General features: G+C 47.4%; 10 protein-coding genes, 1 long non-coding RNA gene, 1 other non-coding gene and 1 pseudogene across 15 annotated transcripts; 7 read left to right on the top strand and 6 right to left on the bottom strand.

Moving 5' to 3' along the window:
• Positions 1-6,774: 6,774 nt before the first annotated feature.
• Positions 6,775-8,081, bottom strand: LOC136472520 (uncharacterized). The gene is made up of 4 exons (XR_010762373.1): positions 7,788-8,081; positions 7,395-7,575; positions 7,224-7,311; positions 6,775-7,052 (listed from the first exon to the last, which is right to left on the bottom strand). It is a non-coding gene; the product is annotated as an uncharacterized lncRNA (long non-coding RNA).
• Positions 8,082-11,915: 3,834 nt separating this feature from the next.
• On the top strand, positions 11,916-13,063 carry LOC136472521 (probable glutathione S-transferase GSTU6). Its single transcript, XM_066470217.1, has one exon. The coding sequence runs from the start codon at positions 11,997-11,999 to the stop codon at positions 12,711-12,713; it is 717 nt and encodes a 238-aa protein (XP_066326314.1). The 5' UTR covers positions 11,916-11,996; the 3' UTR covers positions 12,714-13,063.
• A 253-nt stretch (positions 13,064-13,316) lies between these two features.
• On the bottom strand, positions 13,317-16,374 carry LOC136472522 (uncharacterized). 3 transcript variants are annotated; one of them, XM_066470219.1, is made up of 5 exons: positions 16,292-16,374; positions 15,915-16,131; positions 14,715-14,993; positions 14,598-14,630; positions 13,317-14,505 (listed from the first exon to the last, which is right to left on the bottom strand). In XM_066470219.1, exon 5 carries the CDS (start codon positions 14,318-14,320, stop codon positions 13,619-13,621), a length of 702 nt encoding a protein of 233 aa, XP_066326316.1. In that variant the 5' UTR covers positions 14,321-14,505; positions 14,598-14,630; positions 14,715-14,993; positions 15,915-16,131; positions 16,292-16,374; the 3' UTR covers positions 13,317-13,618. The 3 variants fall into 3 exon arrangements, with proteins under 3 accessions (XP_066326316.1, XP_066326315.1, XP_066326317.1); XM_066470218.1 differs by having other exon boundaries at positions 14,715-15,005; XM_066470220.1 differs by lacking the exon at positions 14,598-14,630 and having other exon boundaries at positions 14,715-16,131.
• A 1,627-nt stretch (positions 16,375-18,001) lies between these two features.
• On the top strand, positions 18,002-18,301 carry LOC136472524 (auxin-induced protein 15A-like). Its single transcript, XM_066470221.1, has one exon. It carries the CDS (start codon positions 18,002-18,004, stop codon positions 18,299-18,301), a length of 300 nt encoding a protein of 99 aa, XP_066326318.1.
• A 728-nt stretch (positions 18,302-19,029) lies between these two features.
• TRNAG-UCC (transfer RNA glycine (anticodon UCC)) lies at positions 19,030-19,101 on the top strand. Its single transcript has one exon. It is a non-coding gene; the product is annotated as a tRNA-Gly (tRNA).
• Positions 19,102-33,489: 14,388 nt separating this feature from the next.
• Positions 33,490-34,925, bottom strand: LOC136469353 (UPF0481 protein At3g47200-like; annotated as a pseudogene).
• Positions 34,926-35,487: 562 nt separating this feature from the next.
• On the top strand, positions 35,488-35,967 carry LOC136469354 (classical arabinogalactan protein 9-like). The gene has a single exon (XM_066467576.1). The coding sequence runs from the start codon at positions 35,488-35,490 to the stop codon at positions 35,965-35,967; it is 480 nt and encodes a 159-aa protein (XP_066323673.1).
• A 3,613-nt stretch (positions 35,968-39,580) lies between these two features.
• LOC136472525 (uncharacterized) lies at positions 39,581-41,365 on the bottom strand. The gene is made up of 2 exons (XM_066470223.1): positions 40,946-41,365; positions 39,581-40,290 (listed from the first exon to the last, which is right to left on the bottom strand). The coding sequence occupies exons 1-2, from the start codon at positions 41,280-41,282 to the stop codon at positions 39,755-39,757; spliced, it is 873 nt and encodes a 290-aa protein (XP_066326320.1). The 5' UTR covers positions 41,283-41,365; the 3' UTR covers positions 39,581-39,754.
• A 6,563-nt stretch (positions 41,366-47,928) lies between these two features.
• LOC136472526 (replication protein A 70 kDa DNA-binding subunit B-like) lies at positions 47,929-51,590 on the top strand. Of its 2 annotated transcripts, none has more exons than XM_066470225.1 (7): positions 47,929-48,125; positions 48,293-48,439; positions 48,548-48,757; positions 49,212-49,408; positions 49,761-49,849; positions 50,643-50,744; positions 51,174-51,590. In XM_066470225.1, the coding sequence occupies exons 1-4, from the start codon at positions 47,986-47,988 to the stop codon at positions 49,216-49,218; spliced, it is 504 nt and encodes a 167-aa protein (XP_066326322.1). In that variant the 5' UTR covers positions 47,929-47,985; the 3' UTR covers positions 49,219-49,408; positions 49,761-49,849; positions 50,643-50,744; positions 51,174-51,590. The 2 variants fall into 2 exon arrangements, with proteins under 2 accessions (XP_066326322.1, XP_066326321.1); XM_066470224.1 differs by having other exon boundaries at positions 49,212-49,458; positions 51,174-51,587.
• A 9,450-nt stretch (positions 51,591-61,040) lies between these two features.
• On the top strand, positions 61,041-64,381 carry LOC136472527 (probable adenylate kinase 7, mitochondrial). The gene is made up of 4 exons (XM_066470226.1): positions 61,041-61,621; positions 62,404-62,544; positions 62,692-62,943; positions 63,965-64,381. The coding sequence occupies exons 1-4, from the start codon at positions 61,259-61,261 to the stop codon at positions 64,115-64,117; spliced, it is 909 nt and encodes a 302-aa protein (XP_066326323.1). The 5' UTR covers positions 61,041-61,258; the 3' UTR covers positions 64,118-64,381.
• A 934-nt stretch (positions 64,382-65,315) lies between these two features.
• On the bottom strand, positions 65,316-74,572 carry LOC136469355 (disease resistance protein RGA2-like). The gene is made up of 3 exons (XM_066467577.1): positions 74,261-74,572; positions 66,518-69,840; positions 65,316-65,394 (listed from the first exon to the last, which is right to left on the bottom strand). Exons 1-3 carry the CDS (start codon positions 74,570-74,572, stop codon positions 65,316-65,318), a joined length of 3,714 nt encoding a protein of 1,237 aa, XP_066323674.1.
• A 20,984-nt stretch (positions 74,573-95,556) lies between these two features.
• On the bottom strand, positions 95,557-99,564 carry LOC136469356 (putative disease resistance RPP13-like protein 1). Its single transcript, XM_066467578.1, has 2 exons — positions 99,313-99,564; positions 95,557-98,472 (listed from the first exon to the last, which is right to left on the bottom strand). The coding sequence occupies exons 1-2, from the start codon at positions 99,562-99,564 to the stop codon at positions 95,557-95,559; spliced, it is 3,168 nt and encodes a 1,055-aa protein (XP_066323675.1).
• A 27,119-nt stretch (positions 99,565-126,683) lies between these two features.
• LOC136472528 (COP9 signalosome complex subunit 3-like) lies at positions 126,684-133,364 on the top strand. Its single transcript, XM_066470227.1, has 11 exons — positions 126,684-127,027; positions 127,159-127,280; positions 127,404-127,650; positions 127,739-127,796; positions 127,875-127,964; positions 131,512-131,574; positions 132,056-132,145; positions 132,337-132,495; positions 132,574-132,695; positions 132,928-133,000; positions 133,079-133,364. The coding sequence occupies exons 1-11, from the start codon at positions 126,840-126,842 to the stop codon at positions 133,154-133,156; spliced, it is 1,290 nt and encodes a 429-aa protein (XP_066326324.1). The 5' UTR covers positions 126,684-126,839; the 3' UTR covers positions 133,157-133,364.
• Positions 133,365-141,746: the final 8,382 nt, after the last annotated feature.

Here is a 141,746-nt window from a genome sequence, read left to right on the forward strand (position 1 = left end):
GTACATACTTGAGCGCACTTCTTCGCAAACTCTTGAAAACGAGCCAGAATCCGAGGAATGAACTGAGCCCAAGATTGCCCGTCATCCGCTGGAGTCCGGAGAACATCAGCTACTGAACAGAAAGATTTCCACAAAACGTTCCAATTTTCAGTAGCCATCGCCAGCTTCCCGGACAAGCCTTCAATAGTTTTTTGGGCCTGCACAAGATCTCTGTCAGCTCCACGCCTAATCAGCTTAGCAAGGGCGAGTTCTTCCTCAGCATGAGTAATTACCTCCTCAGCCTTGTTATGACTAGAGCGGACAAGAGCCTTCATTTCATCGATACTCTCCGAGAGCTTCTGCTTTTCAGCTCAGAGAACTAGACAAGACACCGAAAAACAAGTCAGCGAAAAAAGGAGTCAAAATACAAGAAGAAACAAGCAGAACCCGCGGCACCTTTGCATTCTTTCTTCGCAGATTCCACCGCGGCATCCCTCTGCTTCTCCATCTCTACTACCCAGGCACGAAGGGTCTTCTCCTCCTTTTGGTACATTTGACGCTCTGTCTCCAACTCAGCCCGGAGGAGGTCGAGATCGGCTTTCAGAGCGTTCACCTCAGAAGACAACTTTCTCTCATTTTCAGATGAGAAAAAGAAGCCAGAATGATCACGAGAGAAAGACTGAGCAAAAAGAGACAAAGAGAAAACAAGGCGTAAGGACAGAAGAAAAATGAGCATGCAAAAGAGGAGTGGCAGTAAAACTTACCTGGAGCTTTTCACCAAAAGAAGTTGCAAGGGTCGACAAGCTCCCCCAGGCTACGGTCAGCTCCGATAGCCGATGGGTGGCATCGAACTGTTGCACCACGTCACCGGAAAAAGAGGGACTGCTGGAAGCAAGAGAAGGGGAAGGAGAGGCCGGCTGGGGCGAAGAAGGAACGACCAAAGCAACCTCCAGGGAAGCCGGAGCCAAACCCTTAGAAGGACCCGACGCGATGGCCACAGTCACCTCCGGGGCGGCCAAGTCCGCAACTTCGCCAAGTAGCTCCGAAGCCCCCGCAGCAACTTCATCAACAGTATGCTGTGAGTCCTGAGGCTCAGAACTCGTTGGCACGGCGGAAGGCAGAGAAGAAGTCGATGAAGAAATGAGAGAAGACGAAACACTGAAAATTGATAAAAGGAAGCACCGATGAGAACCAGAAGAAGGAAGATAGAAGCAAAAAAGATGAAGCCAGAATCTACTCACCCAACCACTTTCTTCTTCGCGAAGCCAAAAGAAGGCCTCGCAGGGGGAACCACGATGGCGAAAACGTCCCCGCCACCCGGCGACGGGAGCGAGATAGCCGATAACGGAGCCACGGAAGAAGCCAGGGCTGGAGCCGTGGAAGAACTCTGCACTGGAGGAGCGGTAGAACTCGGTACCGAGGCTACCAAAGAACTCGACACCGAAGCTTCAGAAGAAGTCGGCACGGGAACCTCGGAAGAACTCACACCCGACGTTCGATTACTTCAAAAAGTTCAAAACTAAAAGTCAAGACAAAGAAGAGAAATTCAATGCAACAGGAATATGAAAAACAACTCACTGCCGCATGATGAGGGGTACTTCATCATCCTCTTCTCCCTCAGCCAAGGAAACCAGAGCACCTGCTGAAAAAAGAATAAAAAGTACTCGGTTCAAGAGAGAAACAGGAAAACAAAGGAACAAAGAGTATTAAATGTGCTCACCTAAGAGCATGCTAGCAACAACTGGAGTACCTGAGGGAGTACTTGGTTTGTGAGGCTTCTTGGAGACAGGCAGGCTAGATGAAGACCCATCCGTTCGCCCCCTCTTCGGGACACTGCGAGACCGTGAGGGACTAGACGAGGAACATATTCTTCATATACATCAACAAATCCGGAAGAAACCCCAGGAAGGGCTGTAGAGGTTTGGGACTTACTAGTTGTAGAGGTTCCAGCAAATTTATCCCCAGTCTCCGCCACGGCAGGGAGAACATCAAGAGGGATCGGGTCGACAAAGTTTCGCCCAAGCTCCTACAAAAAAGGATAAAACACCAAGACAAAGAAAAGCTAAGCAAAAATGGATGCAGTAAGAGTACATAAAGTACCCAAACAAAGAGATAGACAACTCACAGCTGGGGGTGGGTTGTTGGCAGAGAACTCGAAGACAGCAGGAGGAATGACGCTCACTCCTTTCAGCATCTTCTGGAGACGCTCGAGTACCTCCTCACCGGTCAGCTCAAGAGCCGGGACCATGCATGAAGGATCCTCGGCCCCAGAATACTCGAAGCCAAGGTGCTCCCGCTCTTTCAAAGGCTGAACTCAGCGACGAAGAAAGCTCGAAACAATACCAAAGCCGGTCAAACCCTGCTGTTTCAGCATACTAATCCTATCAAGGAGTGGCTGGATCACTTGAATCTCAGCAGGTGACTCAAGTTTCTTGTCCCATCGATCATTCACCACAGGACCAGATCCAGAGTGAACGACAAGGGAAGGGATCAAATTGGTAGCGTAAAACCACTCGGCACGCCAATCTTTTATAGAATCGACCAGGTCATAGTCAAAAAACTTAATCTTGAGACCCTGGCGAAACTGAATCCCGCAACCGCCAAGAACGCTGGTTTCTTCGCGGCGGGGTTGAGGTTTTAGACGAAAGAAAAAGCGAAAAAGAGATAGAGAAGGAGGGATTCTAAGGAAAGCTTCACAAAGATGAACAAAAACAGAAAGATGGAGAACGACATTAGGGGTTAGATGGTTCAGACTAACCCCAAAATAATCAAGAAACTGATGAAGGAAGGTGGAAGCAGGAAGGCAAAGTCCGGCGCGAACAAAGGAAACGAAGAGGACAATCTCACCAGGACCCAGAGCTGGAACCCGATGCTTGCCCGGAACTCTCCATTCAGCGATGACTTTGCTTTGGATCAAGCCGTCGCTGACGAGCTCGCGCAGCTGATCTTCGCTTGTTGTTGGAGCCAGCCAAACCTTCTGAGCAGCCCTTATGGCCACGAACTCCTCATTTTTTATCAAAGAAAGGGATGACTCCTCGTCCACGAAGGTCGCCTGGGACTTGCTTGCGGTTTTCTTCTTTCCCATGAACTGGCGGAAGCAAAAAGGCACTAGGGAAGATGAAGCTAGGACGATGGTGCTCGGGTGACAGCAACGATGACGGCGACGGGTTTCTGAAAGCTAGGGTTTAAAGGCAAGAGCTGGGCAGCAAAGGAAAGGAAGATAAAAGGTCTTTAAATATATTTTTCAGTAATAAAAACGGCCCACAAGGCCCGTTAAAACACAGTGTGAGAACGCAACGGTCCATTTACCGACGTAGCTAAAACGACGGGGGGCACAAATCCACACAACGGTACAAACCAACGGGCAGATTTCAGACTTATCCGTCCAGCACCACGGTAGGATTATCAGATCGCTACAAGAACAACTCGTCAAACCAAGAAGAAAGAAAGGGCTACCTCACAAGGAACAAAGGAACCCGGTTATTTAAGAAAGAACTCGGTAATCTCATGAGCGACAGGGATCACAGCAGAAAAGTAAAAGACAACTCAGAAGACAAGATTCGTTCCATTACAAGCAGCTTCAAAAATAGAAGATTACAAATCTTACAAGACCCAACGAACTCGGTACCACGAAAAGCAAAGTAGCAAAGAGGAACACGGACACGGCTAGGCTCTGGAACGACTACGTGTTCCAAATTGCTACTTGGAAGGATAAACCGCCATCAGCTACACTCTTTTCTTCAAAGGACGGACGCAGTGCATCCAAGGCGGAAACCGGCAGCACGGCAAGGCAACATGGAGCAGAGAAGGCCGGCGGGCATCTGTCTACCCAAGACCGATGTGATGCTAGATATGGTGTTGATCTGCACCGGACAGTCTCAAGACAGGCGACGAGGATCAACCCAGAACTGCTAGATGAAGGAACGAAGCCCACATCACAAGACTTCCTCCAACTACCGCCACGTACATCCTGGCACAATGCTGTCGCGGGATTAGCCTACCTCTAATCCCTATCACAAGACTTCCTCCAACTACGACAAGACGCAAAGGAACTATAAAATATGCCCGGGGGCTGCTCTACTTCACAAACTACCATGTTCATGACCACGAAGGTTTCAACAAAATGTCCAATGGATGAAAACAAGCACTCCGGGACAGTATTTATAGATCAAAGGAGCGGCGCACATGGACTAGGAGTACCAACGAAATAAGCCTAATAAAGGACACAGTGAAAAGACAGGACTCAATAATGGATGACTCAGGCGAGAGGGAATAGTACTCGAAGACGGGCATATTCGGAAGAATATACCAGCACAGTACAACCCATGAACAAAAGGCATTTACACTCAACCACCATCATACAACTATATCTGACAACGGCAGACTATCAAAGAATAAGCCAAGACCTCGCATCCGAGTTCTTCCTGAACAAAACAACAAGGATATACGCTCGGAGGCTGCATGCTGCGAAACTACTCGGATAATGGTTTAATCCAAGACTAAAGGGCTGCTTCGAAAAGATGCCGCAAAACTACTCAGATGATGACATAATCCAACTCTCAGGAACTACTTCAGAACATAAATTTTCAAACAACATAAAGATTCAAGACCCTCCAACTTTTTGTTCCAAATAGCAAGAGGCTCGGGGGCTACACTCAGTGAGTGCACTTTTTCTTTGAAAAAGCGTACGTCACCAAAAGACTTCCTCAACGCAGACCACTTCAAGACATTACGACAAAAAGAACCCGGAACGAGCCATATTCGAGTTCTTTTTGATAAAACTTCAACGAACAAACAGAGCAACTTCAAGACAAGATCCTCCAGCTCCTTGTTCCAAATAGCAAGAGGCTCGGGGGCTACAATCAGACGGATGTACTTTTTCTTCAAAAAAGCACTCACCACTCGAAGGTCCCAAGAAGCGCTACAAGGTTTCACTCCAGAAAGCACTCGGATGACGTTTGTTACTACTCATCAAGACCTGAAGGAGCAAAACGAGACTTTCAGAGCTCAACCATGAAGTGCTCGGGGGCTTGTCGATATGGGACCCACAGGATACCCCACAAAGGAGAGAGAAGATCTAGTCTAACTATGATTCTTCCCTTGTAATCCTAGTAGTAGTACTATTCAGTAATCCTATTAGAAACTCTCATTATAAACCGACTAGGACTCTGACATCCTGACTATATAAAGAAGGGCAGGGCTCCTGGACAAAAAGAACGACAATTGTACAACACAACACTTGACAATCAATCCAACGCAAAGGCTAACGCCGACTGGACGTAGGGCTATTACTCGATCCACGATCGAGGGCCTGAACCAGGATAAATCGACTGTCTCTTGCGTTAACCGTCGAGTTCAGCACACGCCGAAGCCCGAACATACTGCCCCGGAGACCCCCGTGGCAGGCTATCGGTGGTAAAACATCGACACTAACATAATTTGGAAAGCACAGATAAAGAACAAATGCAAGATCTTCGCTTGGATTCTAGTGCAAGACAAAATTCTCACAGCACAAAATCTACAAAAGAGAGGGTGGCCATATCAAGATCACTGCGTGCTTTGCAACGGGCCCTTAGAAACCGGCCTACATCTTTGTTTGTGTTGCCCATTTGCAAAGGCAGTCTGAGACCAAATCCTCTCTTGGGAGAACTTCAGTGTGCTGCAGTCATAGCCTCAGGGGGACCCGTCGAGATCAGAGCATGGTGGGAAGAAGCGGCAAAAAAGTGCCAACCACTGAACGCAGATGGCTCAATGGGGTAGTGATCTATATATTTTAGAATATTTGGAAAGAGAAACAGGAGAATTTTCAACAATACCGCAGAGATGGTGCCACAAAGTGGCCGCAAGAATCAAGGAGGACACAGAGCAAAGGAAGAGGGCTTTCGCTTATGCTTAGCAGTCTCCCCTTTTTCTAACCGTGAGGAAAGTGTTTTCGTGGTGTTTTCCTACACCTGGGGTCCTTAATACCCTTTTTGGAGTGTTTTCCTACACCTGGGGTCCTTAATACCCTTTTTGGAGTGTCTTCCTCCTTGTACATAAACTCTATTTCTCTATCTTAATTGAAAGGTAGAGCTCTTGCCATTGCGTTCAAAAAAAAAAAAAATTACAAGCGCCTCCCGCCCTCCTAGAGTAAGTTACCCTTCCAACAGCTTGGCTTAGCCTTTGTTTTGCTCTCATTGGTTTTCTGGCAACTATTTTCTCGAATATTTTGAAGGATTGGAATTCCCATGTATTTAAGAATGTGAGAGCCATACTCAAAAAGTAAATATTATTACATGCATCAATCAACTATATAGAGAATATTTCACTCAGTTCAGACATTCAGAAGGAAACTGTGTGATAGACATAAGCCTATGTATTTTAATCAATATTGTTAAGAATATGCTGTTCTGAAATCTGACTCTCTTACGTGCTTTAAGTCAGGACCTTGCTTATAAATAAATGTTACTCCCTTTCCTCCGTTACCTGCAAAGAATATTTCTCTTTTTTGAATCGGAGGCAAACCCCATTTCCATTATTACTAACGGAAATACACCATTTTAGAAGACAGTTCAGATAGAAAGAACAGGACCCAAGGCAAACTTACAACTACTAACGCTAGCATACATGTTCCAACTAGATAAACCTGAACCAACAGCAGAGATGCTGAGGAGCCATAACAGAAGAAGTTTGATACCCCAAAACATACTGTCTAAAGGATCCAAATCCCCCCCCCCCTCAAAAAAAAAAAAAAAAAAAAACTGGACCAGACTCTTGTAGTCAAATCTCGAATAGGAGAGCTTCACATCCCTTCTTGTTGCCACCATCGTCATCCTTCAGTAACAATTGACCATCCTGGCTCCTCTTCTTGCCCAGCAGAGAAGCAGCAATCTTCAGCATTGTATTCCCTCCAGCTTCCAGAGCCTCCTTGTCGATTTCCTTGAATAAACCTGCCCAGTAATTCATGAGGGCATATGCATGACATATGATTGATATGGGATTTACTAGAGGTTTCCCCTCAAAACACACTTTGTTTCGAGCTTTCCAAATAGCCCAGCATATTGCCGCAATCCCAACAGTGTGAAACTGTTTTCCTGCAGGCAACCACATGTCACGCCAATTTCAGCACTGGTCAAATGATCTGGGCACATTATTAGCACCAATACATTTTGCAATTATCGCCCACACAGCCTTGGCTGTGCTGCACTGAAAGAATAGATGAGAAAGAGATTCATTGTGATTACAAAAATAGAAGGTTGGATCACCTGGTCACTTCCTCTTCACCATGTTATCTTTTGTTAACACTGCGTTGTTCAGCATAAGCCACAGAAAAATCTTGATTTTAGCTGGTACCTGATGTAAGCCAGAATCATTCACAGTCAAGGCATCATAGGCGCAAAGAATATTTCTTGCTATGTGCAAAGAAATTTCATTACTGTTCAGTTCAATGCTTTGTTGGATCTGATCGTTCGATCTCAGATCACTTCCCTTCGATCTTTTTCTGAATCCAGATTTGCACTCTCGATCACAGATCTCATTGAACTCTCGACGCTTCCTGTCTTCGAAAACATATGTTCCTGCAAGGCTGCAACCCAGGTATGATGGGATGATGCAGCTCTGAAACGATGAGGAATCAAGTGGCCGATCACAAGAGTGCAACTGAACTAGCAATCCCGGAATGAAATGCAGGACCAAATTCCGTTACCCTACCCATTCCCGTCCCGTTCATATGCAACGCTGAACATTATTGGTCTATGTATAGGTGCTGTAGTAGAGACACTGGGAAGCAAATCCAGGGCATAAATTGAAGGGAGAAGAGGTGGGCTCACCGGATCATTGGCATCATCCTCGTATGCGGCGCTTCAGGGCTGCGAGTTCTGCAGGCAGCGCCACCAAGCTTTGGCGGCGGTTGCGCCTGGGGGCGTCCGTCCTGTAGAGTGTAGAGCACCGTCTCATGCTGGCGTCCTCCGACAAACCCGGCGAATAACTGGAGCAACGTGATGCTGGAAACTTTCTCCATCCGGAACAAGGGTGGAGGCCGGCCGCCGGCGGGAGCATCCGTTGTCCGCTGTGCCCTCCGCCGCCGGCGACAACGGGGGAGAGATGGTGGACTCGGTCAACAAAGTTTGCAAATTGACCCCTTATTTGGCTCGTGACTTTCCCAGCGACCCAATTGTTCCTTTTTTTTCCAAAAAAAAACTCCTAAAGGTCCTAATGTAGGCTAACAAGAATTGCTAGCCTCAAAATGAAGTCCTTACCGTAGATACAAAAAATATCAGGCTAATACTTTTCCATTACCGTAGATAGAAAAATATCAAGCTAATATTTTTCCCAACGCACAATTTCTCGGACGACTAACACTTTGGATGCAAACAACATAATAGAGCATTCATGTATCATCGTTAGCGAGTTTGTTAGAGAGCAACGTCCTTGCATCATCGTTGTCAAGTTTGTTAGGTTTAGTTTCATGTTGAAGGTTAGGGAGAACGTCATATAAGGTAAAGTAGCCTTCATCTATGAGATTAATCTTTTGAGTTGAATTAGGCTAGAGACCCTTGATTTATTGTGGGATATGGTAAACCTAGACATGGTGCGGCGTTTGTAAGACCTCGATTTACTTTGGTGGCCCTATGGACACTCTTTAGTTTTACTTTATCTAGTTTTATTAGGACTTAACAATGTAAGGGGTGAAATAGAATTGCATAGATAAAGTTTGTTGCTTTAAATTTTAGAGCCCTAATTCATCATTTCTTGGAGCTTTTCGGTCCTTTCACCCAGGCTTGGTGCCTTGGTGCTTCCGTCGGCCTTCTCCTGTTCTCCAGGCAACCACTTTGACCTAAGTGTGTGATCTTCCTTCGCAACCCGATGCCTTGAACCCCTACTCTGACTCCTTAAGATGAGGCAATTTCAGTTCACCCCCCTTACCAAACAACACCAAATTGTGTTCACTTGTGCAGGAATAGCCTATAATGCACAAGTCTTAATAAAACATAAGTTTTATGGGACCAACTAATCATACCCTATACAGACTTGTACATGTAGTCTTGTATTAGGTCTACTCAAATGTAACTTCAATCTACTGCAATATAAATTGGTGTGAATGCTCTATACGTATATGAGCCCTGGGATTATCACATAAATGCAAAAGCCTTGGAATTTCTAGTTAGAAATTCCTACTCCGTTTCAATGGTCAGAGAAAGAGATCAGGGAGAGATAAGCGTCTCTTTGTTCTTGAGATTTTTACCATCCTAGATTTATGTTAGGCTGGGAGAGGCTTCTAATCAAATGTCTTAATTAAGGTAATCCAAGTATTGATTTTGTGCAAGTTTGTTCCCCTCTTTAAATCCTAAATTGATCTTTTTTTGAGCTATTTTTAGACTTTTTCATGCTGATGTGGTGGATGCTGTGAATCTAGAGGTGTTTTTGAAGCCTAGAAACTTGTCGAAATCATGACTTGAAGTGCAACATACATCTCCTCAAGTTTCTCATCCATAAACCCTCTTCTGTAACTTCTTTCAGGATATTCTTTCTATCTCTTTTGCAAAACATATGTAAAAAACCCACATGATCCAACACTAACGTATATACCCCCCCGATCGGCAGCTCATTAATATCTTATTCGGTTAATCCCCTAACCTCTTTAGGCCACTCTAATCCCCGCCAATCCAAACACTGTTGGGGGAAGGCTCGCCTGGCATAGCTCCTACCCTGGTTCCCAACCCCTGCTAGCCTTTCTAACGACCCTCACGGCGGGCGCTCACCTCTTCGTTGCGAGGGTTTACGCTCGTCTTGTTTTATCCATGTGCGTAGGTGTCGCCGTTGAAGGCTTGCCTCACTGAAGATCCACGATAAGCGAAGCTCCGGCGACAGAGAGTGGACCCCTGTCTGGGACGCGCGAGGGTTTGGTGCCCATCGCGGGAAGGGCCCGCTCCGGTGATTGCGGGCGACAGCCCCGTCCAGGCGATTAGGGCACGGAGTGGTTGGCTAAGGGAAGGGAATTACCACCGTACCCCTGGCTGTTGTATAGCTATTGTCTTCTTAGGTCCGACCCTAGTGTAATTTCACCACGACCCCGAGTGTGGTTTATAAATACCCGGGGCGCTCGTGTAAGAAAGACAGATTTCATCTTTTTCGGACAAATTAATGGACATTTAATCTACATTTTTCCATCACCTTATGCATCTTTACCTTCACCCATCCCTATGCGTTCGCTTGAACTCTCTCCCGTGGGAAACCCTCGGCCTCTCCCCACATGCCCCTCAGCAAGGGTGAGAGGCCAGGAGTGACCCACAGTTGGCGACCAAACAACAAAACCCTTAACCTAACACAAGTATTTATAGGCAACAACACCAGCATCAAAGGCACGCATGCGTCACGTATCCCGAGAAAATAGGAGCCTGGAGACCGCCGCAAATCCCGAGAAAAATGGGAGCACCCTCCGGCAATCACCTGCCACTTCTAACCAAAAACAAGGCCCAAAAACATTAAAGCCTAGCACAGGTCGAGCACGATGGGGGCATCGCTGGACCGGGCCGCAGGCCAGGTACCCTCGCCTACTTCCCTCAAATTTCAGAGCTCTGAGCCATCATGCTAGGCTCGACCCTCGAGGGGCTACTGTTGGGGGAAGGCTTGCCCGGTACATCTCCTACACCGGTTCTCGACCCCTGCTGGCCTTTCTAACGACCCTCACGGTGGGCGCTCACCTCCGCTGCGAGGGTTTATGCTTGTCTTGTTTTATCCATGTGCGCAGGTGTCGCCGTTCAAGGCTTGCCTCAATGAAGATCCATGGCAAGCGAAGCTCCGGCGGCGGAGAGCGGACCACCGTCCGGGACGCGCGAGGGTTTGGCGCCCATCTCGGGAAGGGCCTGCTCCGGTGATTGCGGGCGACAGCCCCGTCCAGGCGATTAGGGCACGGAGTGGTTGGCCAAGGGAAGGGAATTACCACCGTACCCCTGACTGTTGTGTAGCTATTGTCTTCTTAGGTCCGACCTTAGTGTAATTTCACCGCGACCTCGGGTGTGGTCTATAAATACCCGGGGCGCTCGTGTAAGAAAGACAGATTCCATCTTTTCTGGACAAATTAATGGACATTTAATCCGCATTTTTCCATCGCGCTTACGCATCTTTACCTTCGCCCATCCCTACGCGTTCGCTTTAACTCTCTCCTGTGGGAAACCCTCGGGCTCTCCTCGCGTGCCCCTCAGCGAGGGCGAGAGGCCAGAGTGACCCCACACACACCTACCATGCATGCTATTCACATGACGAGGCCTATGCGGCAAATCGGCAATACTGGTCCATTTCAAATTATAAGATGTTTTGTCTTTTCTATATACATAGCTTTTGCTATCCACTTAGATATAAATTATTGTTAGATATATACTAAATCCGTTCCTAATTATAGTTCGTTTGACTTTTTTAATCCTAAGTTGGACCACTTGTCATATTCAAAAATTTGTGCAAAATATTACTTCTTTAATTATGGCTTGCTTTATTAACAAATGTTATTCAAGAATGACTTAAATTGGACTATATTTGCATAATTTTTTTGAACAAGACGAGTGGTCAAATTTAGGATAAAAAAAGTCAAACGAATTATAATTTGGAACGGAGGGAGTAGCAAATAGATTAGAAAAAAAAAACATCTTATAATTGAAAAATGCAGGCACATCTACCGATCTACGGAGCATGAAATGTGCATCAAATGTGATGCCAACTGTCAAGCGGCGATACGTTTTTTAGTGACAGGAAATCACGTTCCCAAAGACGACAAAGAGGTTCCGGTGGTCCGGGATCGCAAGCATCTCCATTCTCCGCAAGAGACAGCATCCATGTGAACCGAAATGTTATCTTGCAGGTTGAAAAAAAATAAATAACCCTTGCAGTTTGACTGCAAGCATGCAGCGCCATAAATGATGCTCTCACAGTCTCACTGTTCTATATAGAAGCCCACCGAAGAAGGCTCAGCGCCATAAATGATGCAAACAGTAGAAGCAGATCTAGAGAGATAGAGAGGAGAAAGCATAAGCTAGCATCCATCAATGGCGGATGCTGGCAACAACGAGCAAGGTCTGAGGCTGCTGGGCCTGCACGTGAGCCCCTTCGCGCTCCGCGCGCGCATGGCGCTGAGCCTGAAGGGCCTGAGCTACGAGTACATCGAGCAGGACCTGTTCCACAAGAGCGAGCTCCTCCTCGCCTCCAACCCAGTGCACAACAAGGTGCCCGTGCTCATCCACAACGGCAAGCCCATCTGCGAGTCCCTCGTCGTCGTGGAGTACGTCGACGAGGTCTGGCCCGGCACCGCCATCCTCCCCGCCGACCCCTACGGCCGCGCCGTCGCGCGTTTCTGGGCCGCCTACATCGACGGCAAGCTGTTTCCGGCGTACGCAGGAGTGATGAAGGCGGCGACGGAGGATGAGAGGACGGAGAAGGTGAGGGAGACGCACGCCGCGGTCCTCAAGCTGGAGAAGGCCTTCGCCGAGATCAGCTCCAGCGGCAACGGTGCGGCGCCCTTCTTCGGCGGCGACTCCGTTGGGTACCTGGACCTCGCGCTCGGGTGCTCCCTGCCCTGGTTCGGGGCCCTGCGTGCCATGTTCGGCGTCGAGGTCATCGACGCCGCTCGGGCTCCGCTGCTGGCGGCGTGGGCCGAGCGGTTTGCGGAAACCGCGGTGGCCATGGAGGTGCTGCCGGAGCCGGACCAGGCTGTGGCGTACGCCAAGAAGATTCAGGCCTACCGGGCTGCTTCTGCTAAAAAGTGATGCTGTCAGAGTACTGAGTCCTGTAATAATAAATTGAAGCAGAAATCTCAAGACGATCAATCTGTACTTCTAATGAAGATTATCACCCTGTTCGCAGTCAGACTTATTCAACCAGCCAACAGTATTTTTCTCTCACAACAAACCAGCACCAGCCAGCTCAAACCAACCCAGAAACCAACCAGCGAACACGCCGTATAACTTTGTCAATTTGTCATTTACCAGCTATCGGCAACAGGATTTCATCATGACAGTTCAGTGTAACAGAACATTTGTTGAGTTGTCAAGGATTCAGCACTCGTTTGTAATTGTTAAGGTACCCGTTTCTTGGAAGATGCACGCTTTGGCTAGCTATTGAGAGCAAGATCCTGCTTGCTGTTTAGGCACATCTCATGTGAAGCAGAGTATCATGACCACCTCATTTTCTCACATACTGTCATTGAGACAATGAGCACTAAGGATTTGTACTCCTATTAACAGTCCAATCATGGTGAACAAAGAAATTTCTTCACAGAGAAAGAAGAATGGTGAAATAGACAACAGGAAATGGACCCAAAAAAAAAATTGCTTCTCAGTCAAATGAATTTCTGTACAATTTCTGTCACATGCATACAACAAAATTTGTTTGTATGATCAACAAGTCCTCTAAAAGGTGGACGCTAATCGCCGGGTAGAGTTGGTGTAGGACCTAGCTGTCTACAAACTAAGAGCATTTAGAAGTGTGAAATAGACAACAGGAAATGGACCAAAAACCATTGCTTCTCAGTCAAATGATTTTTTTTTTATCCGAGTCAAATGAATTTCTGTACACTTTCTGTCACATATATACAACAAAATTTGTTTGGATGATCAGCACATCCTCTAAAAGGCGGACGCTAATCGCATGGTAGAGTTGGTGTAGGACCTATCTACAAGCTAAGAGCATTTAGAAGTGAAACTCTGCTCTGGATCAACCTCCTGAACAAAGTCTCAACTCCGCTCTCAAGGTCCACAATGTCCAACTCCAACATCTGCAATTGCTCCTCCTCGCACACAACTCTCTTCTTCTGGAAAGCCTTGGATACAAGAGACCATTTGCCAGGACTTGGCATTGCAACTTGCTTCGACAAGAGTTGCAGTGTTGATTCGAGAATTGTGGCAGCTATCTCTCTTGCTTCAGACAACAGCTTGACCACCCTGCTTCCTTCAATGCTAGAGGCAGCCTTCCTGTTGATTTTTTTGCACTGCTTCTGCGCCTTCTTGGCGGAGCGAGCATAAGACTGAACCCTGGCCTGAACAGCCGCTTGATCTCCTCTTTTGAGAGCCAATTGAATCTCCAGGATGATGGTCTTGAGCTCTGCGAAGCTCTCTTGCATGGCATTGCAGAGGTCGAGCAGGACGAGAGAGCTCTCGAGCTCCTCCACCACCTTCCTCTGACTGCTGGGAAAGCATGTGAGCTCATCGATGCAGCTGTATATGCTTCCAAGCTTTGTCAGACTCTCTCTCATGGTTTGGACAGTCGCAGAAGGCGAAGAGACAGTCGCCTTCAGGCTCTGCAGTTGTTCCTCGATACTGGTTTCGCTGGAGTGAGGGCTCGAAGGCACACTTGCAGATCTCAGATGGTAGGCCATGGTTGCAATGGAAGCTTTGAAGCTTCTCTTCGCTGGGAATAGAAGAGAAGGCAAGCTGCTGCTTCTGTTGCTGTAATGGTTTCTTTCTACCCTTGAGTTTCCTCTTTATATAACGAGAGCTGGTGAAGTAGTTGAACATGAACCAGCAGACATCAAGAATCATTCATGTGTAACCAAGCGGTGACCTGCAACAGAAGACACACAACCCAAGAAGCATCCTAGTTAGTTGAGCTTGATTACAAGGCTATCATGTCTGCATTTTTGGCAGCAAACTCACCTGCACGGGTGAAGAACGCCAAGATCAGAATCACTGCATAAGATCCAGAACATGATACGGATTAATTAAGATGCAAGTTGCTGGTGGATGAGTGAGCAGCAAGTTGACTTCGCTCACCTCCAGCAGTCCAGCTCCAGGCTTCCAAGCAAGCCGCGTGTTATCATCTGATTCTAAACTGATCACATAATTACACCATGGCTTAATGATAGAATCTGTGCCATGCCTCGACTCTATTGCTTGCTCGCAGGTGTGGCCTCCCCAATGTTTCTCCTGTGCATTAGGAGCAGGCATGCGGCTCCTGAATAATCAGCTTATCGTGCTGTCATGTTCTGATTGCCAGAAGCAAAGAATCCGCTTAAGCGTGTAACATGTACAAGGTTTCCGCCATCTCCAAACCTTCAAAACATTCTGAGAAAAATATAAGTTCTTTTTAAGTGAACAAGAGAGAAACAACGACAGAGAAGAGAGGTTGTTAATTGTGTTGTATAAGTACAGCCCACTTGTTGGTTTGTTGCCCCTTAACTTTATGAAGAGACTTACATTTTTAATGTCTCAGGGTCAGTCACCTCTAAACTCCCTTTATCTACACGGGTACACTGGGGTCTAGTTATGTGTGCAATTTGCAAGTACTCAGCCTTTTCATTATAGTAGAAAGGTGGGGAAAAAAACAGTTACAAGAGGAGGCTATGTAAAGGCCAGGCCAAAGGAAACTTAAATTACAACAAGGTTACAGGTTATTGTAACCCCTTTGACAATAGGATGCATTGTTAAAACTTCGTAAAATCACGCTCTTGTCAAAGCATGGCACCATCATCCTGTACCAGCAGCACTAGTTGATCCACCGTCATTGCCTGGGATTTTAGCTATGGTACTTCTTTTCCACCATGATGTTTTGCTTTCAGTGGGTTTCTGGTCACTATTTCTCGAGCATTTTGAAACTGATTGGAAATCCCATTATTTAAGACAGTGAGACCCACTCTAAAAGGTAAACACTACCTTAAGTTGCTTTTGATTTCCTAATGTATCAAGAACTATGAACAATATTTATTGAAAATTTACCTTCAGTTCAGACTTCAGACACAAAAGGAAATTTTATGACAGACACACAGAATGGCAAGTCAGACAACTACCAAATGTTGGATTAAACCCTTTGAATGCCCACGAGCCCGTGTATTTCAATCAATATTGCTAAGAATCAGCTGTTCTGAACCCCTTATGAGTTTTATGTCAGGAGTCAGGACCTAGGTTATAAATAAATTTTACTCCTTTCCTCCTTTATGTGCAAAAACAATATTTCTTGTTATCATTATGTGCAACCTCTGTTCACTTCAATGCTCTGTTGAATCCCAATTCACTCCACTTCTCTTTTTATTTTTCTGAATCCCGAAAATCTCATCGAACTGTCGACGACACTGGCACGCTGCATCCCAGGTAGCAGGTATGATGAGACGATGCAGCTCTTAAACGATGATGAAGAATCAAGTGGCTGGCCATAGAAGATCAACTGATCTGTGGGCTCTTGAACGCCGTGTGACTGCGATGAGAATTAGCACGCCGGTAGTTAAATGCTGAACAGCGTGGCTGATTTTTTTTTTTGTGTGTGGAAAGATAACAGTATAGCTGCTGTGCTAGACAGTGGGAAGCAAATCCAGGGCATCGATGCAATGAGGATTGAGGCCGAGGTGGGCTCTCACCGGATCGGCGGCATCGTCGTCTTATGCGGTGGCTGAGCTGCGACTGCGAGTCCGCCTCCCCCACCCCGCGCACCCCCCCCCCCCCCAAACGAGCTCCACAGGCACCGAGCTTTGGTACGGTGGCAGTTGCGCCTTGGGGTTGGGGGCGTCCGTCCTGTACACCCTCGGCTCCCGCTGGCGGTGCTCCGAAAGCCCCGGTGCAGGTGGAGCGACGTGATGCTGGAAACTTTTTTTTTTTTGTCTGGAACAAGGGCCGCACCACGGCGTAGGCGGAGGCTCCCGCTGTCCGCCGTTCCGCCCTCCGCCGTCGGCGCCAGTCGGGACTCGGGGTTGGGGGAAGAGGTCGTGGGTCGGTCAACAAATTTTGCAAATTGACCCTTATTTGGATCGCGACCTTTTTCAAAAAAAAAAACTCCTATAATTTCTAAGTAGTGTGCAATTATGCAGAAAAACCCTATTTTGTAACTCGATCCAGTTAATAATGTTTTTAAAAACATATTAATCAAGATGCAGTTATTTGCACAGAAGCTCGAAATATTTGCAATCATTGTGCGTGGGCTAAAAGAATTGCTGCTCGTGGTCGAATCGGTTACGAACTTCTTTTTCTTTATAAAAGAAGGAGTTTATTGCTTTACAAATTTATGTGGGCTTGCCAAACTGCCAAAGGCCACAAGGCTCCGAGACGGCGGCCCTGGACCTGATCTCGCCGCCGCCGGTTTTCCGGAGTCAGCCCGGCATGGACGCACAGTGCTGCTTGCTCAACAACTTTGGAGCTCCATGCCCCCATGTGCCCTGCTTTTCCTCTGCTCCTTGAATGGCCATCCAGCCATGCTGCACATGCCACTGTTCTTGCAGAGATATAAACAATCCGGACAGTTTGCACTCGGCCTTCAATCTCCCTGCCGATGAGATCGTCTTTTGTAACATTGATATTTGATAGGCTTTTCTCACATGTGTGTAGCAAGCAGCCAAGCACGCATGGCATGGATCTCTGCAATCGTTCAGGCAGAGGCATTCCAGTCGTAACCTCTGAAGCCGTTTTATTTCAAGCGCCGCTTGATGGCAGTGGCAGGACTGGACCAGCCGGCCGGCACGGCGGCACCTGATCGATCTTGTCTTGTTCTTGCCTGCCGTGGCCGGCCTCCTCTCGGCTGTGGCCAGTGGCCAGCCAGTCGTCACCTTGCCAAGTACAATGCACTCGGACCACTCGTGCTGTTGCATGCCACGCGACACGCTGGCCCATATCTCTCTGGTCTCGACTAGATTCTACTACGACTTGAATCGATCTGTCTCTACTCTGTTCTGAATGAATGGATAAAGCCCGGTAGATGGCTAAGCATGCATCATGCATTGACACAGTCCAGCATGTGACATGTCCAGCTTATACTTATTTCCCTTTTTTTTTGGAGAGACACTGAATCCCTAAGGCCTTGTTTAGATACGCATGTATTCGTCTCAATCCATATGTGTTGAAGTGAATTAAAGTGGAATTAAACTAAATTCCATTTCATTCCACTTCCACACATGTAGATTGAGGTAGATACACATGCATCCAAACGAGACCTAAATGTCTCACCTATAAGTACATGTATGTGCCTATGTCTCCACTCACCACTCTTAAAAGTTCACTAGCTCCTGTCAAGTAGAAAGCCAACACCACAGCAGCAGCTCCTCAGAGAGAAAGAGACAGATAGAGAGACTGAGAGATCAATGGCACGGAAGCTGGGACACATGCTGACGAGGCTGCACCTGGCAAGGAGCCGATCGCCGTCGTCGTCGTCGGTGCCGGACGTGCCACGGGGCCACCTGGTGGTGTACGTGGGCGAGAGCAGGAAGCGGCTGGTGATCCCGACGGCGTGCCTGAGCCACCCGGCGTTCGTGACGCTGCTGAAGAGGGTGGAGGACGAACTCGGCTTCGACCACCGCTGCGGTGGCCTCACCATCCCCTGCGCCTCCGAGCGCGACTTCGCTCACATCGTCGGCGCCACCGTGGACGAGCACCACCGCTGACGACGACGACTTTGATCGATCGATCGTCGGCTTCCAGGACAGTGGTTTTGGTTTTCCTTTTTTGTTGAGGATTGTTGGTCCAACTTGGGATGAAGCTAAGTAGCAGTGATGTCAAGCTTTGGATTTGCATGCTTGGACCCTGTAAAGATGATGAATTTATGATGTTCCCTCTCAGAGCTTCTAGTGCTATTCGAAACCTGAGTAGTTCTTGAAGGAAGAATAAAATGAACAACAACAAACTGACAATGCGCTATAACGGCTTTGTGCTTGGCAATTTGTCTTTTACAGTTTTACTATATGAATATTTACACGAATATATAGCCAGGAATACGGAGTACATAACATTTTAACGTGATTTTAATAGCAAATCTAATGATACACTTTTTCTCACCGTGTACTTAGGTAGGTAGGTAGGTAAATATTTAAGCAGGTATAGTTAGTCAAAGCTTTGTACAAGGAAAATGTCATACTAGTTATCAAGTATTCCGCAGAGGTTAGCATCCTTGTCTGATTTTTTTTTTAAAAAAGTTGAGATGAGAACAAAGCTGATGCCAGAGATGAGTGCTAACTGCTAACATATGTTCGCAAACACAAATGCAACAAAAAAAACATTAAAAAAGGCAGGGAATAAATGAGCTGGAACTAGAAACGCAATCTGAAACACAGGAGCACAAAACACACATATGCACAACACACTTCTATGATTTATTAAGAAAATCAACATCCAAGCGTTTGTAGTCCAACGGTTAGGATAATTGCCTTCCAAGCAATAGACCCGGGTTCGACTCCCGGCAGACGCATCTGTTTTTCCCTTTTTGTTTTCCATCTCCTTTTCATCAGCACGTGCTGCTCAGTTTCTTTCTTACCCCTTTTGCTCTTTTTCTTTAATTTTTTTTATTTTACAGTTTGCTCTTTTAATTTTTATTTCTGTTATACTGAAAGCCATATATGGCCAGATGCTCCATAATCCGAGTAACCCACAAAATGAAGAACAGAGCAATTTGACACTCCCAGCACCTGCATTTTTATTCTTGCCGGTCAAGTAAATTAATCTAATGATACTTATTTTGATCAAAACTCAAATTATTTGGCTTCTCGGAGAATGATAATCGTACTCCTTTTAGGACGGAGGGAGTAGATCCCGCAGCATGTGTAGCTATTTACACGTCTACTAATCAAAATTTATCTTAAAACAAATACTAACGCAGGAAGAGTTTACCAAGAACGTGTAGTAGAGTTTACCAGCGTGGGAGAGTAGTTTTTTTTACCATTACAGAGCTTCCATTAATCAAATATCAGGAGTACAATCGGCGGCCGCTAATCCCGACAACCAATCCGGGATATAGTTGAGCCAGAAAAAAGAGCGCTCGGTGGCTGACACCGTACATGCACAGCAATGAGCCACCGAGTTGGCTTCCCTACGCACCCACGCAACACGAAAGTCGACAAAACTCCTGCCTAGCTCTATAATATCGAAACAAATGCCCCCGATAGCCGATCTCATGCCATCATCACCATCTAGCAGCGTCTTCAGGCCACTGCAGTCAACCTCAAGGACAGCTTTGTCATAGCCATTTTCCACCGGAAGCTCAAGCCCTTCCATGGCCGCCACAGCCTCTGCCGTCAGGGCATCCGGCACATCATCAAGCCACCGTGCAGCTGCAGCCTTCACCAAGCCGGTATGATCACGTATTACCACACCGCACCGTCCCGAACAACCGTAGTGTCAAAGTCTGCATCAGTGTTCACCTTGACCCACCCCTCCTCTAGGCATCTCCACTTCTCCGACCTCCTGGGCAGCCTTGGTTCCTTTGACACCTTCAGCGATGCAAGCTCCTCTAGCAGTGTTGAAACGAAACGCACCGTTGCCCATGTACTTGGGTGAAAATTTGGAATTGTCACCCCCTCAACCTTTTTTACTTCTGCCCAGAATCTTCTAGCCATCAGGCACTGGATTGCTACATGATACAAGGTGTCGGGTTCATAACCCCGGGGTCTCCAATGGACACGATTCCCTGCAAAACCCGGCCCAGCAGGCGGCGCAGCGACAGCACGAGCCTGGGTCGGCCCAGATACATAATGACAGGCCGAGACAACGATTCGGTCCTCGACTGGAAGGCTTGGCCAAGGTGGGACCGCAGTCCGACTCCGACCCCCTTCTACGACTGAGGATACGCCAGACCTCTGCTCGTTGCTCTTTCTCGACCAACACGGTCGGAGCCGACTAGGAACGACTGACCAGGGACGCCCGCTCGGTGTGGGTCAGAGGAGCAGGCGGAGCAGATAAGGTAAGACGCTCAAGTCAACCACAATACCGAGGATTATACCCTGCCATGCCCTGCGCACCTATAGGACGGTGCCATCAGGGCATGTCAGACGAACACGGTAGAGCCTGCTAGACGCGTCAGAGTATAAACAGTATTGTGGGCGTCGTCATTTGCCGTACCAGGCGAACATGGTAGAGCCTGCCAAATGTGTCTGAACATAAGCGGTATTATGGGCGCCGATGGCCATCTCGTACCCGATGGTGTGGGCAACAAGACTAGGCAGCACACGTATACACTATGTCTCTTTTTCTCTGACTTGTAAGACCATCCCATTCAACTATAAAAGAGGATGAGCTCTCTCCTAACCCCCCCCCCAAGACTAGTCGACTCGAGAGCTCAATAGCTCTAGGACTCGACAGCTACATAGTCTACATGCTCTCAACAGTTGATAAGCTCGGACACACAGAGCATATGTTCTAATACTTAGCGCACGTTTGAGCATCCGTCACTCTCTTCCACTCGGTTCAGAGTCCGACCGGGCCTCTAACACCCCCCTTCTCATTCCTTACACGTTTGTAACCCCACAACAAACTTCGAGTACCTAGGCTCAGGAATAAAGTCACCGACCGACCTCAACTGGACGTAGGGCATGTTGCCTGAATCAGTATAAATCATGTGTCATTGAGTGCTAGGCCACATCCGATCACAACGCACGGTAAAACTACAAATATTTACTTGTTGGTCACTTTTTGCACCAACAGTTGGCGCCGTCCGTGGGGACGACGCCGTGCGTTCACGCCTTTGGTCATCGGATGGCCCACCTTTTCACCATCTTCAGCATGGCGGGCTCGAGCGATATGATTCGCTTCGGCTCGCTGGAGTTTTCCACGCTCCCACTTGCTGAGATGTGGGCTCTTCCCGTCTTCGTGCCACTCCAGACATTCCTCTTTGGGAGTCTGAACTTTGTCGCCGACCAGCTCGGTGTACTTCGCCTCCACGAAGAGGCGCTTGTCTCGGTGCCCACCGGAGGAGGAGCGCCCTCCACCGACTACAACGGGCCACTTGACGACCTCAATGCCGAGACACCCGCGCTTCGCCTCGAGCCCATGCTGGGCTCAAACCCCACGATGAGTGATGTACATATTGTTCTTTACTCACTATTTAACACCTTCTGCCGCCCCTCCGGAGGGACCCTGTTGTCCCCACCACGACCGTTGTGCGACCAACCTGACCAACATAACTATGCCTTTCGGTCTGAAGAACGTTGGTGTCACCTATCAACGGTGCATGTAGCGATGCTTCGCCGACCAAATCGACCCACCCGACCAACCTGACCAAGTCGAGCGGCCGAAACCAACAATCGCCGTCTATGTAGATGACATAGTGGTGAAAATGGCTCAAGCTAGCGACCAGATCGCAAACTTGGCCGCAACATTCACGAACATCCGAATTTTCAACATCAAATTGAATCCCGAAAAATGTGTTTTTGGGGTTTCGAAGGGGAAGCTGCTCGGATACATCGTGTCTGAGCACGGCATCGAAGCCAACCCCTAAAAAATCATGGCCATCTCCAACATGGGCCTGATACGCAACGTCAAGGGTGTACAGAGGCTCACCGGCTGTTTGGCCGCCCTGAGCTAGTTCATCTCCCGACTAGGCGAACGAGGGATGCCTCTCTACAAACTTCTCAAGAAGACAGACGCATTCATCTAGAAAAAGGAGGCACAACAGGCTTTGGAAAGCCTCAAAGCATCGCTAATGTTGACACCAATCATCATCGCTCCCGAACGGGGAGAATCCCTCCTCCTCTATGTCGTGGCAAGCGACCACATTGTGAGCGCCGCCCTCGTCGTCGAGAGGGAGGAGCCGGGACACCCCCTGAAGGTCCAACAACCGATGTACTTTGTCAGTGAGGTATTCATTGACGCCAAAGTTCGCTACCCCTAGGTTCAGAAGCTTCTGTACGTCATGCTGATGGCGACCCGAAAGCTCCTGCACTACTTCACCGACCACGAGGTCATGGCTGTCACCTCGTACCCACTCGGAGAGGTCATCTGTAACCGCACCGCCGCCGGCCGAATCTCCAAGTGGGCTCTCGAGCTCATGGGCCACTACATTAGGTATGTCCCCTGTACCGCTATTAAGTCTCAGGCTCTTGCCGACTTCATCATCGAATGGACAGAAGTCCAGCTCCCGACCCCGGATGTCACCCACGAGTACTGGATGATGTACTTCAATGGGTTGGTCATGGCGCCTAGCTCGGGGGCTAGAGTGGTTCTCATCTCCCCGAATGGGAGTAGGCTCCGCTACGCGATCCGTCTCCATTTTTCAGCCCCGAACAATGCCATGGAGTATGAGGCCCTCATCAATGGACTGCGCATCGCCGTCGAGCTCGGCGCCACGCTGCTGTATGTCCGCGGTGACTCAGAGTTGGTCATCAACCAAGTCATGTAGGAGTCCTCCTGCAAGAGCCCTCTCATGGCGGCGTATTGCTAGGAGGTGCGTAAGCTCGAGGACAAGTTCCAAGGGATCGAACTGCATCATGTCCCTCAAAAAGACAACGATGCTGCCGATTTCCTCGCAAAATTGGTAGCCAGACGGGAACCGCCCGCCGATGGGGTCTTTGTAAACGACCTCCACGAGCCGTCTGCCCGCATCCGAGAGGATCCGACCAGACGCGCTCCAACACCAATCTGGCACTCGGGGGCTCTAACCCCTCGATGTGCCCCGACCTCGACCTAGTGCTCGGGGGCTCCAACCTTGGTGCCTCCATGGCAATGTTGCCCGGTGAGATCACCGTGATGACACTCGATCTGGTCGACTGGAGAGCACCACTACTCACCTACCTCCTCGAGGAGGTTCTCCCACCAGAAAGGACTGAAGCACGACGAATCGCTCGACACGCCAAGACGTTCATCACCATTAGTAACGAATTTTACAAGCGAAGTCCGTCCGGAGTGCTCATGAAGTGCATCCCGACCGACCAGGGAAAACAACTTCTCCTTGAAGTCCATGCCGGAATCTATGGATATCACGCGGCCCCAAGGTCGCTGGTTAGGAAAGCCTTTCGCTAAGGTTTTTACTGGCCCACTGCACTGCGAGATGCAGAGGAGGTGGTCTGCAGGTGTAAAGGATGCCAATTCTATGCTCGATAGACTCATCTGCCAGTGCAGTAACTTTAGACCATCCCCATCACCTGGCCATTCGTGGTCTGGGGCCTCGACATGGTCGGACCCTCTAAAAGGCCCTAGGTGGCTTCACTCACCTACTCGTGGTGGTGGACAAGTTCACCAAGTGGATAAAGGCGAAGCCCATCACCAATATCTGCTCAGAAGAGGCGGTCAAGTTCTTCCTCGACATCATTGTAGTACACGTGGACGCCTAAGAGGGGGGGGTGAATTAGGCAACTTAAAATTCTAACTCCAAACTATGGCCTCTCCTTCTTACTCTAGCAAAACCTATGCAAATGATAAACTATCTAAATGTGCAACTAAGATTTTGCTAGTGTGTTGCTATCTCTACCGCAAAAGGAATAAAATGAACAAAGTAAATGTGGAAGCTTAACTAGCAAGGTAGAGATATGCAAACTCCCGTCGATGACTTCGGTATTTTTACCGAGGTATCGAGAAGCGCGCAAGCTTTCCCCTAGTCCTCGTTGGAGCCCCTCGCAAGGAATCCCTCGCAAGGGCCAAGCTCCTGGTCGGGTAACTCCGTGGATAGCCTCGGGCCTTCCCCACGCGCAAGTGGGTCTCCGACGTGCCTTCCGGCAAGCCTCTCCCGGATGCTCCCCGCCGTCTTCACTATCAAGCTTTCGGCCGAAACGCCGTGGGCCTTGTTCCCTTCGGTACACGGTGGCGGCCGCACCACAAACGTTGTTGGTGCGATCTCGCAAGACTTCAAGCCCCTCTGATGTACAACTCTTGTGCTCGCAAGCACGGGGTGGCAAGAGGTATGCAAACCTCACTAAACACTAGGCATACACCTAGAGCAAGCGCATAAGCGGTGGTCTAATCAACCTAAGCACTTCGCAAAGCACCTACGCTAATCACCTGATGAAACACTAAGCATTTAGCAAGTGGAGATCACTAAAATGGTGTATCAACACCCTTGGTATGTTTCCTCAGCTCCACACCACTTAAATGGCTGGTTGGGGGTTGTATTTATAAGCCCCACTGAGAAAGTAGCCGTTGGGGACGAAATCCCGCTTTTCTGCTACTGACCGGACGCTGAAATCGTCCTGACCGGACGCGTCCGGTCGTCCCGACCGTTGCAGCCGCGAACTACCGATCAGACGCTGCCAGCGTCCGATCGCCTACCACCGGACGCGTCCGGTCGCAGTTTCACGCGCCTGGAACCTCTCTGTACTCGATCGGACGTAGATGCCCTACGTCCGGTCGGTTGCCGCCAGCGTCCGGTCCTCGTGTCCGGTCGCCTGTCTGCCGAGTCTCCACCCAGCGTTCGGTCGCATCGTCCGATCGCTTGTCCAGCGTCCGGTCACCACAGTGAGCTCGTTTCTTCGTGATCTTGCATACGGCTTGGTTCCAATCTTCATGCTTGGAGTTTGCTTGATATCTTGGGTCTTCACTTGTGCTTCTAAAGTCTTGCTTGAGGTGTTGATCATCGGATCATCACATCGCCTTCGTCCAAGTCACATCTTGCACCCTATTGGACTACAAAACAAACACTTGCAAATTCATTAGTCCAATTTGGTTGTGTTGGTCATTAAACACCAAAATCCAAAGTAAAAGGGCCAAGGGTCCATTTTCCTTACAATCATCTATCGGTTTGGTGTCCCTAACTGTATCATCACCGACCACGGAACAAACTTCACCGAAAAGAAATTCCTGGACTTCTGTGATGGATACGGCATCAGGATCGATTGGGTCTCGGTCGGGCACCCACGTACTAACGGTCAGGTCGAGCGGGCCAATGGCATGGTCCTCCAAGGACTCAAGCCCCGCATCTTCGATCGACTCAAAAAGTATGCCGGGCGATGGGTTACAGAGATCCCAGCAATCCTCTAGAGCCTAAGAACGACCTCAAACAGGTCCACAAGGTTCACCCCTTTCTTCCTCGCATACGGAGCCGAAGCAGTGTTACCCTCCGACCTTGATCACGGCACCCCAAGAGTAAAGGCCTTCGATCGAGACCGAGCCACGGAGGCTCTGCAGGATGCGGTCGACCTACTCAAGGAGGCTCGTGAGAGGACCGTCATCCGCTCCGCTCATTACCAGCAAACTCTCCGTAGGTACCATAAAAGAAAAATCAGGGGGAAGGATCCTCGAGGTCGGTGATCTCATACTCCGGAGGACCCAGTCAACCAAGGAGAAACATAAGCTCTCTCCACCTTGGGAAGGACCATACACAGTGACTGAGGTGATCCGACCGGGTGTCTATTGACTGAAGGACGACAATGGCAACATTCTCACCAACACATAGAACATCGAACAGTTACGTCGTTTCTTTCCCTAAAGCTCGGTCTTACCATTTATTTCCATTCAATGCTTGCTCCAACAGTGCCCTAGCCCGAGCACTCTCAGCCTGGGTCGCTCGGGGGCTCCACGGAGGTGCAATGCCACCCCTTTTTTACTATCATATAGTAACACTTTTCACCCAAACAAAAGGGTGTCACCCAAACGAAAGGGCATTTCGTTCCTTTGATTACCCTACATAGCTTGTGCTTTGAGCCTCCCGACCCATCACACCCTACCACGACCTTCGGTTATGAGCAGCTAAGCCTCGCGGGCCACGCCCGAGTTCTAAAGGTTGCAGCCTATGGGTCAACGGGCATGTGCGAAAAAGAAAGGACAAAAACAAAGCTAGCAAGGATAAAAACAAGGGCGGACGGGACAAGCTTCCCCTCACAAGTGATTTCATCACAAAAATGAACTTAAAATATTCACGAATGTAAAACTGTTCACATAGCCCCCCCCCCCATGAATTCATCTTTTACATAAACTGACTATTTCTACTCTAACTCTATTATGGCCCACCGATGGAATCTCCATCGAGGAGAGGCCAACGGGTCACCCGAGTTGATCGAACGGCTCGGACGACTGCCGAGGGACATGTAAGGAGTAGTGGGATGCCCCATGCGGGTTATGCCAATCCCGTCATGAACGACGGACACGGATCACACTCGAACATATCCGATAGGAGCTCCCCGGACCCATCACTTGAGCCATCGAGGTAACTTTACCAACCCCCGTTCTACTTTCCCAGTGCATGAGCATTCATTCATCTATTCTCATGCATGCATTCATACATTCAGTCATATATTCATCCATACATTCATCCCATACATCCAAGCATTGCATATGCAATTGTTGCATCACAACGCTTCGTGTCGCGTCACGAAGCGATAGTCGTCTCATTCGATATGAGCGACGACCGACCGGGGTTCGAAGGCCAGCCCACAAAGGGCTCGAGGTCGCCTCGTGTCAAACAGAGCCGGGGGAGAAAACGCAGATGAGCCCCAGTGACCCTCGCCCGATCCGCTCAGAAGTGGATAGGGTCATCTTGATCTTCTCGTTCGATCCTGACCTCGAGCCATGCCCACAGAACCTCTATCGAGGGTAGGCCAGCGGGCCACCTGAGTCAGTCTCCGAAATTGCTCAGGCATCTGCCAGGAGGCGGGTTAAGGAGAAGTGGAGTGCCACATGAGGGCTATGTTGACCCCGTCACGAACGACGGATCTAGATTCCACTCGGACATACCTGTTAACAAGCTCGCTGAAGCTAGCCACTCGAGCCATCGAGGCAAGTGGCGTCAGTTCAACCCCTCTGGTTGTGGAAACCGCGGATGGGGTGACGCAGGAAATAATGCGACCGACCCCGACCGCCCCTAGTGGCTAGGGGGCTCGAGCTACCAGGTCCCTATTTAGGAACCCGACTGACCGCACAGGTTGTGATCGGAACGGACACGGACGAACACCACGACCGGAAGAAACACAAGAGTACGCAGCCCCAAAAAAGAGTACCAAGTTGCTCAGCCTCCGACCGACTCCCCAGGCGGTCGCAGGCTCGGGGATACACCCACCTCCATCTCGCCTGACCTCAAGGCCACGGGCTCTGTCTTGCCCGACCCTTGGGTTCGCGCTCCGTCTCGCCCGACCCCAAGGCCACAGGCTCCGTCTCGCCTGACCCTTGGGTTCGCGCTCCGTCTCGCCCGACCCCAAGGCCACGGGCTCCATCTCGCCCGACCCCTTGAGTTCGTGCTCCGTCTTGCCCTACTCCTCGGGTGCGGGCTCCGTCTCGTCCGACCTCAGGGACGTGGGTTCCGTCTTGTTCGACGGCGACCCACTACCTTACACCCACCGAGTGCGCTCGCGCGCTCCCTACGAAAAACGGATTACTAGCGAGTCTTCTCTGGGGCTGGGCGCCAATATCCCTCCGGCACGCCTCCGCGGCCTTCGCTAGTCCTCCCCATGGAGGCTGGGCACCCATATCCACTCTGCGCGCCTCCGTGGCTTTTGCTAGTCCTCCACATGGAGGCTGGGCGCCTAAATCCGACTCAGTTACCCTACGCAGTACAACAAACCGAGGGTGAAAAACACCGAAGTTCCAATAACAGTCTGCCTCCACGGCACGATGGGTACTGGAATTACAAAGCAAATTCAAGATTTCATTAAGCTAAAAACACAAGCCCCTGGCTTTTACAAATATCACGTGAAACGTGTGTGAACAGCCCCCTTCACGGCTTCACAGAAGTTCCAAAGGGGCTCGGGGGCTCCTGTCGGGTTAATAAACCCGGGGTCCCCAATGGACATGGTTCTCTGCAAAACCCGGCCCAGCAGGCGGCGTAGCGACAGCGCCTGGGCTGGCCCAGATACATAATGACAGACCGTGACAACGATATGGTCCTCGACCGAAAGGCCTGGCCAAGGTGGGACTGTAGTTCGACTCCGACCCTATTCTCCGACCGAGGATACGTCGGATCTCTGCTCGTTGCTCTTTCCCGACCGACACGGTCGGGACTAACTGGGAACGACTGACCGGGGACGCCCGCTCGGTGTGGGCCCGGGGAGCAGGCAGAGCAGATAAGGTAAGGCGCTCAAGTCAACCGCAATACCGAGGACTGTACCCTGCCATGCCTTGCGCACTTGCAGGACGGTGCCATCGGGGCATGTCAGGTGAACACGATAGAGCCTGCTAGACGCGTCAGAGTATAAACAGTATTGTGAGCGTCGTCGTTTGCCGTAATAGGCGAACATGGTAGAGCCTGCCAGATGTGTCTGAACATAAACAGTATTGTGGGCGCCGACGACCATCCCGTACCCGATGGTGTGGGCAACAAGACTAGGCAGTAAACGTATACACTCTCTATCTCTCTCTTTTTCCCTAACTTGTAAGACCATCCTCTTCAACTATAAAAGGGGATGGGTTCTCTCCTAAAAGCCCCCCCCGAAGACTGGTCGACTCGACAGCTCAATTGCTCTAGGACTCGACAGGTACACAGTCTACACGCTCTCAACAGCTGATAAGTTCGGACACACAGAGCATACGTTCCAATACTTAGCGCACGTTTGAGCATCCGTCACTCTCTTCCACTCGGTTCAGAGTTCGACCGGGCCTCTAACACCTCGCCTTCTCATTTCTAACTCGTTTGTAACCCCACAGCAAACTTCGAGTAACTAGGCTCAAGAATAAAGTCACCGACCGACCTCAACTGGACGTAGGGCATGTTGCCTAAACCAGTATAAATCCTGTGTCATTGAGTGCTAGGCCACGTCCGATCACAACGCAAGACAAAAACTAAAAATATTTACTTATTGGTCATTTTTGACACCGAAATAAGGTTTCTTCTATATCACCACAATACCCACATAAGCTTTCCTTGGCGACGTGCCTTCTTTTCAACTCAAACTTTGATGGCAGCGAATTGTGCAGCACCCGCCACCAGAAAAACACGAACCTTCGGTGGTACGTCCAGCTTCCAGACCGTTTGCCAGTGTTAGCGTTCCCCGGAGGCCCTGGTTTCACCCGTCGCTGCCATGGCCGTCGCCGCTTGCTCGTCCTTGAGCAGTCTGTAACCCGAGCGGACCGAATATTGCCCATGCTTCTCAAACGCCCAAGCCCTGACATCAGACGACAAAGACATTCTGGACTTGATTTTCAGAATTTCCGCCGCCTCCGGTTCCACAAAAGATCGGCGCACGAGCTGCTCATCCCAAACACGCGTGCCAAGGACGAAAAGATCCTGCACCCGTTCGACAGCAGCTGTTGGCAAGCGAACCAGAGGCCGGAAGGGCCTCAAGCCTGGGATCCAGTTATCTTGCCAAATATCCACGTCCCCCGGTCCAATTCTCATGATCAGACCCAACACATCTCTTCCATGTAGGATCGCCCTCCAAGTTTCCGAGCAGGGCCTCCTTTTGGTAGCTGTGAGGAAATCACCGTTAGGAAAATACTTTCCTCGCAGAACCCTAGCACACAGCGAGCTCGGTCTCATTATCAGCCTCCACCCTTGCTTGCCAAGCATTGCTTGATTAAAAAGTGAGAAATCTCTGAAGCCAATACCTCCCTGGCACTTTGATCGTATCAATTTTTCCCACCGCAGCCAATGAATTTTCAGCCTGTTCGGCTGGGGCTGAAACGATCGTATACGATTGTGGATTATTACTGCTAGCTGATTTAGTGTGGAAGAAAAGTACTGTTTTAGCTGGAAATTTACGATCGTTTACGACCAAACGAACAGGCTGTTTATGGTTGTCCAGGGAGCTGCCCCACCAGTAATTCAACACAGCCGTTGTCAGCTTTCGGCAAACCACAGGAGGCAGTTTGAAGCACGTCATCGGGTATGTAGGCACCAGGCACGGAGCCAGCGGTGGGGCTAGGGGGGCTCCAGCCCCCCCCCCCTACCGCTCGCGAGCAAACGAAGCCTCGTAGAGCCGTCGTCTGAAATTTCAACTGTAGATGTACAGGTAGGAGGGGCTGAAATTTGCTAAACCTCTTTTCTTGCTAATTGCCGTTGTTTAGCCCCTCCTAAATTTTTTCCTATCATCGTTCCTGGTAGGCACCGACTGTGCATTAGCCTTCAGCAACACCTCTCGCGCCGCACAGCTCAAGTCCTTCTCTGCCCAACCTCCGACAAAACCCCTCACCCGGGCCGGCACATAGTTGAAAGCATTGGGAGCACCCCGCCCTGCTGAAGTGGGTAGACCCAAATATCTTTCACCAAGCGCTTCATTCGGAATTTGCAGAATTGCTTGTACTTCTTGCTTACACTATTGTTCAGAGTTGGGGCTAAAGAAGATTGCTGATTTTTGTTTATTCACCAATTGGCCTGATCCTTTGTTATAATCATCTAGGATTGAGGCAACACGCTCTGCTCCCCTTTTTTATGCTTGAGTGAAAATCAAACAATCGTCAGCAAAAAGGAGATGAGAAATCCAAGGTTTTTCAACATGCAAGAGAGTCCTTCAAAGCACAGCAAGAAGAGATACAGTGACATCGGATCACCCTGACGAATTCCACGTGTTGGTGTAAAACTGTCCGAAAAAACTCCATTAACTCTAACCGAGAAAGAGACCGATGAAACACACTTCATAACCAACGAGCACCAGGTTTCAGGAAACCGCAACGCCTCCATGATCGCTCGCAAATAGTTCCACTCAACTCTATCATATGCCTTTGCCATGTCTAATTTCATAGCACATCCTCCTGTCTTCCCCTTATTCCACAGATAATGAATGCATTCATATGCAATCAGCACATTATCCGTGATCAAGCGCCCCGGCACAAAGGTGCTTTGTTCTTCCGATATAACATCATCAAGAATCTGCCGCAATCTGTTTGCCAACGTTTTGGAGCACAGTTTGTACAAAACATTGCAAAGAGAAATGGGGCGGTATTGTGACAAATCATGCGGATTCGTGACCTTCGGAATGAGCACCAACAAAGTTTTGTTTACTTCCGCAGGTAATTCGCCTCCATTCAGGAACCCCAAAATCGCAGGCACCACACACCCCTTAACCAGCTGCCAGTGGGTCTGAAAAAAGCCAGCGTTAAATCCGTCTACTCCTGGAGCCTTGCTTGGCGCCATCTGAAAGAGAGCCTCCTCCACTTCCTTCTCGGAGAACGGTCTCTCCAAAACAGCCGCCATCTCCGGGGTGATCTTTCGTGGTATATGGCGACAAATTAACTCAGGTTGCAAATTCTCCTGTGCCGCAAACAGCTTCTGGTAAAAATCACAAGCCAACCTCTCCAGGTCATCCTGATCAGTAAACTCATTGCCTGCCTCATCTTTGAGCATTTTAATCCTATTGGTTCGGTTCCGTGCACGCGCTTTAGCCTGAAAAAAGGCCGTATTCCGGTCGCCTTCTTTTAACCAAGCAATTCTCGACCGCCGCCGTTCCATAGTTTCTTCACGTGCCAGCACCTCCCCGGCCCAACGTGGCCACCAATCGCCGTTCCCTGTCCGTAGGTCCTCGGTACAGGGTGCTGCTACTCCTCTCCGCCTCCAGTTCAGCTCTCAGGCTCTTTACCTGCTGCTTAACCGAGCCAAAAACGTCCCTGTCCCAGCTCTTCAGAGAGTTTTGTAAAGCCAAAAGAGCAGACGCAGCAGTAGATAAGTCACCAGTGCCGGGTCCTGGATCCCATGACCGATTAACAAACTCCAGCTTCTTCCATTTTTAGACTTGTTCTACTGCGCTCGGCTTCTTCCATTTTTAAACTGTACACTGCTACTTCAATCAGTACAACGTGCCGAGCAAACGGTGTAGTTCAGAACTGCCTATACATTTTAATCGAAATTCATTGCCAAAATGAGCTTAATAAAAGATTAAAGGAAAAGGTCCATATTACTCCCTCCAAATTTGGCCTATGTCCAAATAACTCCCAAACTAACATTTAGTTCAATTTACTTCCTCCAACTATTTAGGTTGGTCCAACTAACACCTTATATTTTTTTTTGTTTCTCTATGTACAAATTATATTTTAGTTTCAAATTTTGTGAGGTGATAGAGGACATTGTATTTTGTGTTAGAAAAATGCACTATGATTTTTTCATTATTATGTTTTATACGATATTGTATCTCTAGTGCTAATTTATTATTAAATTTCCTAAGCTATCAAAATTGTGGCAAAAAGTTAAGATATATTTTTTCTAACATAACTTATGATGTTCTCTATCATATGACAAAAGTTGATATTAAGACTCAACTAACACGTGGAAAAACAAAAATAACAAATCATGTTAAGGGGTAAACTAGACCAACTGACATAGTTAGAGGGAGTAAATTGAACCAAATGTAAGTTTAGGGGGTAATCTGGACATATGTCAAACTTGAGGGGGGTAATTTGGACTTTTTCCAAGATTAAAAAACATTTTTTGACACCATGTGAAATGACCATTTTCGCAAGCAGCTCCTTTATGCGTATCAACGTGAATCATTCCATTTCCACCGGTGGCTCACATAAGAAACTATACAGACTCAAGCAATGCAAGCGTTTGTAGTCAAGATTAATGTAATGATTTCAGAAATTCCTCAAGCAAGTGTTTGAGATGCAAACACTTCTTTTATCTTATTTTTTTTAAATCACAGATTCACAATACATACACGGACATCCATACGTTCATGCACATTCACTGCTATGAACACCTCCGAAAATGTGAGATTGGGCTGGCTTGATGAAGTCTCACTGCAGGTGTTTCGCTGTCGACAAGCACATCACCGCCGTGTGCCGTTAAATCATAGAATAAATCCAATAAAATTACTTTTAAAACGACAGCAAAAAAAAGTTTTACCGTTATTTTATTAAAAGAATAAAGTTGAAAAAAAAGAACAAACACGACTTGGCCAAGCGGCCACCCACTTACATTCCACCCGTTTGCAAACCGAAAAAAAACTGTACAAAAGAAATATAAAACGTGGAGTTTGAATATAGACACAGAGAGAGAGAGAGAGAATGCTCTGTCCATCTAGTGCTGTTTGAATGACAGAAGGGTCTTGAAGATGCCGATGAGAACGCCGGTTGGACAAGACGGCGGCGACGGTCTTGTAGTTGTCGTAGGCAAAGCTGTAGACGGCGATCCTCACCGACCTGTCGCGCCAGTACCAGTCAATCTCCTCCAGGACAGCATGGTACTGGTGCCCGAGGCGCAGGTTGTGGCCGAGGCCTTTGAAGAAGGCCAGAGCCTGCGTGTTGCTCAGGGTGCTGTGCAGCAGGTTGGCGCGCCGCAGCTCGCGCACGTCCTCCTCCCCGTCGACGAGCATCGCCAGCACCGACAGGTAGGAGCTGAGCTTGAAGCTTTCCAGCGAGGCCCGGGCCCCCATGGGGATGAAGTCTCGGGCGACGACGGCCTCCTCCAGCGCGGCCATGTTGACGAGCCAGCAGGCGGTGTCGTCGTCGAGGAACAGCGGCGACAGCGACAGCTCGGCGAACAGCACGGGCTTCCTCGTAAAAGCCATGTCCGCGAGACGCGCGGTCGCGCTGGCGGGGGTCAGCTTGACGCCGATCTGTGCGAGCTCTGCGGCGCTGCGGGGCTGCGACGGCGGCGGCGGCGGCGGCGCTGCTGCCTCGCCCTCGCGGTGCGAGTGCGAGTGCGAGGCCGCCGCCGGTTCAGGCGTGCTGCCCGTCACGTGGAACAGGAGCAGCCCGAGGAGGTGCGGCGGCTTGTAATCCCCAAATTGCACCGGCCACCGGGCTTGGGGTTGGGGTTGGACGGCCTCCCTCTCCCTCTCCCTTGCCAGCAGCAGGTCGTTGTTCCTAGGGCCGAAGAAGAAGTGCATTCCCATCTTGGCGATAAACCCGCGCACGTCGACGCTGGTGAACTCCATGAGCGCCTCGAGCACCAGATACGGGATCTGGTTCTCGAGCATGAAGATGTCCTTCCTGATGTTGGGCGGAGACATCCGCTTCCGGAGCAACGGATCGGTCCCGGTGGCCCCGGCCCCGCCCACCATCATCATCATCATCATGTACTGCATCAGGAAGCAGCCGTCCACGAACATCATGGTCGCCAATCCAGCACCATCTTCGTCGAGAAGCCTCAGCTCGGCTGGAAGGTGGTGATCGTAGTAGCGGCGGACGTGGTCCACGACGGAGTGGACCTTCTCGTAAACCTCCGACGACATAGAGCGGCCCGAGAGCCTGCAGAACCAGTAGGCCGCCGCCCACTTTGGCGCGCTCCATGTTGTCCAGCTGCCAGAAATTGCCGCCGTTTCTAACACTGTCGGTGCCATGATAGGGAATGTTCCGCGGGCCGATGGCCACCACGCTTGGCACGGCGTAGCGTTGGTTCTCTCCGGTTATCCCTCGTAGGCTGGATGGGAACCAGTGGCTAGTATGGGTCGTCTGCACATTAGAATTGGAGACATCGTCTTCATGCTTGAGCCGTTCCATTGCTTTGGCCATCTCTTGATCGAGGTTCCTATGAAAAAAAACTCATGGCGCCAAACAATGCTAGTTTTTTTTTTTTTGAGGTAAGCTAAGGCACAAAACAATGCTGTGAGGCTAACTCAGGACGACGGACGAAACCCGCCCCCCTCCATCTTCAATATGTACGCACGGACTTTGGAACCGTATCATCTAGTACAACTCACGATGATCGCATGCATCGGGCTGTAGATTATTCCTGCTGCAAAAGGTCGGCTTTGTCAAATACTTTACTTTGAGAGCTAGTGTGATATATGCCCGAGAAGCATGTGTCTTTCAGAACTTGATCAACAAACTTGATCTTTAAGGACAATTGGACATGCCTTTGCCCAAATCTTTGCTAGCATCGAGTTCCAAGCTTCATTCCTACTACCCCTTACCCTTTTTCGTCTCTCTTTAGACTATCTCCAATAGCTGAAACCCAAACAAGAGGCCCATTTCATCATTTAAGTCACGCAACACAAAAGAGCCACGCACCCAAACCCTTCCATCTCCAACAGCCAATGCAAAAGAGGAGGGCCTCGCATCGACGCCCAGCCCCATGGCGCGCGTCCTCTCCCCACTGGCGGCGCGCATCCTCCTGCCCCATCTGCGGCGCGCGGTCGTGGCTGCTCCTCCTCCACCGGTGGTGGCGCCCTCTCCCCTTCTGGTCAGTTGCGGGCGGATCCGATCGATTGGGCGTGGCGGCGCTCCTTTCCCGACGGATCCGACCTCGACGTCCGCGCAGATGGCCCCCACGCGCAGCGGCGTTCTCTCCCCGCCGGCGATGCGCATCCTCCTGCCCCACCTGCGGTGCGCGGTCGTGGCTGCTCCTCCTCCACCGGTGGTGGCACCCTCTCCCCTTCCGGTCAGCTGCGGGCGGACCCGGTCGATTGGGCGTGGCGGCGCCCCTTTCCCGTTGGATCCGACCTCAACGTCCGCGCAGATGGCCCCCACGGCGGCGGCGGCGACCCGAGCGCACGCCCACCACGTTCCGGCACCCGTCACATCTCAAGTGAGTGGGCCTTCTCCACGGCACTAGAGATTTTGGTTCGAGGAGAGAGGTGACGCTTATTTGGGTCGTGCATCACGTCCCACCCAAAAATAGGTCCCTCGTTTGCATTGTCTGTTGGACCACGTTTTCTACCGATAAAGCAACCTAAGTAGGCATTTTGGGTTTGCATGCCGTGATGCATGAGCTGTTGGAGACCATCTTACTTTTTTTGTGGAATACGGTCATATGCAGATGCTGCTCATACACATGCATCGACAAACAATTACCCTATCTCTATAAACACATCCGAAAGTTAGGGGCGGATATCGAGATTGATGAAATCATCAGAGCTAAGTGTCCCACTATCTAGAGACAAGTTGTCTACTACCATTGAAAGAATAGTAACATTGAACACGAAAACAAATGTAGGATTTAGGATCGAAATCACACGCTCATACAGTGCTAATCCTAACCGAATTCAAGAACAAATGTAAAACTCTCACTGAACACAGAAAGACATAGGAGAACAGTCGGCTGACAGAGCTCTTTTAGTCATATGATTGTGAACAGCACATAGCGATTACAAATGAGCCAAGCAGTTATACGTGGTGCTTGGACAGGCTACTTATACCAGTAGCAAACTCACTAAAACGAGCTAAGCAACTGCCTAAGCAGAGGCTACACACACATTAAGGATGAGAGGAAGAGAAACAATAGAATGGATGGACAGGATCTATAGATAGCTTCTTAAGATCGGACGGCTAAAATAAAACCGATGATGTGGCTTAACGTGGCTGCAGAAAAATCATAGTAAATGACACTTAGTTGGTTACATCTATATAGGTTATATAGATAAACTCTGATCCCTTCTATCCATCCAAGAAATCTTGTAGGGTCCTTGCCTCAATTTTATGTACCATTTTTACTATAAATGTCTTTATAGTAGGGGTGTACCATTTACTATTTATTACTTTTTTAAGGCAAACAGGAGGGGTTGCCCCCTCTATAGATTTAATTAAAAAGATGAAGGGAAAAAGTTTGTACATAGTGAATAAGGAGACAAAGAACATTTACTATTTACTCCTGTCCCCCAAAAAACTACATTGTAGGCCTTGTCACTGGCAAATTTTTTAAAGTTTGACTAAGTTTATAAAAAATATTAGCGACATTTGTATCACTAAATAAGTTTATTAAAAATATATTACATGATTAATTTAATGATACTTATTATACCTCATAAATAAATATTACTATCCTTCGTATATATTTAATTAACTTTGAGAACGTTTAACTTCTCAGAAAAGCTAAGTGAGACTGACATTCCTTTTAGAACATACTCCCTCCGTCCCGAAATAACTGTCGTCATTGGTGTGCGTGTCGTAAGTTTGACTCGATTTATAAAAAATATGTGCAATATTTATATCTCCAAATAAATTTATTAAAAAACTATATTCAAAGATCTTTCCAAAGAGGGACGGTTTGGATTCTTGGAATTGAATTCATTCTAATAATTACAATTTAGACATAGATAAATTAAGCTAATATAGTTGTATATGGAATACATTTATATATTTATTGTTATGCATATAAGGGACATACTTATATGTTGTATTTCTATTGTATGAAAATGAGTTGAAGAGTGTGTTATAAGTTGGAGAATAGAATTATAGCATAGTGATCCATAGAATTCATTTTCATCTCCCACCCTATGAATTTGAGATGAACTTATTTGTGAGTTTGGAAAAGTTATTAAATGTCAAATTCCAAATCAAATAGTATAATCCATTGAGTAGATTTCAATTCTCCCAAAATAAAGGGATCCAAACGACCCCTCGGATATATTAATATTTTTAATATATATTTAGTTAAAGTTGTTTCTCGGGAAGCGAAAATGACAAATGTTTAGGGATATTAGAGTCTTTTGTATTGGACTCGAGATTCTCCCGCTGACAGCTGCAGCTAGCGTAATAGTGTGGCTGCTTAATTGTCACATGCTCAAGTGTGCCCGAAGCATGTGCCTTTTAGAAACTTGATCAGCAAAACTGATCTTTATGCCGATCTCTTGCTAAAACACTCACTTGAGAACATTTTGTTCCAAACGTCATTCGTAATCTGGATGCCCACTAGTCTTGTGCAACCAAAGGCTGGCTGGAATATGGCAGCAAGTACTCCGTTCCTTCTCCCACGCAGGTTCTTCTCCCTGAGGAGAGGCGATCCAGACTCCAGACGGGGATCTCTGCCAGGTGCCAGCGCCGGCCACCTCACCTGGCCGGCCCTCTCTCGTTGGCCAACCTCAACAAGGGTGGCGGGAGCCTCCAGCTCCACCTCCGCCGCAGCTGGTTTTTCCGTCAGCCCGGCATGGATCGGAGGCACAGTATTGCTCGACAACTTTGGAGCTCCAAGCCATGCGCTCCCCATGCCCACGTGGCCTTATTCGTTTCGCTGAAATTTGGCTTATGCTAATGCTGATTTGTTTCGGAAAACTTGTTCATTCGCTGAAAAGTATTGCTGAGGTAGTGCAGCGGAACAACGGGACCGTTGTCTGTTCCTTGAGGTCCAGTCAACCATGCCGCATTTGCACTGTTCATTCGTGCAGGGACGATATAAACAATTTGGACACTTTGCATGCAGCCATTCAGTGGCAGTCCTCACCTGGACTGCTCAGATCAGTACAGCATCTGTATGAGCTCTGCCCTCCGTTCTGTGTTCCTTCCTTACGATTGTATTTCAATCTGGCTGGGATTGCACTTACGATTGTATTTCCTTGACACCTAAATCTGGGGTTGTGTGTGCCTGTAATGGAGTAAGCGGCATTCGTGTAGGTTTTGTCCAAATTTGAACTAGCATTCTCTATATCAAACGATGGTTTGATGTTCGTCGTATTTCTGAGCCGTGTCTTTAGTATGACCAACAGCTCTGGTCAGGCGCATGACTCTGAAATTACCCTGATAAACCATCACGTGTCTTGGGCTCTTGTTCTTGGCCAGGTTCACAAAGGCCTTGCTAAGCACAGAAAACACAGGAGTACAACTTCAGAGTAGCATAATGGTGTTTTAGCGCAACAGCTGTGATAATTGGCGGATGGGTTCCCTTTGTAATGTAATTGAACAACTTCTCAGTTGCCTAATCTTGCTGATCCACGGCAACCAACAACGAATTCACCATACGCCTGAGTTGATGCGTAGACCCTTTGAGCAAACCCCTGATGAAATCTGTCTAAAATGTGACTCAAAAAACAAAGAACATAGCATTGTTCAACTGAAACCAAAATGCTATGTTTAACTCATTTCAAGTTTTCAGACTGCAGTGGGCTGTTGGTTGCTGTATAGTTCTTCTGATGATATTTAACTATGAGGGAGTAGTTTGTTGTTATTTTGATCCAATGAGATGTTAGTTACTAATGAGATTTTCAAATATCTGATCCACCATAGCTGACCCAAAGGATGATGCCTTGTTTTAGTCTGGCTAAATTCATAGCTGACCAAAAGGATGATGCTTTGTTTTAGTCTGACTAAATTCATGTCCATGCAAGGTCAGTCTTGCAACCATGAGTTCCAAATTCCAAGTAGGCAGGATAGTGGGGTCATTGCTTTGTCATCCTAAATAAATACAATCCTCATAACTACTTGAAGGCACATAAAGTTTGCTGCAACAAACGATATACGAACTCAAAATAAAAACAGTAGCGAGTTTATTATTCTTGTCCTACCAAAACACACACAACAGCAGGTTTTTACGACATGATATGCTCATGGCTCAGGTACTAGTATTTCAAACAACCATACTGATATAATTCAAGACAGAAATATGCAATTCTAGCAAAGTAGCGGCAAAACTAGTTGGGCCTTGGCGTCGCCCACTCGACTCGGAGGATAAGGTTATCATAACCATACCCATTGAGCTTGCTGATCGCCTTCTCCGCATCCTCCCTGTGAACAAAGTTGACGAACCCAAACCCCCTGCTCGACCCAGTCTTCTGATCCACCGCGACGTAGACACGGCTGACAGGGCCGAACGAGCGGAAGAGCTCAAGGAGGTCAGGCTCACGGGTGTCCTCCGAGAGGTTGGTGACACGGACGGAATTCTCGTCGTTCCTGCGGCGCATCGAGTCTCCAGTCCTATCAGCGCCTCCTCTCATGGTTGGGGGAACATATGCTCCCTTCACAGGACCGCCTGGTGCAGGAGGGCCATCGGACGTAGGAGGCCTGTCCGTGAAAGTTTCAGTCGGTGGTGCCAGGTCCTTGTAGGGACACTTTGAGGTCCAGTGATCGCCCTTCTTCCCACAGGTTCTGCAAACCATGAGAACAGCACCTCCCTTGCTCGCCATAGCCAGCGGGTCACCGGATGCAGCTGGTTCCTCAGCTTTGCTCCCTACAATTAACGGGGATGTTAGCGAACAAGAACCAAAGTTTAAAACAGACTGGTTTTTAAGGCCTCATAACATGGAGAAACACAAAAGAAAAAGATAAATTCATCATTAACAAGGCATACTGTCAGTTCATGTAAGTTGTAACAAAACAATCCTTCAACATACCGAAATAGTGCTCCAACATCATCATATGCGAATGACAATCATTGAACTATGAAACAGAATTTGAGCCTTGATAAAAAAAAACTAAACTGCCATGATTTCATATAATGGGTATTGATTCTAGTTCTATTAAAGTACCAAGAAAAGCATGTATGACCAAAATAACGATGATGATAGGTGAGAATGAAATGCTAATTTTAATCAGTGTTCCACGAAAAAATTCTTGCACCACCTAATGAGATGAATTGAATCGTGTTCCAATTCGTCGCTCCTACACAGCCCCCCATGTACCTAGACCTAGACTAGATGGACATAGTATTAATAAAACGATCCGAACATCCCCAAATTTCACAAAGGCCGCATCTAGCTGCAATTGCAGAACTAAGAATCGAATCGAAACATTCGACCCAGACAGATCGTGCCTAGCTGCTAGCAATCGGACGAACAGACGACGAGGATATTCGAAACGGAAGCAGGTAGCAAGCAGATCGAGACCTGGGGCGCGGGGTCGCTCGATGAGGATCTCCTCGGTGGAGACCATGGTGAGCCTGGAGCCGGCGTCCTCCTTGAGGGCGTCGCCGAACTTGGGCCACTGGCGGCGCTCGATGGCGCTGCGGGAGAGGCGCGCCCGCGCGAGCTTGCGGACTCGGGTGGTGGTGGTGACCCTGACCTTGTTGCCGTCGTCGTCGAATTTGTACACGATGACTTTCTTGATGCCGTTCTCGTCGGGCCCGACGACGACGCTCGGCGGGAGGAGGAAGTCGAGGTCCCCGCCGTCGTCCTCCTCCAGCTCCCCCCACCGGATCTTCTGCTGCGCCGCCGCCGCCGCCATGGTACCGCGTGCGTGCGTGCGTGCGCGCGCTAGGGTTTGGGATTTGGGTGCGCCCGGCGGTGCGGTGAGTTGAGGTCGGTCGCGTCTTCGGCTTGCAAATGGGTGGCCCGAAAGGCTTTTATGGGCTTTCGTTCAGGTTCAACCTCGAATTGGGCCCTGAACCAACGAGAGAGCTCTGTATGAATGTGGGGTCATGGTCAGCTCAACTGCCGCTCTAGCCTCTCTAGTCGTTTCTAGTTCTTTTTTGCTCTGTTTTAGATGAGCTGAAATTAGCAGAAAACTGTGCGTCATACAACAACATAATTAGTTGTGTTTTTTAGCTATTTAGCTGTCTATGAGCGATTTTCATAGAGAATCTTTCAATCCGCCCCTAAAAAACCAACCTTGCTATAATGTGGCATTGCCTCTCTCCCGATCCCAATACATATACTGCCCTGTAGCTGGCTATAAAATAACTTATTTTTTTATTTTATAGCCACTTTAAGTTATGATAATTACTATGTTAATTTATGATATTATAGTAACTCCTAACTAAGTGGTTTATTATAATGTTATGGTAAATATTCTCATGTGTTATAGAAACCAACTATCGTAAATACGTATTGACATTATCATAAATTAGTATATAAAATTATCGTAAATGGAGGTGGCTACAGAATAACTTATTTTGTAGCTGGCTACTGAATATACTCTCCCCATATATATTGTTTTGCTATAATACACCTGGGTACATCCTGTATATAGAATGCACCTAGGCCGGCGGGTGCACCAACTTGGAGCAACCAGCGCGCCCGCATGTATTCGCTTGGGTGTGCATGGAATTTTTTGTTGGTTCGAATCTTTGAAACAAATTTTCTCCTAAACCGTAACCCCGAGTGACAAACCGTTTATTACATCCGACTCAAAAAAAATTCTAAGCAAAACTAGATCCAATATGGATATATTTTTTATCCTTTAAACGAGTTGCATATCAATGTACTACCGATTGCAACTCTGTCTACCACCTAGTTGCAACTAGTTATAACTCTGTGTACCATATGCATCTGATCACTATAATCACGCCAAGTTGCAATTCTGAATTGCAATCATATCTGAGTAGCAATTGTGTTGCAATTGAGTAGTAACTAGTTGCAATCAGTAGTAATTGGTTTGCAATCGGGTGGTAACTTGTTGCAACCAGTAGTAATTATGCAGTAACGAGTTGCAACCAGGACTACCTAGGGTTGTAACTGGACAGGTGCATCTACCAACTAGGTTGCAAGTGAGTATTTGCTAGCTACAATTGAGTACTAACTAGTTGCATTTCTATTCAGTAGGAGTTGCAATCATACCTGGTTACAATCAGAGTAATAACTGGGTTGCAACTAAGTAGTGAATAATTGCAACTAAAAGTAACAAGGTTACACTAGATTATAATTAGTTGCAACCAGTGCTAAATACGCTACAACCAAGTTGCAATTGTGTTGTAGAAGTGCTTGCAACTCATAGTACAACATATTGCAATTACGTATTTGAAAAAAAAAACTTCATCAAATACAGCATTCATTGCAAACCAGTGCTAAATACGCTACAACCAAGTTGCAATTGTGTTGTAGAAGTGCTTGCAACTCATAGTAAAACATATTGCAATTACGTATTTGAAAAAAAACTTCATCAGATACAGTCTTCATTGCAACCAGTGCTAAATACGCTACAGCCAAGTTGCAATCGTGTTGTAGAAGTGCTTGCAACTCATAGTACAACATATTGCAATTACGTATTTGAAAAAAAAAACTTCATCAAATACAGCCTTCATTGCAACCAGTGCTAAATACGCTACAGTCAAGTTGCAATTGTGTTGTAGAAGTGTTTGCAACTCATAGTACAACATATTGGAATTACGTATTTGAAAAAAAAACTTCATCAAATACAGCCTTCATGGATCTTGTTTTGTTAAGCATATTTTTTTCAACAACCTACTTCAAACAGAACTAAAATCGGATATATGGTTTAAAATATATTACATTTTTTCGTTTGGAATCAACAAAAGATTCCATGCATGCATGATTCCTGGTGGATGGGTTGAGCTGTTAGGTGGCATCACGTAGTTGGTTGTCTCAATTTAGTTTTGCATGCAGCGCGTTCGCCGCTCGCCGCGCTCCGCGCGTCTCGCCGTTCGTGCTCGCGTCCCGCGTGCACTCGCTTCATAGAATGTACCCAGGTGCATTTTAGCCTCATCATATATATATATATATATATATATATATATATATATATATATATATATATATATATATATTCTCATCTAATAGAAGCGGCATCTTTAGCATAGTGTCTCCTTCACTTTAACCAATGCTCGTCTAGGACTTACATTTTGTGCATGGTAGATACGATTGAGTTGATTTTGTGAACTATCATGTATTTTTCTCGATGGCCATTGCTCATTGGCAACGTTACTTGCGCAAGTTTTTGGCCAAATCCCGATTTTTGTTTGTTTTTCTTTTTGTCACAGATTTTTTTTTGTCACAGATTTTTGTTTGTTTCGCTAGCACCTGGTCACGAGTGGATGTAATGCGGAGGACACCCCCCTCGCTGCTGACTGGTTTTTGCCACGGGCGCCAAGTGCAGATGTCGCTAACAAATTGGAACAGTTCTCCCTATTATACCAAACTCTGGAAACTCCGTACAAGCAAGCGTTTGTAGTCCAACGGTTAGGATAATTGCCTTCCAAGCAATAGACCCCCGGCAAACGCATTTTATCCTGCTTTTTTTTATAAAAAAAAAAGAATTCATTTGTTGCCTATCTCCCAGTCTCCCCTTCACTGGATACAGGTCAATGCTTTTTTTTTGTCGAAATGTAGTAAGCATGGCAGGCAGGTTCTGAGTACATTAGCGATTTTTTTCTAAAATAATATTATTTTAATATTTAATGGCAGATCTAGAAGCTGTAATAGTGAAATTGCAAATTTATAAGACAATCGGCTGTCCAAAAGCCGATAGGTCACCAAGCGGTAAACAGCAGCTGATGGGCTCCAATCGGTGTATGGATTGCCGATATGCATGCCACGTACGCGTTACTGGTGCCGATGCCCGATGGGCATATCGGCATGCGAGGGACGGACAGGTCACGTCAGAATCGCCATCACCACGAAGCAAGCACGCAGGTATTTGTTTGTTTTTTTTGTTTTTTTTATATTAATACGATCAGCTTTTTACTGATTTATTTAGATCTAAAAATTAGTATATACTTTAGGTTACATATTTTGATACTTAGGTAATGTTTACGTAGTTAAAAGATGTAGACTCTAGTTAGTCAGGAAAATTAGTTTATTTGTTTTGTTTTTACCGCGTCTGTTCTGCACCCGTTCTTCCCTTTTGCCATGTTTGTGGTCCATGTTTGTGGTCCATCTGTTTTTACTTTTTTTTTATTTTTTCTTATACTAGCAAAACATGACCATGCGTTGTAACAGAACTACAATTCATTGTGCAACCGACAACATGAACCTGGTTGCACGGTAGAGCCATGCATAGACACAGCGGTTACGACGAGACGGCTTGAATCGGCGGTACGACAGCCAAGGTAGCACGCGCGTGACCAGCCATGACCAGACAGTCTAGGCTAATTGTGCGGCAACCACCATGTGGACCTGGTCAGCATTGTGAGGCAACATGGTGGGGCGGCATGGTGCCCCGTGCAAGTGCGGCTTCTGTGGTGGCTGATCGGGCACGATTCCTGCGGTGATGTGGACATGGCCCGGCAGATGCAGTTGAGCGAGTGAGCAATCTTGATGGTGCCCTTAACGATCAAAAATAGTGGTGCACATGCAGAAGGCATGATTGTGCTATCGATGCACAAGGTTAGCGGTGGCAAGGAGTAGTCAAAACTCTTCTTGTTCTCGTTTCTCATAAGTATTTAATAGTTTTTCTCTTGTTACAATACACCGATATATTTATTATTAGTTAAGGATAGAGGCATAAAAAAGAAACATAAAGTACTCCAAACCAATAGTTGTTTTTAAAAGAAAAGTTGAAACAGAGGGTATTTGATTGTCCACTATTTTAGAGTTGATCGTTAGATTCGGCATATGAAACTACACTCTGACTTCGGTGTTCGACAATGCTCTATTCATCTAGAGCAACGACTGCATCGAGGAAAGTTACTGGGAAAAAAGACAATGAAGGAATCTGGATAGAATATTGTATCTTGCTTATTTAGATTTTTGTTCGGGTAGGTTGAAAGAAATATTAAAATCTAAATAGTAAAGAAACGTGATCACTAAAACAAATTCTAAAAGGGATGTGGCTTGCCCGATAGGCCCATCGGCTGGCCAACTACGGATTGCACCTATCGGCTCCCAAATTGCTGATAGCCCTTTAGTCGGCTAACTGATTGCCTATAGGACTCTGCACTGTGATTTTTGCCCGCGCACGTAGGATGTCAGCAATTGACTGGCCGATAGGTGATAGCCGATACGACACTAGTTTTGCAATTTTATAAGAATAACATCTAGATCTGTAATTATTTATTAAAATAATATTCCTACATTAGCAGGTGTCGCCCCCTGCATTCCCGAGCAGCTACAGGTGCTGCGCAAGTTGGTCGCAACTGGGAGCGCGCTACTAAGACTGCCTCCAACAAGGAATTTATATGGGCACCCAAACCCAAAATAGGTAGCAAGAGACCCAAAATCAGCCTTCAACAGAGTACCTATACGGGAGACCTATTTTGGGTTGCCTAAGAGACACAACCCAAATATGAGTATCCTCTCTTCTGGAAACTCATTTGTAGAAATGATTCTCTTTTGGGTCTTGTTGTTGGAGAATATGCTGAATAGATATTGAATCTTTTGCCTGTAGCACTACCCAAAGGACGAATAGATCTTGCATTTTACGGCGTGTTCGGCTGGCCAGCTTTGGCTGGCTGGTTGGCTACAGTTTCCAGTCGAAACAGTATTTTTCTCTCATGAAACATTAGCATAAATAGTATTTTCCAGCATAAATAGTACAAACTTAAGTCCAGCTATTAGATGTTGTCGTTGGAGACAGTGAAAGGGCGTCCTCAACAGCGTCGAAGAAATCACCAGTGATTTGAGCCGCAGAATTTCTTGGACAACGTGCGAGACTAGCGAGTATGGACTCGCTAGCGCGCTGCTCCGTCTCTCTTCTGACCAATAGGAAATCACCTAGACTGGCTATTTGATCCCCGTTGGGACGCCCTAAGATCACACACTCACACTCACACGTGCTCCGGACTCCGGTCCATCTCGCCGCCGGCCACGTGGTGCTGCCGGAGACGACAGACGCGACGACTTGGTCGCCAGGACCTCGCGAGCGCCACCGATCAGGATGATCTATACCTACCATATCCTGTCGATGGACGACGACCTGTGACCTGTCCGCCGTCCACCATTTCCCAAAATCCCAAGCAGATGCATATCCATTAGCAAGTTTTCATTAGCAGGTTAGTGGCGCGTGGAGGGAGTCGGAAGCTAGCGCTAGCAAGATCATGGATCAGGTGTGCATGTCTAGTACTCGATCGATCTCGGCGGGCGGCCGGCAGCAGCCCGGCATCCCCGCGTGATCTTGCACACGGCTGCCCGGGACGAGACGACGACGAGGAGGAGCCGAGGAGGACCGGAAGAGAGGTGTGTGTTGCCATGTGCATGCCAAGAGCTCACGCATCACGTGATGACGCGATCGGTCCGGACCGGATGAGCCAGCGGGCATGCAGACGCCTGATGAGCTGTTCGCCGATCGCCCATGCTAGCTGTGGGTGGTGTCGACTATCGCCATCAGGTGTCCATTGGGCCCTGCTCTGTCGATCTCACACGGCCACACCTTTTCACGACCATTTTCTCTTCAGGCTGAGTGAGTGAGACTGAGAGCCTAGAGGCCGCCGGCGTTGAATTTTCTAACCCTGCCTGCTTTCCGGACCTGCTCAACCGGAGGCGGTCTACGGCTGCCTTTCCAGCATATCTGACTCGGTGACTCCAGATCCACCATTGTTGGCCCTATAGGTAGGTAGCGACCGACCGACCGAATGATTCACTACGTGTAAAACAGCTGGTAGTAATGGGACAAATTTTTTTTAGGGTGACTGGTGGTGGAGCCGTTTCTACAGTGACGTGCTCGGGAGCTTAGTGACTAGCCGCTCCTACAAATAGAACAGCAGCTCACCAGCCACTCCTAGCGTTTTTATTTGTAGGGGTGGCTCAATCACCGACCGCCCCTACAAATGACTCTCACTATATATATTCTAGAGCATCCAAAAATATCTTCAGAGCAGCGGCCAGAGCGACTCTTCCCCACCCCTCTCTCTCCTCTATGCTCTCTTCCCCCCGACGCGAGCAACGGTCAGGGCGACAGCTACCTTCCTTCATCTGGGAGATGGAAAAAGTCTACTTAACCCCCCACCTATCATACTTGGTCTACTTCATCCCCTCAACTATAAAACCGTGTGTTTTACCCCCTGAACTATCTAAAACCGTCTGTTTTACCCCCTGGGGCGGTTTTGCTACAGTGACAGCGGGTTGCTACGGTAAAATATACGGTTTTAGATAGTTCAGGGGGTAAAACAGACGATTTCATAGTTGAGGGGGTGAAGTAGACCTAGTATGATAGGTGCGGGGTTAAGTAAGACTTTTTCCTCTGGGAGACCTACCTTCCTTCCTTCCTTCCTTCCGGGAGACGATTCAACAGGGAGGGGAAAGAGGCAAGAGGAGCCATGGACGCTGCCAAGTCGGTAACGCCGGGCGCCGTGTCCCACATCCTGGCGCACCTGTCGATGGGCTCCGACGACGCCGTGCCGGATCTCGTCGTCCAGGTCCTCGACCTCAAGTCCATCGGCACGGGCAGCCGGTTCAGGTCAGTTCTCACCTCCTCCCTTCCCTGGCCGCGCTGGATCTATTATCTTCGCTAGTTTTCGTTCCGTGGGGCGGGGGATCTGTTCTGTTCTTAGCGCAGTTCTTATGGATCTTGTCAGCCGGTCTGACGAGCCTCCCCTTGTGTTCGGATCTGTTGTTGCCCTGCAGTTTCATGGCAACCGACGGGAAGGATAAGATCAAGGCGATGCTCCCCACCAACTTCGCGTTGGAGGTCCACTCCGGCAATCTGAATAACCTCGGCCTGATCCGCATCCTCGACTACACTTGCAACCTCGTCAAAGGCAACAATGACAAGTAAGTGTTCTCCATCCCGTTTCATCACCATGAGCGGACTAATGTTGGCAACTGTTCCCGTATTCAGCGTTTCCCTCGGTTTCCTGAATCATGTGCTTTGTTTACCAGAGTCTTGATTGTCGTCAAATGCGAGCTTGTGTGCCAAGCGCTCGACGCCGAGATCAACGGCGAGGCCAAGAAAGAGGACCCTCCAATTGTGCTGAAGCCCAAGGACGAAGGCGTGGTCGTGGCTGAGCAAGCAAATGCTCCCCCACTCGTGATGAAGCCCAAGCAGGAGGTGAAGTCCGCGTCCCAGATCGTGAATGAGCAGCGTGGAAAGTAAGTGCTTGCAATTGCAGTCCCTGTCCTTTGATATCCATTTAAGTCAATCGAGAAGTTTAAGATATTCAACACTAACAACCTGTAAGAAACCTGGCCTACCTTTTAAGGGGAAAAAAATCTCTTTCTCTAACAGTTCTTGCCCAACATGTGGGTTCTACTTTAGCAGTTTAGCTTGGCACCATGAGTTCTAAACAAACCTAAGTGTAGTTGCAGTACCTTATTTGTTACCAAACAAATGGATATGATTGTTTCCTGCTAACTGGGCAACTGATGCTCCCATTAGAGACTGCAATGATCAAGCATAAGTAGCACTGTGTACAACAAGTTAACTTTGTTTCTAGTATAATGGTTTGCTGATCATCTTCATATTTTGATTGTACTGCTAAATTATTTAGTGTTACTTGCAACCATTTGCTATGTTAAACTCTGAACCCTATGAATTCGCTTGCAGAACTTGATGATGGCAGCTGCAGAGTCTTTATCTTGGTTAGACCTCCCTCCAGAGCTCCTGGGCCTTGTCTGTCACCCATGGCGCTCCAATGCTAGACTGCAGTCCCTATCCCCTCCACTCCCGTGGCTCACGCTCCTTGATGGGACCTTTCTGAGCATCCCAGATGGTGAAATCATCCGAATGGGATCTTGTTATAGGTGAAGTTCTTGTTTTGGAAACAAGCAGCTAATTATGGTACTGATCAGATGTATGTGCCTCTCCTTTTCTTACTTGCCCTTCCTTTTCCCGGTTAATTTGAAGCAAGTGTGGGATTATTTTAGTTACTACTTGTTGGAAAGTAGCTCTTCTTTTGCTTATGCATCGCAGATTAAGACTTGAACTTTATCATCACTGCATCTAGAGTTAAGTCAAATTGATTGAAGATCCAGCTATCCAATCATCCAATGTGTCAGAAACTTCATTTATTCAGCTTATGTGTTTTTAATCTATCAATCAAATTGACTCTTGTCCATGTCATCCAATTTGAAGCAAGTTTGGTTTTTTTTGTAGTGATGGAGCTTATGGCTATGATCACTCATGTGCTGAATGAGAAGGGGTGGTCAGTTGAGACATCACTTGTCCATGTCTCTGTGCTCCCGGTAATTTTGTCTTCCTGCTGTGTTGCCCTCAATTGACTGTGCCTTCCTCTGTGCTGCAACAGGTTTTGATTTTTTTTTTTGTTCTGAATGTGCTATGCTGGTTTCGATTATGTAAAGGAGGAATCAAATTAGATAGATTGATTATGAGATAGTGTCTGAGTCGGTATGACAGGGGAGACACATTGGACACCCTTTTTTTTTTCTTTTGTTCCCAACCAATGAACTAATACATAACATTGTTTCTTCCTTGAAAACACACATGGAAGACTAATGTAATAGTTTCTATCCTTAAGCTAATTATCAACAATGATTATGTAATAAAATAATTTAGCTCCTAATCTTGGTTCCCCCTTGTGGCTGACTATTTCAAGGAAGTTTTCTGTTCTGCAATTTGAAGAGCCTATATGTTTGAGAATCGTTGGGGGTCAATTAATTCTATAGTCTGTTTACTTATTTCCTTCACTATGGTCGTAATTTGGTTGCTCTTACTTTGTAACATTGTAAGGTAAAGTTCTTGATTGTGGGAGGATGGTAGTCATTTCTGATCCATTCTGTGGGAGATGTTGCTAACATTATTTGATATGTTGGTTGTTTGCTGGCTGAGGAGCATAATTAGAGATTTATTATTTTTTTTATTTGTGAATAAGGATACAAGATGTGCAACATGCTTTTTTTCCAGAGTGTAAATGCTCAGATATGCGTGATTCCAGCAAACTTATGACTGATTAGATTTGTTTCATGAGTTTTTTTTTCCAGATTGGTAAGTATAAAGTATTTTTATTTGGATTCACAGATTAATTGGCTATCTTCTATACGAATGACTTGTTGTATCACTGAATCCACTCCACATGCATCGCTGACAAAGTGGAAGATTATCAATAGCCTGCATGGTCAGGTTAGTATCCAGTGTTGGAGTGCTCCTTTTTCTGCTATAACTTATGCACAGGTGATTGTATTTCTTGCAAAAATAGAACATGAATGCTACTTGTTTTGCAGAGCTTATCATGCTAGTCTCTTTTCCGTTTTGATTCAGCTAATGCTTCAGATTAACTATGCCATCACTATTTTTTTCTTATATATTGGAAATACTCGGGTGCAAAGATAATTCTTTATTCTTTGTGAAACATAATATACTAGTTATAGGAACTAGAAAGCAATGGATCGGATATCACACTGAGCTGATCATGGAAGCATGTTTGTTCGCATTGGCACCTGCCATGCTGTGCCACGTTTGTTCGTATTGGCACCTGCCATACTTTCACAACTTACAACATCCTGCTTGCCCATTTTCAACGAAATTCTGATACCTTTTTTTGTGGTGTAGATGCCGGAAGCAAGTGTGGGATTATTGCTCAGGAATGGGAGGAAACCTGTTGACTTGTAGAGGAAGAGAGATGGGCTACACAGGGTACAATGCATGTGGCAATGGTTTACATACATTTCCATCTGTCATTTGTTCGTTTTTTAAGCGAAACCATCTGTCATTTGTTCCTTCCGATACTTGGTATCTGTGCGGCCTGCGTTTAGAAGTGTTCACAAGGTGAATATTTCAGAAGTTTTTTTTTCTAGGACATAAATTTGGGTTTTCTGATTGTGCTGTTATCTATGATAAAGACATTGAGCATACTAGTTAGCATTTTTTAGTTGACTTGATATTTTTTATATTTGATTTGATATGTATTACTACAATTCGCATTTGGAAGACATGTCATGGAATATTTGTTATAATCTGGTATAAATAAATGTGTATTGTCATTGAGTTTCAGTACAATCGCAGAAGAAGATAAGTTATGATGAAAAATATATGTTTCGATCGAATTTGAATTGTAAATTTAAATTTTTTTTTGGCGGAAAAATAATTTGTAGGGACGGTTGTTACTGTAGCCGCCCCTACAAATCGATTTATAGGGGCGGCTGGTGTTTCCAGACCGCCTCTATAAATTGATTTGTAGGGGCGGCTACCGTACCAACCGCCCTTACAAATCGATTTCTAGGGGCGTTCTGGGAACCACCCCTACAAATGCATGATTTGTAGCCACCCTTTTATAGGGGCGGCTGGCAAAATCGCCCCTATAAACGGTTATCAGCCGCACCTAAAAACGTTTTTCTACGTAGTGATTGAACCACATGCCTGCCCAAGTGGCATTTCCAGCCTGTTCGGTTGGCTCTGGTTCGTGAAGAAATACTGATGGCTAGTTTGTGTGAGAGGAAAATACTGTTTCGATTGAAAATTTACGATCGTTTATGACGAGTTGTAGCCAAACGAACGGGCTGGAAATTTGCTTGGCGCCTCTCTGCATGCGATGCAGAACACGCACGGATCGTCGCCAGGTGCGGCTGCCCATGCGGCCGTGTCCGGCTGTGCCCCCGGCGCATTCGCCTCGCACCCACACGAGCCCAATGAACCTCGGCGACCACCTGGGCGCTGGGGGCGCGTGGACGTGTGGTCCGGAAATATAATGGTCCAGACGTCCAGTGGATGCATGCCGGCGGACGGCGGTGTACAGTTGCGGCAGCAAGTTGACTGCGACAAGAACAGTCAAGCCAGCGCGTGCGGTTCTAGGCACATTAGAGTTTTTTTTTCCAGGTTGTTTCACTTGGACGTCTATGTTGTAGTGTGTAATTTTTTTTCTCAAATACGCAAAAGATTCACGTATAATTGTAATTAAGAAGAGTTTAACCGTACAAATGACACGCTTCTGATGAACACGCTAGGTGGTCTCATAGCTAGTACTTGACCTACCTTAGCAGACTGTTACAAACTTCGATATTACATAAATGGTATACAACCGAACTAAGAGCACCGTTGCAACCTAAGGAGCTGGGCGTCGCCGCTGCTGGTTGCGCGACCCTCCTTCGACATCCGAGAAGAGCGCTCTTCTACCCGCCCTACTATTGGTCGCTGGGAACAGCTCGTCCAGAGTTACCACATGGCTCGGCGTCAAGTTCCCTACGAATATGGCGTCGTATGTTCCCTTAGACATAGACGACCAGGGGCGGATCCAACGGTGGGGCGGGGGGCAGGGGGGGCTCAAGCCCCCCTACCCATATCGGAGCAGTGGAACCTCCTGTGGAGTCTCCATGAATTTTTAGGCAAAGTTCTATAGTGTAGAGGGGCTGAGACTTAAGATCGAGCAACAGTGTTGTTCAGCCCCCCTGAAATATTTCCTGAATCTGCCGCTGCAGACGACACTGGAGCTGCCAATGGCACAATGCCCATCCTCCGTATGAGGAGTACCTCGCCTCGCTTGGAGGTCGGTGTGTGCGCCAGTGGCTGCGCGGCAGTCCGTCTGCTCCTGATTGGCAGGGCCCTTTTGGTTGCTGCTTTCTGCCGTGGTGGAGTGGCGATTAAGGGCGACCTTCGCTTGAGCTGCACCTCCTCAAAAAACCGAGCAAGATGCCGAGCGGCCTCACGCGGCATGGGCGTTGCGTCGTTGGGGTCAGGCGTGGCTTGGCTATTCAAATGGCCATCTTGCGTCAGTGTAGAAGTAGATGCCATGTGCTTGGCCGGCTCGAACCCAGGTGCCCAGACCTCACCATCCTCCCTAGGCGCTACAGCACCCGCACCAACGGGCTGTCCCACCAGTGACGGTGTGTCCTGCACGGGCGACGACGGAGGTGGGTCCATCGCGCACTGAGTAGCTATCACCGGAGAACTGGTGTCCACCAACGAAGCTTGAACCTCCTGAGGGATGGATGCCGCAGCATGCAGGCACGCAGGCGCTGGAGTGACCGCTGGCTGGCTCGCGACGAGCGAGGCAGCAAGCTCGTCCGGCATTGGGTCGACCGAGACGAGCCAAGTGGGAGGGCCTGCGCCCATGCACAGCGCCTCCGCTAGCGGATCTAGCTCGAGGAAGCAGCGTGCGGTAGTCGAAGGAGAGGCGTCGTTGGTGTCAGCAAGCGCGCCCATGCTGATGTCCATCGCTGGCTCACTCCTGCACCGCCGACGTCATCTCCGGCGTTGACGGTTGCCATCGGTACACCCCACGCCTCCCTGTGCAGTTCTGTCCGAGGTCAGTGGGCTGCCAAGGGCTACGTGCTGGGAGGCCGGTGGGTTGTCAACATGAGCTGAGTGACGAGGCAGGCCACCACCCTTCAGCGCCAACTTGGAACCGGTTGCAGTCCCTCGCGAGGTGGCGGAGTCCACGGTAGTGCTGGCAACCGACAAGTCGCTCTCGGTGCGAGTAGGAGAGGCAGTTGAAACATCTATCGTGGAGCTGTGCGGGGATCTTCTGAGCCAGTGCGCGTGGACCTGGGCCGCACGTGGGGCTCAACTGAGGCAGCCGTAGGTGCCGCCTTCTTTTAGGGTAGGATCTCCCGCCACCCATCGGAGTTGGGTGCAGGGACCCGTCTGCGGGCGGCGAGGCGTTGGCAGGCAGGGACCCGACCGTCCACTAGATGAGTAGGCAAGCCGTGCACCAGCTGGGGGCACGGCCGGCGGTGCTTCCTTCGTCTTCGCACAAGATCCTGTCCAGGTTCCACTCCGCCGCGCCCCAGAACTGCGACTGAACGAGTCTAGGGGCACACGGGGGTACGCAGTGGTTGGCTTCGCCGGGCGATGAGTGGCTTCCAGGTAGGTCGTGGGGTGGTCATCATTGGTCTCCTCGCCGTCGTCGTCCGCCCACCGCCGACTCTTCGTACGTCCTCTCGAGGAGCATCCTGGGAAGAACGGTGCCGTGGCCGGTGAGAGGGAGGAGCTTGGGGCACCCGGCGATGCCGCGCCAGGGCCCCAAGGCATGGACGTGGCCACGGCGACGTTGGCATCCAGCCCCAGTGGCGGAGGGGGTGAGGAAGCGCCAGAGTTGGCCCCTCGGCTGTCAGCGGTGCGGCCGTGGTGGCGTCTGTGGCGGTGTCCTCATTCCCCGACGGTGTATCAGGCGAGCGGTTGTTGACAGCGGAGGCAGCATCCAGCGGTCGTTGAGGGGTCAGCGATGGCGTGGGCTCCGTGGGCGGAGGCAGCGGCGACACGGTCACCCCGCGAGTGGCCGAGGTGCCCGCGTGGGCCGCCGCAGCGTCGGTGGAGGTTGCGTGCAGCGGCGTCGGCTGGGGGGCAGGGATCTCTGCGCCAGCTGTTGTTGAGGCCCGAGATTCGGCGCCTGCTGCCGGCGGGCCGTCAGATCCGACGGGCTGGAGGCCAGGGGCCGCGGCTGTAGGGCCCTGCGGGGGCGATGTCGGCGTGGTCTGGATCGGCCCCCGCGGAGCTCCAGACTCTGCGATGCCATCAATGGTGGGCAGGGGAGGGGAAAGGGAAGGGTATAGGGAGGTGGGGGAGGAGGAGGAGGGGGGGCGCCGGCGCCGTCGGTGGTGGCGGGGTCAGGGCGCTAGGGTTTGGTTTCCCTAGTGCTCCGCAGCGCGACCAGGGCGGGGTCTGGGACGAGGGCGAGGGCGTGAGTGGTGGCCGCGGCGGCGTTTGGCAACGCGTCCTAGGCAGGGGCTAGGATGGTGGCGGCGCTCGGTGAAGCCTGGAGCAGCGGCGGCACGACGCGAGGCTAACTTCTCCACGAACCGTACTGTGCAATTTTCAAAAAAAAGGAGAGAGAATACAAGGCTAAACAAGCCAAGCCGCTTAGGTAGCTTGACCTTTTTTATAGTAGGGAAATAAAATACAGCTTCATCTCATTACAACCACTTCGTGAACTTAAGGCCCCGTTTAGATGTGAAAATTTTTGGCTTTTGGCTACTGTAGCACTTTCGTTTGTATTTGGCAAAAATTATCCAATTATGGACTATTTAGGCTTAAAAGATTCGTCTCGCCAATTACGGGTAAACTGTGCAATTAGTTATTCTTTTTACCTACATTTAATGCCCCATACATGTGCCGTAAGATTTGATGTGATGAAAAATCTTAAAAAAATTTGGATTTTGGGTGGGATCTAATCAGGGCCTTATGGCCTGTTTGGTACTTGCGCTCTGACTCCTTCGTGATTCCTTGAAAATGGCTCCGGTTCCTTCGTGAGGAGCCAACATTTGAGGGAGCTTCACCAAAACCTTGAAAAAAAAAAACTCCTTTACCAAAGAAGGGCCCTTATTAATTTCTCTAGTGTGACAAGGCCTGCATGCCAGTCTTGCTTGACGCTGACTCACGTCAACCACCGTACCGGTTACCTTAAGATATTTTGCCGGTTTCATCGGAGCATTGGACAGGTACGTGTGTGCTCGTATGTGTGTTCCCGTAGGAGATCCACGGGTGCTAGCTTGGTGCGCTCAACTTTCATCTTCTTCTCTCTCTCTCTCTTTCCTTTTTTGAGGTTTATAAAAACAGAGTTTTATTTATCTCTATTTATTTGAAATATATCACCTCCGCCACATTATTGCAGTGATATATACCTCCGTCCCGTGAGTGACGAGCAACTAAATATTGTTACACCTTATCAGGACAATTAGTGGAGTAATATATTGTCCATCCAATTTATTAAAAAACGTTAAGATTTATGACACCAAATTAGTATCATTAGGTACACGGTACACAATAAACTTTGTTTTCACATATTCACAAAAAAAACTTTATTTTCACATCAAGAAATAGCCGTCGTGGAAGTTGAGAGCAGTGCACCTAGGCACTCGAGATGGAGAGACTACAACACCGGTGCAGCAGCGAAAACAGAGACAAAAATCAAAACCGGAAGATGTTTTTTGACAGAGGCCAATAGGTCATTTATATAGGGAAGCCTCGCATGATCTCATATATTGCGATCATGATCTAAATCAATTAGGTTTCCAACATCCTAGACTTAGAGAAGTCAAGAGAGCTTTCATAGTTAAGAAGTTTGGTCGTTTCAACTAGGAATATGGGACTCAAGTTTCCCACTTAATTTCCCCATATATGTATATATATGCACGTATGAACAAGCCTTTGACATTGATTTCTGAGTTATTGGGAATTCTCTATTGGACTAAGCACATGAATGCATATATTCCAACGGTCCCCCACCAGATCTCAAATGTCCGTTTAAAAAATTTATGTGTTCTTGGTACTGTTTAAATACCAGTGTTTTAGAGACCGTTCAACTATAGTTTTAAGGTATGAGTATATGCCTTGAATTGCAAGTTTTGTCCCCCCCCCCCCCAAAAAAAAAAAAAAAAAAGAATTGCAAGTTTTGTGGAAATAAATTTCAATCCAAGTCAAACTAGTGTTCTCATCAGCTCTTGCACACTAAAGAAGTACTAGTATATAGCAGCATTCAACATGTATTGTACCGTTATTTATCTGAAATCTAAAGTCGGCACTCAGGGCCAGGGGCCTTCGATCGATCGATGCATGAATATAAGTTTATGGTACTAGTAGTAGCAACGTAACAAAGGAGGCGGCATGCATGCAAATTTGCAAATCTAGGCTTATCCTGACCTAACCTGAGAAAGCAACGCAGCATAGGAGCGTCATGTGAGCATGTCCATCTCTCTCTCCTCTAGTCCTCTGGCCTGCTGGCCGCCTGGACCGCCTCCGAGTCCGATCCCCTTTCAGGCTTTTACAACGCGCTCATCCGATCCATATCCATCCATCGAGCACACGCGCGCGCCACCATTGCTGGGTCTTCGCAGAGATCGAGCACAAAGCCAGCAACATCCCACGCACACGTGCTAGCTTGGCGCTTGCACGTCGTACGGCTGCCTGTACGTTGTAGAAGACGACTAGCAATAACTAGCCTGCGCCGCGCGCCTCCGCAGGAGAAGAAGAAGCTAAAGAAGTATAGAAGATGGGCGGCGGCAGCAAGAAGCTGCGGCAGCTGGTGGCTCGTCTCCTCCACCTCCACCACCACCACCCGGCGAATTCGAAGAGCGGCGGCGTCGTGGGCGTGCCGCGTGGGCACTTCGCGGTGTACGTGGGCGAGGCGCGGGCGCGGTTCGTGGTGCCGACGGCGTACCTGAAGCAGCCGTCATTCGTGGCGCTGCTGGAGAGCGCGGAGGAGGACTACTTCGGCCTGGACCACCACTGCCACCCCGGCGGCCTCGCCATCCCCTGCTGCTCCGAGTGCGACTTCGCCACGCTCGTCCGCACCCTCGGCTAGCTAGTTTGTTACCTGGCTAGCTAGCTACCACTGTGAATGCTTGGCGCCGCTGGCACTGCTGCTTGGTCGGCCTCGGCCCCGTCGTTTGGTTAATTGCATGCATGTATTCTTCTTCATTCCTGGATGATAGATGAGCTCTACTTCTCCAATCTCCATGCATCCATGGTGTCTGTGGTTGCATTGGCTCCATCGCCGCGCCGTACCTCTCCATGTCGATCTTTCGATCGGGACGACGACGACGACCTTGCAATTTGCATTTGGGACGAAAAGTGTATAAAGCAACCTGAACAAAGAACAATCATGTGTGTGTGTGTGTGGAGAGAGAGAGAGGGTGATGGCAAGCAAGTAAGCAAGCTTGCACCGGTGATGGCGAGTGGCGAGGGCTAGCTGATGGTGAATAATCCGTGAATGAAATAGACGAGCAGATGCGCTTTATTGTTTGACGGCCCACGCAGACGGCGACGCTTTTCCGGCCCATCATCCTGCCGCGATGACGCGCCCGCCCGCCAGGGTCGCTCAGCCACCTCCCACCCGGCCCAGACCATTGTGGTTGCAGACTCCTTGAGTCCTGACAGTCGACCTACACATGGCCCAAAGTTTTGGGGACTCCGTTCACCGTTGGACTACTTTGAAACTTTGAGTGTCCGGCCGACGTCGCCGAGAGCTAAAACATTGCTCCGCGAGACGACAGATCTTTCTATCAACTACTCACTTTGTCCGGGAAAAAATACAACTACAGGTTGCATGCCGACAAAAGTAGTTCATGTTTGACCAAATTTTAAGTGAACACTATTCGCATTTATGACTCCAAATTAATTTATTATGAAAATACATTTTGTAATTAATCTAATAGTATTTATTTGATATCATAAATATTAATACTTTTTTATTTATAATTAATCAAACTTAAGATTCTAAAACGTGACACTGTACTAGAATTGCATTCTTTCATGGACGGAGGGAGTATGTCCAAAGCAAGAGAGTGATTGGATTTCAGCATTCTAAATTTTCAAACAACAAAATATAATTAAAAAGACAACTTACAAGTGATCATTCAGAATTTTTTTTATAACAAAATAATGATAAAATTACATGTTATCTGAATAGCAACAAAAAAAAAAATCGGGTACTCCAAACATAGGAGAACTGCCAAAGTAAATATTACTACTCATGCGCTCTCAAACTGTTACAACATCATCAATAATAAACCTGCATATAAGTGAGTTAGACCACCTCTAAAAACTCCTTAAAGATAATTTAGTTTGTGAACAAAATAAATAGCGAGTGAGCATCTCATCTCTTGAATTTTTGTTCATGCTAGCGGCCAAACAGTTGACCGGTGAGATTACCCATGGGTATATATGCAGGGATACGGATAGGTGAATACAGGGGCGGAGCCAGGAATCTGGCATGGGTGTTGGGGGGGGGCACAAATAACAAGCAAAACTGAACCAAGTTTGATTCATCGATCTCATAGTTATAACCATACGTCCATACATATCAGGGCAATAAAGTTATGCAAAATGCAAATAAGATTACATCTGTATTGATCAAGATCAAAAAATTATGTGCACTTGGGAAGAACAAAAGGGGGAAAACGAAGACACAAGACAGCATCCCTGGCAGCTGGGCGTCACAGAGACGGGAGACTTGACTCTGGGCGTCGTCAGGAGGCAGCTTCCGGCGGCGTCGGAGCGACGCGGCGTTCGGCGAGTCGATGTCCTGCCTCCGGCCTTGCGCTTCCTGCTCCGCTGCTCTTATTGTGCTGAGGCAACTCGGGGAGACGACGGAATATGGCCTGCTGCTGCTCGTCTCATCAGGCTGTCACCAAAAACAACACCTAAAATATAAGTTCTATTCGTCTTTTCGATAGCGCTATAGATAAAATGTTTAATATCTATTCGGCATCTTCTTCAACGACGAGTGTCCTGTTTGTTTGGACTTGTTTACTGTTAAGCCATGGCTGAAAGTACTATTGGCTGGTTTAGTGTGAGAGAAAAATACTGTTCGTTGGCTGATAAGCCGTGGCTTATAAGCTAAATACGACCAAGCGAACAAGCTGGAGACTCAAAAGAGAATTCTTTCTGTAATTGGTTTCCTGAAGAGAGGATGTCCATATTTATGTTGTGTCTCTCAGGCAACCAAAAATAGATCTTCCGTATATGTACTCTGTTGTAGACTAATTTTAGGTCTCTTGCTATCCATTTTAAATTTAGATGCCTATATGGACTCCTTGTTGAAGACAATCTTAACTTCCTTCTAATTGGGCTGCTGTCATGCTGGCTTGCCAGGAACTTGGGCTTAGAACTAAGGGGGGCCGGGGCCTATAATTGTTCTAATAATGTGGAGTCCGTTCGGCTGATCAGATTTTAGATGATTTTGAATAATTTTAGATAATTTAATAGTATTCTGAGAGAGAATAAACTTAAACTAAAACAAATGGAAACAAACTGAATGAGCCGAGAACTAAGCGGCCGAACGGGCTGCATGTATTTAACTACCTGATAGGGAATCAGCAAGCCGTTGGGGGAGGCCAGCCCCCCCTCCCCCCCCCCCCCCACCCCCCCCCCACCCCCCACCCCCCCCACCCACCCACACACACACACGCTGAGTAGGTGATCCGTGACTTCCCCAACGGCACGGCATCGCTATTTAAACCTCTACATGCTCTTATTTATTAAAACAAGCGGTGTAGAATTAGAATCTCCTTTCCAAAAAAAAAGAAAAAAAAAACTAAATCCACTTCCTCGCAAAAAAAAAACGACTTGGAAACATTTGAGACGCATGACACAGGTTTAGGGCGGGTTTAGTTTGCATTTTTTTAGCGAAATGGTACTGTAGCATTTTCGTTGTTATTTGACAATTAGTGTCCAATCATAATCTAATTAGACTTAAAAGATTCGTCTCGTGAATTTCGTCTAAACTATATAATTAGTTTTATTTTTTTATTTATATTTAATGCTTCGTACATGCGTTCAAAGATTTGATGTAACGAAAAATCTTAAAATTTTTTGTAAAATGAGGTGGAACTAAACGGTACCTTAAATAGCGATGCCGTTTTCGCACGAAACCCGTCCAAATCTCCGCGAGTCCCACCAATTTTGCACCCGTGGCAGCGTGGATCTATCTCAAACCACTATTGGTGCGGTGCGGTGCGGTCCGCCTCGAGATCGCGGATCCCGACTATCGAGAGTCGTCGTTCCTCTCGTATCCGACGGCAGGCGGCCACCAAACGGGCAGCCACACGCCCGCCCACGGCCCACACCACGGAGAGAGAGAGAGAGAGAGAGCAGCGCGACCTCGCCTCGCTTCCACCTTCCCCGCAGCTCCACTCCCCCCACCACCACGCGCCCTTCCCCAAAACCCTACGCCCCGCAAACCCTAGCCGCCGCCGCCGCCAGAAATGGCCGGCCTCCTGCGGCTCGCCGCGGGCGCGGCAGCCCGATCCGCGTACCGGCGTGCCCCCGGCCCCGCCCCCGCCCCAAACCGGAGGCTCGCGGCGGCCGCGATGGAGGAGTGCTGGTCCGACTGGGAGGAGGAGGACGAGGAGGAGGCGGCCCGCCGCGCGCGCGCCTCGGCGCCGGCCCCCGGCCTCGACCCCGCCGGCGGGGGGCCAGGGGGCATGCAGTGGGTCGTCATGGGCCGCCCGGGCCCGCAGAAGCACGCCCACGCCGCGCGCCTGGCCGAGGTGCTCGCCGTGCCTTACATCTCCATGGGCACGCTCGTCAGGCAGGAGCTCAGCCCCGCCTCGCACCTCTACAGGAAGGTGGGTGGCTCCGGTTCGGTTCTCCGGTGCTCTGGGCTCGCGATTCCCCGTCACCCTCTCCTTGCCTGCGCTCCAATTGCTCTGATTCCGCCATCTCGGGGTGTCTTGCACGTCCTAGCTTCGATCGAGTCGTTTAACTGATTTAGCGTTCCTAGTCGGCTTTTGGCAGGAGGAGGATCCTTTTGTTTGGGCTATTTTGCTTGATTTGTCCCGGAGCTACCTGTGTGTCTTGTGGAAGCCATTTCACACATCAATTGCCAGGAGACTGGGATTTTCTGGCCGCTTTTTTGGGCCCTTCTGGAAATTTCTCGTGACACAGCTGTGCAATCTTTTGATCTCGAAGATATTTGGCAGGAGGAGCGTGCTGGCCATGTCTTTCCCAGCGTGCTTGTCCGCCTTCGTGGACGGCTGCGGGGGCAGCCTCGTAATTTGTCTGTGTCCACACAATGTTGGGGGGCAGTTTTGGGATTTGACATGGTTAGGGTTCACATTGGAAGCTTGGAAAATTCCATCCTGCCGTCCTGTGGCGGCTGCAGACAGCATATGCAGCCTTCCCAGTTGGCCCTCATGTTGTACCCTGCATATGTCTGTTTCCTATCTGCACATTTTGTTGAACTGTTTGCACAAGTTACACTCGTTAGAGTCTAATTCGGGGCACTTAGAAATTACAATCATTCCAGAAACGAGCATATTTATTTCCCGAATACACTGAAAATGTCAAGGGGGATCTTTAAAGGCGTGTCGAACTGGGCTGAGTTAGTTTTATTTTCTTATATACACAGATTGCAAACTCGGTAAATGAGGGGAGGCTTGTGCCAGAGGACATCATATTTGGATTGCTGACGAAGCGGCTTGAGGACGGATACAACAAGGGTGAAACTGGGTTCATTCTTGATGGGATTCCACGCACCCGTATGCAAGCTGTGAGTATCTTGCATTCTCAGACTATCACAGAGGATTTAGTTACATCCTGGTACCATGTAACCATCACAGAGGATGGCCACCAAATTACTTCCAGATTGGTGTGATTGCACTCATATCTGATTTGTTCATAACTTCACATGTTTCAGGAGATTCTTGATGAGATTGTGGATATTGATTTGGTTCTGAATTTCAAGTGTGCTGATGACTGTTTCATGAAGAAGCGATCGAGGGGCGACATCTGCTCCCACTGTGGACAGCTCTTTGATGTCAGCAATTCAGCATCTACGAACTGTAGCCCCAGACCTGGAAGTTATACATGGCATTCTCAGGTAGAACCTGCTGGTGTTGTAGGCCTGGAAGCCTCAAGGATGGAGAGGATGCGCACTTATGCTAAGCAGGTAATGCTTAACATTTTGTCCTGGCCTTGCTTCTCTGTTCAAAAAGGCGACGCCTTAGGCGCGCCTAGGCGCGACTAGTCGCTAGTCGATGGGTTCCCGCCTGGCCTATGGGGGTAGGCGGACATCCAGGCGCAAGGAGGTAGGTCGCCGGTGGGGGAGGTCGCAGCGGGAGGTCGCTGGTGGGGGAGGAGGAGCTGAGAGCGGCGGCGGGCGCGGGCGCGTGCTTGGGCGTGTGCGGGCGGCAGCAGGCGGGGGGGTCCTACCTAGCCTAGGGGGTAGGCGGACCCTTAGGCGGCGCCAGCTCGTCGGCGGCGCCGGTGGGGGAGGAGGAGCTTCTGGCGGAGGTCGCCGGTAGAGGAGGAGGAGCTGCGGGGCGGGGGCGGGGGCGGGGGCGGGGGTGGGCACGCACTAGAGGAGAGAGAGATGCCGGAGAGGGAGAGGAATCGGAGGCGGCGGCTGATGCGGGCTACCGAACAGAGGAAGCGGCGTCGAGCAGAGGATGCGGGAGACCGAACAGAAGGATAAGGTTGGAGACCTGGAGTGGGAGATGGGCTGGACTGTTGCCATTTGGGCCTTTCTATCTCTCTAAGCCAGCCTTTCAATCTATCTAAACCCACTATTTCAGCTGTTTATTTTTTCTTTTAGAAGATAATATATGTATATTAGTATATATACAAAACGCCTAGAAAAACGCCTTAAAACGCCTAGGCTCGCTTAAGCTCGCCTAGGCTCTAGGCTATGGGTCATCGCCTAGAAGTCGCCTAGCGCCTAGCTGAACTTTGCCTTGCTTTATGCCAAAGGATGCCTAGAACATTATGCCCTTAGCCCCTTACTGACCAGGCTAGTGATTCTATTGTCAGACCTTACTAAACTTGTTTCTGTACAAAAAAAAGAGAGAAAAAAAGAAAACCACAGTTCTTCAACTTATGATTCTAGGGATCGAGGCTATTGCATTATTGTTGTTCAAAGCTCTGAAGGTGGAAAATCATGATGATATCTAATATGGAATTTCAAAATGCAGACCAAGCAGCTGGAAGATTACTACAAGAAGCAGAGGAAAATTGTGGAACTGAAGACATCTGCTCGCCCTGGGGAAACATGGCAGGGGCTTGTAGCTGCCCTGCACCTCCAGCATCTGGACTCACCCCCAACACCGCACAAACTCACCGCGTAAATATTATTAATTATGTTATGTCTGAGTAGAGTCTAAAAGGATCTGAATTCGGATCCTGCCTACAGCATATCTAATATTCCTATTGTTGTGGGTTCTGGCTCTCGAGAGTCAGTCGGCTATGTCTTTTTTTGGTTATTGTTATAGATAAAGGTAAGCGATTTTGCAGACGCTCTTATTATATGGTTGTAACCGAGAGTTTTGGACTTGCCTTTGCTGCAAGTGTACTCGCTTATATGCTCCTTTGAGATATCTTGGCTTGCTCCATTGTGGTGTCCGTTGTCCACATCATTTCACCAGATGTTTTGTTCTGGGCATGACGTTGATATTCATGTCCTTTTTGGAATCCTGAAGACAGCATATGTGATGGTAAATTTCAGAAGCATGTGTTGGAACTAGACCGGTTTTCGTGAGCTCCAGTTGTCAGCCACATGGAGCATGTATAGAATATCTTCTGATTGCTGTAAAATTTTTACACGATTTCTGTGAAATTCTTGCATTTTAAACAGGCATTTCTTTACACGTTCTGTATAACTTTTACACGACTCCTATGTTTTTTTTTTTTTTTTTTTTTTTTGCATTTTACTTGGCAAATTTTTATGAAATTCTTGCACTTTAAACGGACAAATTTCTACACTTTTCTGCCTCATCAGTAATAACATGGGCAAACGATGGATGCGGTACAACTATGCTCCAAGACTAAGCTTAGTAAGATGATCTAGGAGGCCACACCATTTAGGCTGCATGCATTGAACTTCTATAATTGATGTTTAGCAAAGAAAAAAATCGTGGGCTATCAAATTTAGCGTGAAGCTGTTCTGGGTGCTATTGACGCTATTGCGGGCGCTATAGCGGTAGCTAAATGCAGTATCGCCAGCTGCATGTACACGCTATAGCGGCGCTATTTACACGCTATAGCGCGCTATTTTTTTACAAACACAAGAAACATGATATTCTGAATATCTGATAACAGCCAACATAATCCCATAAGTTTTCATACACATTGTTGGACATTGAGTGCTTTCGCTTGGGTCAGACATTGTTGGGTGTTGGTGGCCTGCAGCTGCAGCAATTGCAGCCCGTTCCAGCAACTGCAGGAGCTCGTTGGCGGCCTCAAGTGAGGTACCTCCCCCTGGCCGCCGCAGTCGCCCAGCCGCCGCCGTCGCCCAACCTCCCGCCCGTGCCGCCGCGGTCGCCCAGCTCAGCCGCCGTCGTCGCCCAGCCTCCCGCCCGTGACGCCGCCGCCGTCGCCCAGCCTCCCGCCCGTCACACCGCTGCCGCTGGAATCGAGTGGCACGCACGCATGCACTAGGTTTCCATGCAAAAAACGACTCTGCTAATGTATGTCTCCCCTATTCGGGCCATTAGTGGGCCAAATTCGACCGGGCCGCGCTTCAGTTTTGGGCCAGCCAGCAAACCAGGCAATAGCGGGCATTTAGCGGCGCTATGGCGCTAAAGCAGTTTAGCGGCGCGATAGCACGCTATAGCGGCAATAGCGCACATAGCGCAAAAATGAACAATATCGTCGCGGCAAGTGCTGTGGGCCGCTATAGCGGCGCTATTGCGGAAAAATAGCGCGCTATTTTTTCGTTGATGTTTAGGCATGGACGACTTCTGTAAATTGGATGTTTCAGATTGAACTTATATTGACGTGTTTATGTGTGAATTGGATGAGGTTAGTGATGATCGTGCTTTCTTTGATGCCTGTGCTGTGAATTGATCCAGTTCCGATTTAAAAGTGAACCAAATTTATGTAAAATTCAATTAAAACAGGATGTGCTTGGGCCTTCTCACTGCTCTCGTATGGTGGATCCAACCGACTGAGCTGAATTGAATTTGGACCAATGATTGATGCTTAAAACCGACCATGCAAATAGCGTTTATAGCTACGGTTGATACTCGAGGCTGACGGTACATATATGATCATCATCATCGTTTGCCACTACAAGCCAATGGTACAAAATGGTTTTCATCTTCAGGTGAGAAACCAACGGTACTGAATGCGATTTCTACTAAAAATGCCAGTGAAAACTCTTTGGAACCGAGGATACAGGGTTTTCTGTAATAGTGCTAGTACACACTGCTTTTGCAACAGAACTGACCAAAGTGACGATGCTGGAACTTTTGATTGAATCAGGGATTGTAAATAAAATCTTCTACTAGCAAAAACCTAAGCCTACAAAAGAGTTCAGGGCTAAAGCCAGAAAAATCAAGGAAAATAATTACTACACAAATGATCACTGCACAAGCTCTAACCATCAGAAACAGATCAAGCTGTCCACAGGACGTATTGTGCCCAAGTATACAGTGATATACAATACAAGATGGCTTACAGTGGCACATTCGGGTCACTGACGCGATTTTGTTACAATAAAAGTAAGAAGACCTACAAACACAGCGTACAGAAAAAGCAAAGATAATTCTTCTGATGGATTGCGATCAGAGAGAATGAGATTCACCGGAAGCAATGAAACAACAATCGGAAACACCATGTGAAAGATTTTCTTGTAGGTCTCATCAGCTGGAGCTGGTCCCAGTGGCAAGAATTTCTTGTCGGTCTCATCAACTGGAGCTGCTGGTCCCAATGGTGAATCATCGTTTCCTGTGGAACTGGACGAGACTGTAGAACCTGTTCTCTGTGTCTTGTATTTGCAAAAGAAATCATTGCCCCGGGCATATGAGAAATATGGCAATCTCTTAGGCAAATATGCATAAACACGTGGAATCTCTCGAACGATATACCAATCTTCCTTACTGCGTTCACATCTCACAAGCAGTTGTTTTTTGCCTAGAATGTCTAGTGTCTCTATCCTTGAAAAATGCTGTCCCAGCCATTTCGGAAGCTGTTCATCTTCCATGTGAATGTGCTGCAGTGAGTTCACCCCTGAAACAGTTTCCAGGTTTGGGCAGCTGATCACTGTAAACACCTTCATTAGTGGAAGATTTGACACTTCCCTAAGACTTGGCATTGCTTCCACAAGCAACTCCTGCACAGGGATTTTCTCAAGGACCTGTACTAGTCCTGCATGTATCAGCTCCATCTTTGACATAGTTTTGCAGTGCTCCAAGCCACCCGGAAGACGCTTCAGCTTTGGGCACCTTCTGAGTGCCAGCTTTCGAAGGTGTAGCAGGTCGCCAGCTCGAAAATCTGACCAGTTCTCTAAATCTTCCATGCCCTCAATTTCCAACTCCTCTACATTAGGAAACGATGGCATTTCTGCTGTTGGTTGCATGTCAATTGTTCGCAGCTTGGAAAGATTGGCTATTCTGAGAAACTTCAACTTCTGAAGATGACAAATTGGTGGTAACCTTTCACAGAACTTGGAGTTTTCCAGGCTAAGGTGTTGCAGATTTGGAAGCTCAGAGAAACATAACCATTCTGGATAAACAGTTCCATGGTAACCATCAATTTTGAGTGACACTAAACATTGGTGAGGATGAAGCTGTGTGAACATTGTTTTCGATCTCTCTAACTCTCCAGCTGATAAAGTTTCTGAGTTAACAGTACAGCATCTGATCTCCAGGTTCCTGAGATTATCTTTCTCCTTCAGCTTCAGCATTCCATTTCCATAGCTTGCAATGTTTCTGTCTACAATTTTTCTAATATCTATCTGCAGGTCACTTAAATTGCTCATGTTCTGCAGATCTTCCAAAAGTAAGCCATTTGAAGACATGCTGTCCACTACAAAGCCATGAAGAAGTGCAAGACGCCTCAGATTGTGCAACCTTGTGGACTTTGTAATGCCACTGTCTCTGAAGTCGAGATATTCCAGCTTCAGTAACTTTTGTATGCTTTTGGGAAGGGAAGTGAGATGTTCACATTCCCGCAAACCCAAGAACCGCAGTCTCCTGAGGCGGCCAATGGACTCAGGGAGTGCTCTTATTGTTGTACGGGAAAGATTTAGGTGCCTAAGGTACACCAGATTTTCCAACGTCTTTGGAACAGATTGGATCTCTGTATCTGAGAGGTCAAGAACTCGCAATAATTCCAGGTTCTTGCATATGGTTTCCATGTCGGTTTCACCAAGTGGATTGCCAGATAGGAGAAGTGTCCTCAAACTCTTTAGCCTTCCGACGTCTTCAGGGATAGTGGTCAGTCCTTTGTTCAGAAAAGATAGACGATACAGGCTAGCTGGCAATGTAGCCACATACTTGGGATCGCCAGCACATACCTCATTTTCAGTTAAGGATTCTGCAATTTTCCTAACTTGCTCGTGCATCTTATATCGTTTTGTTTTGTTTTCTCGTTGAACAAGACCCCTCTCTGCAAGCTCTTTGAAGTATGAGTCAGCCATCTCTTGAACCGAACAATGGCTTTGCTTATTATCTTGACTTGTTTTTGAAGAATGTCCACTGCTGCTGACGCAAGGTGACCCTTTAGGTGGCTGATGGTTGTGGTCCTCTACTATCCCTTGCGAAGTAGTGTTCTCTCTAGCATGTTCTGATGAAGCATTGTTCTCATCATCAACAACAACAATTTCAGACGAGGTGATGCTTTGCCCTCGCTCTTGTGCTGTCTCTTCACTGTTGTTGTGCTTGTTGAATTCCTCTTGGGAAACACTATTCTGCTCATTAGCAGTCTCTTCTAATGAGTGGACATGTCTTGTGCCAATATCAATAAGGCCCTCTGAAATCCACAACTGAGTAACCAAGTGTTGCTCAATCTCAAAATCTACAGGGAAAAGTGATAAATAAAGAAAGCATTGCTTTAGATGTGGTGGCGCATGCTGGTAGCTCAGATAGATGCTGCTCCTAACTCCTCCTTCAGTTCCCGTGGTAGGATCCTTGAGAGAAAATGCTCTGCTATCACGTATTCCCTCCCATTCCTTTTGTCTGTGGCCCTTTCGACGAAGAACACCTCCAACAGCCTCAATGGCAAGAGGAAGACAATTGCATTTTTGCAGAATTCCTATACCAATTTTCTTTAGTTCTGGTGTGACTTTTGCTTGCTCCAGACAAGCTGCCCTAAGTAGTAACATCCAACTATCTTCCACTGTTAGCTGCCATATGCGGTCTGTTTGGAGACCGTATCCTTCGGCGCCTTTCTGGATTTGAGCTGACTTTATCTCATTGCCAACATTCTCATCACTAGTTGTTATCAAAACACGGCTCCCTTCAGCAGCAGCATGAAAGAACTTGAGGACTTCAATCAGGTTCCCAAATATTTCAGCGTTGCCTATGCCTTGTTTTGAGGGAACACCACTGTATATGTTAAAAACCAGAAAGATTCTCCTTCCCCCAATCTTGTCAGCCAACAGCATCTGGAGTTTGTTCTTTGTTTTTGGTACTTTCAGGACCCCTATAGCTGGTGCAGCACATGTTGCCTGTAAGATCTGAGCAACACTGGATCCTTTAGAAATGGACACCCATACGCGTGTGCTGAAAGCACTTTGCGTCCTCTGATCATCAAATATATTTCTGGCTATAGTTGTTTTTCCTACTCCTCCCAGCCCATAGATTGCAAAAATGACAAACTGCCGAGATGGTTCATGATGTTCTGTCAATTTGTCGACCAATGGCAATATCCTCATCTCAATTTTTTCTGTATCCACTAAATTGTCATGGCGCATGAGTTCCTGACCATCACATGATCTGTCATGCTGATAATCTCCCATTTTTCTGCTTGAGAGCGTGGGAGGACGGTTCTTAGATACTGAACCTATATCCTTAAGTAAGTTCCTTACTTCTTGCTTGATATACCTGTCCGTGGTAAAACGGCGCACAATCTGTAAATGGAGAGAGTGTCAGTAAGGAAACTAACAAATAAGACAAATCAACCTAGGACATTTGGCTACTGCCTACTGGTCATCCACATGAACTTCACAAGATGGACTGTGCCAATATCATATGGGGCTAGCATGATCCTCACGCCCTTACACTTGTTTTCAGCTCACACTAGATCCCTACAACAGACACAGCATATCAGTTGGTTTCGGCTAAAGCACCATGCCAACATAGCAGACCGCCCGAGTCTCCTGATGGCCCCCGACACGACGCCACCGCCCCAGCCAGGCCCTACCCCCGAACGGCTCCCACGCCTCCGCCCGCAACCCCCGGCCACCGCACGAAGCGTCGGTCGGCCCCGGGCCCGCCCGTCATGTCCGCCGCCGCGACCCCGCCCAGCCGCCCATTCCCGGCACGCCTGCACAGCGTGTCCCCGTCCTGCCACCCCCGCCCTCGCCCAGGCGCCGCCTGCCGTGGCCGCGGGCATACGCCGCCGGAGGCCCGACCCGACCATGCCACGTGGCCGCCCCCGACTCTACCGACGATTGGTCAACCTAAACTATGGGTCGAGGCTCAGTTTTAATTCTGAATTTTCAAAATGGCTAGGTCCTTAAACTTTACTTTTGAGTTCTTCGTAGTTCGTACTTTATAATTTTTTATTTAGATAGACTCAATTTCATCGCAAACTACAAAGTGCATTTCAGTTTTTAAACTTTTATTTTAAACTCAACTTCACCCCCTTGTCATACTCTTTAGTGACCATTAATAATTCTAATGTATTATTTTAATATTACCTTGTAATGGTACCATTTAAATACATCCTATTAGATTGTTTTCATGAGAGCAATTATAACTGCTACATATGCTATTTAGTACCTTATAAGAACACATAGATAAATTAAAAAACAACAACAAATTTACAATATTTTTCCTTAACTACTTTTAGTGTTAGGCTCAACTAATAATCAACTATGGACAAAAATAATATTTTTCATCCATAGGCTAAAAAATAACTCATATTCAAGAATACTCATATCTATATTTCCATTTTTTAAATATGGATATAAAGCTGAAAGTGTGCTATGTGATTAGGCAGCTAGGACGACGCCAGGGATAGCGGTAACTAACAATAACTAATTAACTATCCATCTAAAGTCATGGGTGGTGTTAGAGTTGAAGAGGCATGACAATGCATCGTTCCACGTAGGAAAAGGGACAAAGTTGAGCCAAAAAGGACAATTCAAGGACTAAAAAGCAATTTGATAATTCATGCTGAAAATTATGCTAAAACATAAAGTTTAAGGACTAAACCAATCAGTTTGAAAGTTCGAGGGTAAAATGATGCCCAAAAAAACTAAGGACTGAAATGGCCATTCTAAAAATTTCCTTGTGCAATAGCTGAAGCACCAAAATGAGTATTCCACCAAGTTGACGCCACCAAAATTTCAGGTTGTCCTCTAAAATTCATAACTTGTTTATGCAACTCCTTTATGTGCTTCTCCGGAGGAGCCGAGCTCGAAGGAAGGAGACATAAATTGCAACTCTTTCGTATTAAAAACAACAGCTCCGGCTCCTCTTTCCTAAAAAAAAGCTTTATCCTCTTAGGGTGTTTGGTGTGGCTTCTCTGCCTCCTCTGCCAAAGCTACGGCTCGGAGCCACGCCAAACAGATCCAAGGTCAAAGGAGAAATTTTATATGAAAATTATAGCCTTTTGTGGAATTGAAAACTCTTTTTATTTAAAGTCATTCGAATGACAAATATCTTTCAACCAATTTGGTATCCGTGATCTCTATTGGATAGTCAATATGAAACAGTAAAAAACATTACTTAAACAAATTGTTATCTCTAATGTTAATATTTACACAGTGAGAAAGTTTTAAGTTTGTTTATCGAAGCCGTTGTTAGCTGACAACAATGTTTACTCACATAGTCAGAGTAAATAAAATATTTATTTGAAAATTGTATTTCTTGATGAAATCAATATATAATTTTCTGGTTGACAACACAATCCAAATAGAGCGCAAATAATCATCAAAGTCCCAAGAAACTAAGATTAATTAAAATGAAAATGAAAATGAATCATTGTAGTCAACGATCACATATAGGTAGAATTGTGAGAACATAACGCCCGGAGGGGAGGTCTACATAAATAGATTTGAAGAGAAACCATTATGGATTTTGGGTCTCTATCAAATGGTGAAATGGACGATTTACGCAATAATTTGAATACACAATGAGGTTCTAGTATCCGCTACTAACTTCGTTCCTCTATAAAGTCTTATAAATTAATCTATTATCACAAGTTTCTCTGACATAACAATCTTATCTTACTATTACTAATTAGAGGTTCTAATAGAGTCTCCATGTTAGCTCTCACCAAACATGTTAGAAAAAAAGATAAATTCTATAAATTCTCACAACAATCAGACATCTAGCCTTTAATTTGTAATTACCATCGCTAATAATAACAATTTGGTCTATTCGGTTTTATAAAAATCACCGACCTCTATCATTATAAAAATATACAAAGTAATTTTACATCTAAATTACCCTAATCTACCATTATGAAAGAAAATTCAAAATAACTTATAAATTCGTATATAAATTACCCACATATGTCATTATAAAATATAATTAAAAATAACCACCTAAATTTGCATCTAAATTACCTATCTCTGCCATTATGAAAGATAATACAAAATAACCTCATAACTTTGTATCTAAATTATTGACCTATGCCACTATAAAAGATGATTTAACATAACCCTCTAATATTTTTTTTGTAAATTACACACCACTACTGTTACGAAGGATAATGCAAATCAAGCCCTAAGTTTACATTCAAATTACTCATATATACAATTATGAAAGTTAATATAAAGTAATATCTTTTAATTTCTTTATAAATTATCCACCTCAGTGTTTACAAAAAATAAAAATAAAAATATCTCTCAAATTTACATGTAAATACAATATAAACTATTATGAAAAATAATTTAATATCCATAAAGTGCTCTATATATTTCTAAATTACATACTTCTATAAGTTAAAAGTAAGCATAATGCTACGTTTCAGGATATATATCAAGTAAACATATATACAATAAAATAAATATTTATTCTAATAGCTTATCAAGTGTGAAGAATGTTTCTTTAATAAACCACACAACAATAACACCAACAATTTACTCTAAGTTATATTAATACTCATCATAAGTTATTATTTTAAATAATTTTATACATAGACTAAATATTATATTGTATCAATATTAGTGATTTAATTTAAAAAATAATACTACAACACATAATTCTGCAATATGACAAATTTAATATGTTGAGTGCCACAGTGCAAATTAAAATGACTATTTTATGAGATTGTAAGAACTAATAGGGTATCCTGTGACCTATAATATTTTGTAACTAAAGTAAACAATGAAACTTTTGAATAAAAGGTAATAACTAGAGCAAGTGTCATATTTTGGGCTATACGGTTGACTAGAAATAAAATAACTTTTTATAAAAACACTGTACTATTATTTACAAGTTATTTTTGGGGCAATGCTTGGCAAGGTTCTGGTGGTGCGTCCTTCAAAGGAAGGCCGACAAACTCAATTTGAAGTGAGCATGTCGAGTAATGGAGACTACGGGAAATAGGGATCTTCGTCAAGAATTGTTGGTGATCTTGTTGTACACTTATAGTTTGTTGTTAGTTTCCTTTTATCTCTTGAAATTTGTTGCTCTTTGAGGCTATAAAACTTTGTAATAATGAATGGTTTTCCTTAATTTGTCTACTACGTACCGCGTATAAGCATATCTTATGGGACTGTGTATTAGGCAAGGTTTTGGTGGTGCGTCCTTCAAGAAGGCCGCAAATCCAATTTGAAGTGGGCATGTCGAGTAAACAATAATGTGGATCTTCACCGAGAATGGATGGCTATCCATGTAATAGATTTTGCGTTTAGTTTGTTGCTATTTTTTGTGGATCCCTTCAAATTTGGTACTCTTTGAGAGTTTCTTTTTTTCGCGCCGAAGCCATAATAACTTTGTTGTAGTAATAGATGATCAAGTGCGAGACTCCTGTCGAGACCAGAATAAATTTTCCTTGGTCTAAAACGTAACATCTCCTTTTTCCTGATAGCGATAAACTAAAGAAAGACGATATATTACTTCTCAAATGGTAGCACCTTTTTGCTGATGACGAGTCATCATTCATTCATCAAGGCAGAAGCCAAAAAGGTTAGAAGGATGTCAAAGAAGAGACTATCTGATGGGACTGCGTATCTGATGCTGTAACTTTGTCCTCAACTAACCCAACTCAACGAAAAACCACAAACGGACAAATTAAATCAGAAAGAAAGAAAGAAAGCAAGCCAGCCACACGCACGCATGCAAAAGTCGTCGTCGTCGTCATTGCTCACTCACCGGTAGAGGTAGAGGTAGAGACATGGACGTCCGCTGGTCTTGCGCGTCGGCCCCGCCGTACGCCTGCAGGAGGCGGTCGTCCGCTCTGTACAGCACCTGCCGCAGCTCCGCCAGCCACCGCCGCGCGCGGTCATCCTCCAGCACCTGGTTCTCGGCGTCCTGCGAGTAGAGCAGCTCCCGTTCCAGCTCCCCCCGGAGCTTCTTGGCATCTGCCCGGAGCTCGGCGCCCGCCTTGCGCAGCGGACCCCGGAGCAGCATGTCGTCCAGCGCCCGGATGACGTGCGCGCCCAAGGCGCTCGCGCTGACCGCCATGGGTGGCCTCCGGCAGGCTAGGGCCGGGAGAGCTAGCTAGCGATGCGGCTTCTACGGGGGCCAGGCCAACTGGAGGATGGACAACGTGCGACGACGACAGGGCAACAGGCCAAAACCTCGCCGGTACAGTAGTACAGCGTCATTTGGGAAAATTTTAGTGCCATTTGATTTGATCTGGCATTGCATTGGCGTGCGCGCTAGCTTTAATTTTGATCGATCGACCATTGACTTTATATATGCAACATGATATGATATGTATATACGAGGTCAGTCATCAGTGGGCCTATAGTAGCTTACCACGACGAGATTAATTAAAACCTTTTTGTAAGCTGTCAAAGATGCGTGGCGTATTCTAGGGATCTCGTATATGTATACATATATATATAATACCTGAGTATTTTACTGATGAATGATGATATGTTGATTGTGAATATATATATACTCGCTTAGAGCGGATCTGACTCTCGGCATCTTCAACGAGAAGAGTTATAGGAGTATTAACGAAGCAAATGGGTTATAGTTCAATAGCGTGTCTTGGCATGATGTGATGCCTTCTGTAATTGATCTAGACCCTGGCCAATATCATAGTGGAGGTGGAGATTCAAGATCTAGACCCAGTAAATATGAAATTAAATAAGCATGGAGACCAGCCACCCAACTAGGACTTGCCGTTTCACTCCTGCAAAAATGTTTTCAGGGGACAGTGGAGTTAGTTTACAGAGAGAGAAGAGAGAAACCTTTGATCTATCATCTCTATAAATCATTTATAGTAGTCAAACGGACAAAACCCACCTTAAGAAATTGATTAACTGAGGTCTGCCTTTGGAAAGTCCAAGGCATGCAGGAAGGCCTATGAAAAAACCCAACTCCCCTCCTACCGCAACTACCCCCAACCGCACCCCCTGTCGCCGCTCTTATATCTCCCCATGCACGTTCTCTTCTTTTTCCCCTAACCGCACCAACCTAAAATGCCCAATTATATCACTATTAACGGTGTGAATGAGCTAAGTCAATCTAGGTTAGGGTTTGAGTGCTTATTAGGTGACATGCATGATTAAGATGCAAGCTAGAGACTGATCCAAGAAGATGAAAAAGGAGACTTGAAACACTGACCCATGGGGACTTTATACCATCTCAATGTCCTTTGGTGTTGGTACTATTGTCCTTTGTGGTTGTATATGCTTTATGTTAAGCAGAGATTGGAAGTTCTTTTAGAAGACTTTATACCGTCTCAATGTATAATATTCTTGAAAAGATAATAAAAGCTCCCTTTATTGAAAGAAAAAAAAAACAAATGTCTCCTCTTTGAATCCTATGGTCTCAATGATGAAGAGAAATGATAAAAGAGTCAAATAGCACATAGAGTAGAAACAAAATCAAGCAAATTGCAATAGGAGCAAACATGGAGAGCACAACCGCTTTTCTATCAAACTGGAATCTTTTGGGCCCCTTGTTTTCTAGAGCCACTATCTCTTCAACAATTTCATCTTGTTCACGCGGATGTGCATTTTGTGGGGCCATTGTCTCTTCAACAACTTCGTCTTGTTGAGGGGTGTGTGCATTTTGTGGGGTCGATGCTTCAACAATTTCGTTTTGTTGAGCGAGTTGAGCCGTGTGTTCATTTTGTGGTGCTGCCATTTCAATAATCCCGTTCTGTTGAGCCGTGTGTTCATTTTGTGGGGCCACTGCTTCTTCAACATTGCGGTTCCCATGTGTTGTCCACATTGACTACTTTACCCTCTACAAAGCCACAAAGCTTATCCTCAATATCAATCTTAGTTCTGGTATCAACCTCTAACCTCATAAGTGTTGTTGAATTTTGAAGAATGAGAGGAATGGATGTCAACTTTATGCATCCTAATAACCTGAGTGTATGAAGTTGTGGCAGATCCTGGCTCTGTAGATCAGACCATGTATCCTGGCTCTGTAGATCAGACCATGTATACACAGCCTACAACTAGCCATTGAAGAAGCTAGTTGATTTCAATAGGTTTTGTTAAGTTTTATTCCTCTAGGAATGTTATACCTTTCTTGGACGTGGCCATATTCTTTCTTATACCTTCAGTTTCTAGCATCGTCATTTATTCAATAGTAGTTTCTTCTCGTTGGAATAACTAGAATCTTTGAATTCCATATCCTAAACCTATGTATCTCTAGAATATCTATTCCTTGACCAAAGGTCATATATGTCATTTTGCACATCTTTGGAGTTCCTGAGAGAATTAGAAAAAAGTTGGAAAGTCAACCAAGGCAGTCATATACTGTTGGAGCTTAGGGAACGTAGGGCGTAGGAGTGGAAGGTGTCTGGCCTGGGTTTGAATCCCCGGCGGCGGTTTGGCGGCGCCGTGCTCGGCGCCTGGTGGTGAACGTGAACGAGAGAGAGAGACAGAGAGCAACAATGCCAAAGAGCGAGAGAGATAAACTCAATCTCTAGCTAACCTTCTCATTAAACAAATGTTTAGCCTTATAGGCAAATCCAACGTACTGCTAACAAACTCCTGAAAATACTCTAGTGATCTAACAAACCAAATGATCTAACAACCCAACTAAACTGATCCTGGAAAAGTGGCGCCGAGACCCGTAGTGATCGCGCCCAGCGCGCCGTGGTGACCGCGCGCAGCTCACGTACTCCCGTCGCGCGCGCACCCTCTAGCCACGGCTGCGCTTCTTCCTCTGATAGGTCTGGCCCACCATAACATCTCTCCCCCCTCGGGAAACAGCTCGTCCTCGAGCTGGAAGGAGGGATGCGTGGCGCGGAACGCTTCGACCAGCTCCCAAGTCGCCTCAGACGCCGGCATGTTTGCCCACTGGACCAGGATGTGCCAAGTGCCACGCCGGCAGGCTGGCACGCAGGACACGCTCCGGCTGCTGCAGAGGTCACCCGTGCTGAAGAGGTGGACGTGCTGGAACTGATGTCGGAGGAGGGCCACGGAACGGCTTCAGCACGCCCACATGGAACACATCGTGGATGCAGACAGCTGCAGACGGTAGGCCACCGTGCCCATGCGTTCCAGCACCTAATATGGCCCGGCATACTTGGGCCCGAGCTTCCCGCGGGCGCCGAGAACTAGGGACTGAGATGGCCGATGCAGCAGATGCAACCACACCCAGTCGCCGACGGATGGCGCACCCAATTTTGCATAGCAAAATCAAGTACTCATATATGTGCGTCTAGGATGTCCAAACACGCATATACCATCAAATTATAATAATATCAAAGTAAAGTACTTTATTACATTGCATATCTCATCATAATGTTATCACATAGTCTTGCTCATTGGCAACATTATTACACAAAAGCGGAATACTAGCCAAAACTGTCTCAGGGACTCCAACTGGTGAACATCAATCTAGTAGTCCTAGACATCTTCCAAAAACTCTTCATACACGTTATCTGTTACCCATCTGGGATTTTCATTGAATGTAAAACAAGTGTAAGCTCACCATGTTTAGCAAGTATATCAGAGGGATCTATGAGGCTCAAAGGCTAGACACGGTTTGACTGCGGTTCACAATTTTAGTTGTTCAAGTTTTAGCATCCTGAATCACTACTTTAGAGAATAATCCCAACCCAAGTGGTAATAGTGAATAATCAAGATTATATCTATTTCACAACCATCCATAGTAACCACTAATCATGAAGGATCTAGATCGCTCGTATCCGTGAGCACGTCTGTTATAACAGGTTAAATATTTCTGCAGAAATTATACAACTTTACCCACCGAGCCATGATTCCAAATGCCGGGGTTTGCAAAGCCCACAACACCTCTACCTAGGAAGTGTGGCAGGGTTTCACTACGTAACCCTTCGGTAGTCGCACTAACAAGTCGTACCTGCTAAGGTTTCAGCCGTCTAGCCATATGTGGCCCTCCTCTAGGAGTGGCACGCGTGATCGCGGCACGGTACACACCCTAGCAGGAAAGGAAATATACCAACTAGTGCCCCCCTCTTGCCCTTACGGAAAGCTGCAGACGAGCTAGTACAATCTAGTTAACAGGTTAAAGTCAGAGCCATATGACACTCGGGGTTGTACGAAACCTCCTGGGTGGCCAGTTCAGGATTAAGTCCTTATGGAGAGGCACTAGAGCACTCAACCCCGTACTCTAGCCCCCTAATTGTTGCTAAAAACTCCATTTTATCACATTGCATAATACCTTTAGTCATGTTTAATAATTATTTTATGTTGAGCATTGCAGCATCTATCCAAAATGCATCCCAAACCATAGGTATCAAGGATATGTGGTACAAGTAATAATCTAGGTAAAGTCCTTAAAGGTAATTCAAATTTAGACACATACATGAATATGAATTGTAAAGTTCATGGGTACAAGGGGCCTTTGCTACACTTGCCTTCTCCATAGTTATCCTCTTGGTACTGCTGGTCACCCTGCTGAACCAGTCACCTCGAATTGATCACCCTCTATACGTGCTCCAATTCACCAATCAAGCATTCAATCCAATCATTACATGTATACAAATAGACTTTTATTAGAACAATATACAAAACAGTAAAAACATAGATTGAAAAGCTTATAAAACTATTCTACGTAATGTTACGAACACGTGAGCGAAAGAATCACTCAAATCAGACTTAAAACGCAAAAGTTATGCATGAAATACGGTTCCAATGGCATTTCTCATTTTTGAATTAGCTAGCGATGCGGCTTCTACCGGGGCCAGGCCAACTGGAGGATGGACAACGTGCGACGACGACGGGGCAACAGGCCAAAACCTCGCCGGTACAGTAGTACAGCGTCATTTGGGAAAATTTTAGTGCCATTTGATTTGATCTGGCATTGCGTTGCGCTAGCTTTAATTTTGATCGATCGACCATTGACTTTATATATACAACATGATATGATATGTATATACGAGGTCAGTCATCAGTGGGCCTATAGTAGCTTACCACGACGAGATTAATTAAAATCTTTTTGTAAGCTGTCAAAGATGCGTGGCGTATTCTAGGGATCCCGTATATGTATACATATATAATACCTGAGTATTTTACTGATGAATGATGATATGTTGATTGTGAATATATATATACTCGCTTAGAGCGGATCTGACTCTCGGCATCTTCAACGAGAAGAGTTATAGGAGTATTAACGAAGCAAATGGGTTATAGTTCAATAGCGTGTCTTGGCATGATGTGATGCCTTCTGTAATTGATCTAGACCCTGGCCAATATCATAGTGGAGGTGGAGATTCAAGATCTAGACCCAGTAAATATGAAATTAAATAAGCATGGAGACCAGCCACCCAACTAGGACTTGCCGTTTCACTCCTGCAAAAATGTTTTCAGGGGACAGTGGAGTTAGTTTACAGAGAGAGAAGAGAGAAACCTTTGATCTATCATCTCTATAAATCATTTATAGTAGTCAAACGGACAAAACCCACCTTAACAAATTGATTAACTGAGGTCTGCCTTTGGAAAGTCCAAGGCATGCAGGAAGGCCTATGAAAAAACCCAACTCCCCTCCTACCGCAACTACCCCCAACCGCACCCCCTGTCGCCGCTCTTATATCTCCCCATGCACGTTCTCTTCTTTTTCCCCTAACCGCACCAACCTAAAATGCCCAATTATATCACTACTAACGGTGTGAATGAGCTAAGTCAATCTAGGTTAGGGTTTGAGTGCTTATTAGGTGACATGCATGATTAAGATGCAAGCTAGAGACTGATCCAAGAAGATGAAAAAGGAGACTTGAAACACTGACCCATGGGGACTTTATACCGTCTCAATGTCCTTTGGTGTTGGTACTATTGTCCTTTGTGGTTGTATATGCTTTATGTTAAGCAGAGATTGGAAGTTCTTTTAGAAGACTTTATACCGTCTCAATGTATAATATTCTTGAAAAGATAATAAAAGCTCCCTTTATTGAAAGAAAAAAAAACAAATGTCTCCTCTTTGAATCCTATGGTCTCAATGATGAAGAGAAATGATAAAAGAGTCAAATAGCACATAGAGTAGAAACAAAATCAAGCAAATTGCAATAGGAGCAAACATGGAGAGCACAACCGCTTTTCTATCAAACTGGAATCTTTTGGGCCCCTTGTTTTCTAGAGCCACTATCTCTTCAACAATTTCATCTTGTTCACGCGGATGTGCATTTTGTGGGGCCATTGTCTCTTCAACAACTTCGTCTTGTTGAGGGGTGTGTGCATTTTGTGGGGTCGATGCTTCAACAATTTCGTTTTGTTGAGCGAGTTGAGCCGTGTGTTCATTTTGTGGTGCTGCCATTTCAATAATCCCGTTCTGTTGAGCCGTGTGTTCATTTTGTGGGGCCACTGCTTCTTCAACATTGCGGTTCCCATGTGTTGTCCACATTGACTACTTTACCCTCTACAAAGCCACAAAGCTTATCCTCAATATCAATCTTAGTTCTGGTATCAACCTCTAACCTCATAAGTGTTGTTGAATTTTGAAGAATGAGAGGAATGGATGTCAACTTTATGCATCCTAATAACCTGAGTGTATGAAGTTGTGGCAGATCCTGGCTCTGTAGATCAGACCATGTATCCTGGCTCTGTAGATCAGACCATGTATACACAGCCTACAACTAGCCATTGAAGAAGCTAGTTGATTTCAATAGGTTTTGTTAAGTTTTATTCCTCTAGGAATGTTATACCTTTCTTGGACGTGGCCATATTCTTTCTTATACCTTCAGTTTCTAGCATCGTCATTTATTCAATAGTAGTTTCTTCTCGTTGGAATAACTAGAATCTTTGAATTCCATATCCTAAACCTATGTATCTCTAGAATATCTATTCCTTGACCAAAGGTCATATATGTCATTTTGCACATCTTTGGAGTTCATGAGAGAATTAGAAAAAAGTTGGAAAGTCAACCAAGGCAGTCATATACTGTTGGAGCTTAGGGAACGTAGGGCGTAGGAGTGGAAGGTGTCTGGCCTGGGTTTGAATCCCCGGCGGCGGTTTGGCGGCGCCGTGCTCGGCGCCTGGTGGTGAACGTGAACGAGAGAGAGAGAGACAGAGAGCAACAATGCCAAAGAGCGAGAGAGATAAACTCAATCTCTAGCTAACCTTCTCATTAAACAAATGTTTAGCCTTATAGGCAAATCCAACGTACTGCTAACAAACTCCTGAAAATACTCTAGTGATCTAACAAACCAAATGATCTAACAACCCAACTAAACTGATCCTGGAAAAGTGGCGCCGAGACCCATAGTGATCGCGCCCAGCGCGCTGTGGTGACCGCGCGCAGCTCACGTACTCCCGTCGCGCGCGCACCCTCTAGCCACGGCTGCGCTTCTTCCTCTGATAGGTCTGGCCCACCATAATATCTCTCCCCCCTCGGGAAACAGCTCGTCCTCGAGCTGGAAGGAGGGATGCGCGGTGCGGAACGCTTCGACCAGCTCCCAAGTCGCCTCAGACGCCGGCATGTTTGCCCACTGGACCAGGATGTGCCAAGTGCCACGCCGCAGGCTGGCACGCAGGACACGCTCCGGCTGCTGCAGAGGTCACCCGTGCTGAAGAGGTGGACGTGCTGGAACTGATGTCGGAGGAGGGCCACGGAACGGCTTTAGCACGCCCACATGGAACACATCGTGGATGCAGGCACCTTCAGGCAGCTGCAGACGGTAGGCCACCGTGCCCATGCGTTCCAGCACCTAATATGGCCCGGCATACTTGGGCCCGAGCTTCCCGCGGGCGCCGGGAACCAGGGACTGAGATGGCCGATGCAGCAGATGCAACCACACCCAGTCGCCGACGGATGGCGCACCCAATTTTGCATAGCAAAATCAAGTACTCATATATGTGCGTCTAGGATGTCCAAACACGCATATACCATCAAATTATAATAATATCAAAGTAAAGTACTTTATTACATTGCATATCTCATCATAATGTTATCACATAGTCTTGCTCATTGGCAACATTATTACACAAAAGCGGAATACTAGCCAAAACTGTCTCAGGGACTCCAACTGGTGAACATCAATCTAGTAGTCCTAGACATCTTCCAAAAACTCTTCATACACGATATCTGTTACCCATCTGGGATTTTCATTGAATGTAAAACAAGTGTAAGCTCACCATGTTTAGCAAGTATATCAGAGGGATCTATGAGGCTCAAAGGCTAGACACGGTTTGACTACGGTTCACAATTTTAGTTGTTCAAGTTTTAGCATCCTGAATCACTACTTTAGGGAATAATCCCAACCCAAGTGGTAATAGTGAATAATCAAGATTATATCTATTTCACAACCATCCATAGTAACCACTAATCATGAAGGATCTAGATCGCTCGTATCCGTGAACACGTCTGCTATAACAGGTTAAATATTTCTGCAGAAATTATACAACTTTACCCACCGAGCCATGATTCCCAATGCCGGGGTTTGCAAAGCCCACAACACCTCTACCTAGGAAGTGTGGCAGGGTTTCACTATGTAACCCTTCGGTAGTCGCACTAACAAGTCGTACCTGCTAAGGTTTCAGCCGTCTAGCCGTATGTGGCCCTCCTCTAGGAGTGGCACGCGTGATCGCGGCATGGTACACACCCTAGCAGGAAAGGAAACATACCAACTAGTGCCCCCCTCTTGCCCTTACGGAAAGCTACAGACGAGCTAGTACAATCTAGTTAACATGTTAAAGTCAGAGCCATATGACACTCGGGGTTGTACGAAACCTTCTGGGTGGCCGGTTCAGGATTAAGTCCTTATGGAGAGGCACTAGAGCACTCAACCCCGTACTCTAGCCCCCTAATTGTTGCTAAAAACTCCATTTTATCACATTGCATAATACCTTTAGTCATGTTTAATAATTATTTTATGTTGAGCATTGCAGCATCTATCCAAAATGCATCCCAAACCATAGGTATCAAGGATATGTGGTACAAGTAATAATCTAGGTAAAGTCCTTAAAGGTAATTCAAATTTAGACACATGCATGAATATGAATTGTAAAGTTCATGGGTACAAGGGGCCTTTGCTACACTTGCCTTCTCCATAGTTATCCTCTTGGTACTGCTGGTCACCCTGCTGATCCAGTCACCTCGAATTGATCACCCTCTATATGTGCTCCAATTCACCAATCAAGCATTCAATCCAATCATTACATGTATACAAATAGACTTTTATTAGAACAATATACAAAACAGTAAAAACATAGATTGAAAAGCTTATAAAACTATTCTACGTAATGTTACGAACACGTGAGCGAAAGAATCACTCAAATCAGACTTAAAACGCAAAAGTTATGCATGAAATACGGTTCCAATGGCATTTCTCATTTTTGAATTAGCTAGCGATGCGGCTTCTACGGGGGCCAGGCCAACGGAGGATGGACAACGTGCGACGACGACAGGGCAACAGGCCAAAACCTCGCCGGTACAGTAGTACAGCGTCATTTGGGAAAATTTTAGTGCCATTTGATTTGATCTGGCATTGCATTGGCGTGCGCGCTAGCTTTAATTTTGATCGATCGACCATTGACTTTATATATGCAACATGATATGATATGTATATACGAGGTCAGTCATCAGTGGGCCTATAGTAGCTTACCACGACGAGATTAATTAAAACCTTTTTGTAAGCTGTCAAAGATGCGTGGCGTATTCTAGGGATCTCGTATATGTATACATATATATATATAATACCTGAGTATTTTACTGATGAATGATGATATGTTGATTGTGAATATATATATACTCGCTTAGAGCGGATCTGACTCTCGGCATCTTCAACGAGAAGAGTTATAGGAGTATTAACGAAGCAAATGGGTTATAGTTCAATAGCGTGTCTTGGCATGATGTGATGCCTTCTGTAATTGATCTAGACCCTGGCCAATATCATAGTGGAGGTGGAGATTCAAGATCTAGACCCAGTAAATATGAAATTAAATAAGCATGGAGACCAGCCACCCAACTAGGACTTGCCGTTTCACTCCTGCAAAAATGTTTTCAGGGGACAGTGGAGTTAGTTTACAGAGAGAGAAGAGAGAAACCTTTGATCTATCATCTCTATAAATCATTTATAGTAGTCAAACAGACAAAACCCACCTTAACAAATTGATTAACTGAGGTCTGCCTTTGGAAAGTCCAAGGCATGCAGGAAGGCCTATGAAAAAACCCAACTCCCCTCCTACCGCAACTACCCCCAACCGCACCCCCTGTCGCCGCTCTTATATCTCCCCATGCACGTTCTCTTCTTTTTCCCCTAACCGCACCAACCTAAAATGCCCAATTATATCACTACTAACGGTGTGAATGAGCTAAGTCAATCTAGGTTAGGGTTTGAGTGCTTATTAGGTGACATGCATGATTAAGATGCAAGCTAGAGACTGATCCAAGAAGATTAAAAGGGGGCTTGAAACACTGACCCATGGGGACTTTATACCGTCTCAATGTCCTTTGGTGTTGGTACTATTGTCCTTTGTGGTTGTATATGCTTTATGTTAAGCAGAGATTGGAAGTTCTTTTAGAAGACTTTATACCGTCTCAATGTATAATATTCTTGAAAAGATAATAAAAGCTCCCTTTATTGAAAGAAAAAAAAACAAATGTCTCCTCTTTGAATCCTATGGTCTCAATGATGAAGAGAAATGATAAAAGAGTCAAATAGCACATAGAGTAGAAACAAAATCAAGCAAATTGCAATAGGAGCAAACATGGAGAGCACAACCGCTTTTCTATCAAACTGGAATCTTTTGGGCCCCTTGTTTTCTAGAGCCACTATCTCTTCAACAATTTCATCTTGTTCACACGGATGTGCATTTTGTGGGGCCATTGTCTCTTCAACAACTTCGTCTTGTTGAGGGGTGTGTGCATTTTGTGGGGCCGATGCTTCAACAATTTTGTTTTGTTGAGCGAGTTGAGCCGTGTATTCATTTTGTGGTGCTGCCAGGCGCGTACCTCCGTGAGGAACTCGTTGTGGTAGGCCAGCATGGTGTCGACAGTGTCGGTGCGAGCGCTACCCGGCTCATAAGGCAGCAGTGCCAGTGGTGCCCGACCGTAGACCACCGTGAACGGCATAGTGCGGAGAGCTGAGTGGAACGAAGTGTTGTAACAATACTCCGCCCATGGAAGCCAGTCGAGCCTGTCGCGTGGGCAGTCACCGGTGATGCATCTGAGGTACATGGTGATCGTCTTGTTAACCGCCTCAGACTGGCCGTCGGTTTGAGGATGGAAGGCCGTGCTCATCCGTAGCTAGACGTCGGCGCGCCGGAAGAGATCGCGCTAGACGTGCCTGGTGAACATGGGGTCGCGGTCACCGGTAGTAATCGGCCAAGCCAAGGAACCCACGCAGGCCACAGGCGGAATGTGGCTGCGGCCAGGACTACACTGCCTCCACCTTGGCCTCATCCATGGCGACGCCCACTACTGAAATGACGTGGCCCAAGTATTGGACCGAGGAGGTGGCGAAGGCACACTTGGATCGCTTGATGTGCAGCTGGTGCTCGCGAAGGATGGCGCGGAGATGCTATAGGTGCTCAGTCCAGGAGGAGCTATACACGAGGATGTCGTCAAAGAAGACGAGGACATACCGACGCAGGAATGGCTTGAGGACGAAATTCATCAGCACTTGGAACATGGATGGCACATTGTACAACCCAAAGGGCATGACCAAAAACTTGAAATGGCCATGGTGGGTGTGAAATGTCGTCTTGGCCACGTCTTCGGGATGGACGCAGACCTAGTGGTACCCCAATCGGAGATCGAGCTTCGTGAAGAATCTTGTGCCGTGGAGCTCATCCAGGAGTTCCTCAACCATGGGGATGGGGAACTTATCCTTGATCGTGGCCGAGTTGAGCGTGCGGTAATCCACGCAGAACCGCCAGGAGGCGTCTTATTTCTTGATGAGCAGCACCGGCGCTGAGAACGACGACATGCTAGGCTGGATGATGCCCTGCTGGAGCATAGTCTCACACTGCCCCTCCAACTTGTCCTTTTGTAGCTAGGGGTATCTGTAGGGGTGAACTGCAACTGGGTCGACAGCTGGCTAGAGGTGAATACGGTGATCACAAGGCCGCGTCGGTGGCAGGCTCGTTAGAGCAGCGAACACGTCAGCATAGGAGTTGAGGAGGCGCTCCAACAGAGCCGGCTCAATATCGTGGGCGACGTGTAGGCGCCCCATCGGCGGGATGTCTGTGCGAGTAGAGCCAATGCCCTTCCAGAGCATGCAGCGGCCATGGTGCCAAAACGCCATGCAAAGATCATCAAAGTCCCGTAGGATGGGCCCTAGGGTACGGAGCCACACCACACCAAGAACCATGTCATAGCTGTCCAGCATGAAAGTGCTCTTCGTCGATGTGGATGGCGACATCACGGGCAAGACCGCAGCACGCCACACGGTCGCCATTGTCCACTGCGGCTGTCATGGAACTAGAGCCTAGCCTGACGCGCCGCAGTGGAGCTGATGAAGTTGTGCGTCAATCCCGAATCAAGGAGGGCCATGAATTACTAGGCGCCCAACGGAATGCGCAACTGCATCATGTCCTCGGTGCGAATCCCTGTGATCGCCGAGAGTGAGATCATCGGCGTGTCAAGGTCGAAAGTCGTGGGTTCGACAGTGGCGGCGGCCGCTGCATCATTAGGGGCATCATCCTTGGGCTCCTCGATGAGGTAATCTAAGACCTCAAGGTAGAACAGATGAGGGCATTTGTGGCCACGGACGTATGGCTCATCGCAGTTGTAGCACAGGCCGAGCTTGCGGTGATCAGCCATCTCAGCCGAAGTGAGCCGCATGAACGGCCAAGGTGGAGCAAAAGCGGACGCCGATTGTGCCTCGGTGGCACCCATGGCCGGTGGTGCAGCGGTTATGGCGGCCGAGGCACGACGAGGTGGCTGGGGTGATGGAGCTGGCAGCGCTAGTGTCGGCGATATGTTTTGGCACTCATAGGCGCGTGCAAGGCTCATAGCGTGTTGTGGGTCTTGAGGGTCGTGAAGTTCCACATCAACGTGAATGTGCTCTGAAAGGCCCTAGTGAAGAGTTAGGCCTCTAATTTGGGGTGAGACGGTCGGCGTGCGCCATGCGCGCTTGGAAGGCCTCCTGATATGCCGTGACATTGGCCGAGAAAGGCAGACGAGCCAACTCAGCCAAATGGTTGGTGCAGAGGGGCAGCCCAAAGCGCTGATGGCAGAGTCGCTTGAACTCATCCCAGGCGGGCTCGCTGAAAGGTCCTTGTTTGGTTTTTGGTAATTGAGTGACAACTTAGGTAGACTAATTATGTTTATGTGAGATACACAGATGATTAGTCCATAGGTATATGTGTATGAGCAACATATGCCATGAAGGTGAAAATGGCATGGAGATGTTGCAAAGCTCACACATGTGATGATGAAGGAGCTTATTGCACAAGAGACATGACATTGAGTCATGTGATCAAGGTGGAGAAGATCAAGACAAGACTTGGCTTGATGGACCGGTTGCAAGCGTGAAGGGCAAGTCGAAGGCTTTGGAGTGATGGACCGCGTGGCGGTGAAGCTTGAGCAAGACTTGGCGCCGATGGACGATGGCAACGGTGAAGAGCAAGTAAAGTCAAGATCGATGAACCAATATGATCACGTGATGATATGAAGTGGATCATATCATTGTTGATCATGTGGGTGCATGTGTTGCATCAACATTGGAGGAGATAGAATGGAATGCGCAAGGCAAAGGTATAACCTAGGGCATTTTATTTCACCGGTCATAGGTATGTAGAGAAGTTTATGACCGGGTTTAGGATAGATGGCCGTACTATCAAGGGGGGCAAACTTGTTTGCATATCGGTCATCTAGTGCCACTCGGGTGATCTAACTTTGCATTGTCGCTAGGATCGAGTGGCGTGGCAAGTTGAGTGGCTAACATCCTTTGGGAAATGATTGTGAAAATGCTAACACACATACACATGGTGGTGTACACTTGGTGGTGTTGGCACATTTACAAAGGAGGTGGTGTTTGCAGGGGTGAGATGGGTGGGATTCGGCGCTTTCGGGAAAATGAAATGCCTATTTTCTATTGTGCCGGATGCAAATTCTTGGTGGTTAGCACATTGGAGTAAGGGTGAAGAAGTTAGAAGTGAAAACGAGTTGATCGCGAAGATGCTGGCGTCGGTCAACTGACCAGATGCTGGATCTGAATGCACCGGACGCTGACAGGCTGCGTCCGGTCACGCTGATGTGGAGTGACGCAGAAGCTGGAGTGTGACCGGACGCTGGCTGCGTCCGATCAAGTGTGACCGGACGCGTTCGGTCGAGGTCGGTACCTTACTGGAAATGATCGGACGCTGGGGGTTCAGCGTCCGGTCAGTTGAAAGCTGCTGCGTCCAGTCAAGTCAAGTGACTGTTGGAACCTGGACACGTGGCCGTCTACGGGCGACCGGACGCTGAGGTCCAGCGTCCGGTCAACACGACCGGAGCGTCCGGTCGGCCCGACCGTTGCCCAGTGAAGGGGTAACGACTAGTTTAGCCCTTGGAGCTATAAATAGAAGTGGCCTTCGGCCATGGCTGGTGGAGCACCTTGGGGGACTTTGTGTCCATGCTTGAGAGTGCTTAGGAGCCCTCCATCTCACACATACTTGATAGCGATCATCCGATTATGTGAGTGAGCGATTCTAGTGCGATTGCATCGTGAGGTTGCATCGAGTGGCACTAGGTGATCGAGTTGCAAGCCGGTGGTGCTTGTTACTCTTGGAGGTTGCCACCTCCTAGATGGCTTGGTGGTGGTCTCCGTCGAAGCGCGCAAGAAGCTTGTGCGGCGCTCCGGAGAAGTGCTTGTGAGGGGCATTGTGCTCGCCCCGCGGGAGCTACGAAGAGCAACTCTAGTAAAGTATGTCATTGAGCTACCCTCACTCAAGGGGTAGGTTCTTGCGGCACCCGACGTGCGGGCTTAGCGGGTGATGCTAATTAGCCGCCGAACCACCAAGTGAGCGGTCGACACAACGAGGGCTAGCGTGTTGGCAAACACATGAACCTCGGGAGAAAAATCATCGTGTCAACCTTGTTCTTCCTATTGGTTTGTATCCCCATTACACAAGCTTGCAATTACTTTTATACATATTAAGCTTGTGTAGTTGCTCTTGTAATTAGATAGCTTGTGTAGCTTGCTAATTACCTTCTTGCTTGTGTAGCATAGAAGTAGCTCCCTTGCGTGGCTAATTTGGTTTTAGTAACCTTGTTAGTCACATTGCTTAGTTTGTGTAGCTAAGTATTTGCGCTCTCTAATTAGGCATTGGTTGCCTTGTTATTGAGCATTGCTAGTGAGCTTAGTTAGCTTTGTGCTTTTGCTTACTAGCATGTGTAGAAGCTCCCTTGTTGCTTAAAGTACTAGAGGCATAGGTTTATGTGACCTTGCTCCTAGCATTGGTTAGGTGAGCTCTAGCTAGCCCGGCACCTTTGTTGCTTGATTAGTATCTTTGCAAGGTGCTAGTGAACATATATAGTGGGGTATAGTCTTGGCTAGACCGATAGTTTTAATTCCACATTTGTATCGGTTAGCCGACGCGATTAAGTTTTAGAAAAGACTATTCACCCCCCTCTAGTCGTCATCTCGACCCTTCACTCGCTGGCGTCATGCTCCAAGATGTAGTACCATTGTTGGGTGGTTCCAGTGAGATGGAACGAGGAGAGCCAAACCTTGTCGCCTTCAGGAGTGCGTTGGGCGTAGAAGAACCGATCATGTCTATTGAGCTAGCCTAGTGTGGCAGAACCACCTGAAATAACATGCTTTCAGAGGCGCTCGTCTTCCACTAGACACTCAGCACCCCGAAAGTAAGCTACACCAGGCGGTTCCGTCGAGCACACCCCAAGGGAGAACTCGAACAATCCATGTTTTTCATCCAGAATCTAATAATGAGAACGAGTTTACAATACTTAGTCCACTTCATACAACAAGAGTCCTTGAAAATACATTATTACAATACCAAGTTCAGAGTGTGAAATTTAAACAGCGGAATTGAAATAAACATCTAACGGTAAGATACAAGGATCCATTTGTGCCCACCAGAAGAATCCTCCACACAACAACCACTCCTCAAGCTGCACCTGCAACAGGGGTAAATAAACCCTGAGTACACAATATACTCGCAAGACTTACCCGACTAGTGGAAATAATTTCCCGACTCTAAAGGATATGATAAGCTTTATAGTTTGTTCAGTTTCCTTTTTGCGAAAAGCATTACTAGTAGTGAATCCTTATGTATGTGTTTTATTAGCAGTCATGATTAGTTCATTAGCTAACCATTCTATGTAAGCACCTGTTCTACTTTCAAGCAAGAGTTGAGCAATCAGATCCATTCATCCCCTTTCATCTTCTAGTTCTTACTACAATGCTAGACCATAGCCAAGTCATACCGTATCACACAGCGATTTGCAAACCAATGTATCCCAGTTGGGTACCCTAAAACATACGCCCCGCTTGTATCCTATGCACATGTAAGACCAACCCACCACTCTCCTGTCAAGGGATCCAAGTCCTCGTCCAAACTTGGACTCCAAACCCCCACTCCTGATTCCTAGACTCAGTGTGGTGCTTAGAGCTCCACCATCCCCGCCTCCAATCAGTCGGTCCAAAAAGAGCTAGAACCTACGACAAGAGAGCAACGAGCCTTCCCGCTTCCATAAGCAAGTATGTGCTCAGGATAATAAGTCTGTGACCTGACTACCATCCACAGCAATGGACGGTCCTTAACCGACACGGATAGGGAGAATAGTGTAACCTAGCTATGCCTCATTAGCCACAGGACACAACCTATTACACCCACCAATACTCGTACAATATCTCTGTCCGGTCTCTATTTTCTTTCATAAGAGTAATAATAATCACCTATTATGAGTAACGGCAGGTTACTCACGCTACCGATAGTCTAAGCATAGCAGCTACTCGACCTATGCTAGTAGGACTCATAGGTAGGTTTATCTATGCATGTAGTTTCAATATAAATCCTGTAACGTAAATGCACATCACATATATATATCCAGTGATTATTCAAAATAAGGGTTATGCATCAGAACATGCCTTGGACAGGTGGATTGTCAGCTATGTCAGTCGTCGGTGGATGTGGGGCTTCCTCCTATATGAGAACCTCCTTCTCGTACTCCTCGATCACCTCCTCATACTCCTGCTCTCCGGCGATCACGAACTCCACCAACTCGTTCTCTACATGCATGCAATGATGATGCAACACATAGTATTTTGGCAACAACAACTCTTAAAATAAGAATACACAAGCTAAGCTACTAAGCTAGCTCTAATGACTACGATACTAAGCTAATCATAATCTCTGCCAAATAGATTTCAAGATCACCCTACAAGTGCTTAACTTTTACAAACCAATATCATGCCATTATTCCTTTAGCCTTAATGGGTATTTAGCTACCATATTAAGTAGTCTATTCTAGGGCTACAAAAATTACAGTGAGCACATAATAATACAATGAAGCTACTATAAAAAATTTAAGGTTTTTCCTATCACCAATCTACCACAAAAATTCCTACAATTATTAATCGAAATAATACTAAGCATCTCAACTATTTTAATGCTCTATAGCAACCACATAGATATTAATGAACTAACTATACTAACAGGTAGACAATATTTTTGGGAACCTAACAAAATTAGTTTCATAATTTTTGGATATCTACATTATTTTATATTAATTACCAAAGTCCAGCTCAGAATTAAAATGAAAACCTATTTCTATTTTTCACAAAAATAAATAAATTGATTTCAGCCCAACGCGGCCCACGCACGGAGGCGGCCCACGGCGGGGAGCCCGCGCGCGCTGGCACTCTTGCAAAAATGCCCTCGCGTTATGAGACAATAGCGTGAACACTACACATACTATTTCTGTAGACAGCGACTTTGCAATGGAGCCCTCATATCTTTTCACCTTCGCACCAGAGAGGTCCCCGAGACGCCCCGCGCTCGTCGACGCGGCGGATGGTGGCACTAGGCGGTACGCCGACCACTCGAGGCTCGCACTGACCCAACTAACGAGCCGAACCCCATCTACGACCCTAACGCCTACCCTAAGCGGTGATACGGAGCAACAGGGCGCACTAGAGCGAGCTGCCACCGCACGCGGTCGCCCATGACGGCGCCGCGGTCATCCCGGCGAGCTACAACACTAACAGGACGGTAGAGATATGGGATAAGCACCAAGGGCACACCGTGAACCTAGCCAAAGTGGTGGTTCAGTCGGCGACTACCTGAGCAGGGTTGGCCGCGTGCGCGCGACGAGCACGGTGACGAGCCACGGCAGACACGGCCACATCAGCGGCGGCGGGGAGGCGGTAGCGTTCCCACTGGCATGCGCATGGTGGAGAGGGAGCCAAGGCGAGCTAGTGGTGCAGAGGAATTTGCGCGGGGTGAAGTGGTGGAGGCTGGCCATGGCGCAGCGGTGATGGCTCTTAACTGCGCGGTGGCGGGGCGAAGCTCCAAAATTGAGGCTCGACTGAACCACAATCAAAGCGGGGTGGGGGCGAGTGGAGAGGGGACATGAGGGCGGAGACGTGGACAAGAGGGAATGATGAGAGGTGACCCCTCGCAGTTGCGGCGCCGGTGCGATTCAACGGCGGTAGGGAGACGAGAACAGAGAGAGAGCAAGGGAGCCGTGGGGGAGGGGTAGCCAGCGACTCAGCAAGGGCGTGCCTTGGTGGGACGCGGTTGGCGCGACCGACGTAGCCCACGGCCAGGCACTAGCCGACAGACACGTACGCTCGCGATCGGCGTGGCCCGCGCACCGCAGTGCCATCAATGGTAAGGCGACGGCGACACAGCCATGTGCGCGCAGCATCAAGGCGGGCCAGCGGCACAGCGCAGCTGTAGGTGCGCAACGTGGTGATGTGACGGTGGTGGCAGCGGCGGCGTCGCGGCGTGGGCGCAGAGGCAGCAGCAGCACCAGCGGCAGCAAACGGTGGCAGGGGCGATCGGGCGTAGAGCGGACTGATGGCCTAGCGGTACAGCCAGAGCGGCCAAGTGCGCGCACGGCACAACCGCGTGGCGACGCGGGTCAGCCACGCGTGGTGACCACGCGTACGGCGCCCGACAGCACAAAGCTATGACGTGCACGAATTTTAAAACGCTGAGCACGACCAAATTGTTGCTCCTAAACCTAAACCTAAACCGGCTTCACTACACTTAAGATGGCATATGGAACTACTAAATCAAATCATAGCACTACATCACTCGTTAACCTAATCTCTCCAAATAAATTGCTAAACATAGCAGCGTCTAGCTATCCACAGACTTAGAAATTTTCTAAGCATTTGAGCTAATCTTAATTTCATATTGCATTTCTAAGCTACTGAAAATATTACCTAGCAATATTCTTTTTCAACAGCAAGTATTTCATTGTCATCTACAAAGTTTGCACTTCCAAATTTATTTAAGTATCACACACATGTTCTATAGTATTTTTGCTTAATAAAAATTGGTTTTAAACCCTACTTGATATGCATGAACCATCGAACCAACTTTCGTTTAGCATTTTTATTGATCATTTTGAGTTACAAAAATTGATCTACACACTTTACCACATGCATTAACACACAAGTATAATGCTCATGACATATTTTAGTAGATGATTAACGGGGTAACACCGAGGGTGTTACACCCAGCGGGTCATCCTTGCCATCATAGATGGGGAAGGAGAGTTTGTGATAGCGTGGCACGGTCGCGACCTCCGGCTCTGGCGGCGCGTGAGGAAGGGGAGGCGGCATGTGCATGGCGGCGGCAGACGCTGGAAGTGGTGCTTGCATGATGGAGGAAAAGGATGGCACGGGGGATGGCGAGTGTGGAAAGTTGATCTGGGTGATGGGTACGCCCATGGATGGCGGTCACGGCTGGGTGGACACGGCCATGGATGCCGGCACGGGTGGGGCTGACGCCTAAATGGAAGGCATCACTGGCGGCGTAGAGGAAATCTCCGAGATGACCGGGCCAGAGGCCGGAAGCTACAGAATGCCCCCGTAGCCAGGCAAGCCATACGACAGGAATGATGGCACGGACGCAGACGGGCGACCTTCGATGGCCGCCAGACGCGAGGAGATGTCGCCCATTTGGCGTTGCATGCCGTAGATGGCCACGGTGAGGGCGTTGAGGGCGTCAGTGGGGATAGCGGTGAGCCGTGGGGGTGGAACGGGGGGGGGGGTGGCGCGGTGGAAATGAAGGTCGAACTGGTGAAGGCGGGGGCAGATGGGATCACGGGGGCGGTGGTGGTGACGGCAGTGGTGGTGGGAATGACGGATTGTTGGAGCTTAGGGAACGTAGGGCGTAGGAGTGGAAGGTGGCTGGCCTGGGTTTGAATCCCCGGCGGCGGTTTGGCGGCGCCGTGCTTGGCGCCTGGTGGTGAACGTGAATGAGAGAGAGAGACAGAGAGCAACAATGCCAAAGGGCGAGAGAGATAAACTCAATCTCTGGCTAACCTTCTCATTAAACAAATGTTTAGCCTTATAGGCAAATCCAGCATACTGCTAACAAACTCCTGAAAATACTCTAGTGATCTAACAAACCAAATGATCTAACAACCCAACTAAACTGATCCTAGAAAAGTGGCGCCGAGACCCGTAGTGATCGTGCCCAGCGCGCCGTGGTGACCGCGCGCAGCTCACGTACGCCCATCGCGCGCGCACCATAACATATACTTTGGGCGTCCACATCATAGAGAAGAAATAGTAGAGAGTTCAAAGTCTTTTGGAGAAGCTGCACATGTTATTTATAGGGTTATACCTTGACTTCGTACTTGGACTATTCTACAAAAGTCTCGCATACAAAGGATTTTATTGTGGTGGCTTTGCAGCATTTCGCACCAGCAGCCAAGGTTATTTTTTCCAGCACATGGCTCGTCTCCTAATCTCATCTTTATTTTGTGTGTGGTACTATTATTCTTTGTGGTTGTATGCTTTATTCTAAGCAGAGATTAGAAGTTCTTTTATAAGACTTTATATCATCTCAATATAATGTTATTGAAAAGTTAATAAAAGCTCCCTTTATAAAGAAACAAAATAAAATTTCTCCTCTTTGAATCTCAGGATCTTAGCACATTAGATACAAAATGGAGCAAAGTATAGTGGTAGCAAAGATGGTAAGGACAACATTGATTATGTCAAGCTGGAATATTTTGGGCATCTTTTTCGGTAGGGCCACTCTCTCTTCAACAACTTCGTCTTGTTCATGAGGGTGTGTATTTTGTGGGGCAACTTCCGCTTCAACAATTTCTTGCTGTGGAGGTTGTGCATTTTGTGGGGCCACTGTTGCTTGAACAATTTCATCTTGCTGGGAGGGGTGTGCATTTTGTTGGTCTGCCGCTTCAACGATTTCATCTTGTTGATGAGGAGGGTGCACATTTTGTGGAGCCACATCTGCTATAACAATTCTGTCTTGCTGTAGTTCCCATGTGTCATCCATATTGACTACTTTACCCTTTGTGAAGCCTTGGAGCTTATCCTCGATCATAGTCTTAGTTCTGGTATCAATCTCCAACCTCATTAGTGTCGTTGACTCTTGAAGAATGAGAGGAATGACTACCAAATTTATGCATCCCAATAACCTGAGTATCTGAAGTTGCGGCAGATCCTGGCTCTGTAGATCAGACCATGTATGCAGAGCTTTCATGTCACCAATGAAAAGCTGCTGGAGCCTGCTAAATGCTACCTTGCCCTGCAGATCACCCCTAAACTCCATTCCAAGTGAGCATAAATTGTCAAAGCCTGTCACAGCTAGAAACTTGAGCTGTGGCAGCTCTCCCAATGAAGGGAGTTTCTTGCACCATACACAGTTTTGGAGGTGGAGTCGTTGGAGGTTTGAGAGCGTCAATATCCATGAAGGGTACTGCTTCCCATAGTAGTTCTGAATTTTGAGATGCACTAGGCTTTTGTGAGGGACAAATCTCTCGAGAACTTGCCTTCTTTCGTCTGTTGGGTCGTCTGGCACCAATGGAGGGTCAACATTAATGTAACATAGCTCAAGCTCCTTGAGCTGATACTTTTTAATTGGCCATTTATTTTCAGGTGGGCTTTGTTGTTGCTGTTGCTGCTGCTGTGTTGTTGTTGTTGTTGTTATTTCCTCTAGCCCATCAATACGAAGAATATCAAGTTTCTTGGGAAATTTAAGATCCAGTGACTGTAGCGAACCAATATTATCTCCTATGGGGAAGCCTTGCATAGAGATAAGCTCTTCCATGCCAGAAAAGCTCCAGTTTATATCCTTGATACCAGTACCTGAAATGTCAAGGCACCTCAAATATCTTAGCTGCCTTATGCCCTTTGGAAGTGTCTGTATTTCTGAGCAGTTCCTGAGGAGCAAATACTGGAGCATCCTTAGGTATACTATGCTCCTAGGGAGTTTTCTTATATTTGTTTCAGAAATATTCAAGTATCGAAGATGCTCTAGGCTTCCTATAGAAATAGGTAGAGTCCTAATACCTTGCACTTCACGTAGGTCAAGCACTCTTAAAAGATTTAGTTGTTTGAACATGTCCACTCGAATGCCATCTGGTATTGTGCTCTTATGAAGTACTAGTGTCCTCAGGTACTTCATCCTTCTTAGTCCATGCAGCGATACGCTTTCTCCAGTGTTTGCCTCTCTTCTGGCTTCATTATTATTTCTGTGGTTATTATTTGCCATGTTGTCATTGATATTTTCTTCTGCTCCTATGATCTCACCACTGTCACCATTTTCATTTTCATTGCCATCATCATTGTGATCCTTTACCTCATTGTTTTCAACTATTGATAGTCGTCGTACTTCAAAAAGATTTGTTATAGAAACTGATTCATTGCAGAAGTTTTCATAATCAGACACATCCTTCGCAAAGGAGCGGATCATGATAGGCATCTTCGCTCCTATGGCACCAGCATTCCCAAACTCACGATGGAGGAGACCTCTTCCAATCAACTCATCAAAATAATACTCCGCAACCTCTTCCATGGTGAGTTTTCTCTTCTCCACAATGAAGCCCTCAGAGATCCATTGTTGTATAATGTACTGTTTCTCGATGAAGAAATCTTCAGGAAAGACTGAACAGTAAAGAAAGCACTGCCTCATGTAAGATGGCAAATTCTGAAAACTCAAGTTGATCATGTATTGTTCCTCTGGTGAAAGGTCCTGAAATGCAGTCCGACATACAGTCTCCCAGTCATGCCTTGTCGGCTCATGGCCCCTTAGAGTCCGCCCTATACTCCTGATGGCAAGCGGGAGACCATCACATTTCTTGACTATCTGTTGCCCAATGTCCTTTAAGTCTGCTTCGTCATTCTCACTAATCGAAGCTCTTCGAAACAGCAAGCTCAAAGCATCAATGTTGTTCATCCTTTTGACATAATGGATATGACCAGCCCCGATTCTTTTAGCAATATGCTTATTTCTGGTACTTACTATCACTCTACTGCTTTCACTGTTGCCCTGCTGCAGAGGACCCTCCAACAACGCCTCCCAAACATTTTCTGTCCAGACAGAATCAACTACTAGCAAGAATTTCTTCTTAGCTATTTCATCCCCCAGTTTCTGTAGTTGATCTTTAGTTGGTCCTTCCTTACGACGATCTGACCACATTATTAGTGAACTCAAATCATTGGAGAAACGTATCCATAATTTTTTCTCAAAGTGATGAGCGTTACCATCACCAACCTTGACTCTGTGATATATCCTCCGAGCAAGAGTAGTCTTGCCAATTCCAACCATTCCAACTATCGCAATAAGACGACATCTTTTCTTGGAACTATGTAATAACTCAATTAAATCACTAGCATCGCTGTCAACATAGTCACCAATAATATCAGCATTGTAGTCAGGTGCTGTCTTTCCATATGATCGAATTGCGTGCTGGTTTGTCTTGGTCTCAACTGGAAGCTTCAGTATGCTCTCAAAATCCACATTCAACTCCTTTATGGCGGCAGCAACTTTTATGAGACCAGAATGATCACCACAGCTAATCGTCCTTCTGAGAGATCCCTGCACAACAAATGAAGAGACAATTATTTCAAATATTTAATCATGCCTTTGAATTGAGTATCTTCCTTTTAAAAGTCACACACGATCAACATGGAGACGAGTTTTGAGTTTTGATAGAGAGAGAAAATAAAACACTTATGAAACACATATTGCTTAGGCACGCTAGTCCCCAAAAATGAAGTCCATCCACCTAATGCCTCATGAATTGATATCTTACTATTACTAATCGAAGGCCTAAATAGAGCTTCTATGTTAATCATCATGGGACGCACTAGAAATAAGATAAATTCTAGAAACTCTCACGAAAACAAGAAACATACATATAGCGAAACATATAGAGTAATAATTCATAAATTTACCATAAGCGGATAGAGACTATAGAGTATCTATTGGGACATTCAAGGTGTTTGGTTCAGTTAGTGATAACGTAAATGGAAATGGAATCAAACATATGTAACGGTAATGCATACCCTCTAGTAACATACTCATCATAATACCTTCCAGATCAGTCATAAACCATGCTTTATAAATTAAGGAAATAAAAATGAACTAAAAACGACAATTTTCCATTGTGAATGATTAGGGCCGCTCCTTTCTTTGATGACCTTACATTTCAAACCAGTGCAACAACAGAAGTGTTTAACATAGTATGGCTGAACGGGTCTTCAGATTTGGGTTACATTTCGATAACATTGTAGATCTCACCAAAGTTTCAAATCTGTAGTCGATCAGATAAATGCATTGCCAGCAATTTGAAATCCATTTAAAGTTTTAAACCTGGTTGTGGAATACGAAATGAAATGAAATCTATAAAAGACAAAAGAGAACAGAGCAACATACCCTGGGCTTGTCGTTCTTGATGATCCATTGGTCGACGACGTTCTCGACCTGGTACATGTGGTCCTTGACCCGCTTGAGCCAGTACCTGCCTACCTCGTCGTCCAGCATCACCTTGCGCTCCGCCGACTCCATCATCAGCACCACCCGCTCGTAGTTCTTCTTGAGCCTGTTGACGTCGCCCTTGACGGCCCGATGCTCGCTGATCTCCGCCAACACCAAGTTGGCCACGAACATGGTGAGGCTGGAGGCCATGGAGGCTAAGGCTGAGTCCGGGATCATCGATCTATCTCGGTCTCAGACTCTCAGGTCCCTAGCTGCTTTGCCTGATCGATCAGGAGGTCGTCATTATATTCAATTCAGGTTGAGTGCTGCTACCAGGATGCACATCTCGTAGAGAAATGCATGCAGTGCATTGATACCTCACTGGGCGACGGCGATGTCGTCTCGACGGCGCTGCCTTGCTTTGGCCGGGGAAGAACTGCTATGGATGTGTGTGTGTGAGTGAGAGAGAGAGAGGGGGGGGGGGGGGGGGGGGGGGGGATTTAGGTACCAAAAAAATGGACAGTACTGACAGACGACTTAAGCAAGACATGTGATGATTAGTTCATTTCTTGATCGGTGCTAGTAGTTATATGACTTGGTCTCTCTGGCTCTAGTCAGATTGGTGATGAGAGTAGTTAGATCCAATCTAGTTGACTTCGACAGGTCATCCACCCTCTGCCGGTATCCCAGTTTTAGTGAATTTCTTCTTTTTCTATGCTCAATCATCTAGATGATCCAACGTGCTTTCCACTCCTACGTCTTGTGGTCATGCATGCCCCAAAAGTGTCATACTGTTATATCATCTTATTTCTACACAGTTTTGATTTGTTTTTTGAAGTCAAATAGTTTGAAGTTATTCTAAATAATTTTCTATATAAATTAAGTTTTTTTCTTTTCAATTTTGACAGATTTTTCCTCTGATAGATTTCCGACATTCCGGTTTATTAGTTGCTGAAAGGATCAAGATGCCCAAGAGGGGGGTGAATTGGGCTAATTCTAAATTTTCTTGCACTAATCAAATCCTACGGATAGCCCAATTAACCCCTTGTGCCTAGAAAGGTGTTTCTATCAAATTAACGCACAAAAGACTTGCAACCTATGTTCCAAACTTACTCTAGCATGGCAATTCTATGAATGTAAAGACAAGTATTGAATTGCTCAAAGTAAATACTTAAAGTAAATGCTCAAAGTAAATAGAGAGAGGAACGCGGCGATGTTTTGCCGAGGTATCGGAGAGTCGCCACTCCCCACTAGTCCTCGTTGGAGCACCCGCGCAAGGGTGTAGCTCCCCCTTATCCGCGCAAGGATCAAGTGCTCTCTACGGGTTGATTCTTCGACACTCCGTCGCGGTGAATCACCTAAAGCCGCTCACAATTTGAGTTGGGTCACCCACAAGCTCCGCCGGATGAACACCAAGCTCACAATCACCACCAAGCCGTCTAGGTGATGGCGATCACCAAAAGTAACAAGCATGAACTCTCACTTGACCACGCGAAGCCTAATGAAAAGATGGATACACACTTGTCTACTCTTGATTCACTAATGAGGTTTCACTCTTGAATTCTCAAATCACAAACACCTCACTAGGACCTTGCTCTTCTTGGCACTCACAAACGTGTTTCTCAGTTGTGGAAATGAGCAAAAGTGACTCCACACACGAGTGGAGCTTCTATTTATAAGGCAGCCTGAAAAACGAACCGTTATGAGCTTCTGCGGGGTGACCAGACGCTCCGATCGTGTTGACCGGATGCTCCGGTCAGTTCAACCCGTGAACCAGTAGTAATGAGTTGACCGGACGCTGGCAGGGTCCGGTCAGCACTGACCGGACACGTCCGGTCGCATAAAACCCTTACTGGAACCTTACTGGACTCGACCGGACGCTGGATACTCAGGGTCCGGTCAGTATTGACCGGACGCGTCCAGTCACACTTTCTCAAGTCTGGACCCTTACTGGAGTCGACCGGACGCTGGCCCTCAGCGTCCGGTCACATTGACCTTCCAGCGTCCGGTCACACTAGACTTGTTCTCCTCGGTCAAATGAACTGACCGGACCCTGCGGCCAGCGTCCGGTCGCACCGAAGCCAGCGTCCGGTCAGTATTTGACCCTCCATTCACTTCCAACTCTCGATCAATTGTGAATGAAGTTTGCTCCAAAGGATCTTAGGCATTCATAGGAGCTACCTAGAGTTAGTTTTAACAAGTGTGCACCACACCTAACTCACTAGACTCAACTAGGTCAAGCTACCCGTCCATACCCCCCTTAATAGTACGGCCAAAGAAAAAACAAAGTCCTAAACTACTCTAAGTGTCTCTTCAACTCCAATTGGCACTTAGAACTAGTCATCCTTAACCTTGTCGTCCATCCTTTAAAAACCGAAACGATTTCCATCGTAGGGGCATGACCAACTCGATTGCCCAATCGATCTCCATTACCATTGAAAGGATCAAGATGCCCAAGAGGGGGGGTGAATTGGGCTAATTCGAAATTCTCTTGCAATAAACAAATCCTACGGATAGCCCAATTAACCCCTTGTGCCTAGAAAAGTGTTTCTATCAAACTAAAGCACAACGAACTCACCACCTATGTTCCAACCTTACTCAAGCAAGCAATTCTATGGATGTAAAACAAGTATTGAATTGCTCAAAGTAAATACTCAAAGTAAGTGCTCAAAGTAAATAAGGAGAGAAAGGAACGCGGCGATGTTTTGCCGAGGTATCGAAGAGTCGCCACTCTCCACTAGTCCTCGTTGGAGCACCCGCGCAAGGGTGAAGCTCCCCCTTGATCCGCGCAAGGATCAAGTGCTCTCTATGGGTTGATTCTTCGACACTCCGTCGCGGCGAATCACCCAAAGCCGCTCACAACTTGAGTTGGGTCACCCACAAGCTCCGCCGGGTGAATACCAAACTCCCAATCACCACCAAGCCGTCTAGGTGATGGCGATCACCAAGAGTAACAAGCACGAACTCTCACTTGACCACGCGAAGCCTAATGAGAAGATGGATGCACACTTTGCTACTCTTGATTTGCTAGTGAGGCTACTCTCTTGGATTCTCAAATCACAAACACCTCACTAGGACCTTGCTCTTCTTGGCACTCACAAACATGTTTCTCAGCTGTTGGAATGAGCAAAAGTAACTCCACTCACGAGTGGAGCTTCTATTTATAAGGCAGCCTGAAAAACTAACCGTTATGAGCTTCTGCGGGGTGACCGGACGCTCCGGTCGTGATGACTGGACGCTCCGGTCAGTTCAACCCGCGAACCAGCATTCAAGTGATGACCGGACGCTGTCAGGGTCCGGTCAGTACCGACCGGACGCGTCCGGTCGCTCTTGGATGCTTACTGTAAACGACCGGACGCTGGATACACAGGGTCCGGTCACACTGACCGGACGCGTCCGGTCACTCTTTTCCAAGTCTGGACCCTTACTGGAGTCGACCGGACGCTAGCCCTCAGCGTCCGGTCACATGACCTTCCAGCGTCCGGTCACAACAGACTTAACCACCTCAGTCAAACGAACTGACCGGACCCTGCGGCCAGCGTCCGGTCGCACCGGAGCCAGCGTCCGGTCAGTGTTTGACCCTCCATTCACTTTCAACTTTCGAACATATGTGAATGAAGTTTGCTCCAAAGGATCTTAGGCATTCATAGGAGCTACCTAGAGCTAGTTTTAACAAGTGTGCACCACACCTAACTCACTAGACTCAACTAGGTCAAGCTACTCGTTCATACCCCCCTTCATAGTACGGCCAAAGGAAAAACAAAGTCCTAAACTACTCTAAGTGTCTCTCCAACTCCAATCGACACTTAGAACTAGTTATCCTTAACCTTGTCGTCCATCCTTTGAAAACCGAAACGATTTCCATCGTAGGGGCATGACAACCTCGATTGCCCAATCGATCTCCATTTCCATGACCTAACTTAATTACCTCTGCAAAACACACGTTAGTCATAGTAATCTTGTATTGACATTAATCACCGAAATCCAACTAGGGGCCTAGATGCTTTCAATCTCCCCCTTTTTGGTGATTGATGACAATACCACCTCGAGTATGTTATGGAGTGAGGTTTTTGACGGGCTTGGTTCATATAAGCTTTTGTCAATAAGAACAAAAGAGTTAGTCAAGCTTATATGACCCAAGCCAACACAATGTACTCAAAGGATATGAATTAAGCATGAGTACTAATTACAAAGCTCATTTGCTTCGAAGTATAACCGCGGAAGCAAAGGGCAAACGAGCATTACTCAAGTGATATGACATATAGATAAAGCAAAGTAGAAATCACACATGTCAAATATCACAATCACGTAGATAGCACTATCACATATATATAATAGTATGCATCAAAGTAAACACACGAATGCATAAGTAATAGTGTATCACACAAATGAAACTCCAAATGTATATAATAAGCTAATACTAGATAACTAGCTCCCCCTAAAGCTCGCTCCCCCTGAGTCTACATACTCAAAACCTCTCCCCCTTTGGCGTCAAACACCAAAACCTAAGGGTCGGACGGCGGGGCTGCAGCGGACGAGTCGGGCGCTGAAGTACGTGGAGCAAGATGGAACTGGGCGGCATCATCATCTGATCCTGAGCTCTGAACTGACTGACCCTCTGAAGCAGGAAGTGTCGCTGAAGCGGTCTGGGTCTGAGCTGGGGCTGGTGCTGCCTGTGATGCTGCAAGTAAGTCTGTTGTAGGATCTGACGAGGCGACAGACGAGGGGAGCCTCTGAGTAGTCATGATAGCTGGAGCTGCTGTAGACGGACCGGCAGTATGCATGTGAGGCGGAGTAGGCATGCCGGTCAACTCGCTGAAGGATGCTCCAAGACTCCTGGAGACTGACGACTCAGGCACGAACAGCGAGGAAGACTGCTCTGGTGTAAAGCCCGTCTGAAAAGGCGTGAACTGTGGGGCAACACCCGGTGAGGCTAACCACTGGGACACCTGTACTGGAGGTGACGTGAACTGAACTGGAGGCGGTCCCTGACTCTGAAGCCCGATGGGCTGTACTGCTGGAGTCGTCGAAGTGGTAGGAGGCTGTGCAAGCTAGGGCGAAGGCTGTGGCATTGGGACCCCAATAGCTGTCACTACATGCTGCATGAATCCCATGAGCTGCTGCTGCATAAGTAACTGCTGGTGCTGAAGGAGCTGCTGCTGCCGCTGGAACTCGTCCTGACGAGCCTGAAACTGTGCGAAGTTGGCAGCTGTCTCCTGTGCCTGTCGTGTCTGATCCTGCTGCATCCGCTCAAGAATAGCAATGAGAGCTGAGTCTGTCTGAGGAGCAGGTGGAGCAGAACTGGAGCTACCTGCCTCTGCATCGTGTCGGCGTGGAGGCATCTGAGGTATAGGCTGGTAGTCGTCGTCGGAGCTATCACTGTACTCGCTCACCTCCTGCTGTGCCTCTAGCTCCTCCTCCTCAGTAGCTGCAATCCCTCTAATGATCTCATCCTGCTGAGCTGCAGACTCTGGCACGTCGGGGCGACGGCTAGGCTGACTGGGTGCCTGAGGAGTGGCGTGTCTGATCCGCTGTGACAGGTTGTAAGCTGGGAACTCTGTGGTGGCACCTGTATACTCATCCATCATGCCAGGGGGCTTATCCATCACAACTCTGCGAATGAGGAAGGTGATCCAGTGAGCATAGGGAAGCTGCCTGCGACCCTTGAATCCCTCAGCTATAGTATCCTCCATCTCTGAAAGAAGGAGGTCCCAGATGTCAAACACTGTCATCTGCATGATGGCATTGAGAAGCCAGAGCTGTAAGCGAGTCAGGCCCTCCCTGCATCCCAACCTGGGAAGCAGTGTCCTCCTGATGATGGCCTCTAGTATCCTCGCTGTAGGAGTCAAGTCACTGGGGTTCCTGCTCGACCCCTCACCAAATGGCTCCTTGAAGCAATGCCGCACTAAGTCTGTAGGGGGTACCAACCCTCCATGGGGACGCCTGGGAGGTCCCTGCTGTCCATAGCAAACCTCATGCATCTTTATAGGTTGCTCCTGTAGTCTTAGTATCTCCCTGGCTCTGCCACTAGTCACTCTGTGGTCTTTGCCGTTGAAAGCAAAGTGAATGAATCTGTGATGAGGATCGATGTAGAGTGAGGCATAAAACTGATGGACCCAAGATGGTACATATATCCCCGTCCGTCCAATCAGATCTGACAATCCTAGCAAATATGACAAGTATTGCCGAATGCCCTCTCCGGCTGCTGCCATAATGGACTCTATCTGACAGACCCTCTGTGATCTGAACACTGCCCCACTGTTAAGATATGCATTGTAGAAATCCTCATGCAGTGGCGTGTAGAACCCCTCAGCTGCTCTCTCATCCCTCCTCGGAGGAAACCAGATCTCAAACTCAACAAAACGCAGCTGCTGAACCTGCCTGGCTGTAGCGGCCCTCAAGTCGAGGTGTACCACTGGAGGCGGACCCTGTGGAGGACGTGAACCCCTGCGCCGTGTAACTGGCCTCGGTGGAACTGCAGCACTGGTACGACTCGAGCGGCGTAGCTGAGGTGCCGGCTCGGTCTCCTGACTCTCCTGAGTCTCCTGGGCTGGCTGAGGCTCTGCTGGTAGGGGCTGCTGCTGTGCTGACGGACCCTCCTCAATGGCAACCCGTCGTCCTGCCAACGTGGCAGTCCCAGCTGGACTACCATGACGACGCTCAGCCTCCTCAATCGCAGCTCTGACTGCGGGTGAAACTGGCTGATCTGCAATGACAACTCCGCTGTGGGTACCACCTCTCTCTGCACGCTCTGCGGCCTCTGCAACAGCTGCTGCTCTCGCTGTCTCGGCGTCGGGGTACTTGCGCTTCTTGGATGCTACTTGCTTGGTTGACTTGCCCTTGGATCCGGCTGGCTGACGAGGCGGGGGCCTCCGATCATCATCGCCTGGGCCACCACCAACATTCTTGGTGCGAGCCATCTGAGCTGACAAGATGGTGAACTGCCGCTGATGAAGATCAACTGTCAATACTGCTGCTTTCGAGGCTTGGCCTCGATCCTTACTCGCGAGCTTGGCTCCGAGTTTGCTGCCAACTGCCAGACGAAACACAACGGAACCGACTCGCTGCACGATGGAATAGATGGATATACAAATAAATACAATATATCTAATAGATGCGAAATCCTAATAGAGAAAGCAATGTAGATGCGAAATTGAATCGAGTGGCTTTCTACCTGACGATCAGCAATCCGAGAATAGGTAAGATGTCACGTGGGGGATCTCGGAACCGGCTAGGGTTAGGTCAAATGCTCTGAATGCAATGGGGAACAGTGTATTTAGAATTTGATCTAGGTCACAATTGGAGATCAAATTGAAACACAAAGATTTCCATACCAATCACTGGGAGAATAGGGCAAGAACACTTGGCGAAGAGCGGCAGCCTTGGCACGATTGACCGGCGAGCTTTGGTCGAGAGGAGGCCGGCGAGGAGCTGAGCAGGCGAGGTGGCGCGGGCGGTGCTCCGAGATGAGCTGGCGCGAGGCTCGGTAGCGCGCGGCTGGGCTGCAGCGGCGCGTGGCTGGCAAGGGGGCCGAGCGCGGCGGCGCAAAGGATGGCGGCGTCTTCGGCAAGGCAGCGGCGGCGCGGCTTGGTGGCGCGTGGGCTAGGGTATGGCGGCGGCTCGAGCTGAGGTCAAAGAAGAAAAAGGAGATCCGGATTTATAACCCCCAACACGTGACAGAGAAGGAAACGGGAAAAGAGTCCTTAAGACGCGCGAGATCCACTGACCGGACGCTCCGGTGGTAGCGACCGGACGCTACCACCCAGCGTCCGGTCGATTCCAGAGAGGTCCAAATCCTCTGAAATCGCGACCGGACGCGTCCGGTGGTCCATGACCGGACGCAGGCAGGGTCCGGTCAGTACAGTTTGTCCTTCCTTCATCGACCGGACGCTGAACCCTTTCTGACCGGACGCACAGACGCAGCGTCCGGTCACTCCTTCAACAGCAGTTCACCTCCTGTGAACTGACCGGACGCTGGACAGCAGCGTCCGGTGCAGTGTCCGGTGCACCTTTTCCAGCAATTCTTCAACATACCTTCGCGCTACCTGTTCCCAATCAAGTCCCAATTTGAATAAGATCCAAATAAACACCAATTGGGACTGATGTGAGTGACCTCTCTCAAACCCTCATATTTTTCAAAATATTTTGCCTTAGGCTATAATTCTTTTTAAGAAAATAGGCAACAAGAGGGCAAATGGAACAAAATGACAAAACAACATTCATGCATATGTAATACTTGTAAGTAAATCTAGTTGCTTGTCAAGTTTGATCCAAGGTTAAGCTTCTTCACACGCTTTTCGGCGGTTATCTTAACCATGTTAGACAAGCCCTATATGCATTGCCACAAATTAAACATGTTGTATTTTACAATGAATGCAAGGGACAACACAAGCTCAATTTTTTGTGAAGTTACTAAAATCAAGTACATTGAGCTCGTTCCGCAATCTACAAAATGTAGCTTCATCTAGCGGTTTAGTGAAGATATCCGCTAATTGATCTTCGGATCTTACACCTTCTAGTGATATATCATTTTTAGCTACATGATCTCTTAGAAAGTGATGGCGGATATCTATATGCTTGGTGCGAGAGTGTTGAACCGGATTATTTGCAAGTTTTACCGCACTTTCATTGTCGCACAAAAGAGGTACTTTCACTAGAACTACTCCATAGTCTAGTAAAGTTTGTTTCATGTATAATATTTGTGCACAACAAGCACCCGCGGCAATGTATTCCGCTTCGGCGGTGGACAAAGCCACACTATTTTGTTTCTTGGAGGACCAAGACACAAGTGATCTACCAAGCAAATGGCACCCTCCGGATGTGCTCTTTCTATCAACTTTGCATCCGGCGTAGTCCGAATCGGAATAGCCAATTAATTCAAATAAAGCTCCTTTGGGATACCAAAGGCCAATGCTTGGTGTGTGCTTAAGATACCTAAGGATTCTTTTTACGGCAATTAAATGTGTTTCCTTAGGACTAGCTTGAAATCTAGCACACATACACACACTAAACATGATGTCGGGCCTAGATGCGGTTAAATATAACAAGCTACCAATCATAGAATGGTAGAGAGTTTGATCAACCGAGTTACCTCCCTCATCTAGGTCGAGATGTCCATTGGTAGGCATTGGGGTCTTGATTGGCTTACATTCATCCATCTTGAATCTCTTGAGAAGATCTTTTGTGTATTTCTCTTGAGAGATGAAGATGCCTTCTTTCATTTGCTTGACTTGAAAACCAAGAAAGAATGTAAGCTCACCAATCATTGACATCTCGAACTCCTTAGACATCAATTCACCAAATTCTTTGCATGAGTCTTCATTTGATGATCCAAAGATGATATCATCAACATATACTTGACAAATGAAGATATGCCCATCAAGCTTCTTGGTGAATAGTGTGGTGTCGACCTTCCCAATGGTGAAGCCCTTCTCAATAAGGAAGTCCCGAAAGCGCTCATACCAAGCTCTTGGGGCTTGCTTAAGCCCATATAGTGCCTTGGACAACCTATAAACATGATTAGGATATCTAGGGTCTTCAAACCCGGGAGGTTGATCAACATAGACTAGTTCATTAATAAAGCCATTTAAGAATGCACTTTTCACATCCATTTGATATAGTTTCATTTCATGGTGTGATGCATATGCAAGAAGGATACGGATGGCTTCTAATCTTGCAACCGGTGCAAAGGTTTCTCCAAAATCTAAACCTTCAACTTGAGAGAACCCCTTTGCAACTAGTCTTGCCTTGTTCCTCACAACAACACCTTGATCATCTTGTTTGTTGCGGAACACCCACTTCGTTCCAATGACTCTTGCACCTTTTGGTCGCTCTTCAAGATTCCAAACTTCATTGCGAGTGAAGTTGTTCAACTCTTCATGCATGGCATTGATCCAATCCGGATCTTTAAGAGCATCTTCTACCTTGGTAGGCTCATAGCAAGAGACAAAAGAGTGATGAGCAATAAATGAAGTAAGTTTTTGAGATCGAGTCATCACCCCCTTTGTTGGACTCCCTATGATGAGATCTTGTGGATGATCTTGTAGGAGAGGTGTATTTCTTCTATTGACCACTTGAGGAGGAGGTTGTGGAGCATCAACATCTTGTGCTTGTACCACCATTTGCTCATGGGAGATATGAGTATCTTCATTTTCTACTCTCCCAACTTTTTCACCATCTTGTGGTACATTTGATGAAGAGGGTTGATTAATGACTTGTACATCATCTTCATCATCTTTTGGCTTGATGTCTCCCACTGGAATATTCTTCATAGCCTCCCTCAATGGTTCATCACCTACATCATCAAGATTCTCATGTGCTCCTTGGGAGCCGTTAGATTCATCAAATTCCACATCATATGTTTCTTCAACCAAGCCGGTGGCATGATTAAATACTCTATATGCTTTGGACTTCAATGAGTAACCAACAAGAAAACCTATATCACAACGCCTTTGAAACTTCCCTAGGTGTTGCCGCTTCTTGTAGATGTAGCACTTGCAACCAAACACCCTAAAGAAGGAGACGTCCGGCTTCTTCCCATTGAGCAACTCATATGGTGTCTTGACAAGGAACTTTTGAAGGAATAGGCGGTTGGATGCATAACATGCGGTGTTGATTGCTTCCGCCCATAGAGCTTCGGGGGTGTTGTACTCATCTAGCATTGTCCTTGCAAGAGTGATCAAAGTCCGGTTCTTCCTCTCAACTACACCATTTTGTTGAGGAGTATAGGTTGCGGAGACTTCATGTTTGATTCCAACTTCATCACAATAAGCTTCTATGTTTGTGTTGTCAAATTCTTTGCCATTGTCACTTCTTATCTTCTTGAGCTTTACTTCAAATTCATTTTGAGCTCTCTTGGCAAACTTCTTGAAACAAGATGCAACTTCGGATTTGTCATGAAGGAAGAACACCCATGTATATCTTGAATAGTCATCCACAATCATAAGACAATAGAGATTTCCTCCCAAACTCTTGTATGTTGTTGGTCCAAATAAATCCATGTGTAGAAGTTCTAGTACTCTTGTGGTTGACATGAAGGCTTTGGTTGGATGAGTGTTTGCAACTTGCTTGCCGGCTTGACATGCACTACAAAGCTTGTCCTTCTCAAATTTCACATCCTTCAACCCTCTCACCAAATCATTCTTCATAAGCTTCTTGAGTGAGCTCATCCCAACATGAGCAAGTCTTCTATGCCATAGCCACCCAAGTGTTGTTTTGGTGAATAGGCAAGTCTTCAAGTTTGCATCTTCGGAGGTGAAGTCAACTAGATATAAGTTGTTGTATCTAAATCCATTGAATATCACTTGATTGTCATCTACCTTGGATACAACAACCTCCTTCTCGGTGAATAAGCATTGAAAGCCAAGATCACACAATTGCCCAACGGATAGCATGTTGAAGCTCAATGAAGCAACATAGAGCATATTGGAGATGGAATGATCATTTGATATTGCCACTTTGCCCAATCCTTTGACCTTGCCCTTTGAATTATCTCCAAATGTTATTTTCTCTTGTCCATCTACCTCTTCATCTAGTGAGGTGAACATACGTGGATCACCGGTCATGTGTTGAGTGCAACCACTATCAATAACCCAATGACTTCCACCGGTCTTGTAGTTCACCTACACACAAGAGATTCAAGCTTTAGGGATCCAAGCTTGTTGAGGGCCCTTCACCTTCTCAACAAGTGACTTAGCCACCCAAATTTTCTTAGGCCTACTCTTGTTGGGGGGACCTAAGAACATGACTTTCATCTTTCCACTCGAATCTTTTCTAAGCATGTAGTGAGCATTGAAAGCAAAGGGTCTAGCATGCTTGGGCAAGGGTTGTGGTGGTGGAGTTTGACACTCATGAGCAAAGTGGCCTTCTTGTCCACACTCAAAGCATCTCTTTGGCTTTGGCTTTGGCTTTGATTGTTGGTGTTGAGCTTGAGCCTTCTTCTTCTCTACACTTGCCATATATCCAATACCACTTCTATCCATCTTCATGACGGTATTCATGAGTAGCTCACTTTGGAGATGCTTGCCTCTAGCAAACTTGCTCAATCCCACCTTGAGATGCTCTTTCTCCATCTTGAGCTTCTTATTTTCTTCCTTGAGAATATCATTGTTCTTCTCCTCCTTGAGTTTCTTGATTTCTTCTTTTAGCTTCTCATTCTCAAGGATCACCTCTTTGTCATGATCAAGAGTTTCTAGCACAATGGTGTTGTAACTTTTCATCTCTTCAAGATCTTTCATGAGCTTCTCATTGTCACTCTTGAGCTTGACAAACTCATCATAGTCATTGCACTCAACCACTTGTTTGCCCTTGCTACTAGATCCATGCTCAATGCTTTCATCAATTAAATCATCACATGAGGTAGCTATATCAATCTTAACAACATGGTTAGTAGCATCATGTGGCTCATTTGGTAAGAATTCTTGTGCAATAATAAGGGTATCATAATTGATCTTTAGAGTTGTATATTCATCTTTTAGCTTATGGTGACTAGTGACAAGCTCATTGTGCACCCACTCAAGTTTATCATTTTTATCTTTAAGCTCTTTCTTAGAGGATTTGAGCTCCTTGAGTTTGGATGATATAGAATCATTTGTTTCTTTGAGCTCATCATTAGCCTTTTCTAATGTATCACACTTAGCTAAGAGTGAATCATTTTTAGCATCAAGTTTTTCATTTGTAGCTCTACTCTTTCTAATGATCTTAGTATATTTTCTTAGTATTTTGACAAGATCATCATATGTAGGTGAGTCATCATCATCGCTATCACTATCATCATCACTAGCATGTTCATCATCACTACTATCATCACTCTTAGTTACCTTGCGTTCACCTTTGGCCATAAGGCATAGGTGTGTAGAGGATGATGGCGATGGTGGCGGTGAAGATGCAAGATCAATAGCAATGGTGGCCACTTTTTCATCGTCACTCTCATCATCGGATGATCCACTTGATGAATCAATGTCCGTGAGCCAATCACCTACAATGTAGGCCTTGCCACTCTTCTTCTTCTTGTAGAAGTCCCTCTTTTTGCCATCTCTCTTCTTGTATGGCTTGTTCTTCTTCTTTTCATCTTCATCACTTGAATCATCTTTCTTGCCCTTGTTCTTGAACTTGTCTTTCTTGGGCTTTGTGCATTGATGAGCTAGATGGCCAAGCTCGCCACAATTGTAGCAATCCATCTCGGAGATTGGCTTTCTTCTTAAGCTTGTGAAGAACTTCTTCTTCTTGCCATCAAACTTGATGCCACTCTTATTTAGCCTTTTTAGCATCTTGGTGGTCTTCTTCACCATGAGGGCAAGGCTTTCTTCATCATCTTCATCACTTGAGCTCTCATACTCAAGTTTTGCTTTGCCGTTGTCTTGGCTAGCTTTGAATGCTAAGTCCTTCTCTTTCTTCTTTGTAGAGGATGAGCCATCTTGTGGTGTTATGTGCATGTACATCTCATGAGCATTGATCTTTCCCAAGATTTGTGTCGGTGTAGCGGTGGAAAGATCACCTTGATGTAGCACGGTCACAATGTGCCCATATTTATCAATGGGGAGGACACTCAAGATTTTTCTCACAACATCGGATGGTGACATTTGAGTTAGTCCAAGCCCATTGACTTCCTCTACAAGAACATTTAATCGAGAGTACATCTCATTAGCACTTTCTTTGGGAAACATCTCAAAAGAATTTAGCTTTTTAATCACAAGATGATAGCGTTCCTCACGCTCACTCTTAGTTCCCTCATGGAGCGCACAAACGTCCGACCATAGAGCATGGGCGTCTTTGTGGTTCCTTACACGATTGAACACCTCTTTGCAAAGGCCTCTAAAAATGGTGTTGCGGGCCTTTGCATTCCATTTTTCATAATTCACTTCATCGCCTTAAAGTTGTGCGGCATTCCTAGGTGCGGGAAACCCTTGAGAGGCGGCTCTAAGAATTCCAACATCTAGAGCTTCTAAGTATGCCTCCATGCGGATTTTCCAATATGGAAAATCATCTCCCTCAAAGATAGGAGGAGGTCCATCCCCGTGAGACATCTTGCTCTAAGCGATTAAGCTTAAAAACGTAAGCACGAGGCTCTGATACCAATTGAAAGGATCAAGATGCCCAAGAGGGGGGGTGAATTGGGCTAATTCGAAATTCTCTTGCAATAAACAAATCCTACGGATAGCCCAATTAACCCCTTGTGCCTAGAAAAGTGTTTCTATCAAACTAAAGCACAACGAACTCACCACCTATGTTCCAACCTTACTCAAGCAAGCAATTCTATGGATGTAAAACAAGTATTGAATTGCTCAAAGTAAATACTCAAAGTAAGTGCTCAAAGTAAATAAGGAGAGAAAGGAACGCGGCGATGTTTTGCCGAGGTATCGAAGAGTCGCCACTCTCCACTAGTCCTCGTTGGAGCACCCGCGCAAGGGTGAAGCTCCCCCTTGATCCGCGCAAGGATCAAGTGCTCTCTATGGGTTGATTCTTCGACACTCCGTCGCGGCGAATCACCCAAAGCCGCTCACAACTTGAGTTGGGTCACCCACAAGCTCCGCCGGGTGAACACCAAACTCCCAATCACCACCAAGTCGTCTAGGTGATGGCGATCACCAAGAGTAACAAGCACGAACTCTCACTTGACCACGCGAAGCCTAATGAGAAGATGGATGCACACTTTGCTACTCTTGATTTGCTAGTGAGGCTACTCTCTTGGATTCTCAAATCACAAACACCTCACTAGGACCTTGCTCTTCTTGGCACTCACAAACGTGTTTCTCAGCTGTTGGAATGAGCAAAAGTAACTCCACTCACGAGTGGAGCTTCTATTTATAAGGCAGCCTGAAAAACTAACCGTTATGAGCTTCTGCGGGGTGACCGGACGCTCCGGTCGTGATGACCGGACGCTCCGGTCAGTTCAACCCGCGAACCAGCATTCAAGTGATGACCGGACGCTGTCAGGGTCCGGTCAGTACCGACCGGACGCGTCCGGTCGCTCTTGGATGCTTACTGTAAACGACCGGACGCTGGATACACAGGGTCCGGTCACACTGACCGGACGCGTCCGGTCACTCTTTTCCAAGTCTGGACCCTTACTGGAGTCGACCGGACGCTAGCCCTCAGCGTCCGGTCACATGACCTTCCAGCGTCCGGTCACAACAGACTTAACCACCTCAGTCAAACGAACTGACCGGACCCTGCGGCCAGCGTCCGGTCGCACCGGAGCCAGCGTCCGGTCAGTGTTTGACCCTCCATTCACTTTCAACTTTCGAACATATGTGAATGAAGTTTGCTCCAAAGGATCTTAGGCATTCATAGGAGCTACCTAGAGCTAGTTTTAACAAGTGTGCACCACACCTAACTCACTAGACTCAACTAGGTCAAGCTACTCGTTCATACCCCCCTTCATAGTACGGCCAAAGGAAAAACAAAGTCCTAAACTACTCTAAGTGTCTCTCCAACTCCAATCGACACTTAGAACTAGTTATCCTTAACCTTGTCGTCCATCCTTTGAAAACCGAAACGATTTCCATCGTAGGGGCATGACAACCTCGATTGCCCAATCGATCTCCATTTCCATGACCTAACTTAATTGCCTCTGCAAAACACACGTTAGTCATAGTAATCTTGTATTGACATTAATCACCGAAATCCAACTAGGGGCCTAGATGCTTTCAACCATGACCTAACTTAATTGCCTCTGCAAAACACACGTTAGTTATAGTAATATTGTATTGTCATTAATCACCGAAACCCTACTAGGGGCTTAGATGCTTTCAGTTGCCACCGATATTTTTAAAATATCAATGATGTAAACCTTGGTCGGAGGCCAACTAGAATTAGGATCACATCCTACGAAGTACTCCCTCTTAACTCTTTTTTACATGTTGTATTTGTTTTGTGCTAAGTCAAACATTTGTATTTTTTACTATCGATTTTTTTAAAAAAATTATATAAGTTCATGACATAAGGTTTATGTTTTAAGGTTTACCATGATAAATACTTTCATAATATATAATTTATATGTTGTGAAAAATATATATGGTGCGTTTGGTATCCCGGCTTGTTTGTAGCTTGGCTAGCTTTTAAGTCTAGCTAGGCTTAGTATGCTCCGACCCAATCCCTAATTGTTTGGTTGTCCGTACTATTTAAGTCTGGCTAATAAATGGTGCGTTTAGTTGGTTTGGTTGGTATAGAATCACCTCTTCTTCCAACGGTAAGGTTACCCTTTGAGGAATTTCAGCGAACAGATGGTGGGCAAGCACGGCAGCGGCAGCGGCAGCGCGCGTGGAAAACGAGACGGGGAGAGACAGGACTACGAGGCCGCGCGCTTGTCGTCCGCAGCACGCCTCCGCTTCCGCTCCGCAGTAGCACGCCGGGGTGGCCTGGCCGCTGTCGCTCAGCCGCTGGCACCGGGAGGAGTAGGTGCATACAGGTAGGAGTACCAGCCAGCACCGGGAGGAGGAGGGGTGGACCGATGGAGCTGCTGAGGCCAAAGGGGTGACGAGGGCCGGGGGTGAGCACCGATAGCAGCAGCCGGGTTTCTCCGAGACGACGGCGATATGGTCGTACTGTATTCGTGCCGGCCTTTTCTTCCTCCCAGCCCGTCCGTCCGTCCGCTGAAGCTAAGGACGCCACCGCAACGGCATCACATCGCGCACCGGTGCCTGATGGAGACGCGCGGCCGGGAGGAGGGAGACGCTTGTGTCGCGGAGACGACGGATTAGTCGAAAGCCGTCGGAGGAATCGAAGCTGGTGGCTGCGGAGCGACCCGCGGGGACATTGGCGGATCCAGGGGGGCTGGGGGGGCTGCAGCCCCCCCCGGGAGAGTGATTTTGCCTTGATATTACTGTAGAAAAAACGTGATTTCATCGTTAATCTTCGACATTTGTTCTAAATCTCTATTGATTAGCCCCCCCTGAGGTGCTCATCCTGGCTCCGCCACTGCGCGGGGAGGAGGAGCACGTGACCCCGGCGACCCCGGCCTCCTCCAGGATCCACGAGATCCATGCGCGAGGTTGCCGAGGGCGTCGTGAGGGCCGGCGGTGGGCGCTCACGGCAGCAGCGCGGGCGCGGAGGGTCGTTGGTGGAGCACGGCGCTCGCGGCGGCGAGGTAGGGCGGCGCTCGTGCTGCCAGCATCGGAGGCGGAAGACTACGCGGAGGGAGGTGACGGGAACGGGACCAGCGCCTAGCCAACCCTGCCTCTGGAAAAACGGCCGCAGCTGGCGTTCTTTCGGAGCCAGGCCCTGAGCGTACGGACAGCCAGGCTACATCCGTTTAGGGCAGGAATAAAAAACATGATAATATGAAAAAAAAAATATAGGAATGTGTGAGTGTGTAGTGGTAAAATAGAGAAAAGAAAAAACGTGGAAAATAACTAGAAGTGGTGTTTAGAACGCATGAATCCATAACACAGGAAAAACGCAGAGAGAGGCGTTGAACAGCCGTAGGAAACTTTCCAATGAGCTCAGACCTTATTTTCTGATTCCTCCAAAAGTACAGGTGTAGCTGCCGTTCCTTTGAAAATTTTCATGTGGTTTCCTTTGTTCCAAACGATGAGAGAAGATAATTCCTCTGGAATGAGTTTCCGGTATGTTTCCTATGATTTTCCTTTGATCCAAAGGAGGCCATACACCCGATCAATCAGGCTAGGCATCCGACACCAACCAAACACACTCTAATTTATATGGTGTGAAAGATTTTTAAAAAAAATAATGATCAAAGATTGTAATATTTGACTTAGAATAAAACTAATGTGACATGTAAAATTAAAATAAAACAGAAAAAATATGTGAACTATTTTATACTGACCCATCCATCGAAAGACGCTATTAATATGTTTCATGTGATCTGGATCCAACCAATCAAATGAGATCTAGGGCAGCCTGTTTGGTTTGCGATTAAAATTTATCATGTAAAAGATTTGACAGCCAAAAGTTAGGTAAAAAATTACCACAGATTTAGCAAGCTAAATGTGAGGTTGACAAATTTTGATAGCAAACCAAATACCCAAACAATACTACAGAAACATTTTTCGCGGCGGGCGAATTTGCTTTCCCGCAGTGGGCAAACACGTCCACCACCGCCGAAAGGTCACGGTAAATCATGGCCTTCCCGCGGCGGGCCGCTTTGCCCGCTGCGGTTAATCGATTTCCCGCGGCGGGCTCTTTAGGATGCCCGCCGCGGTTAATAGTTTAAAAAACAAAAAAAACCCAGGAGCCCGTCGGCGAGCCTATTCTCGAGCCCACCGACGAGCCCGTTCCCAGCCCAATACCAGCGCCACCGCACCTCGCTGGATCCGCCACCGAGGTCTCCTCCTCGCCGTATCCACCACCGGAGAGGTCATCCTCGCCGGATCTGCGGCTAGGGAGGACGACCTCGCCGGATCTACGGCCAGAGAGAGCAGATCGACCGGATCCGCGGCCGTGGACGAAGAGGAGGCCAGACCCGCGCCATGGACGACGAGGGCGCTGGATCCGCCGTGAGGCCATGGAGGAGGCTGTCGTCGTCGATCCGCCGCCGAGACGCCTCGATCCGCCGTCGGGAGCCTCGATCCATCACCGGGACACCTCGATCCGGCCTTGGAGGAGGCTGTCGTCGTCGATCCGCCACCGGGATGCCTTGGTCGCCCTTGGACGAGGTCGCCGCCGTCGCGCCCAGCTGTCGTGGCCCCGTGCGCGACGTCGCCCCGGCCGGCGGTCGCGCGCCGCCACGCCGCCCGCCGCGCGCCGCACCGCAACCGCCTACTCCACCGCGGCCTCCTCGTTGCCGCGCGCCGACGCAGCCTCCTCTGCACCGCTCGTGCGGGGGATGGGGCGGAGGAGCAGTGAGAGAGTGGAGGGGATGGGGATAGGGAGGGGGAGTGAGAGAAGAGGACCTAGGCTGCGGGGAGGGAGATGAGAACGAGAGAAAGAGTGAGATGAGAGTCCCGAACCCTAGCTCTAGCTTTTATACTCAATGGCAGAAATCAGGCCTTGCTGGGCCAACTGGGTTCGGCCTTTTACCGTGGCGGACCTTATAATATGCCCGCCGCGGAAAATAGGCTTTACCGCGGCAGGCGATTCATACCACCCGCCGCGATAAATAACGATTTCCTGCGGCGGGCAAGTAAGGTGGCCCGCCGCGGTAAACCCTTTTCCCGCAGCGGGCGCCTCGGTGGCTGGCCTCACTGGCCGGCCACCGGTTAACTGTGGCGGTAAAGGGTCGAGATGGCGACTAGAGGGGGGGTGAATAGTCTTTTCTAAAACTTAATCTCGTCGGCTAACCGATACAAATGCGGAATTAAAACTATCGGTCTAGCCAAGACTATACCCCACTATATATGTTCACTAGCACCTTGTAAAGATAACAATTATGCAACTAAGGTGCCGGGCTAGCTAGAGCTCTCCTAAACAATTCTAGGAGCAAGGTCACACAAACCTATGCCACTAGTACTTTAAACAACAAGGGAGCTCCTACACATGCTAGTAAGCAAAAGCATAAAGCTAACTAAGCTCACTAGCAATGCTCAATAACAAGGCAACCAATGCCTAATTAGAGAGCGTAGATACTTAGCTACACAAACTAAGCAATGTGACTAACAAGGTTACTAAAACCAAATTAGCCACGCAAGGGAGCTACTTCTATGCTACACAAGCAAGAAGGTAATTAGCAAGCTACACAAGCTATCTAATTACAAGAGCAACTACACAAGCTTAATATATATAAAAGTAATTGCAACCTTGTGTAACGGGGATGCAAACCAACGGGAAGAATAAGGTTGACATGATGATTTTTCTCTCGAGGTTCACGTGTTTGCCAACACGCTAGTCCCCGTTGTGTCGATCGCTCACTTGGTGGTTCGGCGGCTAATTAGCATCACCCGCTAAGCCCGCACGTCGGGCGCCGCAAGAACCTACCCCATGAGTGAGGGTAGCTCAATGACACGCTTTACTAGAGTTGCTCTTCGCGGCTCCCGCGGGGCGAGCACAATGCCCCTCACAAGCACTTCTCCGGAGCGCCGCACAAGCTTCTTGCGTGCTTCGACGGAGACCACCACCAAGCCGTCTAGGAGGTGGCAACCTCCAAGAGTAACAAGCACCACCGGCTTGCAACTCGATCACCTAGTGCCACTCGATGCAACCTCACGATGCAATCGCACTAGAATCGCTCACTCACACAATCGAATGATCACTATCAAGTATATGTGTGATGGAGGGCTCCCAAGCACTCACAAGCATGGACACTAAGTCCCTTGAGGTGCTCCGCACCAGCCATGGCCGAAGGCCACTTCTATTTATAGCCCCAAGGGCTAAACTAGCCGTTACCCCTTCACTGGGCAACGGTCGGGCCGACCGGACGCTCCGGTCGTGTTGACTGGACGCTGGACCTCAGCGTCCGGTCGCTCGTAGACGACCACGTGTCCCGATTCCAATGGTCATTTGACTTGACCGGATGCAGCAGCACTCAACTGACCGGACGCTGGACCCTCAGCGTCCGGTCATTTCCAGTAAGCTCCCGAGCATGACCGGACGCGTCCGGTCGAACGCGATCGAACGCAGCCAGCGTCCGGTCACTCTCCAGCTACTGCCACACTCCACGTCAGCGCGACCGGACGCAGCCTGCCAGCGTCCGGTGCATTCAGATCCAGCATCCGGTCAGTTGACCGACGCCAGCATCTTCTCCATTCTCTTCATCCTTGCTCAAGTGTGCTAACCACAAGAATTTGTATCCGGCGCAATAGAAAATAGGCATTCCATTTTCCCGAAAGCGCCGAATCCCGCCTCACAAGCTCGGCGGGAGGGAGAGAGGGACCCAAACCCATCTCACCCCTACAAACACTACCTCCTTTGTAAATGTGCCAACACCACCAAGTGTACACCAATATGTGTATGTGTGTTAGCATTTTTACAATCATTTCCCAAAGGATGTTAGCCACTCAACTTGCCACGCCACTCGATCCTAGCGACAATGCAAAGTTAGATCACTCGAGTGGCACTAGATGACCAATATGCAAACAAGTTTGCCCCTCTTGATAGTACGGCCATCTATCCTAAACCCGGTCATAAACTTCTCTACACACCTATGACCGGTGAAATGAAATGCCCTAGGTTATACCTTTGCCTTGCGCATTCCATTCCATCTCCTTCAATGTCGATGCAACACATGCACCAACACGATCAACAATGATATGATCCACTTCATATCATCACATGATCATATTGGTTCATCGATCTTGACTATACTTGCTCTTCACCGTTGCCATCGTCCATCGGCGCCAAGTCTTGCTCAAGCTTCACCGCCACGCGGTCCATCACTCCAAAGCCTTCGACTTGCCCTTCACGCTTGTAACCGGTCCATCAAGCCAAGTCTTGTCTTGATCTTCTCCACCTTGATCACATGACTCAATGTCATGTCTCATGTGCATTTAAGCTCCTTCATCATTACATGTGTGAGCTTTGCAACATCTCCAAGCCATTTTCACCTTCATGGCATATGTTGCTCACACACATGTACCTGTGGACTAATCACCTGTGTATCTCACATAAACACAATTAGTCCACCTAAGTTGTCACTCAATTACCAAAATCAAACAAGGACCTTTTAGGCGGGCAAAAGAGATGTCCGCCACGGAGCCTATTTTGGCAACGCTGCGCAAATTGATTCATGTAGTAGTGAAAATTATGGCTTGTTAAATCTTTAGCTTGTTAAATTTTGAAAATGATCGGGCCCTCCACCCACCTCAATCGCCCTCCACCGATCGATCCTTCTCGCCACACCGGCCTAGCTAGCTGCCACAACTTATGCCCGAACTCAACTTCATATGCCTTACTATTTCATCGACGCCGCCTAAGCACTGTCAGAGTCGTGGCTCTCCTTCCTCGTGAATTCCTGTTGCATTTGTCATGGTGCCACTAGCGCGACTGTTGCTGCTAATTAGTAGTACTGTTCTTCTGTGTGGTGCCGTGGCCACTAGCCCATGTCGTCTCCATCGCTATTACAAATCACATGTTGGGTGGGTTGATGATTTGGAGCCTAGCAAAAAAAAAAAAAACAAAACACAAGCCCAGTGTATTTGTGCACCGTTTGGTAGGTGTTTGAATCAATATAGTTTCAGATAGCCTCTTGACCGAGGAGTAAAAAGTTCAAAAACCTAGCCTCTATTGCATCAGTAGGCAGTGCTCCCTCCGTCTCAAAAATAGAGTCGCTGTGGGGATCGTGATGGTCAAACTTTTCCAACTTTAATTAGGTTTGTAGAAAAATATGTGCAACATTTATATCTTCAAATAAGTTTACTATGAAAACATATTCAACGACCTACCTAATGATACTAATTATATACCATAAATATTAATATTTTATTAAATATATTTGATCAAAGTTAAAAGCTGAGAAGCGAGAATGACTCTTTTTCTGGGGCAGAGGGAGTACGTAGTAGCTGTCATCGGATAAGAGGAGACCATAACACAACACAACATGAGAAAGGGGGTAAGGACTAAGGAGAAAGAGAAGAGAAGGAAATGTATCCAAATTCGGTGGCTCTACACTTGTCTTTATTAAGCTTGTAATCGAAGACTTAAACATGATTGGATCAACAACAAACATGGTGAGCTCGTCCTACAACTACATTTAGACAAATTCGAGCTGGTCAATCGGTTTGAGTATTTATTGAGTAAAGTATCATATTTGAGATGGAGTTTTGTTGATAACTTTAGTTTCAGGATAGACGTCCTGTTCGCTTGGCTTATAAGTCGTATTTTTTCAGCTAACGAACAATATTTTTCTCTCACAATAAATCAGCCAACGATACTTTCAGTCATGGCTTATCAGCCAAGCGAATATGATAAGAATAATTTTGATAGATGATTAATTTGGACGATGAAATGGTGTTCGATTGATCTAAAACTTTGTCAATGGTCAAGGGACTCTGGATCGACATGCCTACCAAATGTGTTCAGTTTATGAGATACTAGCACGACTGGGCGCGCTACCACCGCGCCCGTGATGAACAGCGGTCAAAATGTTTAAAATTCAGCTGAGCAGTGTTTGACCCTGCTTGGTTCATGTAGGAACTTCTAAAATTCCTGTCACATCGAATGTTTGGACGCATACATGGAGTATTAAATATAGACTAATTACGAAACTAATTGCACAACTTACGACTAATTTGGGAGACGAATCTTTTAAGCCTAATTAATCCATGATTTGACAACGTGGTGATACAGTAAACATATGCTAATAACAGATTAATTAGGCTTAAAAAATTCGTCTCGGAAATTAGTCTCCATCTATGTAATTGGTTTTGTAATTAATCTATATTTAATGCTCCTTATTAGTACATAAACATTTGATGTGATATGAATTTTAGAAGCGACTAAAGAACCTAGCACTCCCTTTATACAGTGGACATAAGCATTTAAAATCCGAGCAAATAGTGTTGGCACAGGAATCGAAATATTTTAACTTGGAATGCACACTGTTTGCACAGGCATTGAATATTTAAATTTCTGATGCCCACCAATCGAAATATTTTAACATGGACAGAAGCTCTAGATTGGTTTTGATGAATTAATGAAACCCTAAGTGCTAATCTAGTTTATCAAGTGATTATAAGATATGTGGCACTACTCCAAGTGATGAAGAAATTATGAAGATCATGATGATGATGATGCCAAGAAAGAGAAAAACAAAAGGTTAAATGTAAATGTATAAATGGTATGAGCTATTTTGTTTTGGTGATCAAGATACTTAGAGCGTGTGATCATATTTTGGTTCGATAGTCGTACTATTAAAAGAGGTGAAACTCGTATCGAAATGCGGTTATCAAAGTGCCACTAGATGCTCTAACTCATTACATATGCATTTAGGATCTAGTGGAGTGCTAACACCCTTAAAAATATTTATGAAAATATGCCAACACATGTGCACAAGGTGATACACTTGGTGGTTGGCATATTTGAGAAAGGGTTAGAAACTTCACCGGCGCCCTAAACTCAGGTGAACGTGGTCACTGTAAGTGACCGGACGCTGGTCTCTGAAGGACCAGTGTGTCCGGTCAGTAGCAGCAGAAGAAGCGCAGCATCGGTTACCGGACGCTGGCGCTGAAATGACCGGACGCTGGTTGGCTGCATCTAGAGGCACTTGGTGTTCGTGTTCTGCTGCGGGATTCGCTTGTTACTCTTGGTGGTTGCCGCCACCTAAACGGCTTGGAGCAGCGAGGATCATCGAGCAGAGGTTGGTGATTGTCTCCGGCTCCGATCGTGGTGATTGTGAGGGGTTCTTGACCTTTCCTCGGCGGAGAGCCAAAAGGCACTCTAGTGGATTGCTCGTGGCTTGTGTGATCCTCATCTTGTGTTGGTTGTACGGCACCCTATTGGGGGGTTTGGCGTGTGATGCCAGTTAGTGCGTGAACCTCCAAGTGAGTGGATCGCCACAACGAGGACTAGCTTGCCGGCAAGCAAGTGAACCTCGATAAAAAATCATTATGTCATCATTTGATTCCCATGTGATTGATCTTCATTGTTATTTATTCTTGTGATTGATTGATTCATTCCTTGACTCGACGGTATAACTATCTTGCTCTCTATCTCTATATTACCGTAAACTAGTTGTCAGGCTCTTTAGTGTAGCTAGTTGTGAGAGCTTATTAATTTGGTTAGTGTGGCTTTTTAGTTAGCCTTGGAGAGCACACTAACTTAATGCAGTGACATAGTTATTGTGTGGATAGTAACTATATAAACTAGAATTGTGCTAGGTGACTTGCATTTTTAATAGGCTAGCGCAACACTCGTTTCGCCTCATAATTATCTAATCGATTTGTTAAGTGTTGTTGTAGAATTTTTTAATAGGCTATTCACACCCCTCTAGCTGTTAGGACCTTTCAGCTGTGGCCGGTCCTCAGCCCTCCGGGCTACATTAAAAAAATCTTATTTTTATTAAACTCTAAATGATTTTTAAAAATTTTGAAAATTATTTTTAGGGATGGTTGTTGTGAGCTGTGGCCGATCCTCAGCCCTCTAGGCTACATTGAAAATATTTTTTCTTAGTTTTATTAAACTCTAAATGTTTTTAAAAAAGTTTTGAAAATTATTTTTAGGGACGGTTGATTTAAGTCAACCGCCTCTGAAAATTGTCTTAAGACAACCGTCTCTAAAAATCAATTTTTAGATATGGTTTTAAAACCGTCTCTGAAAATCACATATTTTTACAATCACTGGCGTAGTAGTGTTTTAAAACCATTTCTGAAGATCACTTTTGACGGTCTCCAAAAATATTTTCTGTACTACTGGTTAGAGAATGCTCCTTGTACAAGCTTGGTGTGGACCGGTTAACCTCATTTTTTTTCCTCACCTTAAGGAGGTTTTTCATGTAAATTACTATGTTAACTGCACATATGATTGTTATAATTTCACTGCTAACCTAATGGTAGATGTTACCCTCATTTTTCATCACAATATGAGAGATAGATTAGTGTATTGTTGCTGCCATTTTTCCCAACACCACACGCCGCCTATTCATATGCTGAAGTTTGGGCACTTAACAAACTAAATATAGATCAAGTCATAGGTGAACTAGCTTTAAGTGCCACTATTTGATGCCTCTTTTTTTTAGCGCTAAGAGTGTGTTTGGTTTAACAGCAAAGTTGGATGGAACAAGTCGATCCATGGTTTTAGGGATGTGGCGGCCCGTGTTAATGTGTCTAGTTAGATGGATGAGATAAAACAATTTCCTTTTGTTTGCTTGAATGGATGGAAAAAGAAAATTAACTAAATATATCTCTTAATAACTTTAGATAATAATAGATAACGATAATATTAATGAATGGACAATCAACATTAATCCTATCACGCTAACTATTAAATAACAATAACAAATTATGTTTAACCATTATAAATATTATTCTGGTTAACACTAATTAATAATAAAATGGTCTAATTATGCCTAATAAATATTAATATTGGCATAACAATTACTCATTAACAACAAAATAACCTAATTAGTCCCTAACAATCAAGGTTAAGAAAGATGAATAACTTCATCCAACCATATTATTTCTTTGCCAGATCGGCTCATTCAGCATCTAACATAATATGTTCGATCAGGCTATACCATCCATTATGTCCCTAAGTCAGAAACTATACAAAGAGAACCTGAGCTCTCTCTCTCTCTCTCTCTGGATCTAAGCTCCGAACTCTTTAATCCTATAATTTCTCCTGTTCGTGACCCCTACTGTAAGGATTTAAGCACCCAGGCTCAGGAACATGAACGAACACCATCAAACTAGATGTGGGCCACGTTACATGAATCAATACAAATCATGAGTCTCCGAGCGCTAGCCACCTGAAACCATACACACGGCTACAAATTTACTGGTGGACACTACGAAATGTTAACACATGGCTTTTCAAAAGGTGTTCTTCATGGTGTTGATGCGCGCTGTGAGTGCGTTGTTTCCGTGAACTGCGGTCTGATGAACTCTGACCTGATAGTGTGAATTGCATTCTGATATTGTGAGCGTGTTTTTGTGAACTTGTAGTATGAACTGCATCTAATAGAGCGAATTGTACGCTGATAGTGGCCCTATTCGCTTGTCTTAAAAATGGCTTGTTCGGCTTCTTTTTTCAGCCGGAACAGTATTTTTCTCTCACAACAATTCAGCCGGAACAGTGTTTTCAGCCAGTTTCAGCCAAGTTTCAGACCAGCGAATGGGGCCAGTGTAAACATAGTGCTAAACAGTGTGAACATGGTGCCAATAGTGTGAATAAGTAACTACGTGTACAGTATAAGAAGGGGAGCGGTGCTGCCACCTGATCTAGTACCACAATTGCCATTTCCTCTATCTAGTCCTCATGTCGCAGCAACCAGAAGATGATGTCGACGACTTTGATCCAGTGGAGGTGTACACCATGGAAGAACATGCAATCTTAGAAGAATTTAGTAGGAAGCTAGGAGAGGAGTTGAAGGCCAACATCGATGGCGAATCATCAACTGTAACTTGCCGTCACCGTCCACATAGCAGATCAAGGAGGTACCTACTATTGTACGAGCTGTTTGTATGTTAGATTCAAAAAAAAAAAAACTTAGACAATCTTGATATATTGATTGTACATGCCCTTATTAATATATATATTTTTATTTATTAAACATATATAAAATCCAGCGCACGTGGAAACACAAGTGAATAAATTTAGAAAACGTACTTTTACTGATAAAAAATAAAAATGAAGCAGAGCGGCACGAATTTATCAAGGGTGCAGATTAGCCCCGCAAGTTAATCGACGTCCTAGATCTCAGCACCTGCACGAGCACGGCAAAGCCTCCCTCCCCCCCAACGGCCCAACCCAAACAAACCCAGGCGAATCGGCGCGGCCCGCAAGCGCAAACGCATCCCAAACCCCCCAACCCCAGCGGGACAACGCGAAGCCCCAGCACCTCTCGGCGGCCGCCGCGGAAAAGAAAAGGCGGCCACGAGCCCACGACGGCGGAGGCGGAGGAGGCAGCGGCAGCGGCAGCGGCGAGGGCGACGGCACTGATGGAGTCCCTGGAGGCGCTCGTGGCGCACATCCAGGGCCTCTCCGGCAGCCCCGAGGAGGTGGCGCACCTCCACAGCCTCCTCAAGCAGGCGGACGGCGACTCCCTGCGCGCCCACGCCGCCGCGCTCGTCCCCTTCCTCGCGCACCTCAGCCCCGAGACCCACTCCCTTGGCTACCTCTACCTCCTGTACGTGCCGCCCTCCCCCCCGACCTCCTTCGCCTCAACCCTAACCCCGCACCTTCGAACCCATCGCCGCTCCCTCTCTCTCTCCCCAACTCTAATCTCCTCCTAACTTTCCCCCTTGTTGTTTGCTGCAGGGAGGCGTGCGCGACCTCCGGTTCCAATCTGAGCGAGTTCGGCGGCGGGGACTTCCTGGTCACCATCGCCGGCTTCCTCACCGCGTGCTCGGCGGACCAGATACGCCTGGCGCCCGACAAATGTGCGTGCTGCTTTTCATCTTCAGATCGATTCCAATCGCAATGCGCTGTACCCTGTCACGATTGGCTCTGCAGCCGTTGTAATCTGACAAATTTTGACATCGTCGTGTGGTGTTGTTGTGTAGTCCTGAATGTGTGTAGGGTGCTCAAGGATCAGGTGATGGAGCTCAACATGCCCATCAGAGGGATTGCCCCGCTGCGGGCGGCGGTCCGTAAGATCCAGTCCTCGCCCGAGCAGCTGACCCCGGTCCACGCGGACTACCTTCTCCTGTGCCTGCTGGCGAAGCAGTACAAGGCTGGCCTCAGCATCCTGGAAGATGACATATTCGAAGTCGATCAGCCAAAGGACCTGTTCCTCTACTGCTACTACGGGTCTGGATCGAATGTGCCCTGTGATACATTTTATTTATGGTTTTGGTGTCCATGTGGCTCTTGCTTACTAGTTTGCCTTCTGCTGCAGAGGGATGATTTACATTGGGCTCAAGAAGTTTCCTAAAGCTTTGGAGCTTCTTCACAATGTGAGGCCTTGGCCTATGCCACGTCTCTGTTTTAGATACTTGGATTGCATCTGATGTTTACTGAGGTATTATTTTCAGGCTGTTACTGCCCCAATGTCAATGTTGAACGTGATTGCTGTAGAAGCTTACAAGAAGTATGTCCTAGTTTCACTCATTGTGAATGGACAGGTACACTTCCACTCTGCACTCTCTACTTCTGTCTAATGCAGTCCTACATGAGTGAATTTTTCAGGAAACTTTACCTAATGTTTAGTTATGAAAGCTTTATTCCCACTTGCATAGTATTCATTTAGCAGTCTACATCATTTATTATAGGTTTATATAGGCCAAATACAAATATGATTAATTAAAGTGCCAAATTCTTGGTGGATTTCATTATAGGGTTATTTGGATTCTTGCCATTACAATCTCTCAAGTTTTGAAGAACGCCATTACTATTCTTCTTATTGGAAACTTGCCATTACTATTCTGCTTCCACCTCACCCTTGCCGTTTTCTACGTCTGGAGCGTAGCTAGGCCCACCTGCAGGTGCCGTATTTCCGTATGGGCCCATATTGCCCCTGTACGAGAGGATAAGGCTGAGCAACACGCCCCCGTTCTTCTCTTGCACTCTTCCTCATTCTTCCTCCTTCTCTGCCGCACGCCCGCGCCACCCTGCTACTGCTGCCACTACAACAAGTTCATCGTTGGATCCACGATCAGCAGCTCATTGCCTCGCACTTCACCGGAATTGGCCGGTCGAACCCACCACGGGACAGCAAGGTGCCGACCACCGCCATGTCACGGCAGAACACGCCCTGGAATGGTGGGCTCAATGGCATCGCTACAGTCGCCGTTGTCGCCGCTATCACCACTGTCCTGGGCATTGGAATCACCGACGCCATCGGTTCCGGCTTGGTGGTGACCAGAACGTTGCAGGTCAACGAGGCAGGCCGTGGCGAAGGGGTGTGGCAGCACGCTGCGGCGCGTGTCGAGCACCTTGTTGAAATGCCACACAGCCTCGCCGCGGTGGCCAGGCGACGGCCGGTTTGGAGGAGCACCACCGCGTCCTCCATCAGGCCGAGGTGGAAGCAAGCTTGGCCCAGGACCAAGTACCTCCATTGGGCCTCGGTGCTGGAGCTCCTGGAGAAGCTGGCGACGAGGCGGCGCTTGAGGTCGGATACGTCGAGGCAGCAGAGGAAGCGGGTGGCGCCGGTGTCGAAGCGGTCGTGGTTCGGGGATAGGAGCTCTGCCCCGGAGCCAGACGAGCAGGACGAGGTGGTGGTGGTGGCGTCGTCGCCCGAGCACGACTTGGTGCAACTGGGGATGTAGTCGCGGAGCATGTCGGCGACGTCGCGGTAGCGCCTGAGCGTGAGGAGCACGCACGCCCGGAGCTCCAGCGTCGCCTCAGCCTGGGGCGACATCTCCAGAGCGGAGGTCACCAGGCCGAGCGCCGCCACCGCCGCGTCGTCCGCATCCTTGGTGTCATGCGCCACCGCAGCGAGCGCCGCCAGCGCCTCGCCGAGGTACCTATCGATCACCTATCGCACATCGCAATCACCTGCGGGGTGGCGCAGGCGTGCTGCAGAGAAGGGGGAAGAATGAGGAAGAGCGCGAGAGAAGAACGTGGGCGGCAGAGAAGCCCGGGGGCGTGCTGCTCAGCCTTATCCACTCGTACAGGGGCAATATGGGCCCATACGGAAATACGACACCTGCAGGTGGGCCTAACTACGCTCCAGACGTAGAAAAGGGCAAGTAATGGCAAGTTTCCAATAAGAAGAATAGTAATGGCGTTCTTCAAAACTTGAGAAATTGTAAGGGAAAATTGGTTGTGTAGCATCGAAGGATCGTGATCTCTGTAAAATACCACTGAAAGTTTGCGCCCCCGTAAAATACCATCGAAACATTGGTCCATGAACTAAAAGTAGCATTCTGTTAAAATGGTGTGACGGAAGTGACGGAACTTGGTGTGAACCAGAAAATCGCCATGTTCTCGTGGATGCTCGCCGCAAACAGGAACGTCTCCAGCGGCACCACCGCCACCACGCGCACGTTCTAGGCGTCGAGCGCGAGCCTGGCGGCGACGTGCACGCTGGCGTTCTTGTCGGCGTCGAACCAGGTGATCTCGTTGCAGAGCACGACAGCGAACATCTTCTCGTGACTCGTGCACACGCTTGGTGAGGTTCTCGCCGACCGTGTCCCAGAACACCTGCTGCACCGTGTTGAACAGCAGCGCTGCGGAGGACATGCCGATGAGCAGGTAGCAGTACTTGGCGATCTCACGCTTCATGTAGCGAGGGTCCGACGCGTAGTAGACGCTGAACACGGCGCTGAGGATGTAGGTGAAGATGGCGCTGAAGGAGCCGCAGACCATGGAGTCGAGGGAGCCGACGAGCGCGTAGGCCCACTCGAGCGAGTTCATCCTGGCGAGGCGCAGGTGCCGGCACGGAAGGCGAGCTACTTGTCGGCCATGGACCGGTTGTGGTGGTGCGCCTGATCATGGAGCGGTCCAGGTCTAGCGCCTCCTGCACGAGCTTCTCCGACTCAGAGTCAAGCGTGCTGGTGGCCTCGTCCAGTAGCAGGATGGCGGGGTTCTTGAGCATGGCGCGGGTGATGGCGATGCACTGCTTCTGGCCGGCGGAACCTGCTGCTGGACGCGTGCTCCTGTTCTGGCGCGAGCTTCCCCGACTCGGCAAGGACACATGCTGCTGGACACGTGCTTTTGGCCGCTGGAACCTCCTGCTAGTGCTGATGCAGCGGTTCTACGAGCCCACGTGCTGGCACGTGCTCCTGGACGGCAAGGACATGTGCAAGCACAACCTGCGGGCCCGGCGGCGCATGGTGGCGGTGGTGTCGCCGGAGCCGTTCCTGTTCACGGCGAGCATCAACAAGAACATTGCGATCTTTTAGTTCACGGCGAGTTCCGTCACTTCATTTTAACAGAATGCTACTTTCAGTTCACGGTCCAATCTTTCAATGGTATTTTACGGATGAGCAAACTTTCAGTAGTATTTTACGGAGATCGCGATCTTTCGATGCTACCCAACCAATTTTCCCAAATTGTAATGGCAAGAATCTAAATAACCCTTCATTATATTGGACAACTTGAGCAATCTAAAAACTAGTTCTCCATGAATTCCTTGAACTTAATATTGTGTCTGTTACCACTTGCTAGATTAAGTTAGGTCTATTTGGCAGTGTCTGATAAACATCGAGCCTTTTTGTTCCTGTCTCGTATCTAGTCAGATAGGCTAGAGGATTAATCCAGGTACTGGTCATATAAGCTAGAGGATCAATCCAGGTACAGACACTTCAGTCAATTAGTTTACACCAAACTAGAGACTGATTGCAAAACCCAAAGGAACAATTCAAACTTTCAAGATAGGGATAGGTCTCATTCTGTCATACATCAAAAATAAAATTGGTGCAAAGAGCAGGCGGAATTGATAAGGGTATGGGGGCGTATGGGTGATTAATAAATTGCTATTTTGATAGATTCAACGTGCCACACCATTTTCATCTTCTATAATTGTTTCTGTCTACTCAATTTATGTCTTTGTTTTGCTTGGTGGGGTTTTACCACATATAGAGATTCCGGATGGGGTGAACTTGATATTCTGAATTTCACTGTGCTGATAGATATCTAATTTAAGCTTGTAATTTATTTCTGAACATCCCTGGGAAGTTGTTGCTTCAAGTTAAATTGGCTAACATTTTGATTTAATTTGTGTAACAGGTCCCATCATTTCCTAAGTATACATCCGTATCAGCTCAAAGGAGTATGAAAAATCACGCCCAGGTCTTATTCTACCGAGTTTCAATTTGAAAAGCACCAAATTATAAACTATGGCTTATGCTATGATAGTGCTGAGTTGTTGGAACACTTGAATGCAGTGTTGATGGCAGCTGCTCTGCCTAGTTGTTTTGTTTTTATTGTATTTTTTCATAAATTAGTTTTGTTTCGATAAATGTTAGTGACTGTTTCTTTGCCTTACAAAACATTGGAAGATGGTTACCTTTATGTTTTTAGCAACACACTTTTTTATAATGAACTGCTATTTTGAAAGCTGTAGATATAACATTGTTGGCATTTCTCTTAGGTTCAACCACTGGCACTATTGCCATGCTTTAACATATATATGATAAATTTTACTATGGTAGATTTTGCTCTTATTGGTGATAGAATCTCAACCTTTTGATTACCTGCACGTCCTTTTTTTACGTGGTCTATCTATAACTGTCATGATCTTATATAGTCTCTCTTTGTTATCCTTTTTCAGATTTATGTTGAGCTATCTACAAGCTATAGCAACGGTCGCTACACTGATTTAGAGACATTTGTCCAAGCAAATTCAGCAACGTTTCAATCTGTGAGTATTTTTCTGTCCACTTCGGTTGCCATTCTCTACTGTTATCTTCTGTTTACCTGCAACGGTAGCTACTGCCTTGTTGGAAACTACTTGTTGCCTTTGTGTCAGATTTTATATGATTCGAAAATTTAATTGGCAAAATGATGGATTTGTTAACATCCCTGATTATTAACTGCTCTCTTTTCTGGCAGGACAACAACCTAGGGCTGGTGAAGCAAGTGCTCTCCTCGATGTACAAACGGAACATCCAAAGGCTGACCCAGACTTACTTGACTCTTTCACTTGAAGATATTGCTAGGTCTGTTCAACTTGAAACACCAAGGGATGCTGAAATGCATGTACTTCGCATGGTAGGTGTTCTTTCTACAGCCTGTTTGCATTATGTGGCCAAGTCAAGTAGTACACTGAAAAATGGCATATTTCTACAGATCGAAGATGGAGAGATCCATGCAACCATAAACCAGAAGGATGGAATGGTCAGCTTTCATGAAGATCCTGAACAATATAAAAGTGTTGAGATGGTGGAGCATATTGACTCGTCTATCCAGAGGTGTGTGAACTACTGACGCTCTTGACGCCTATAATCATTTTATAACCTCAAAATTTGTGAAACCATCCTAGTTCTAGAATTGTGGCTCCATTCTTGGCAACCATGCATGCACATTGCCATAGCCTCTCAGAGAAGTTGACACATATATAGTTGATGTTGATGCCATTGAGCTATTGTTAGACGTAGAGCACACATGTAATTTGGACTGATTCATTCTATAATCTGCCCCCAGATTGACGGCATTGTCCAAGAAGTTGGCTTCAATTGATGAGAACATGTCATGCGATCCTGCATATTTGATGAAGGTCAGTTCAGAGTTCCATATAGATTTTTTCCCCTCTTGTCCCTGCCTTGTGGTTTGCTAAGTTCGGGATTTGGTGCAGACGGGAAGGGATCGTGGAAGATTCGATGGAAGGTTCGACTACGATGACTACGACTCTGTTCCGCACAAGTTTTTTTGAGTTGATCTGAGCCTTATGTGATTCTGAAGTACGATCATCAACGTAGCAGCCATTCCCTAAAGTTATCATTAGTTTGATTGATCAATGGCTTTTGAAAATTGAAATGCTGTAAATTCTGGTTTAAAGAATGGGTCCGTCAGTCTGTGGAGAAGGCTTTAATCTGCATCTGCTATTCAGTCAGTGGAATTGATCGTGGCTTTAATCTGCATCTGCTTGCTGTTGCTAGCATATTTCTCCCTCAATCCTGAGAAGATTTCGTTTGTAAATCATTTTGCTCGGTAGAGTTTGACCAACATTTCAAATTACCACATTATCATCCTGGATACCAATCTGGTGTTCCAGGTTCATTCATCTTGAAAGGCTTGCGCACAAGTTCAGTATTTGTACCAACTGAAGTTGAGCATGGCTTAATGATCACATTTGGTCTTGCAGTTCATATTTAACGAATACTCCGTACTTAATAAACACTGCTGCTGCATCATCACAAACATTGGCAATTTTCTGATTCCGCGAGATTTTTGAATTTGTTCTGATTGAAATTTATGCAAAATTGTTGCCAAATCCTTGCGTTCCAATTAGGCTCCTTAATTTAGCAAGAAGTAAGACGCCTAAACCTCTCTCGCTGTACCCCTGAGTCCCGGTCATCCCTGTCGCTGCGCGCCTCCAATGGCGATCTGGCCTGTTCGTTGGTTGGTTTCTGGGCTGATAAGCGCCTGGTGCTGGTTTGTTGTGAGAGAGGAAAATATTGTTGGCTGGCTGATGGTGAAACCAACAAAACAAGCGAACAGGGCTGATCACCGTCGGCTTGGGCCACTCGACGCTACCCCTCGCGTGAACGTGCCGTGGTGCGCCGCCGCACGACCACTCCCACGAAACCGTATCAAAGGCTTTTGAGATGTCCGATTTAAAAAGCAGTGCTGGAGTTTTCTTCCGGTGGTATGCTCTGGCTAGGTTCCTAACATACATGATGTTGTCTTGTATGCATCGGCGTTTAATAAAGGCACTCTGGGCATTGGAAATCATCTGATCCATATGTGGGCCGAGGCGGATGGCCAGTGTCTTGGTGAGAAACTTGCCGAAGGAGTGGATCAAACTAATCGGTCTGTAGTCTTTCGGGTGCTCGGCTACATTTGATTTTGGGATGAGCACTATGTTTGCCCCATTCATCTTATCCAGTGGCCCTGTCCTAAGCTCATAAACACAATTCATCGCAGCCAGCACATCCATTTTGATGATATCCCAGCATCTCTTATAGAACAGACCAGTGAAACCGTCTGGCCCTGGAGCCTTTTCTGCCGGCAGTTCGTCAACCGTGTGCTTGAGCTCCTCCAATGTGAAGGGTCGGTCGAGATCATGCTCATCGTCGTCAACCCTTCTTAAGCCAAGATTATCCCAATCCAAGGTGCGCCTTCTATTTATCCTGTTAGTCAAGACTCCCAGGAAGTGCTGGTGCAGGATGGTCTCCTTCTCGTCGTGCTTCCAGACTAGCGTGCCAGCTTCATCCCTTAGGTACACTATCATGTTTTGTTTTCGACGTCCCTTGGCTCGCTGATGGAAGAACTTCGTGCAGGCGTCACCCTCCTTTATCTGTATGATTCGGGAGCTCTGCCTTCGCCTCCCCAAGAGTTGCTGTTTCAGCTGCCTGTGTAGTTCAGACTCTGTCTTAGATAACATCCTTGATTCCTGGGCTATATCCAATCGCAGGATCACTTCATTTGCCATTTGCATTTGTAGGCGTGCTTCACTAAATAGTGACTTGCTCCACTTTTTAAGTGCCCGTGCTGTGTTCTGGAGTCGGTTGTGGAGGATCATAAGTGAATTGTTTCCTCTAGCTGGTTCATTCCACGCATTCTGCACCACCTGAGGAAAGTCAGGCACTCGTGTCCAGAAGGTTTCAAACTTGAAGGTCGCTTTCCTGTGTGGCTGCTGCTGGTTACAGAGGAATAGAGAGCACTGGTCTGAGAGGGAACTACTAAGGGCTAGCAAACCAGCGTTTGGATGGATTTCGTCCCATTAGCGATTGCAAAAGACTCTGTCAAGCTTCACTAATGTCGGGTTCCTCCTCCCATTGCTCCATGTGTACTTCCTATTTTGGAGCTTAATCTCCATCAGTTCACTTGCGTCCAAGGCTTGTCTGAATCTCCTCATATGTGCTCTATTAATATTGTTGTTATTTTTGTCCTGGGCCTCATAGATTAAGTTGAAATCGCCGAGGCAAAGCCATGGCCTGCTCCCCGGCTGGCACCCAATCAACTCGGCCAGGAACGCATGCTTATCATTGTTGTTTGTTGGGCCATAGACTGTTGTTAGCACAAAGCTGTTGTTTGACTGCTTCAAGGTGATTTGTATCGATAGGCAGTAGACCCCCTTCCTCACAGCTTCTCCCCTGATGTGGTCATTGTCCCAGGCAATCAGTACCCCCTCCCCCTCTGGTGTCATCAGCAGGCAGGAACTCAAAACTGAAGCAAAAGTTATACCCCAGAAACTCCACTACCAGAGGTCCATCCATGGCGTCAGACACACAATGTGTGGCCTTGCTTTCTGCACCATCAGTCTCACCGCCTCCCTTCTCGCTGCACTGTTTAGGCCACGCACATTCCAGTTCATGATCTTTGCATCATTTTCAACCATTGGAAACCAAAAGACAACAAGCAGAGAGCATAGAGAGCACAGGTGGCCAGCAAACCGTGAAATCTATTAGAACAACACAACATGATGGTACACCTGCCCCCAGACTATAGCTGGATGACATTCCACCTAAAGTTCCACCTTGACTGTCATCTAGCAAAGCACCCACCTTCCCAGTACAGACATCACAGATAACAATCAAACCTAACTCAACCGGTTGAAGACCGGCCGGCGCTGGCACTGATCCTAACATGATCCAACTAACATGACTACGAAACAGGCAAACAGCTGACAACTAAGTCTCCATCTCCACCGCATCGGCCTCCTGCACAATCGCCTCCAGCAACTTGGCCAGGTTCTTGTTGCCCATTCGAGTCGCCGACTTAATGGCCTCAACTGCCATCTCTGGAAGGTTGCCTGCATACAGATCCACATACTCAGCGACCGCCGCGTCAGGTGCCTGCTGCTGCTGGCTGTTGATGAGCTCCAGCTCCCGCATCAGTTTGCGTGTAGCCCGCTCGGCCACAGGTATCGGTGATGGCCTGGCGGCCTGGCGTAGGCTTGAGCGCGTGGCAGCCAAGGTGCTCCTCTTCCCGGCGCCACGGTTCTTGGGCGCGCGTGGTGGTGGTGTCGGCAGCTTTGGCGCCTGCAGGATCGGCTCCGGAAGCTCGCGGAACAGCCCGGAGTAGAGGTCTGCTGGGGGCTGACCCCCATCCGTCTGTGCTGCGTCGTCGTCGTAGGCGATAGAGCCCGTGGGGGGCTGGCCTCTGCCGCCGCAGCAGAGACCTGCTCGTGGTCAGCTGCCGAGTCGATGTCCATCCTTGTGACCAGCTCAGGGATCTCTCCCACTTGGCCCGATGAGGTCTGGGACATCCCGCTCATGGACTCCTCCGGGCCCTGAAGCTGAACGCCTGGCCCAAAGACAACCTCCTCCTGGGCCGCTGAGGCATGATTGGGCTGTTTGTTGTCGGCCCATAAACCCGACACCGGTACGTAGGTGGGAGAGCTGGGAGCAGCCCCGGCGTTGTCGGGGGAGTAGCCGTGGTCAGACCCAGCCCAGCGGCGGCGTATGTGGCCACCAGCCACATTGGGTCGTCGTGGCTGCAAGGTGGGCATCTTGGGGGGATGCCCAGAGGTAGTGATCAGCCAAGGGGTCGGGGCTCACCGTGAAGTCAGGGAAGCTGCCGCGCGCGTCGCGACGGACTGGTGACCGCAAACCGCGCGCGTCGCGGCGGACTGGTGACCGCGAACGGCGGCGCTCCCAGTCCTCCGATGCGTGGGGGAGGCTGTCTCGAGCCCGCAGGGTCCTCTGCGGTGAACGACTAGAAGCTCGTCCGCGCTCCATCATCTCCATCTCCGGCGGCCCCGCAGCCCGGCGGTAGGGATGCGGCGAGCGGGACTGCACGCGCACCGAGCGGTCCGATGCGCAGTCCGGGAATAGCTGCCGCACCCTTGTGCTTCGTGGAATATCATGGTGGCGGTGCTGTCGGGGTCGCGGTCGTGGCGCGAAAGCTGGGTTGCTGGCGCCCTGCACGCGCCAGTGCGAGGGGGGCGCGCCTGTGCAGGCCGGCCGTCCAGAACCCCCGCAGCCCAGTCGAACGGGACGAAGGTTGGCGCCGAACTCCCGTTCTCCGATGAGGTCCCGGAGCTTGACGTTCCAGGACTCCGCGGCATCCAGTCCTCGTACCCCACCAAATGGATCAGGATGACCTTGTCGCCGAATTTGCCCACCGGCGGCGTAGATGGGATGAGGGTAGGGGATGGCAAGTCGAAGATCTCCATCGCCTGCCTAGCCTTCGCCGCGAAGTACCAGTATTCCATGGCCTTGTGGAGGAGGTCCGGGCTCTCCATCCAAACCCAGCAAGTGAGGAACTGTGAGGAGTCCCTGGACTCCCTCGACGGAGAGTGGCTGTCGAGCCTGTCGAAGATGCACTTGTAGCCTTGACGCCGTCTTCGTTCCACGCCTCCAGCGGCACATTCTCCATGGTCACCTTGACGTGGTACCGCCAGGACGTCTCAGCGGCGCCTCCAGCAGAGCGCCATGGCCTGATGGACAGAGGTGAGCCGCCGATGTTGATGGACCTCTTGTAGATGGCTCTGTCCCGTTCAAGCGCGAACTTGAAGTCCGCAAGGAAGGAGGCGGAGGTGAGTCTGGTGACGCGGAAGTTGTACCGCGGCACCTGCAGCTGCACGGCCAGAGCATAGGACACCTCCAGGGTGGTGGGGGAGTACCCATCCGGCTGCACCGTGACGATCACAGCATGCACCAGAAGGTGACCGGCTTCGGCGGCCATGGACTCCGAGGCGACAACGGCGACGCGACCCATCATGGGGCTGTTGGCGGCATGCCCAGGCACACGCTCCATGGTAGTCTGCGGTGGAGACTGGGTTGGGTCGTTTGGGGGAGGTGGTGGATTTGGGGGGCAGAGCTCCGGGAAGGCGAGGCGGCTGTGGATGCTCCCGGCCGGAAAGACTAGCCAGGATCGGAGCTTGTCGGAGAGGGGTCGTTGGCGGCGGCGGGCGGGGCAGAGCTTGGAGATGTGGCCGATGCCCCTGAAACGGAGGCAGCGGATAGGATCTCGGCACTGCGCTACTTGGTGGTCGAGGCCGAGGCAGCGAAAGCACCGGCCGGCAAGGCGCTTTTTATAGTCGTCGCGGTCCGCCATGGGGTGCCCCGGGGCTGGCCGCACTTCCTTGCGTTGTGGCTTCCCGGAGTTCACCGCTTGCAGGTCTGGGTCTTTGCGCCGGCGGCGCCGATGGGGTGGGGGGGGGGGGGGGGGGGGGGGGGGGGTTGCTCTCTCTCTCTCTCCAGGCCGCTCGCTCATTTCGAAACTGTGAGATTTTTTTTAAAAAAAACATGTGTTTTATGCAGTTTTAATATATGATTTTTTTTTACTATAAAATTAAGATCCAACAGCCTCCACCTTCCTTCTATCTCTATAGCCTCCAGTCTTCTTCTATCTTCAAACAATCATAAATCACAAGATCACAAGAAATAATTTTTTATATGGAAGAACAAATCACAGGAGGAGGAGAGGCTGCTGGAGGACGTGTGCAGCCAGACTTCTCCGCCGCTACCCAGGAGCCAGCCTCGAGCGGAGAGGCAAATCCTGACACCATGTCTGGCCTCGAGCAGGCGTGACCCGTGCCTGCGGCCTGCGCGACGGCATCGCCCGTGCCCCGTGCCAGCAGAACGGAGGAAAAAAGAGAGAAAATCTATGTGTTTTTTTGCGCTAAAATATGTGTGTTGTATAACATTTCTGGAGAAAAAAAAACAGCGCTGCATTTGTGGTAAAATGATGCAAGGTTTGATGACAACACAATTAGTAACAACAGGTGGAGCATGTGGTCGAAAATGCTCCAATAATTGCAGGGCAGTAGACAAGTATTGATGATCAATTTTCATTTCTTGAATTGAGGAGGATTTACACTAGTTCATGGATTCTCCTTACACACAACATATGATTCCCTAAGTATAAAGACAGATCCAATATAAAATAGGGCAATTATGTATTTGGCACTGGAACAAATCAGTCTTCTTCATTTAGCACTAAAAATTTTGAACTTTCTTATTTAGCATTGAGTTAAAAATTTCTTCTGCAAATAGCACTACCGTTCATTTAGTGCATCCATCCATCAGTTGACTGCGTTGACCATGTCATGTTTTCTTCGGAAGTACCAAAATACCCCTCCGTACTCGCTTGTACTCACTCGTGGCCGGCGGCTCGTCTACTGCCCAGGAGTTCGCGAAGGCGCGGCGGCCTCTCGCGCCAGACTCGGCAGATCGAGGCCGCGCACCGACGAGCGGCGCCCCGGCATGCTGCGCCTCCGGCGAGCTGCGACCCTCGACGAGCTACTCCATTTTTTCCCCTTCTCTTCATTCTTCCCCACGCCGCCCGTTCTTCTTCGAGTCACTCCCGACGCACACCCGCGAGCATCGAGCGGTGGCGCCCGCCCCGAAGACCGTGGCCGCGTGCTCGCCGGCGGCCTCATCCGCGCCCGCGCTCCCGCGTGGCGCTCCGGTCGCGTCTGCGCGTGGCCCCGGCGGCGCTCGCGCTGCAGGTGCTCTGTGTGGCCCCAGCGGCGTCTACGTCCAGTGCTGTAGGTGCTCTGGAGGCCGAGCTGCTCACGCTCCACGGCCGCGTCGCGCGTGCCCCTGCGGCAGCGCGTGGTCCCGGCGGCCGCGCGTGGCTCCGATGGCTGCGCCCACTTGCTCTCCGGTCACGGCGGCGCTCGCTAGCCCCGGCGGCAGCGGCGTCCGCTCTCGCGCACAGCAGACCTGTGTTCGGGGGCAAATCTTGTCCTTGCACATGGTAGGCCACAAAATGGCTCGTGAAGATGTGATAAACTACTTTTTTTCAGGTCTTTGTCGCGTGCAGCAGACCTCTGTTCTTTGCACGGTTAAAGAATGGAATCACGGATCGACATATGGATGATGCCTACTTGGCATGCATTCTTGATCTGTGGCCGAGATGAAAGGAAGAGTAAGGGACATAATCTGTACCTGTTATTACCAATTTAAAATTTATTAATTATTTATTTGCAGTCTTTAATTATCAAAAATCCACATTTTAGTTTAAAGTATATTTATGATATTTATGATTTTCTTATTTGATAACCTGTTTATTTATTTTTTCCTATTTAGCACCATGGACTTTTGTTACCATCAAGGGCATTTATGTCATTTTGCTAGCCACTTGACACCGTTACCGGTCCAAATGGACGGCAGTGCCATTTACGAAAGAAAATTTCAACTCGACATTAGATAAGGAAGTTTAAATTTTCTAGTGCCAAATATGAAAAACCGATTTGTTTTAGTGCCAAATACATAATTATCTCTATAAAATAAGTGGCGTTGATAGGTGGGATAGAGATAACGTAGGGCATGCTGAGGTTCTTCTTAGCGGAAGGTGAGAGTTTTCACCTGGTTCACCTATGCCTGAACATTTTCAGCATTAGAACTGGGCAGGATTATTCAGCCTGTTCGCTTATTGGCTTCTGGGCTGATAAACTTCAGTGGCGAATCTAGGATTTTGTCTCAGGGTATGTTGTCAAAAAAAATTCATATACAATTCGGTAAATTTATTTCAGCAATTCGGTAATAATCGTAAAATTGACAACATGATTCGGTATATATGCACTAAATAACACAATAAGGCTTAAATTCATGGATTAAGTTCAAACCATTCATAAAGTATAGTATAAATAGTTCAAAAGTCATATCAATATTTGAAATAAGGCATAAAAGAGAACCAGAGACTTACAATGCTATTTTTGTGACTATTTTATTCTACGCTTTCGAAGGGACATAAATGTATTGATTATATCATCTTCATCAACTTCAAAGAAAATATCCCGCTCAATGAAAGTGACTAGACAGACATCCAGAAGACTATCTCCCATCTTATTTTTTAACTTTGTTTTCACAAAAACCATTGCAGAAAATACCCTTTCAACACTTGCCGTTGCCACAGGTAGAAGCAATACCAATTTGAGAAGCTCATAAACCAGATCGTACACTTTGTGCCTCTTTATTTCAACAAGCTTAACTGAGAGATCAACGATATTGTCTAGACCTTTGAACAAATAGCATATGAAGCAAAACACAGCATCCTTCTTAATACTATACTTAAGCCAATCATTATTATACATCCAACAATAGTTGAATCCTCGATCCTTGTCTGAAATCTTTCTTTTTGAAAAATCATGTGCAAAAGGTTTGAATGGACCTTTAATAATATAGGCTCTTCGAATTGCATCTTGATCATTAACAGGATATTTTAGAATAGGATGTCTTTCACCTGGATCATGTGGAAGACGATTGGTGTCTGAAGACGGTTGTGGCGGTGGCATAGGATTTATAATTTCCTCAACTACTCTCTCATGAATCTGCTCTTCCACCACAGGTTCAATCAGATTAGGATTAGAAGTAGCAGCAGCTGCCGCGGCCTTCTTCTTTACT

This window comes from Miscanthus floridulus, chromosome 8 (genome assembly GCF_019320115.1).
Source record: "Miscanthus floridulus cultivar M001 chromosome 8, ASM1932011v1, whole genome shotgun sequence".
In the NCBI taxonomy this organism is placed as follows: Eukaryota; Viridiplantae; Streptophyta; class Magnoliopsida; order Poales; family Poaceae; genus Miscanthus; species Miscanthus floridulus.

Coding starts and splice junctions, on each gene's coding strand:
- LOC136472521 (XM_066470217.1), top strand. CDS start 11,997: ATGGCGGATGCTGGCAACAACGAGCAAGGTCTGAGGCTGCTGGGCCTG.
- LOC136472522 (XM_066470219.1), bottom strand. CDS start 14,320: ATGGCCTACCATCTGAGATCTGCAAGTGTGCCTTCGAGCCCTCACTCC.
- LOC136472524 (XM_066470221.1), top strand. CDS start 18,002: ATGGCACGGAAGCTGGGACACATGCTGACGAGGCTGCACCTGGCAAGG.
- LOC136469354 (XM_066467576.1), top strand. CDS start 35,488: ATGGCGCGCGTCCTCTCCCCACTGGCGGCGCGCATCCTCCTGCCCCAT.
- LOC136472525 (XM_066470223.1), bottom strand. CDS start 41,282: ATGGCGGCGGCGGCGGCGCAGCAGAAGATCCGGTGGGGGGAGCTGGAG. Junction 40,291..40,945: donor CGAGCGACCCCGCGCCCCAG/GTCTCGATCTGC, acceptor CGTTAATTGTAG/GGAGCAAAGCTGAGGAACCA.
- LOC136472526 (XM_066470225.1), top strand. CDS start 47,986: ATGGACGCTGCCAAGTCGGTAACGCCGGGCGCCGTGTCCCACATCCTG. Junction 48,126..48,292: donor GGCACGGGCAGCCGGTTCAG/GTCAGTTCTCAC, acceptor GTTGCCCTGCAG/TTTCATGGCAACCGACGGGA. Junction 48,440..48,547: donor GTCAAAGGCAACAATGACAA/GTAAGTGTTCTC, acceptor TTTGTTTACCAG/AGTCTTGATTGTCGTCAAAT.
- LOC136472527 (XM_066470226.1), top strand. CDS start 61,259: ATGGCCGGCCTCCTGCGGCTCGCCGCGGGCGCGGCAGCCCGATCCGCG. Junction 61,622..62,403: donor CCTCGCACCTCTACAGGAAG/GTGGGTGGCTCC, acceptor TTATATACACAG/ATTGCAAACTCGGTAAATGA. Junction 62,944..63,964: donor TGCGCACTTATGCTAAGCAG/GTAATGCTTAAC, acceptor TTCAAAATGCAG/ACCAAGCAGCTGGAAGATTA.
- LOC136469355 (XM_066467577.1), bottom strand. CDS start 74,572: ATGGCGGTCAGCGCGAGCGCCTTGGGCGCGCACGTCATCCGGGCGCTG. Junction 69,841..74,260: donor CTCTACCTCTACCTCTACCG/GTGAGTGAGCAA, acceptor CTCCATTTACAG/ATTGTGCGCCGTTTTACCAC. Junction 65,395..66,517: donor GAATTATCTTTGCTTTTTCT/GTACGCTGTGTT, acceptor ACTCGATTCCAG/CGGCAGCGGTGTGACGGGCG.
- LOC136469356 (XM_066467578.1), bottom strand. CDS start 99,564: ATGGCCTCCAGCCTCACCATGTTCGTGGCCAACTTGGTGTTGGCGGAG. Junction 98,473..99,312: donor TCAAGAACGACAAGCCCAGG/GTATGTTGCTCT, acceptor TTTGTTGTGCAG/GGATCTCTCAGAAGGACGAT.
- LOC136472528 (XM_066470227.1), top strand. CDS start 126,840: ATGGAGTCCCTGGAGGCGCTCGTGGCGCACATCCAGGGCCTCTCCGGC. Junction 131,575..132,055: donor GTATGAAAAATCACGCCCAG/GTCTTATTCTAC, acceptor ATCCTTTTTCAG/ATTTATGTTGAGCTATCTAC. Junction 132,696..132,927: donor ATTGACTCGTCTATCCAGAG/GTGTGTGAACTA, acceptor ATCTGCCCCCAG/ATTGACGGCATTGTCCAAGA.